The sequence below is a fragment of the Conger conger genome, chromosome 6 (genome assembly GCF_963514075.1).
Source record: "Conger conger chromosome 6, fConCon1.1, whole genome shotgun sequence".
Lineage (NCBI taxonomy): Eukaryota > Metazoa > Chordata > Actinopteri > Anguilliformes > Congridae > Conger > Conger conger.
In genome coordinates, this window is record NC_083765.1 from 37,082,595 (window position 1) to 37,226,773 (window position 144,179).

The 144,179-nt window shown below is 42.9% G+C and overlaps 3 protein-coding genes across 9 annotated transcripts; 2 read left to right on the forward strand and 1 right to left on the reverse strand.

Moving 5' to 3' along the window:
- Positions 1-707: 707 nt before the first annotated feature.
- On the reverse strand, positions 708-5,303 carry hsbp1b (heat shock factor binding protein 1b). The gene is made up of 4 exons (XM_061245753.1): positions 5,100-5,303; positions 3,342-3,408; positions 2,279-2,402; positions 708-1,036 (listed from the first exon to the last, which is right to left on the reverse strand). The coding sequence occupies exons 1-3, from the start codon at positions 5,142-5,144 to the stop codon at positions 2,281-2,283; spliced, it is 234 nt and encodes a 77-aa protein (XP_061101737.1). The 5' UTR covers positions 5,145-5,303; the 3' UTR covers positions 708-1,036; positions 2,279-2,280.
- A 3,229-nt stretch (positions 5,304-8,532) lies between these two features.
- On the forward strand, positions 8,533-74,285 carry si:dkey-246g23.2 (solute carrier family 66 member 2). 7 transcript variants are annotated; one of them, XM_061244671.1, is made up of 5 exons: positions 8,533-8,662; positions 13,460-13,707; positions 14,018-14,151; positions 51,430-51,646; positions 69,730-74,285. In XM_061244671.1, exons 2-5 carry the CDS (start codon positions 13,502-13,504, stop codon positions 69,902-69,904), a joined length of 732 nt encoding a protein of 243 aa, XP_061100655.1. In that variant the 5' UTR covers positions 8,533-8,662; positions 13,460-13,501; the 3' UTR covers positions 69,905-74,285. The 7 variants fall into 7 exon arrangements, with proteins under 7 accessions (XP_061100655.1, XP_061100656.1, XP_061100662.1 ...); XM_061244672.1 differs by having other exon boundaries at positions 8,573-8,662; positions 13,463-13,707; XM_061244678.1 differs by lacking the exon at positions 8,533-8,662 and adding an exon at positions 8,725-8,844.
- Positions 74,286-93,288: 19,003 nt separating this feature from the next.
- Positions 93,289-105,346, forward strand: kcng4a (potassium voltage-gated channel, subfamily G, member 4a). The gene is made up of 3 exons (XM_061246744.1): positions 93,289-93,524; positions 95,398-96,286; positions 104,106-105,346. The coding sequence occupies exons 2-3, from the start codon at positions 95,537-95,539 to the stop codon at positions 104,964-104,966; spliced, it is 1,611 nt and encodes a 536-aa protein (XP_061102728.1). The 5' UTR covers positions 93,289-93,524; positions 95,398-95,536; the 3' UTR covers positions 104,967-105,346.
- Positions 105,347-144,179: the final 38,833 nt, after the last annotated feature.

The window sequence follows — 144,179 nt, forward strand, 5'->3', positions numbered from 1 at the left end:
TACTTTCCTACTCTGGTAGACATAGGGAGTGTTTGTGCTACATTTTTAAATGGCAAGTAAAATATGAAAATACAAGTTAATCATCTTGATAAATCATTTTAGCTGACGCTTTTATCCAAAGCGACTGTTGACAAGACTAAGTAGGGGACAATCCCCCCGGAGCAATGCAGGGTTGAGGGCCTTGCTCAACAGCTTTGCAGATCTTGGAGGTTTAAGCTAATTTTGTTGAAAAATGTAATGTTGCCAAACAAATATGTAAATGGCCAATTCTATGATCATTTGAGTCTCGTTTCCATTCTTAAAATGTGTTTTGGGGCTCAAACAGAACTGTACAAACCAGTGTCAACCAGCAGCCGATGGGTTCCCTCTCAAAGTCAGGTTCTGCTCAAGGTTTCTTAACCAGGGAGTTTTTCCCTGCCGCTGTTGCCCTAGGCGTACTCTGTTCTTTGAAAAGCTGCTGTGACAAAGCCCCTTTGTTAAACACACTATACAAAGAAAAATTGATTGAGAACTAGAGGGCAATGGATGGGTTAGTATATAATTATCCACAAACAATAGGTACTCGCACTCCAAAATTCATTTTAGTGCATGTTTTTGTTTCCACCCACACTATTAGAATGTGTTGAATTAAATTGTCCTTACAAAGCCTCAGCCATGGGTTCACAGATGTGTATAAACTACATGCAGGCAACAGGAATAAAGACAGGTTTTGTAGGAAATGTCTTTATTAGAACAAAATGGAACAGGTTGGAATGGTGTCCACTTGGCGTAGTTAGTGCTGTTTGTCTCACTGGCTTCCAACTCCAGCGGTGGTAATTAGTTCCCGAGATTGTAAACTTCTGTAGAATATCTACCCACTTGAACAAAAACTCAATTTACAGTGAACACATCAGTTTGCTGGCCATTATTACAAGAGTAAATATATAAAAATACATTACGCACACGTTAAACCCAAAAAAAACACTACTTGTATAGCACTCTGGAAAAAATCGGTAGCTCTTGTTGAATGTCTTCACCATTGGTGTTTAAAGGCTGCCTGGAATGAGAAAAGTTTGTAATTCATTTTACATGAAAGTAGAAATGCTGACAGCATGCGCTTATAAATGCTTGCGCTGACAAAATTGCCCTTTTTTTGTCAGTATGTGAGTATTAATAAACATACTTTATCAGTGCACAGATCATTTTTGCAGTGTGAAACTAGTCCAACTAGTGCATTTTCTGTGCAATGGATCTGCAGCAGAGGTTATCAGAGTAAACTATGTGGTTGGTAAGAAGTTTTCAAGATCAAAAAGATTATTTACCAAATAAACCCTTACCACTTAGTTTTGGAGATGAGAAATTGCTTTCACTGTTAGGAACAGTGTAGATTATTGTTATCCTTAAAATGTCATTATGAAGGCCTACAGATTTATCAATTTGTTCAAGGGACGGTTCAATTTAAAAAAATTTTTTTAGTTACATTTCTGATGACCTGCCAGCTGTTCAAAAGCAGTGCGAGCACGTCACTCCCGAGGTCAAAGACCAGAGTTTGGATTTGCTGGCCTGACCAAGATGTAGCTACTGCATGTAGCATCCTACTTACCAACTGAAATTAAAGCTACAATTATGTCCAACTATGAATAGACGCTTCTGCTGATCAGCCAAATGTTCGTGAGGCCTGAATTTGCAAAAGCTTCAAAAATATAAAGGCTGAAAGGTAAAATGGGGATAGTGAACAATCCCATTTAAGGACAACTGTAAGCGTGCACTGTCTAAATTGCAGTCTGTAAGTATTTGGACAGTGGTACAATTCCTGTTGTTTTGGCTCTGCACTCCAGCATATTGGTTTTGAAATTAAATGATGAGTATGGGGTTAGTGTAGACTAGGACGACTAATCTGTGTTGGAATACAGCCCTTTTTATACATATATAATGCTGTCCCTGTTTCTGGGCACCATAACATTTGGGACAAGTGGCTTCACCGGTGTTTCTGATTAGTCATTAGGTGTGTTCAATCGCATCGTTGGTGCAGGTATACGAGAGTTTTCAGTATCTAGTCTTTATTCAAGGCTTTTGATTGCCTTTGGCGTTTGTCAACATGAGGCCCAGAGTTGCTATAGATCACCAAATATAGATGTAATTAACCTGATATTCATTATTTCATTTCAAATGTCCAAATACAAATTTTTCCACTATACATTTTGTTGTTGCTGTAGTACAGAGACCCAAAATAAGACTGCTCGGCCCTACAGTAAGTGGGATCAGTAGAGATCCAGGTGTTCTGTGACTGGCTGCTCACCTTCACGACGCCCCTTGACCCTCCTTGACCGTGCTCTCTCCCTCAGTCTCCTCCACGCCCGCCTGGGTCATGAGGTCAGCGATGTTCTTCTCCAGGTCGTCGATGCGAGTGCTCATCTCATCGAGTATCTCCGTTAAGGAAAGAGGTGGCTTACCCATGATGCCCTGCAGCGATGACACGTCCCTCACCCCGACCCACACAACCATAGCTCCTGACCAGGGTCTATATACATAAAGCATCTCAGTGTAGGAGTGCTTATCTAGCAGGTTTCTGCTGCGCTAACATTATCATTATAAGCTAAAAGGTAAAAACTGATCCTAGATCTCACTCGTATACCTGTTCACACACAAAAACTGGGGCTGATATGGAACACTGAACATGGTTGCAACCTGCATATGACCCATTCACACCACGCTATGATCACATTACATTGCATTATTGGCATTTGGCAGACGCTCTTATCCAGAGGGACAAACAGTTTATTAGACTAAGCAGGAGACAATCCTCCCCTGGAGCAATGCAGGGTTAAGGGCCTTGCCCCAATGGCTGTGCTGATCTTATTGAGACTATATTGGGATTAGAACCACCGACCTTGCATGTCCCAGTCATTTACCTTATCACTACGCTACAGGCCACCCCCAAAATATATGATCACGGGTCAGTACCGGGTCCTCACCGTTCACATTATTGTACTTCCATACACACTACTAAATGTGGACCTAATCAGTTTGTTTAAAATCATTTTTTCTTTTTTTATATCGAGCTGGCTAGTGATTACAATGCAGCTTGCCATTACACTGGCTTAACCCAGTATGTTAACTCCTGATATTTATATATCAATATAGCTAATACTGCAAATTATTTTTTTATTAATCAGAAAAAAACACATCCCTGATCAGTTATAAGCTTGTTCTTAGCGGATGGACTCGAGTTCTAAATGAGCTAAAAGTACATGTATGCACACATTTTAGTCTCACACATTTAATTCACATGCTGTGCTTGGGGTCTGAAGTCAAGCTTGTATATGCTCTGTAGTAGTGAGAGCGTGCTGGTGAAAGGATATTCCGCCCAATAATCTGGTCCGACATGGTCTGGAACTTGTCCTGCATCTGCTGCAGCAGTGTCTGAACCTAAAACAAAAAGGGGAAATGGTACGGACAAGTCATCTGACCACTCCACGACGGTTCTCTTTCAACCCCACAAACTCATTAAAGTTTCAGTTTGGGTGTGCGAGCAATAAATCTGGATTGGCTGGGCTGTTAAGTTAAAGATTGATCAGATGCCACTGGTTGGCCTTTGTGAAGGAAATGATGTGAGATGTTTGCACTAACAGGAACAGACTGTTTATTATTATTATTATTATTAATTTCTGGTCACCACGTCCCTTTAATATGAGCAAAACAGACTGTTTACAGACATAAATGTGTAAATAATCGAATTAATTTAACACAGTTAATACCTCTGAGCAATTCACCAAGTTTCATTGAGACCAATGCCACGAATGGGGCAATATTATTCAAAATCAGGGTGAAGCTTGAAGTAGATTACCTACATATTTTCTTTTTGATGCAAACAACAATAACGCAATTTATCAGATTAATATAATGAGATGTAAAATCCATAATCGTGAGACTAACAGCTCAATTAGTTAAAGAGATTAAAACTGAAACAACTGCTGCTGAAAATGACTTTGCTACTATGCCAGTGTCCCTGGGATTGCAGTTGATATACAGAGGGTGCCGATGTGGGCTGATAGGTTTGTCAACACTCAATACTCGCACGCAAACACCATGAATACCATGAATAATGGATTGTTGTGTAGGCGTGCAGTTAGACTCATCTCTTCGAGGCTAAAACCTCTGACAAATGCGAGGTTTCCACCAGCAACACGACGCTGAAACCATGGTTACCGCAGTACTGGAAGTACAACTGCAAAGTGCATTGATCCAAAATGCAGCTAGAACACCCACGCAATAGAAAAGCTTAATAAACACGAATGCCGAGCCATCTAGCTAGTTACACGATTTGCATGATTAAAAATTCAACTAAGGTAGCTATAACAGTTAGCCAACTTGACACATCCATGATCATATTTGAACTGTCTTAACCTAGCAAACCAAATGCAATTGTTTTCCGTGCAGTAAATATTTCATCTTTTCGAAGTAAGGAACTACTATTGGACGTTAACGTTATTGTAGATTTCAGGTTTGCATCCCATTATTATACGTCGTGTTTTGCCATCTATCATTGGAACACAATTGTATGAAGTTGTAACGTTATCTAACTTTAGCCTAATAATAGTATAATACTGTCATGCCCTAAAGTTATACAATGACTAACGTTATGTTGGTAAGTGAACTCACTGGACTACAGCTAGCTTAAGTCGAATCACTGTGCATTTGTTTTCCTACATTGACATCAGGCGTAAGTTACGTGCAACGTTATGCTGAAATGTTGTTTTACTAACGTTAGGGTCAATGACAGACTAGCTAGTTATCGATCCTAATCATTGGTTAGCTCATATGTGGCTGACTATGCAAGCTATAGCTAGCTGCTGAGTTAACATTACTGATCTGCAGATTATAATCCTCGCTGTTAACGTTAGTTCGCCTGGTTCAACCCTTACCCAATACAACAGACTAACGTTATTTAAATGAAGCATCTACCTAGCTAACGTTAGCTCGTTTGGTAGCTGTGTCACTTGTGTCACTGTCATGTTTATCAACCGAGGCGACAAACCATTGTAGCAAGCTAGCTAACGTAATGTTAATGCTAGCTAGCTAGTCCGGATCATAGACCGTAAAAAAATGCAAACACTCACCACGGCGGTCAAGTCTTGAACAGATTTGGGATCAGTCTCTGACATTGTTCTCCGTGTTTTGCGTTAATGTGTGTAAGTTTGGATATTATTATTGTTTATTTCCTGGGATAAATTGAAAACACCCAAATTCACTAGCGATCGTCACTATCGTCACTCTAGAGTCGAGAAACCACTGAACTATATCCTCGAAACGCTAGCGTTTTCTTCTTCACTTGGTTTTACACTAGGGTAACACAACTTGGAAGGTGCATAACGCCACCTACTGCAACGGAGTGCGGAGTGGTAACGTACAGTGAGTGTATATTTTAATCTCTTAACATTACAATGAGACAAATTCAATTCAATTCAATTCAATTCAATTCAATTCAATTTTATTTGTATAGCGCTTTTTACAAAGGGCCTTTGTCGCAAAGCAGCTTTACAGAGAAACCGGGCCCCAAGAGTACGCCTAGGGCAACAGCCGCAAGGAAAAACTGCCTGGAACAGGAAGAAACCTTGAGCAGAACCTGACTCAGTAGGGGAACCCATCTGCCGCTGGTTGACATCGGTTTGTAGAAACAATGGTTTTAAACAGAAAACCAGATTAAATAAAAGTACATAAATGTCCAATAACAGATGAGGTTGAGGGATGGCAGGAGCACCAATGGGTGGCACTGTCAGGCAAGGGGACAGGCTTGGTGCTACATCTGAATCAGCAGTGGCAGGAGGGAGTTGTACGGCTGGTCTTGGGCTGGAGCTCCGGGCCTGGAGGGGGTGCGCAGGAAGAGTTGGGCTAGCGCTCCGGGCAGGTGCCCAGAGCAGGGAGAAGAGGAAAGTAACATTGTTAGGGGGTCCAGATAGTAATTGTTCAATCACAGCAGGAGGGAGTGGTACCTTTGTGTGATAAGGAGAACCCCGGCAGAATAAGGCTCAACAAATAAACATCAACTAATTTAAACATCTACATAAGTAAATATACAATGACGGGATAAACATATAATAAAATTAATATATTATAAAGTATACATAAAACATGCCAGGGGTCAATATAAATAAATAGAAGGTAATTCCCAGAACAGATGGACAACATTTTCTGTTTGGGATCACAAAAGGCACAAATGGTAATATCAAGAAGTATTTGGGCCAATTCCATGACACAGATTAAGTTTAGTCCTGAATTTTTTATGTGGAGAATCTCCATTGAAAATTGAGTTTAATCTAGGCTTAATCTGCATATGTAAAACTGTTCCTTGAAGTCATATGTTCCCCACAAAACCAGTCTGGTATACAAATGTTTGCATTTCCCTACCCCTGGCTTTGTCACCAAACCGCAAGCACTGTAAAAGTCATCCTGCCTTCAGCTTTCATGTTTGTCCTCCATTTTCCTCATATACTGTTTTGAGTAAATCAGCACATGTCCAACTGTTTCTACGAACACAGTGTGGTCTTATGGTTCCCTATTCTGAATAGTTTAGCCCCATGTGACTTCATCTTAGCCTTGATATGATTATTTAACCCCTTCTGCATTTCCCTTTGCTTGTCCTCCCCCTCCATACTCACACGCATAAAAAAAATGCCCTTCACCCCTATGCGTACCTATATACCTAACAAAAGCAAATTATGTCCATGATGTGAAGTCTATAAAGTGCAGCATGAACCTCAATGACTAGGGCTTTGACAAATTGTCAGAGAGCCTCCTAAATAGTCCTAAAATGTGCTTTAAAAACAGACACATACAATCAGCTACAGAATTATTGGCACCTTTGATTAAAAAAAAGGCGGCATATAATAATCAACACAGATAATAATCAATGTGTATGTTCAAACATATGGGAAAATTATATGGATCTGGATTTGGAAAGGTGGCATGAAGAAAGCCCTTCCTGAGAACAATAAACAAAATTAAGCATCTGGAGCTTGCCAAATGTCATTGGAATTATGACTGGAAGAGAATACTAAATAGGAATGCATACATTTCATACATACTGTCAAATATGGAGGTGGGTCATTGATGTTTTTGGGATGTTGCAGAAAATTTAGCAGAAAATCTGCTAAGCAGAAAATCTGGTTGTCTCTGCTTGGAAGCTGCGATTTGGTCATAGGACATTGATTCCAAACATACATCAAAATCCACAAAAAAAAGTGATCTGAACAGAAGAAAGCATTCCATAAGCCCAAACCAAAGGATAACAAAATACCTTTATACATACACTAATACATACCCTGATGCATACACTAATACACAATTTACTGCATCAAGCACATGCTTTGGATTGGGTCTGTGATAGTGGCAGTCATAGTAAAATACTGACCTAATCAGTGCACAGTAGGCTACATACTACACAGTCATTACAGCATAGAATACCCTGCTGAAAAAAAACAGCTCAACAGCTGGTTCAGACCAGCTCCTGACTTGACATGATTTGACCTGCTCAAGCTATGTTTTGTGACAGCTGTTAGCTGGTGGGCCAACAACCAGCTCAGCTACCAGTTGGTTGATTAGCTCATATGCAGCAAGACCAGCTTATGACCAGCTTGGCCATGTTGGTTGACCAGCTCATTTTCAGATACCTTACCCTCAGAATCAAAACCCAAGTCACATTAACGTTTTGCCATCTTCTGCAGATTCCTCAATCATCTGCATAAAGAGTGACTTTCTCCTCCTCCACAGATGCAAAAACACTATTAATCATAATATTTAAAAGGAGAGGACTAATAAGTACCCTGAGGAGTGCAATTCTTCCGAATTGTACGACCCAACGAAGAACAGAACCCAGTTATACAACATCCCACAATGCCAAATTTCCTGGCAGACCCTCCAGACACAGTGTATTATTTCTATATATGAAAAATATGGCTAGAGAAATAGTGACACATTTGAAACAAGAAATGGCTTTGTGGATATTACAGTTTCGCTAGTTGCCAAAACGTTGTTTGTTTGTGTGTGCGTACATGCGTGCGCCTGTGTGTGAACATGTATTTCTAAGTAGAACATTGTTTACACTGGATTTAGATGGAAAATATGAACTACAGCCTAACGTTTTCGAAAAAAACTCAAACGCGTACTCAAGCGATAAACACACCAATTTTGTTCAGAAAGTTACTGTTACTAGCTACTGTTGTTTTTTTAACTGCTGTGATAACGACCTGCACTACTGCGATTAGTTGGCTGTGCAAGTAGACGTCAACAACGCTTCGCGGTGGAAATGATAGCATTATAATATCGCTGTGTCATCAGGTCTTGTTTATAAATATATACCAGTGATACCACAGAACATTGAGATTACTTATATTCGTATTATTTGTTTGCGCAACCATGTAATCTTTCAGTTGAATTTCTGGGACCACTGCTCCCAATCAGCGCCCAACGCACAAACTCTTCGTGAAGAAACAGCACGAGCAGTTGAAAAGTCATAATGTCTCATCCTACAAAATACTGTCCCATTCATTATTATTATCTTCGAATGTTATGATTAGTTACGCGCACAAGAACCGCCTCTCACAAGTGTGCCTATCACGTAGCCTACGGTAGCCTTCGGTACCGTGGTAACTCAGTTGGCATAGGAATGTGCGTCTGAAACGAGGTAAGATTTTCTTATTAAAAAAAACCTTACTTTTGCCATGTCTGTGAACTGCAGAAGATTAACTTTTCCATCAAGGCTATTTTCTCATGCTTTAAGAAGGCGGTAAAATACTTACTTTTCGAGAACAGGGGAAGTTGTTCAGGATATTTGAAGTTCAAATTCAACTTAACTTGCGTGGTTCGGTGAGTGATTGTAAATAACACCTTTCTAAGAAACTGCTTTTGGTTAAAGCCAGCAAGAATCTATTTCATTAACCCAAGTATTTTAAAGATGAATGTTAAAGATAACAGGGAGAATGCTTGTTTTTCGTGTGTGGTTTCACATCCATACTGTGCAGCAATACCTACGCTAACCTATTGTAATTAAACTTTACCGTGGGCTACCCCAAAGTGAGAATAATGACAATAGTTTACACTCCATTCGGAAGAAGCTGTAACAACAGTGCCGCAACTTGAAAGCACTACTGGTAGCACGATATTGGTGGCGGTTCTGGTTGGTTTTAGGTTCAATTGAAAGTAGGCATCTACAAGATACTGTACACGATAAACCGTGCTCTATCACGTAGCATACGTCATGTTGCATGTTGTACTTGATAATGCAACTGCAATGGTATTTCCAGTGGGACGCCATGATATGTAGGCTACCGCTTGTCACACCATGTGCAGAAGTGATTTCAATGGATGATGCTATTCTTAGATTAGGATCCATGACTACTAGTGGGATTAGACTACCGGACGTTTCAAGAGCGTTATATCTGATTTCTTATAATCGCAAGGACACTGCAAGAGAAGCCAGCCCAGAACATAGGGTTACATAGCGGGTGCAAACATAATATAGTCCCTTCTTGAATCGAACGGATATTAATTTAGAAGTTTTTACTTTAGAAATTGATCAGAAATTGAATCCAGGAAGAAGTAATTTACACTAGAAACAACTCCCCAGCCTTGGTATTACGTAACACTAGGGGTGTGGACAAAGATTTAGGAATAGGGGTTTCCTGTAGGTTTGCTTTAGCCCAGCCCCTTTCACGTGTTTTACACTATATTGTGTAACAGCACTTGAAGCCGGCATTTACTTTTTATTTGCATTTTCTGCTTCTTTGGCTTGGACATTCTACATTAAATTAACAAAGGTATGTATTCACAGGAAGGTTTGCATTTACAGTAAATGTATGATTCTTTCTGTATACCTGACACAGGCTGTGAAGTCGTAAGGGAAAGACATCTCTCAATGGTGTCTATGACAGCAGAAAGCACTGCATTTACTTGGACTGACTGTATGCATAGTTGTTAAACTTCCTGAATGGCATACAGAGCTTACAGTGTGTTGGCTTATCAGAAGATCAACAGCAAAACAGGAAGCAATGTAAAATCTAAGTATATGACAAAGGTGTATTGCTCATAAGAGGCATTCAAGGGAACATGTTTTTATTCATAAGAAAATATTGCCACCCCCCACTCTGCTACTGCATGGTGCCTTTCCCTTTCTTAGCCCTGTTGTGAAAAAAATAATTAAGGGAAACCAATATCCTTGACAATCTGTCCTTTGCAGTGAAACAAAGCTGAGTTACAGAGGGTAGCTGATGTGTTTTTAGTCTTGTGTAGGGAATGCTGGAGACCTGTCGAGACATGACTCACTTTGCAAACTGGAGAAGTTTGCTGAACTAACACAAAACTTTGCAGCAAGATAGCCATAACCATGTCTTTGGGTTGCTGGAATAACATCACAGCAGCATTCTAAAGTCACAGCGGGTTTCTGGACAAAAATATAGTCATCTAAAGGAAACCTATTACAGTGACAACAACCTCCCCCATTCATAACAAGACAATTAGGCTATCTTGGCACTGGACAAACAAATCTTTGGAATGTGCTTGAAGTGAGAGAGCATTTTTCCCTGTTCAAGATCGGTAGTATTAATATATCCTGACTGGAGCCTATTAACATCTACTCTTTTGAGATGAATTACATCTACTGAGATCATAACTATTTAATGGACATTTATTACTAATGGAAATCAGCCAGATTCTGCCCTGCATGCATTTGTGAGTGCCTTTCTTTGTGTTTTTAAATATATTCTGACAGAATTAGAATTCTACTTGCAGGGTTTATATTAGATACTTGTCACATCTAGTGTAGTCTTGCTGGCTGAGTGGTCCCTTAACTTATTTTCTGTATAGTAAATAAGCAATGTGATTCTGTCAAATGTTTTGGAGCAGACTTTAAGCGCTACAAAGCCTGTCTTTTAATGCACTTTTTTTTTTTTAATGGGCCTAAGTTGCCCAAGACACTCATTTCCAGTCACTCACTTCTCATACTTATTCATAAACACTGCCCCCCCTCACTTTCACTCTCATACCTACACACATTCTTGTTCTGCGTCCTAAACATACCCATACAATTCATATAAAATTTCCCTCTCATTGGTCTTTGTCTCACACTTCATCCCTGTCTATTTCCTTCTGTCTCTCAAATATGCTTCATAGGCATGACCAAATATAAGTACAGCATTGCCAAAGCATTCATTTCCATTGGACTATAATCAACAATAACATAGATTTTCAGTACACAAAATATTATTATTATTGTCTTGTAGTAATTTAGTAGTAATATTTAGAAATCAGTTTACTCACTGTCCCTCAGGGTTTTTATTCGATGGCTAGACTGCGGTCTCTGAGTCTGTGCTTTGTAATAAATGATCTGCCAATTCGCTGTATCTCAGTGAATTTGTACTCACCCAAGCCATAATGTCTTTATAGGGTCCAATACCCTTCTAATTTGTGTGGTGTTTTGGTTTCGACGTTCCAATGTTCCAGATCTATTTGTTCCAGATGCTTTATTTTATGATTTGGGTTACATAGTGGTTGATTAGTTGGTCTGAAGCTGATTCATAGTAATTGCGACAGGGTTAGTTAGTTTCCTAACTAGCTGTTGGGAAGTTGTCCATCACTCATTTGTCTTGCAATATCTGAATATCACACTTTTTATTAATCAAAAGTTGGCAGTCCTGTACCTGCCAGCAAGTCAATACTTTAAACATTATTTGCTAGCTAACATCACGTCATAAGTTGGGCAGGTCCTAATAGAGTGGCTTTGGTATTATCACAGAACTGTGGGTCTTCTCTTTTTTTTTGTGGATATTGAATTGCATCACCACACAGGTGACACTGTTGTTATTTGAAAAGGTAGATTAGATTCGCAATTCTGCTGTAATTACCACTTACTAATACAGATGTCATCAAAACCAAAAACTAGGCTCTACTAAAAAAAACGAACTTACATATTGACAATTTAAATGCAGTTTATGGATCGAAATGTGTTAAGAAATGTTTTATTACCATTTGATTCGGAGGGGTGCTTTTCTGCCTGACCCGATAGGTCGGTTAAAATCAGCCTAATTCTGCCCTGTGTGCATTTGTTGGTGACTTTATTTGTGTTTTAAATACATTTAGCTAGAATTCTACTTGCAAGGGTTTCTGTTAGATGCTTGTACCATCTAATGTAGCCGGCTGAGTGGACCCCATACTTCAGTTCCGTATAATGAAAGACAATACAGTATGACACCCCGAGGCAATGATTTTAAATCCTTTCCATACAATACTTCCATACTCTAATAAACACCATCTCTCTCTCTCTCTCTCTCTCTCCACACACACACACACACACACACACACACACAAACGGTTCTATCAGTGAAAATGTGAGCTTATTCTGTGAGGGAGAGCAAATGCTATAAAACGGGACAGGAGACAGACTCACACATCTGTTTGATCAGGGACTGCAGCAGTCTGCCTCCTGCATTGATCCAGGTTGCTGTGCTGGAGCTTAGTGGGTCAGTCTCTCCCCGACACCAGGGCTGCAGGTGGGAGCCTCCCTCTCTTTACAGTGGCTTTGACTTTTTACGTAACACGTAACATATTTCAAGAGATTCAGGAATGGGCGGTATCATTAGCATATTTGCGTGTCTTTAGAAAATGTGTTTCTTAGTAGGTTTTTTTTTTACCCTTGACAAATAGCTGTCCTGAACTAAACTGTCAGAAATGCTAAGATTGTATAATCCGTGCTGTTAAGCTTCTTATGTAACACGGGTGAGTGTGCTCGCTGAACAATGTGAACGAGTGGTTTAAAAACACTTTATCCAGTGTCACACAGAGGGGCAGGCACCCACGCATACACACACGCACACACACACATACAAAAACACACACCCATATGCACACAGTCACAGCCACACCAGAAACACTGGCACACTGTATTTGTGTACGTGTTGTGTGTGGGATGCACAATTGCACTGTGTAGGTGGCATCCTGTGCAACCTCCTCAGACCCTGCTGCGCCACCAACCACAACACTTTTTCTCTCCTCTGTTAGAAGGTGGAGAGGAAGTGAGAAGGAGGGAGGGCGAGGATATGAACTGAATGAAAAATGAGGCAGTAAAGGAGGGAGACATGGTGGGAGCGGGAAGGAAACAATTGAAAAACAGAAAGTGAGAGTCAGAGAGGTACGGAGACCAATATCACTTTATTAAGACCCCCTCCAGAGGTGGTGCTTTTAGGGTGAATAAGAGGAAAATGGGTAGAGGCCCCTGTCCACAGAGCGAGGGAGGGAAACGGCATGCTCTGATGTAGGACTGTGGATTTATGGGTAATCCACACCTAAGGACAGTTGCTCTGTATTTGGTGTGTGTGTGTGAGAGAGAGAGAGAGAGAGCAAGCGAAAGAGAAAGAGGGAGGCAGTGTTTGTGAAAGAGTATGGAGAGGAAGTGCGTCTTGGCTGTAAAACCGCAGGTGTGCTTTCTCAGCAGTGAGGAGCATGAAGACAGACCTTGCTTGAGGACGTAGAGATGGATATGGGAGTGGGTCTGGAGGAGGAGGTGGAGCAGTCCTGGTCTCTGCTCTCCTGGGGGGCCTCCTGTGTGATGGTGTTTGGGGGGGTCGTGCCCTACGTACCCCAGTACCAGGAAATCCTGAGGACCAGTAACACTGAGGGCTTCTCCACAAGGGTCTGCCTGGTCCTTCTCCTTGCCAACATTCTCCGCATCTTCTTCTGGTGAGCATGGGGGGTGGAGATTACATACATGTGTGTGTATGTGAGTGTGGCTTATGGTTAAGATGTTTTTAATGTGTAATACAGGGGCAGTAGTTGTCTTGTGTACTGCATTGTATGTGTGATGGAATGAGACTGTATATATTGTGTGGTATTTGTAATGCAATGGCATAATGTGTTTGTGTGTGTGCATGCATGTGTGTGTACTGTGTGCATATTGTATGTTTTATAATTCAGTATGTCTGTGATGCTGGGCCAGTAAGAGAGTGGATGTACAGTGTTGACACTGTACTGTATATCTGTGTATCTGCAGGATTGGCAGGCAGTTTGAGCTAACCTTGCTCATTCAGAGTGTGGTGATGATTCTGACCATGCTGGCAATGCTTCATCTCTGCTGCTCTATCCAGAGCACCAACCGGGTTTCCACCAGACAGCACCACATCACAGGTAACAGCACATAACCACCAACCGTGTCTCTACCAAACAGCACCACATCACAGGTAACAGCACATAACCGCTAACCATGTCTCTACTAAACAGCACCACATCACAGGTAACAGAACATAACCACCAATCGTGTCTCTACCAAACAATACTAAATAACAGGTATTCAACTTCATCAAATATCAAGATAGGAAAATCAGCCTACATGGCTGAATTTTTGGTAGTGGTGGAGGTCTTACATAACAATAGAGTCAGAGGGTCACCTCTTCCCTTTGAAAGGCCCTATCAGTGAAAGGGTGGGCCAGACTGCCCATTATTCCCGTACAAAACATCGCCTGGGGCACTGAGCGTACAATCTCATTACTCTCCATCCTCTTTCTTCAGTAACAGGAGGAGGGCCGCTTAAAGAGACTGGCTCAGTAAATGGGGGATAAACATCCCCAGGTTACTACAAGGTGACTTGAGTGTGTTTCACACACACACGTTTATTTAGCTCCACATTTATAAGATACATTATAAGGGCCCAAATATATTTCAGTTGCATTCTGATGTCCTTTGCAGGATAAAATGCAGGGTAAACATTTACATCTCAATTGCACACAAGAAACATTACATTTATAGGAAACATCTTCTCCATATACAGCGACTGCCTATAATGGAGGAAACTGAGCAATATTTTGCCAGTTGCGTTGCTCTCCATTTAGACAGCCCAAGTAATATTAGACCTCTGACCACTATCCTCTGGACATGGCCCAAACTTACAAATATAAAAACTAGGAGCTGACATATCAGGTACCAGGACCGAAGAACCAATCGCAACCCAGAAATAGCCAGAATAACTTTTTATGAAATGACAGACAGGGATATAATGTATTAATTGAATTAAATAAATATTTCAGTTACAAACATCAAAGAACAGTATAGGCATTTTTCAATGAATTACATTTCTGAATTGACAGAAATGACAGTTGATCCTACCCCCAATGTGCACCCACACACAAGCACACACTCACACACACACACACACACACACACCGTATGGCTTTTCCTCAAACTGATGCTGTCACACACAACTGGTGATCAACTGTTAGGATGAAGTCAAGGAGGTTGTGTAAAATGTATCAGGACTGCACCAAATGCACTGAACCGTTCTGCTGTGCTGGCCCCTCACAAAAAAATGAATGGCGTCATCTACAGCGCCCCCCTGTGGCCGCAGCAGTCCTCTCTCTGCTACCTCATCTCTACCAGTCTGGTTTGGTTTCGACCACTGGCTGCCCAAAATATGTACTGTGTATCATAGCCACCTCAGCTCTTCTTGAGCCTTGCAATTCTGTATCGCACAATCTCATAGCTTTTTTAGGGCATTGGTAAAAGAGGATCTTTGTAGAGAAGGTTGTATTACTGTGCTGTAAACTCTTGAAGAGTAGAGTTACAGACACACCAAAAGAGGGTGCCATAGGAGAGAGAACAATCGAACTGAAAGCTGCTGCTCTCCCTCTCTCTCTGTCTCCCACCCTCTCTCTCTCGCTCTCTCCCTCTCAGCATCACTTTCTCACCCCTGTCTCAGTCTCAATCAAATAGTTGTGTTGCAGAAGCATTAACATAAAGAGATTACTCCCTCCCTTTCTTCCTTTCTTTCTCACTTCTTCACCCTCACCTATCTATATCCCTCTAGCCCTCTTATTCCTCTTTATTCTCTCTTGCTACCTCTCCATCTCTGTCCATCCTTTCCTTACTTTCTCTTAATCTTCTGTCCATCTCACTCACTCTATCCCTATCAATGCCTTTCTCTTGAGCCCCCCCCCCCCCCCCCCCCCTCTGTGTCTCCTGTTTGATTATGCACTGGGTGTGCACTCTGTGAGGAATTCTTTTTTCCTGTGTGTTTACGCCCGAGGCCTTCAGACTGAGTGGTGATCTTTTAATGTACTAATGAGGAACATGCGGTAAAAAGTAAATGAGAATATTCTAATGAACAAGGGGGAGTACTCATCACATGAGAGTTCACTCTGCAAATTAGTTCAGGCTCTGTGTTTACCATGGCGATTCATTAATAATGAATTCATTAGAAGCTGGTTAAGTAGCTTGTATTTTAAATATGCTGAAAGAGGTTGTAAATCATTGTTAATCCGAGTCTGTTTGGATTTGTAATGTTCACTTATCTCGCCGCATATGATGTTTGGATAGTAATCTGATTTAGAAATCTTTAATATTTAAATCATTTTCAGACCGTGAGCACTGTAAGCAGTTAATCCATCTGCCACGTTGATTGATTAGTACAGAGGAGAGAAGTGTAATACTCTGTCGGTGAGTGTGTGTATGTGTGTTTGAGAATATGTGTGTGCTTATACATATACACACACGTATGTGTGTGTGTGTGTTTAATTTCCTGCTTCATCCTGGGAGCAGTACATCAGACTAATTAGGAGTATCAAAACTTCATACAAATCCTCCAGTATCTTGGTAAAAACTTGAGCCGCAACAGAGGGCAAAAGAAGTTCACACGGAAACGTACATCATGAACCTGTGTGCTCCAGACTCAAAGCTAACATCAGAGTAAAACAAACAGATTTTCAATTCGGCAGGGATTGAGTGCGGACCTCCATCACCCCGTGGGCTCTCATCTTGTTTCCCAGCATCCTCTCCATCCAAGTATTACCCTCAAAGGCCTCTTTTTCTCTTAAAGTGTAATTGCTACACAGTTTGAAGCAACCTGTTATCATTGTTTAATTGAGTTCTCATTTGGGCCTGCTGTGAGTCTGTTTGCTGTGGGCCTAATTGCTTTTCAGGGGTGACTGATGCACGGTGCATTGTTGTCATTCTCGACTAGGACCAGGTCAGAATGTCTGTTGTAAATCTTTCAGGTTGGGGTTACAGCTTCATCAGAGTAAAGAGGTTTTATATAATAATGATAATTTGTCATTTAGGTGACACTTTTATCGAAAGCGACTTAGCTTAAACAGGGGACAATCCTCCCTGGTGCAATGTGGGGTTAAGTGGCTCAAGGGTCCAACGGCTGTGCGGATCCTAGAACCACCAAACAATAACTATGAGGTTAAAGTGCAGACTGTCTCCTTTAATCTGAGGTTACTTACATCCATATCAGGTTATGCATCCCTTTTTATACATTGTCCTCCCATTTTACAAAACCAGAAATGATTGGATGTTTGGCTTCTCAGCTGCTTCTGGTGTAAAAGAAAGCTTTCAGTATCTAGTCTTTATTCTAGACTTTTCATTGCCTTTGGAGTCTGTTATTGCCATTTGTTAACATGAGGCTCAGAGTTGTGCCAATGAAATTCAAGAAAGCCAATGGACTGCACCGTACATCATGCGTTCTGATAAAATACTTCCACAAAGGGTGTGCTCCTTTTCCCTTACTCAAGCATCCCTTGGGAGCCTCCTAGCTCCTCCCTCCTAGCTCCTTCAAGGAGCATTTAACGGGGCAGAATGTCCTTAAAGATAGCAGACCTCCATCGATTTCCAAGATAGGCGAGGACTGAGGAGACAAGAATGGATAAAACAAGCGATTGGAATGATTGATCCCAGGTAGTGAGAGAGATAAAGGGAGAAAGAGTAAGAGATGGATAAAGATATTAAGAGAGGAGATGATCTTCTTCTACAGTATAACTGACCCCCTCCCCCTCCCTGTTTTTCCCTGGTTATGAACACTGTCACAGTTATCCAGGCAGCCTGTAGCGGTGGCTAAGGTACTTGACTGGGCCCGGGAAGATTGGTGGTTTAAGCCCTGGTATAGCCCTAATAAGACCTGCAGAGCTGATGGGCCCCAGAGCAGGGCCCTTAATCCCACATTGCTCTCCGGGTGCTGCATAGTGGCTGACCACTGCTGCTATGTAACTTGGATGGAGCAAATGCAGAGGACAAATGACCCCACGGGCTCAATAAAGTGTATCTTCTCTTACCGTAGTCACACCTGTAATCAGCACCTGTGGCTTTCAGCTTCGCCCCGCTCTGACCCAGTTCCTGCGGCCTCTCTGCAGGCCAAGAGAGCTCCGCCTTGGGAAGGCAGAGCTGGAGGTCAGGTTACGGAGGGAGGGGTTGGGATTGGACAGGCCCAGAATAGTCCTGAACATGAGCTACCCTGCATGCCCCAGCGCCCAGGCTGCCTGAGACCCTTTAATCTGCCCCCGGGTCCCCGGGGTATCTCCTGTACATCCCCCTGCAGCTGTCCTCTAATACCCCTGCACACACAGGCACGTTCGCTCATTTATATTTACACACACACTCACATACACACACACACACACATGGACACGTTCACCCATCCATATTTACACACACGCATGCGTGCGCAATCACACACATGCCCACGCACACATAAGCACACGCAGACATTCACACAAGCACATCATTTGACATTTGCTACTTCAGTTGTCCTCATTGGATATGCCATACCCCCCTGCAACCTCACCAGCCTGATGGTCCGTACGTGGATGAGAGACTTGGGGAAAAAGTTGCAGCTGGAAGTGTGATTAGACTGGTGGGCCAGTAGGGGGCAGCCATCCCCCTGGCCCGAGTGAAAACCAAGACATAGGGCAGCAATAGGAACATAGGGATTTACAAGGCTCCTTGTTTTGATGGGGCATGAGACTGATGCCCTAACTCATTGTTGATGTGAAATACGCTGTGTTACTTGCTGCAAAGTGTAGAACAGGGGTCTCAAACTTCGCTCTTGAGGTGCTGTTGTATCTACAGGCATTTCTGGTCTCAATTCAGTCAGCGCTGCATTCAGTTCAGTGTCAAATTCAGCAGCAACAAAACATAGCAAAAGGTGTATTTAAACGGAAATGGTGGCGCGTTGAACATCCTGTTGCAAACCGTGGGCGGACTGACTGACTACTATGGCGTCTCAGATGGCCATTCTGTATGTTCTCTGAGCTTTAAGGCATTGGCCTACATCATTATTGATTCGGGCTTAACCCCTGACACACCCAAGCGGGAGCAAGGCATACCTCAAAGCCTGTTGAAAAACGTTGCACACCATTGGGAGGAAGCGTATCGTCCAACCCGGAAACCATAGTCTCGGAACACAGGTGTGTGGAGTCTTTAACTAATCAAAGACTTAAATTGAGAACTTCAAGTGCTGGAAAACATTGGAAGCCAGCAGTCACTGAGGGACTCTCCAGGACTGGAGTTTCAGATGCCTGGTGTTGGGGATTAGCTGTTATGGTGATAGAATCTCCCACTGTCTTTTTTAATCTGGCTAATTTATCGGCCAATATAATATAATAAAATGGTAAAACAACTGCCACTCATTGCGCATGGCAGGTTTTTCAGTGTTTTGGGATGCCTGATGAGTTTTTGATTGACATTGATGTTGGGAACTACAGAGAGAAGTATGGATCCAAGATGGTGGTTCTAATCTGGTTAGATTGGCAGCAGATGATGCCCTGTTTGATGGTCACAAGAAGATGGGCTAAGAAAGAACAAGAATCCAGAGTGCTGCATCATTCCACTATCTGTGGGAGATTTACGGTTCTTCTGCCAATGCTCTGGGGCAAAGTCAGGGTATGTTTGTGGGAAGGTCAGCTGCATCGTGGGATACGTAGTTTAACCTTACCATTATCTCTGGGCCACAGCAGCTCTGGGGAACTGATCAAGCATAACACTCACAAGAGAATGTCCTCATTTTGCACTCACCTGCTTTCAAAGGTGAGGCTAAAATACCATTAAAAAGTAGATAAAATAACTTTAATTAGAATGGAACGCCAGCGGGGTTAATTGCTTCCATTCCTATTCCTAATCAGTTAGTATGCAGGAGGGATACACAGTAAAAGAGTAATTTATTTTTGCCTTGTGCGCCTGTTTTTGGTTGTGTGCTGTGGTAGGAAGAGTTTGTTGCATGTGCATATATGTGTGTGTGTGTATATGTGCATGTGGTTGTGTCTGCATGTGTGTGAGTGTGTGTGTGCATATGTGCATATGGTTGTGTCTGCAAGTGTGTGTGCATGTCTGTGTGTGTGTGTATGTGCGTGTCCATATGTGCATATGGAAGTGTCTGCATGCGTGTGTGCATGTGTGTGTGTGTCTGCATGTGTGTATGTGTGTGTGTGTGTCTGCCTGCATGCGTATGTGTGTGTGTTGCCCCTGCAGCATTTCATACGCACTCAAGTTTAAGGAATCTCTGATGTAGGCCTACTCTAAATAAAAGTTTGTCCTCTTCATGAAAAGGTCAGCGCAAACTACCTCTACCCCAGGCAGAGATAAATGAATAATTCAGTTTGGAGGCAGAATTGTGATGCACGGTAGTGGCGTTAAGAATACTACTACAGCATCTTCTCTGAAATTGCTGCTTATGCAAATAGCCCTTTTAATATTAGGGTCTTATTTCTATCATTTATTTTAATGGGGGATCGATTGCCCTTGGTTTTTATTACTGGAAAATGTCCAGAGCAGAACACACATCCAGGTTTAATAAGGCTTTCTGCAGTTCAGGGTTGCTCTCCTTAGCATTTTCAGTCCTGATTATACCAGGGCCACTGGATTTCTTGGGTTTTAAGGATAGGCATTTTGATGGATTTTATATTTAAACTGCAGTTAACATTTTATTATTTAAAGTCAAAATAGCGTCTTTCTTTATGCTTCTGTACTACCCATCAGTGACTATATATTTCAGAGTTATATTTTGTCTTCTATCTGTGTGTCTGTCTGTAATATAACTGTCTGTCAGCTAGTCTCAACAGTCTCATCTGTCTGTTAGGCATTTTAGGCCTAACATTTTTGTGGCCCTTTGTTTACATACAAAAAACGTCTATGCCCCTATTCTCAACCCCGCCTGCCGACACCACCAGGATGATTCTGGCTATTGCAGACCATGGCGTGATAGCAGTGACCTAAGAAAACTGTGCTCTAATATGATTCGTAAAACATCTGCTTTAGCAGTCACTTTCAAAACAAGCCATTTAGCAAACTTTTTAACTGACGTTACTCGTGTTTGTATTTAGAAATTTATTTCAGTCTGCTCTAGCTAGCCTGCCTGTAACATGAGCATGCATACTGACAAACACATCAGTTCATTGACGCTTTTAACGGACATCTCAAGTCTTCTGAAAGTCCGAGAGTCACGGCATGAGCTCCCTGCCTAGGAGAGGAAATTAGCCGATAGAATCTCCCGAAAATATAAGTAGTAGTAACGTTACTGTGCAGTGGGACCCAGCTACCATGGTCCACCAGCTGACATACAAAACTGAATTTAGTTAGCTAATAACAGCAGCTGCCTACTGTAATTACCCACCAAGGCTAATCTCTCTCAAAAAATCTTTCTTAATTGGTAGCAGTTGGTCTGATTCGGCTCTTCTGCATTGCGAGGTGTGTTCCTCTGTGGATGTGGATGGGGTCCCATTTGGCTGTGCCCGCACTTCACTGCCACAAAGTACAATTGGTTCAATGACCGATTTGAATCTTAATTTGTATCCGTCAGGTCTGTTGTCTTGTGATTGAAAATAATGACCTGCGTGCATTCTCTGCAAAATATTCTCTGTATAGAAGTGTTTTATTTCAGTTAACCCGAAGCTCCCTTTTGAATTAACCTTTGACTACGGTTATATGTTTGTCTTGTTCTCCTAAGGTACAGTTGTATCTAATTATCTGAGAAATTGATATTTTCTGAACCATTATTTTTGTCTGTGAGTTTATTCCCAGGGCCCAATTCAGACAAAACTGGTCCAGAAAATCTAGAGTATACTGTAGCCATTTTTCTGCCTTATAGAAAACATTTCTCATGATGTAAGGTGATTGAATAGACTCATTTTTAAAACATTAAAAGTGGGTAAATATTTTCATTTAGTTTTGGTTGACATTTTTATAGGTTAGGGGATGCATGCAAATATATATCATCTCTTGGGTTTACAGTAATGCATGCCTTTCTTTCTCTTGGCAGATGGGCACTTTTTATGTCCATCAACGTGAGTAATTTGGATAATGTTGTTTTATTTGAGGCAAGCTGGTGCCACCGCAAAGTGCCGGCATCAGCAGACGGCAATCTGAGCACAGTCTGTCCTCTCTTGGCCAAGTCCAACTGTGTCAGCTGGACGCAATGGCCTCACCGTGCTCCCTGGGACTACAGTTTGGGCAAGGGCGTTTCTGTTATGTGCCAGCTTTCACCTAGACTAATTCTGCTCTCAGGTTCACTCTAGTTTTACTAATTCTTCCATACTTGAGAAATACAGTGCTAATTGTATTAAATTGCCCTTGAAATGCAACCAATGATTATTTGAAACCATAACAACCCTTCCCAATTCATTAAAAACTAATTGAATAATGAATGGAAGGACACCTGCATCCAGAACTGAACCTGTCTGGTTTCTTGGGTATTATAAACACAAGCAACTCATATAAATGCATGCATGGGTCTGCCGCCTATTTATTTTCCGTATATTATTGTTGAAGGTGCAGTGTGAGGGGAATAATAAACCGGTAATTTAAATATTGAAATAGGGCCAACAATCTTACATATTCAGCACATTTAAAGCTGTTGGTGAAGCAGTATTTTATGTTTTGAATTTGAAGTTCTGCTGTGGCGTTGTCTAGGAGCCTCCTGGGTGGCACGTCCTGTTAAACCACAAATCCTTGTTGCAGTCAGGGCTGAGAGACAAAACCCAAAGTTATCGCTGCAAAACATAAAATATCCCCCGAATAAAAGTGTCTCTAAACTACCATCACAGTGGTGGAGGAAAACAAACGGGAGCTACTGTAGTGTTTCTGAGGATCCCTGCGCTAAATATGCACTTTCCTGGATCGATGAAACATGATGCCATGATGGGATGGCTGCAGGCGGAAGTTTCATTTTGGCAAAAAGTCAAAGAATTGGGGTTAAACATTTTTTGCCTCATATTTACTGCCAGCAGGTCTGACAGTATTTCTCTGGTTCTGCTTCTATTCTAATTCTGAATGAGTGAGAAGGAATTTTATTTATTTATTGTGAAAGTTGAAGCCATGGACAGCAGAGTGGTCCAATGTAACAGCAGTTGGCTGATACGTGCTGATTTATGGTGATACAAACTCTGTGTCTGTACTCACTCCTCACAGTTCTTTCACAGGCAATTTCAACTCGCTTCTGTCTTCCATTCACTACTCTTCTCTCGCTCTCTCTCTGTCATCCCCCAGCTCTCTCCCTCTCACTCTCTCTCTCCCTCTCTCTCTCTCTCTGTCATCCCCCCGCTCTCTCTCTCCCTCTCACTCTCTCTCCCCCTCTCTCTCTGTCATCCCCCGCTCTCTCTCTCTCCCTCTCTCTCTCTGTCATCCCCCCTCTCTCTCTCACTCTCTCCCCCTCTCTCTCTATCTCTCTGTCATCCCCCGCTCTCTCTCTCTCTATCACTCTCACTCTCTCTCTCCCTCTCTCTCTCTCTGTCATCCCCCCGCTCTCTCTCTCCCTCTCACTCTCTGTCATCCCCCGCTCTCTCTCCCTCTCTCTCTCTGTCATCCCCCCTCTCTCTCTCTCTCCCCTCTCTCTCTCTATCTCTCTGTCATCCCCCCACTCTCTCTCTCCCTCTCTATCACTCAAATTCAAATTCAAATTCAAATTGCTTTATTGGCATGACAAAATTTGCATTTGTATTGCCAAAGCATGGCAAGGAACATGTTAAAACAGATGAAAATAACACAGTAATATGATTATTATATAAAAAAATAATAAATTTTAAAAAAATTAAGGATAATAATTAACAATAATAAATCTATATATACATATATATACACACATATACATGCACATGCATATTCATACACACGTATATACACATATATATATACATACATACATATAATTAGACACATCTTTCTAACATACTAATAACAAGCTAATCTAATAATAACAGTTTATATAACAGGTAAATTTAATATGTGTGTGTGTGTGTGTGTGTGTGTGTGTGTTTGTTTTGTCACTCACTGTCTCTGAGTATGTGACATTCAGACACATATTTCACTGCAATATGTGCAGTTGTTCCCTCTCCCAAGACTATTGGTAGTTGGTTGCTCTCTTCTAGGTGGAGAAAGTTGGGGATATGTTTTTTAAATTTATTAAAATATTTTTTTCTGATATTTTTGTATTTTTCACATTTTAGAAGGAAGTGCACCTCCGTTTCAACCTCACCTGTCATACAGTGACCACATATCCTCTGTTCTTTTGGTAGCCAGGACTTTTTATGTCTACCTTTTTCAATGGCTAGGTTGTGGTCACTGAGTCTGTACGCTCTCTCTCCTGCTCTCTCTCTCTCCTGCTCTCTCTCTCTGCTCTCTCTCTCCACGCTCTCTCTCTGTGCTCTCTCTCCTGCTCTCTCTCCTGCGCTCTCTCTCTCTGCTCTCTCTCTCCACGCTCTCTCTCTGTGCTCTCTCTCCTGCTCTCTCTCCTGCGCTCTCTCTCTCTGCTCTCTCTCTCCACGCTCTCTCTCTGCTCTCTCTCCTGCTCTCTCTCTGCTCTCTCTCTCTGCTCTCTCTCCTGCTCTCTCTCTCCTGCGCTCTCTCTCCTGCTCTCTCTCTGCTCTCTCTCTCTGCTCTCTCTCGTGCTCTCTCTCTGCTCTCTCTCTCTGCTCTCTCTCCTGCTCTCTCTCTCCTGCGCTCTCTCTCTGCTCTCTCTCCTGCTCTCTCTCTCTGCTCTCTCTCCTGCTCTCTCAAATTCAAATTCAAATTGCTTTATTGGCATGACAAAATTTGCATTTGTATTGCCAAAGCATGGCAAGGAACATGTTAAAACAGATGAGAATAACACAGTAATATGATTATTATATAAAAAAAAAAAAATAATAATAATAATAAATTAAAAAAAAAAAATTAAGGATAATAATTAACAATAATAAATCTATATATACATATATATACACACATATACATGCACATGCATATTCATACACACGTATATACACATATATATATACATACATACATATAATTAGACACATCTTTCTAACATACTAATAACAAGCTAATCTAATAATAACAGTTTATATAACAGGTAAATTTAATATGTGTGTGTGTGTGTGTGTGTGTGTGTGTGTGTGTGTGTGTGTGTGTGTGTTTGTTTTGTCACTCACTGTCTCTGAGTATGTGACATTCAGACACATATTTCACTGCAATATGTGCAGTTGTTCCCTCTCCCAAGACTATCGGTAGTTGGTTGCTCTCTTCTAGGTGGAGAAAGTTGGGGATATGTTTTTTTAATTTATTAAAATATTTTTTTCTGATATTTTTGTATTTTTCACATTTTAGAAGGAAGTGCACCTCCGTTTCAACCTCACCTGTCATACAGTGACCACATATCCTCTGTTCTTTTGGTAGCCAGGACTTTTTATGTCTACCTTTTTCAATGGCTAGGTTGTGGTCACTGAGTCTGTACTTGGTAAGGAGTCGTCTCTGCTTCATATCTCGGACAGTTACAAGATATTCAGCCAATTTGTATTCTCGTTTTAGGGCCAGGTAGCAAGTAAGCTTGTTTTGTGTTTTGGTTTGGTTGTTCCAATGTTCCAGATAAATGGTTTTATTTTGTTTAGCAATTTGGTTTATTCTGATTTGTGTTTGTGAAGCAGTGCTGGCCTGAGAGATGTTCTTGTTAGATGTGAGATGATTAGTTAGTCTCAGTACCAGCTGACTTAGTGGACTCTTTTCGGGGTTCAGCTCTTGGGTTTGAAATGCGTGGAACTGCAGTGTTGTTTTGGGACTTGATTTCAGATGCATCCAGAATTTGAGTGACCTTTTTTGTATGTTTATAATCAATGGGAATCGTCCTAATTCAGCCCTGCATGCATTGTTTGGTGTTTTTTGTTGGATGTTTAAAATTGTTCTGCAGAATTCTGCATGTAGGGCTTCAATTGGATGCTTCTCCCATCTAATGTAGTCCTGTTGACTGAGTGGACCCCATACTTCACTTCCATACAGAGCAATTGGCAGGATTACACTGTCAAATATTTTTGACCAGATTCTGATTGGAATGTCAATCTGGAAGAATTTTTTTCTGATTGCATAGAAGGCTCTGCAAGCCTTTTCTTTCAGTGAATTCACTGCCAGACCAAAGTTTCCTGAGGCGCTAATTTTCAGACCCAGGTAATTATAGGACAGGGTGTGTTCTAGGGCGGCGTTTCCTAGACTGAACGTGTGTCTGCTTTCCTGAGATCTTGCCTTTTTTTGGAAGATCATTATTTTAGATTTTTTATGGTTTACTGTCAGGGCCCAGTTCTGGCAGTACTGCTCTAGCAGGTCCAGATGCTGTTGTAGCCCCTGTTCAGTGGGCGACAGCAGCACCAGGTCATCTGCATAGAGGAGGAATTTAACTTCCTTCTTGTTTAGTGTTAGGCCAGGGGCTGTAGATTGTTCCAATAACACCGCTAACTCATTTATATAGATATTAAATAGAGTAGGGGACAAGTTACATCCCTGCCTAACCCCTCGCCCTTGAGTGAAGAGATCAGTCCTTTTATTGCCAATTTTTATTCCGCATTTATTATTTGTATAAATTGATTTAATTATGTCATATACTTTACCCCCTACACCGCTTTGGAGAATTTTATAATATAAACCTTCCTGCCAAATTGAATCAAATGCTTTTTTAAAGTCAATAAAGCATGTAAACATTTTTTTTTTCTTTTGTTGGTGTACATGTTGATTAATTAGGGTGTGTAGGGTGTAAATATGATCAGTAGTTCGGTGGTTTGGTAGAAAGCCAATTTGTCCTTTACTCAAGACATTGTGTTCGGTAAGGAAGGTCAGTATTCGGGCGTTAATAATACTGCAGAAAACCTTCCCCAGATTACTGCTTACACAAATGCCTCGGTAGTTATTTGGGTCTAGTTTGTCTCCACTCTTGTGTATTGGGGAAATAAGCCCCCAGCTCCAGTTCTCAGGGAAGCAGCCAGCTTGGAGAACGAGATTGAACAATTTGAGCAGGGCCAGCTGCAGCTCAGCGGTGCTGTGTTTAAGCATCTCTGTCCTGATGCTGTCATGGCCACAAGCTTTTCTTGGTTTCAGTTTTTTAATTTGGTCTTCTAATTCTTTAATTGAGATTTGGTAGTCAAGTGGGTTCTGATTGTTTTTGATAGTTGATTCTAGGATTTTTAGTTTTTCTTTGATTTTGTTCTGTTCCAAATTGAGATTGTTTGGTGATATTTGTTTATATAAGTTTTCAAAATGTGTTTTCCAGGTATTACAGTCTTGTATAGCCAGATTTTGTGTGCTCCTGTTGCTCAATTTGTGCCATTGTTCCCAGAACTGATTTTTTTCAATAGAGTCCTCAATTTCTCTGAGGGTTTGATTATAATGATAAAATTTTTTGTGTCTTAAAATCTTTTTATATTCTCTCAGTGTTTCAGTGTAGTTTTGACGATTTTCCAAATTTTGTGGTTCATGGTGTTTTTGGTTGGACAAGTGTCTTAATTTTTTTCTGACACTTCTGCAGTCCTCATCAAACCATGTTTCTTTTTGGGGTCTCAGGCCAGATTTCTGACTTTTGTTTTTGAGACCTGCTTTGTTGGCTGATTTATAATATATTTTGTTAATTTGGGTTACAGCTATATTTATGCCAGATTGGTTTGGTTGGAATGTTTTTGAGAGAAAGTTTTTAATCAGGTTAGTAGTCTCCGGTGAACTGATTGCCGTTTTAAATTTTACATCACTGTCATGAGCCCATTTGAACGTTTTGTTCAGCTGAAATGTTTTGCAGGGCTCGGGTTCTTTGGCTATCTTTTGTCCATTTCTTTTTAAGTATACATTTATCTGACAGTGATCAGAAAGTGGTGACTGTGGTCTGACAGTGAATGCACTAATGAAGGAGGGGTCCATGTCAGTGATTGCATAATCGACTACACTAGTCCCAAGAGCTGAACAACAAGTGAACCTCCCTAAAGAGTCCCCTCTAATCCTTCCATTAAGCATGTACAGACCTAAGGATCGACAGAGGTGCACTAACTCTTTGCCATTTTTGTTTGCAGTATAATCAAGACTGTTTCTTTGGGTAGTGGTGGGGTTAAGGTAGACAGAGGATGTTCTGAAAATGTGGCTGTTGCCAGCAGAATCCACGATATCATTCTCTGATCCTGTTCTGGCATTTAAATCTCCGATCAGTAGGACATTACCCTGGGCCTGGTAATGCCTGATCTCCGAATGGAGAATTTCAAATAAATTGTCATCGAAGTATGGTGACTCTAAAGGGGGAATGTAGGCCGCACAAATGTATATGTCATTATTACATTCAATGGTGTTTTTGTTTAATTTCAGCCACATATATGTTGTTTTTCTTTCAATTTCAAATAGATTTGATGATAGTTCCTCTTTGTACCATATCACCACCCCTCCTGAGTCTCTGCCATGTTTAATAGTGTTATGTTTTAGGGATGGAAGTAAAATTTCTCGATAGTTTGGGGGACAGTGAGTGTTTGTGTTGTCACGGCACCATGTCTCTAAGAGAACAATGATGTCATGACCAGATATGTGTGTGTGGAATTCCGAATTTGTGGTTTTAATTCCAAATGTCGATGAATACAAACCCTGAATATTCCAAGAGCTAATTAGTAATGATCTCATTTTCATTAAAATTTCATTTGTTATAGATCTGTATAATAAAAAGCAATACAGACAAATCAAGAGGTAACAACAGAGGATCAAGTGGTAGAAAAAATAAAAAATAAAAAATGAAAAAAATTGGCTATACATGCATATACATACGCATACATCCATACATACAAACATATACATACACATACGTTTACATATATGCATATATACACATACATACACATATATACACCCCCTTTCCTTTTCTTTTTATATAAATGTATGGACATACTTATCCTATAATTCTACAGATGAGCTGTAATAATTGCCTCACCTCTCCATAGTCTGGAGAATCTGGGTGGTTCCTCCCAGACAGTACCTGAGCGTAGGTGGGCTGTGTGTTAGGGGGTGCTGTGACCTGCACTCTGTTGTGCTGTGCTCCTCTGTAGTAGGCCGTGCCAGATGTGTTGTCTCCAGGCCAGGCTGTGTGGGGTGGGGGCCTCCTCTGAGATGGGTATGCTGTGCTGGGTGGGGCTCTGTTGGGTAGCGGCCTCCTCTGAGATGGGTATGCTGTGCTGGGCGGGGCTCTGTTGGGTGGAGGGCTCCTCTGCATTGGGTTGGCTGTGCTGGGCGGGGCTCTGTTGGGTAGGGGCTCCTCTGTGTTGGGTTGGCTGGGCGGGGCTCTGCTGGGTGGATCCGTCCTCTGTGATGGGTGGGCTGTGCGTCCTGTTCCCTGGTGGTGGCGTGGTGGTCCTCTGATGGCGTGAGGGCTGGGTGCTGCTCCTCTCAGGTCCTCTGCAAACATCCAGACGCTGCTCCGGTCCAGGTGCACATGGTCATATAGGTGCTCCGGGGTCAGAGTGGGGTGATGTGTGACCTTAACTCCCGTCAGTGTAGCACAGTCTGTGGTGATGGCTCGGTTTATTTTGTTGATTATTTCAGAAGGGACGTCCTTTCGAGGCAGTAAGGTGGAGATGGTGATGTTGGCTGTGGGGAACTCCCTGCGTGCTTTTTGGACCACCTTTGTCACTGCCTGTGAAACCCTCTCTCCCTGAGAACACAGGTCATTTGTACCCGTGTGTATGATGATGTTATTTGGCTCGCCTAGTCGGGAATGACAAAGGAGTTTGTGTGCTGTGTCAGTATTGGGACACCAGAATTTTCCTACCCTGTGTGTGGGGAACATCTGTCTGTGCTGCAGGAACTTGCCATTAGAGTCGATAAGTATGGCGGTTTTCGGGGGCTGTGGTGGGGGCTGGTTCCCTGCAGTAGGCTGTGAGCAGGGTGGGGTAGGTGCTGGGTGTAGCTCTGTCCGGCTGTTCTCAGGCTGTGATGCTGATGGAGGGCTGGGGTCCTGAGGGGGGGCGGTGCTGGGCTTGGGGCTGGCCTGTGGCTCTGCCTGGCTGCTCTCAGTCTGTGAAGTGCCGTCTGTGGTCTGCATGGGTTCTGAGGGCTGAGCTGCTCTCACACTGAGCAGCTCATCTCTGAGACTGAGGATCTGCGTGTCTCTCTGCTCCAGGTCCTCCTTTAAATCCCTCAGTTCTGCTCTTAGGGTCTGATTTTCATTACGGAGATCAGTTGTGCGCTCTTCTAGTTGTCCCATTTTTGTCTGGGTTTCCTCTTTGAATTGGGTAAATTCAGTTGTGAGTCTCTGCATACTGTTTATCTCCGACAGTTTATTTTCTCTCATTTCAATTAATTCTACCTCTAGGAGGGATAGGCAGTCCTGGATGCGCTGTACAGACAGCGGTGTTCTGGGTGTGGCAGGGCTGTGAGTGGCTGTGAGTGTGCTGGAGGAGGCTGGCTGGGCAGGGCTGGGCACTGTGTGTGTCAGGGAGGCTGATACGGTCACACTGGGAGCAGATGGGGCTTTATAGGGCACAGAGGATTTCTTCTGTTCAATTTCATGTTTTAGTCTCTGAAAGTTAGTCTCAAACTGCTGTAATTTTAATTCAGATCCTTGAATCATGACAGTACCGTTGTTATATATATTGATGTTAAATTTAGGGGTGGTGTCTAGGTACAATTGCCTCATTGTTTTATTGCCGCCCATTTTCAGGTTTTTATCATCTGCACGGAGAGCAGAATGCCAGGCTTCTGGGTGCTCTGTGTAGAACAACAGGTCGGATTTCACCTCTCTCTCATTCAGCACAGTAAAATCAGCTCTGAGCGTCTCTGGAGTCTCTTTCAGTAGCCTAGCTTTGTGCCTCTTTCTCCCTGTTTCACTGCTGACTTCTTCAGGGTAGCTGATTGCTAGGTTACGCAAGCTCCGCCCACTATTCTGCTGTAGAAATGTATCCATTTCCAACTGTCAAAATGTCTGCTGCTCACTCACTCTAGCTGCAGGCTAACTGGATTAGCTATTTGACTAGCTAGAAACTTATTAATTAGATAAAGAAACCTACCTATTTACTTTATCCAGGTTATTTTGTTCCTGTCTTTCCTCCTGTCTCCTTTTTGTTCATGGGATGTCCTTTTATTGTGGTTTTCTCTGATTTGTTCCACTTATCCTGTTGTTGCAGGTGACAGTTCTGTGGCCGTTGGGCTAGCTAGCTATGTTTTATTTCTGTAATATTTTGCCCCCTTTTTTCAGTTTCATGCCAAGTTCCTTTTACTGTTAAATTTACTCAAGTTGTTCCTGAGCTTTTTATATTTGATTTGAGGTATTTCTCTTCATTATACGTAACTAAAAAATAATAAAACTTTATGAAAGTTTAGCAGATCATAATCATGAGCTCTCTCTCTCTTCTCTTCTCTTCTCCCATGAGCTCTCTCTGTCATCCCCCGCTCTCTCTCTCCCTCTCTCTCTCTGTCATCCCCCCTCTCTCTCTCCCTCTCTCTCTATCACTCTCTCTCTCACTCTTTCCCCTCTCTCTCTCTCTGTCATCCCCGCTCTCTCTCTCCCTCTCTCTCTCTGTCATCCCCCGCTCTCTCTCTCCCTCTCTCTCTCTGTCATCCCCCCTCTCTCTCTCCCTCTCTCTCTATCACTCTCTCTCTCACTCTCTCCTCTCTCTCTCTGTGTCATCCCCTCTCTCTCCCCCTCTCTCACTCTCTCTCAGTCTCTCTCTCTCTCTCTCTCTCTCCCCCTCTCTCTCTCCCCCTCTCCCCCTCTCTCTCTCTCTCTCTCCCTCTCTCTCACTCTTTCTCTCTGATTCCCAGAGACAGGATAAGAGGATATATAATAGATGACCCCGCTGGTTTGTGAACAGTGGGTCTCCTGAGTCCCCCTCTCTCCGCTCTCTCGTCTGTCTCCCTCCTGACAGAGCAGGTTGAGGGGCGGTTGCGGTTGACGCCGAGTCGGAGCGCTAGTTCCTCCCCGGGGTTAATGGGCAGATTCGCCCCATTTAGCCGGGCGGACTTCAATCACTCAGGCCATTTCCCCCCTGTCCGCAATCCCCAGAGGAGACGCTGGCTGGCTCCGGATGACACGCGCGTGACCCGTCCGGATGGCCTCCTTGGGACACCGTGCCATTTAAAACAGTCTCCGCTTCTCTGCTTTTCTGTCAGCCGCTCTCTGACCCCAGACTCATGACATCACCACTGCACACGCACAGCAAAATGTCCAGTGTTAGCTTCACTCTGACAGTGTTTCTATGAGTCCAGTAGAAACCAAATGTACTCTGTAAGAGTTTAATTAACGCTGGAAATTTTACTGAATGTAAACAAACACATTGTGCTGGCTGGGATTGTCAAAATAAACTTTGCAACCAGTACTTATGAATAAATATGCAGAGTACATGTGTTTTAAATATTGCTAGGGTATAATATTCCGTGCCCAGTTTGGCAAGGAAAAGTGATTTTAAAAGAAAATATGCCTAACAGGAGTTAACTCAACTTTTGTGAAAAAAATAGTAAACACTTACAGTGGTGTTTGAATTTAAAAGGCTTTTTTAAAGTGCTGTTTTCCAAGGGTTTTTTGATAATCACAGATGGTGAATTGAATCACTGCCCACGCATCAGGGCTTCAGCCCAGCTTTTGTCAATGCGAGATAACCCTGATGACACATAACCACAGATATCCACATGCGCACAAACACACACACACACACACACACACATACTCTCACACGCACACACAGACACACAAGGTCATTGGACAAATTAACATACAGAATATCTATCCGTAACACAAATCCTTTGCATTCGATGCCTATGTGAAGTCTATCGTCGACTTCACATAGACTTCACGTAGTCATGCTTTGCGTTCAATCACGATGTGACATCACCAAACACAGGGTGTCTTCCTGGTGATGTTCTGTACTGCAACCACCTTCAGTTCCTGTTTGTTTTGTGGGATTTTTGCCTTCAGACTTGTCTTCAGCAAGTGAAACACGTGTTCAATTGGATTCAAGTTGGGCGAATGACTTAGCCAGTCAAGAACATTCCACTTTATTTGCCCTGAAAAACTCCTTGTTGCTTAAACAGTGTGTTTGGGCTCAGTGTCCTGCAGCAGGTGTAGGTGCCACCCCTGGCCACCCTGTAGATCCGCTCCTGCTCATGAGGGCCTGCTTTGCTGGTATTTTCAACTTAGGTTCTCAAGTTGACAGATAAGAGCAACAGTAATGCAAATACCACACCAAAAATCCATTCTAGACCTTTTATTAGCTTTCTTGTGCATGAACTAATGACGAACAGAGAGTTAGCCGAGAAACAGCTGAGCAGCCTTCTGTCCAATCACATTTGTTCCCCAAAACTGGGGGGGACTGCATATGAAAAGGGTTGTAACTCCTACATGGATCACCTGACATGGATGTAAATTCAATCTGACAGTTCGTTTTTTAACCACATATTCGTTGTGCTGGAGTGAGCCGAAATAACAAGAAATGTATAATTTTCCCAATACTCAGGGAACACACTGTACAGTACATACACGCAAAATGCTGGATTCGCGCTATGATGGACGGCCTCAAGGCAGGGGCTGTCCACAGGGTTTAGACCACTCAATCTTTTACACGTCTAACAAGCCCTGGGTATGGCGTCTGCGAACCCCCATCAGGGTGCAATTATACACCTGCATTAGCATCCCAGTATTTATTAATCTCTCGCTACCTCCAGCCTGTGTGGCTGGCCAGAACAAGATTACGCCTCTTTTCTGCGTTAGCGCTGACAGCCCTTCAGTGGCTGGGTCGATCGGTGCTAATGATCGCGCAGCCGATCAATGTGCTGAACTCTGACCGGCTGTGGGTTTGACGTTGGACGGGGGCCTCCAGTCCAAACGGAATCGCTGATCAAGGAGATGCAGTACTGACATCTCCTCGCCAGGAAGAGACGGAATATTAAAGAAAAAGAGAAGAAACACAGGACTTGCTGGCATCTCTGAGCTGCCGGAGAGGACAGAAAAAGGGAGAGAGAAAGTGGGTGATAGAGAGAGACTGAGGAAAGCGATAAAAATGGGAATATGAGTATTAGTGTAAGTTCACTGCTGCCCTTTAGGGGGCACTGCAGTGGGGAAGGGAGAGAGGAGTGTCCCCACAGTGGATGGGGTGGGGGGGGGGGGGGGGTGGGGGGGGGGTGGTTGTCTGAGATTGTCACCGAGTCCTGTGGTGACTCAGCAATGAAAGATTCATCAGAGGCCTCAGGTATACAGGAGAACTCTAACCTGATCGCTGAGGACAGCTTATAGTAGTTTCTGATGTTGGGCATCTCTTTCAGGCTAGGACAGTCTGTACCAGGAGTGTCAAACTCCAGTCCTGGTGGGCCACAGTGTCTGCAGGTATTTGTAGTTTTCTTTCAATCAGCAGCTAATTAAGGCCTTGTGTGAACTCTGTCCAATGAAAGACAAAGAGTTCATTTAATCAATTAATCACTTGCTGAAACATCAAAAACTAGTAGATACTGCGGTCCTCCAGGACTGGAGTTTGACACCCCTGGTGATGTGTAGCGAGCGTTCTGGGACAAAATGGCTGCTGTTGCATCACCCAGGTGGGTGCTGCACATTGGTGGTGATTGAGGCAAGTTTCCCCCTCATCACTGTAAAGCGCCATATAAATACTACTAACTATCTATCTATCTATCAATCTATCTGGTCTACGCTAGTGATTTTTTTGGGTTGTGGGGGCAGATCCAAATGAGCTACATCTAATTTTTGGGGCCAGTTGTTCCTGATGGGGGCAATTCTACTCCCTTTGATCTAGTGTTCTAATGTGATGGGGAATCCATCTGTCTTTGGTTGGAGTAGATCTACTCTCTCTTGGGCAATTTTCTTCTTTTGGGGGAGGGAGGGGGGGTGGGCCAGAGTGCACCATTTCTGCTTCCCCTTATCTGTCCTGTTCCGCTGCGCCACCCCCAGTGCACCCCCCAGACATAGCAATAGAGTGTAACCCCCTCCCCTGCTGTGGTTACTGACAGAAAGATTGATTCACCTGATCCTTACTTATTTCCTATTTTTTCTCATTTTACCCCCACTTTAGCTTAAGGGATCAAACGTAACATTTAATTCACTTGGTTTCTCTCTTGTATTGCACCTACAAATGTGTTGTTGTGCAACGCAGTTTCAAAACAGTGACATCCTATTTCTCTTTTTTGCTCTCATTTTCTATAGGTTCTTTATTTCCCTCTCCCCCTCATTCTTTCATGCCTCTTTCATTTTACTGCTCTGTCTCACGTTACTTGGACATTTTGTTTTCATCAAGTGTGTGTCATAAAATTTTAAACACAATTTCTTTTCAGAAGTAGAACTAAGACAGAGAAATGTGCCTTAAAGAAACTGAGACTTAGACAAATTGAAAGTATGAGACTGGTGCCTTAGATCTGGCTTAGACCACTCGGCCATCCTGACAACTGATTGATATTTCATTTATTGTGAATTAACGTTGAAATACGCAATACAGCCATATTTTACAACCGGCATTACTATTGAGATGCACGTATTTGAAATACCTCCCACCCCCTTGCTTTGTAGGGCCATCCCCTTAGACAGAGGCATAAGCAGATCAAACGTTTCTGCCCTTTTTGAAGCAGTGGTTTTATTGCAGCCTCTCAGGTGTTAGCGGTCCGCAGACTGGCCCTGTGATCTTCTTACCGGTTGGGCAGGAATCCAAGATTCCGGCTCATTCCCAGGGCGGGGGATTTAGGTGAGCCGGCGTACAGACGGGCTGGTACCAGCAGCGGTTTCTTCCCTTCCTTTCCGTGAGAGTGAGAGCTGGGCTCATGCCTTTCACTGTGTGCTCGGACCAATTAAAAACGGCGGTCAGGGGTGGCAGGAATATCAGAGGGAAATCCACCCGGCTTTTATCTTCTATCTCTGTAATTACCGGATGTGCAGGGATCTCGCCTGTCTGGATGACTTGCTGGTGATTTTTCTTTGCTGTTCCCAGGTTGCTCGGAAGGTTCTAGAGTATGAGTCTTTAAGTAGGCCTGGGCCCTGATTCATAAATTGTATTCCGAGTAGAAGTACTGATTTAGGATCAGGTTTCTCCTGTCAATATCGTAACCTTATCCATTATGAGCTAAAAGGCAAAATGGATCCAAGATCATGGATCCTCTTCATAAAGTGTCTCAGATCAGGTGTGATGATCTAGGATCAGGTTTCTGCCAGTCTGATCTTACTGTCCATTATGAGCAGGAAACTCAAACTGATCGTAGATCAGTCCTCCTACTCTGAGATGCTTTATAGATAGGGGCTCTAATCTCCGCAAGTAATCCCAAATAAGCACATGTAGCGCTGACTCATCATCGCATCATTTTCAGGAAAAGAGGATTGCTTGGATGTGCATTGAGGAGTACACACACACACATCATATTGGCATGCCATTCATGAACACACACACACACACACACACAGATGTAAAGTGTGCACACACATACACACGGTGCACACACACACACACACACACACACACACACACACACACTCAGTGTGCAAATATGACTACAGCCATGATGAAAAGATGACAACTTAGCGTAGCAGCCATAGTTTGTGTCAGTATCTTCATCTGCATACTGTGAGTGCAGAAGACAATGGAGTGTATGGTCAGAACTGAATGCATCTTTAAATAACAGGCACTTTTTCATGTTTTCACATGAAAATATACCTGTCTCTGGCTCAGTCAGGTGTGCTACATGTTTACACACATCTTTTCACACCTTGTCTCTGCGCAGTATGAGCACATACTCATCATGGTCCATACTGAGCACAGCATGGACCAGGATGAGTGTTCAGTACTCACATACTGAGTACTACTCTCACATACTGAGCACAGTATGGACCATGATGAGTGCTCAGTACTCACATACTGAGTACTGCTCTCACATACTGAGCACAGTATGGACCATGACGAGTGTTCAGTACTCACATACTGAGTACTACTCTCACATACTGAGCACAGTATGGACCATGATGAGTGCTCAGTACTCACATACTGAGTACTGCTCTCACATACTGAGCACAGTATGGACCATGACGAGTGTTCAGTACTCACATACTGAGTACTACTCTCACATACTGAGCACAGTATGGACCATGATGAGTGTTCAGTACTCACATACTGAGTACTGCTCTCACATACTGAGCACAGCATGGACCATGATGAGTGCTCAGTACCCATCAGACTGCTATATTGACAACTCTCATTACCTCTCTCACATGTAAACCCATATCCACTTATGCTTTATTGGCCTGATCGCTCATAGCACATTTGCCAAAACGGTAAACAAAATAATAAATACATAAAAAGTATAGCACGTATAGCATATCTATAGCAATAAAGACATACATTTTAACAGAAATCAGTAAAGAGTACATATAATGTTATATTGGTTGTTTAGTAGCATATGAAATCCAGTTGCTACTGAATTCTGAATTTTACAGAAACCACAAACTGCTAGTGTTCCCCATTTCTGTACCACCACCTTGAGGTGGTCTCCCTGGACCCGCCTCCCTGTCTCTCTTTCATTCTGATCTATCTCACCATTTTCATCTCACTCTCCCTCTTGGCACCATCTGTTTCTCAACTGTTATCAACTATGCTAATAATGCTCAGCAGTCCCGGGTCAGATACGTATCTGAAGTAGCAGGCCCCTGAGAATTATTTCAGCGGAGCATGTTATATTGCCCAAAAATGCACAGTCATGCAAAAGATGAAGTTTGGTGAGAAGTTTACTGTAGTCTAAAGAATATTTCAAATAAAGTACTGGACCAAGGTACTCACACATTTCACATGCTTTCTCTTTCTTTCGTATATCGTCAGATGGCCAACTCAGTGTCATGCAGCCACGCCCTCGTCTCCGGTCCTAAGTCGAAAAGGCCAGCTTCTGAGGGTGGGCTGTATAGGGGGCAGCCGGTGATTATGTGCTCGGCAGTCTGTTCAGGCTCGCCACACTCACATGCCGCACTGTCCGATAGGCCCCACTTCTTCAGAGATGACTTGAAGCGTCCTACGCCAGAGCGCAGACGGTTCAGTGAGGTCCATAGATGGCGTGGCATGTCTTCTCCTTTTACACCACCTCCTGTGTCCCGGATGTATCGTTGAATGCGGGAGGGCCCAGCCGTCTCCCACGTCTGTTTCCAGGATGCTGCCAGCCAGGCGTCTCTGGACAAGTCCTCAGGGATAGACTGTAGCATCTCTTGTGCTGCCTTGTTGTAGGGATGGCGAGACTTAAGCCTGCATGGTGGTGCCGGTGTTGTTGTGGCTTTGTGTAGGATGTTCCAGTCGTGCTTCTGGGCTTTTCTTGCCAGGGCGAGGGTAGCCGCATCCCGTCGGAGACTGGCTGGGGCGATTCCAGCTAGGACTGGCAGGTGGGACACAGGGGTGGGTTTCAGACAACCAGTAACTATACGGAGGGCGCTGTTGATGACAGTATCTACCTTGTTCACATGTGGACTTCTGCTCCAGGCTGGGGCGCAGTATTCTGCTACGGGTAAGACCAGGGCTTGCGTGGATATGCGTAGGGTCTGGGGGGAAGCTCCCCAAGTCGAACCTGCCAGGCGGCGGATGAGCGAGACCCTTGCTGTTGTCTTGGCCTTCACTTCATCCAGGTGTTGCTTGTAGGACAGTGTCCGGTCCAAGCATACGCCGAGGTACTTGGGGGCTTGCTGGAACTCCAGGCGGTTGTTGCCAACATGCACGTCCAGTTCCCTTCTTGCTTCCCGATTGTTAAGGTGGTAAGCTGCAGACACTGTCTTGCCCATACTGAGCTGAAGGTGCCACTTCTGGAGGTAGTCTGCCAGGATGCCCATGTCTCGGTTGAGGCCATCTTCCATCGCCTTCCATGTTGGACGTCGAAGCATGATGGCCAAGTCGTCCACATAGCCATACTTGGTAGATGTTGTATCTGGCAGGTTGTGAATGTATATGTTGAACAACATTGGTGAGAGGACGGAGCCTTGCGAGACACCGTTCTTCAACTTTCTGAGCCTGCTGGTCTGGCCATCGCTGGTCTGTAGGATGAAGCTACGGTTCGATAGCATCTCCATAATGAACCTCACCATGTGCCGGTCCGGGATTGTCCTCAACAGTTTCAGATGTAGTCCACGGTGCCACACGGTGTCATAGGCGGCTGTCAGGTCCAGGAATACTACTCCAGCTTTTTCGTTATCCTGAAAGCTGTCCTCGATGTCCTGAGTGAGTAGCATTACCTGATCCACTGTTGACCTGCCTCGGCGGAAGCCGGCTTGTTCCGGTGGGAGTTGTGGGTTCACCACTGGCTCGATGCGGCTGTGAATCAGCCTCTCCAGGATCTTATATGGGACACAGAGCAGAGAGATGGGCCTGTAGGACTTCGGGTCTTCGGCGGGTTTGTTCGGCTTTGGCAAGACGGAAGCACGGCGCAAGGTCTTTGGGAGCTTGGACCTCCGGAAGCATGATGAGAAGAACGAGCATAGCCAGTAAGATGTTCTTTCACTTTGGGGTATGACAAACTCTGGGTGGATATTGTCTCGACCTGATGACTTGCCCGGCTTCAGTTTGTTGATTGCTGCACTTAGTTCGGCTACTGTGAAGTCTCCTGAGAGGTTAGCATTGACGCTGGCTGCCCTGGAGAGAGACAATACCTCACACGAGGTCAATCGTGTGACGTTTCTGTCAGCATCAGGGAAGCAACCATTTTTCAGGAGCTGGGAAGCAATAGCATCTGCTGTCACTGGACACCTGCGGGGGGTTGTTTTTCTCCCTGAGAGCAGGTTGATGGTCTGCCACGCCTTCCGGCTAGAGTGGGTGAAGTCGATAGCTTCCACTACTTCAGTCCACCTGGCCCTTCGGGTGTCGTCCAACTTCTGCAGTAGGGTTGTTGCTGTTGCGTCCATTTCTTCCCTGGAGCTTGCCTGCTGGTGTTGGCGCAGCAGGCAGCTGCACTCCTCATCCCAGCCCGGGATGTAGTTCTTATTGTAGCCACGTGGGATGTTGTGCTTTGCTGCCCTGAGGAGGACTTCACAGTAGGCGGCGTATGCAGCATCCACATCAGCTGCTTCTGGGTCCAGGAGACCAGCAGTTCTTCTTTCCGTTTCCGCCATAAACTGCCGCCAGTTCGCCTTCCTGAAGTTCCATCTCCTGACCGGTTTGCCAGCTACCGGCTGTACCAGTGATGGTACTTTGATGATGGATGGCCGGTGGTGTGAACGAGGGAATCTGTCCAAGACACGTCTCTCCGGTTTCAGGTCGTTACTGCGGCATACGGCAAAGGCCAGGTCTGGGTTGGTGTGAGAGTTCCAGCGTGCAGAAAAGAAGCTTGGGGGCTCCTTTGGGTCGAAGAGCAGCAGTGCCTCAGCGTTAGAAGCCCACTCACTCAGCGCTTCACCATCCTGTGATGTGTGGTTGTAACCCCAATCTGTATGTTGGCAATTGAAGTCACCTGCATAGATGGCGGGAGGAGTCACAGATGGTAGTGATGATACAGTCAGCACAGTTGGTGGGGGCTTGTATACATTCACAACAGATGTTTCTTGGATTTTGGTGACCAGCCACTCAATGTTGCAGCCGGGTGGAGATTGACTGGTGGCTGACCAGCTCAATCCTTCCCAGACAAAGGTTGCCATTCCATGCTTCTTGCTGTGGATGGATCCGGTGAGGAAGAACCCAGGCAGTTTGAGGTTGTCGTCAGAAACCCAGTGTGTCTCTTGCAGGAGAACAGCTGCCACTTTGTTGGAATCGGCGAGATGCCTGATGACTTCGAGTTTGGCGATGGTAAGGCCCTCGAAGTTGAGTTGGAGCACCGACAGACCTTGGTTTTCGACGGTGGGGGTGTCCGCCTGTCCTGGCGAGGACGTTCTCTGCCTTGGTCTTGACCTCGGCTTGTACCTTGGTCTGCCAGCTCGACGATTCTTTGGCGACATTAGTTTCATGAGTTGGTCTCGCACCATTTCTCACTACTCACAGGAGAGGCCGCGTGAAGGCTGTCCTCTTCTTCTCTCTTCACATGCTTTAACCCCATATCTCATTCACCTGCTTTAAGCTCCTATGTATATCTATCCACCTGTCTATCTGTATCTATCTATCTCTCTCTCACTCTTTTGCAAATCTGGATAGGTTTAAGATAATGTGTGGAGTCAGAGCGCAGGGTAAAGTAAGCCTGGATTTAAAATGCACAGAACCAACTTTGACTCCTGGACTACAGGATGGCATTGCAGTCTCAGTTTCTTTGGAGGGTTTAATGACTTCATTACGCAGTCTGAGCTGGTCTTAATTACCTGTGTAGGTTTAATTATGAGCCATCATCTGGATTAGATGTCCAATGACACGATCTTCCCACTGAACTGAACCTAACAGCACACCCAGGATGGAAACTGATTTTTTGACACAGCTAGCAGATTCTAACTCTCAGGATTGTGCTTTTACCAGAATGTTAAACGTATACTGTGAGAATTTCAACTATCAGCTATGCTGTTTTAGGGGGAAAAAGGTTTAATTAGGCTTTAGTCAAAGGATTTTGTAAATGCTGTTTCAAAAGATTTTTTTTCACATGTATTTATTGATTTTTCCGACAGACTTTATACTCCCTGCCAAAAGGGCACAGAGGGAGCCATTCTTTAAATAGATCTTTAAAGAAATCTCTTTGTTTGCATGTGTTAAGCATTTAACTGTCAGAAATCGTTTGGTATGTCAAATAGGACACCTTTCTTGGGTTTGTTCAAACACTGCAAATAGCAGAACAAAACAATTCCAAAAATGAAGGGTTTGCATGACAGGATAGTAAAGGATAATTAAATGTAATATCATAAAAGTAAATCAAGCATAACAACAATTTCATTATATATACAGAGCAGAGAAAAAGTATCTGCCCCCCTTCTGATTTCCTCTATTATTGCATATATGTCACAGTGAGTGGTTCAAGTTTGGTTGCAATTATTGGTGGTGCAACCAGTTTTGGGGGGCAATTACATTTTTGCAATTACATTTTCATACAGGTTATTTGAGTGTTTAATAACATTTTGCATTAAATGAATGAAATAGTAATTAAAAAATTGTGTTTTCTGTCTACTCAGGTTTCCTTTGTTAATTATGACATTCACTGTAACAAATATGAAATGACAGTGTAACACTATGTGGAAGTGCACAGTGTGTTGCGGTGCTGTACTTTATGTTATTGTGTGCTAAGTATAGTGCAGTGGTAGGGTGCACAAAGTGTGGTACAATGTACTGATGTGATGTGTAAGTCTGACGCAGTGTGGTACACTGTGCTGAATCTCGTACAGTGTAAGTATGCTGCAGTGTGATAGGTGTGGAACAACTTTCTGTGTAGTACAACATAATGCAGTGATTATCATTTTTTAACAGTGCCCCCGTAAGGGGAGAGAACAGAACCTCCCCGATTTGCTTTCCGACAGAACTGTCTCTATTTCTGGCCCTCGTACATTATTCAGCCTCTGGGCGCTGAGCGGGGACATGAATCTGCTGGCCAAATGAGCCCTGGACCAAATGCTGACCACGGTTCCACCAACCTGCTGCTGCTCTTGGATTGAGGGAGCCATTTTGCCTCCATGAAATTGAATGTAGATGTCTTTGCAACAAGCACACTTCATTATGAACAAAATATTTGTGTGTGAGACATCTGGTCTGATGTGTTGTACCGGCCCCGATGCCAGTTTGTCTCCCATTGGCCTCCCAGCTCGTGGAGCCTTTATATCCCGGTTTTAAAATAATACATTAACAGCTTGTTCATTATTTATTCAAATATAGTGTCTTTGCCCTGATTGTGCGATCTTTGTTTGTTGCTAATTTCAATGCAGTAATACTGAATCTCCCTAAGCCACATACATACACATTGATCAAACACACAGAAATAGAGACACAAGCACACACACACACACACACACACATGCATACACATGCAAATACACTGTGTATTTATGTTGAAGGGCCCTACAGCATTATATTGTTTGCTTGTGGTTTTGTGTTGGTTAACAGCAAAGTTTTGGATTAGTGTTAGTTTGTTGACAGCTTGTTGGAGTGTAGTTGTAGTTTGGAGATGTGCCAAAAGTCTGTTTTGGTGATATTTACTAGGTACTGTTGAAAGGAAAATGTAGAATCTAAAACGAGTCTTGTTACTGTTAAAGCCGCAGGGTGTGCTGGCTTTGCTTGTTACCCAGCACTTAATTGATCAATTAAAGCAGTTACACAGTTAACTCACTTCACCTGGTTTCATTGGTCTGAATTGGTTGCTGCTGATAAGGCAAAAACAAAAACCAGCACACCCTGCTGTCACTGTTCAAACCTGAACATTCTGATGGTGGCATAACAATCTGGTAACTGAAAGCAATGGAGTTTCCAAAAGGGTTAAACCAGCAGTGGTCCTTAGGCATCTTTTTGATTGGTTTTCTCTATTAGCTGGAAGTCCAATTTAAGTCCTGCAAGTATCATCCACCAGCAGCTATTTTCCCTCTTTTATTCTTCTTTCACTCAATCGTGCCTCATTTTGTAGCTTTGCCTTTGCTCTCTTCTAATTAAGTGGTTTTAATCGTTCGGAGATCAGGTCATGATAAATCATTCTGATTAGAAGGAGGATGGTGGAGATGAGTGTTTGGCTTCAGATCAGCTATTCTAATGCGATGCATGCAGATGTAATGTGACGTTGTGAGATTTTTGTGACATATTTGAACTATGAGAGTGCATGGGGAAAAAAACATGATTTCAGGCCCATCCACACCAAGAACAATAACTACAATTATAACTATAAATATGTTGTTTTAAGAAACGGAAGTGTCCACACCACAAATATAATGACAACAACAGTGATGAAAGATATCGTTGGGATCAATTTCAGAGCAATTTTTTTCCAGCTGTATGAATGTCAAAACACTGAGCGGCAAGCAGAATCCATCGGAATTTACAGGGCATCATGCACAAAATGGAGAAAGACATAGTCGAGAGGCTATTTACAGAATCGTTCAGCTGTGTGGATGCCCACATCATTATGGTTATAGTTGTCGTTATGCCCTGTTGTCGGCTGCAGTTCTTGGTGTGGATGGGCCTTTCATTATTTCTCAGGCTGTGTGGCATACCTCAGTGTAGCCACAAACAGACGCAGTGTTGCATTTACTTTTCTTCTCCTATCCTCTTCAAACAATCTGTACCTTCTGCCAGATTCTTCCAAATGAATTGTTAAACTCATGTGTTGCAGTGCTGAGTGTGCTGCTTTCTTATTTTGTTCAGTCATTCACCTTTGAGCTCCTTATTATTTTAATAACTAAATAATTTACCACACAGGGTAAAATATATCCTAAAGAGGTGAAAAGGGATTCTCTCTTGTTAATGTTGTGCGTATCAGAGAGTTGACCACAATTCAGTGAAAAGGAATTGCTTTGGCTTGTGTTTAGTAAAACTGGCACGCTTGTTAATCATGAAAAGCAATAAAAATCCGATTCGAGGCCACTATCAGTTTAAAGATCAGTTCTCTGTCTCCCGTTTGCCTTGCGTATGAGCCTCTTTTACTTTAATGTGTGTGCGTGTGAGTGTGTGTGTTTACTTGTGTGCGTGTGCCCATGTCTGAGCCCACTTCTTTTGAGGAAAATTGAATCATTGTTGCCTTGAATCCAGGGAAGAAAAGAACAATTAAACATTTCAATTAGCTCCTTTTGAGCTTGCATTGTGCTTGGGATGAACACGTTTCATGTTCGCCTGCAGGTCTCAGAGACAGGGAGCTCTGAAAGGAAAAGAATAACTACTTGTCCTTTCTCTTTATTGCCTTTCGTCTGCATGTTTGAACTGAGCTCAGAGTCAACAGCTCTGTTCTCCAAACAGGGTAATTACCACCACTGGGGAAGAACTGAACATTATTATGAACAGAGAAAGGGGTGGACAGAGAGAGAGAGAGGGAGATGGGGGATAGGGGGGACGTGAGAGAAAGAAGGGCAGAGAGAGATGGATAGGGGGGATGGGAGAGGAAGGACAGAGAGTGGGAGATAGAGAGAATGGAAGGGGGAGAGATGGAGAGGGTGAGATGATAGTGAAAGAATGGAAGAGACACAGGGGGAGATGTGATGGTGATTTAAATGGTGAAGTTTACAATTTTCTTATCCCATGCAAATCTAAATGCTTCATTGTCAATTACTGTCTATTTTGTTTCTTTTTATATTTCTTTCTCCTGTTATCATTTATTACATTTATTCTTTTTGTTACATATGCGCTTTGGCACTTCAATATTTTATTCATGCTATTAAAGCCATTTTTTATTTGAGAGAGGCAGAATAACAGAGAGAGAGATTGTGCCATGAAAGGAAGAAACATTGAGAGGGTAAAATGTAGAGACAGGGAGAATGAAATGGAAAAAAAAGAGTAAAAGTAAAACATCAGACTGGAGTAAGGGCTCAAAAAACTAAAATATTACAACATCAACATGCACTGTGAGCACTTTATTTGGTATTTATTAGACTTATTTATTGGTCTTCTGCTGCTGTAGCCTACCCAATTAAGAGGTTAGATGCGTTGTTTGTTCAGAGATGCTCTTCTACATACCACTGTTGTAATGTGTGGTTATTTGTGTTACTGTTACCTTCCTGTCAGCTTTGACCAGTCTGGCCATTCTCCTCTGACCTCTCTCATTACCAAGGTGTTTTTGCCTGCAGAACTTCTGCTCACTGGAGGTTTTTTTGTTTTTTGCACCTTTCTCTGCAAACTCTAGAGACTGTTGTGTGTGAAAATCCCAGGAGATTAGCAGTTTCTGAGATATTGAAACTACCCTGTCTGGCTCTAACAATAATTCCATGGTCAAAGTCACGTTGATCATATTTCTTCCCCATTCTGACATTTGGTCTGGAAAACGGCTGAACCTCTTGACCATGTCTGCATGCTTTTATGCATTTAGTTGCTGCCACATGATTGGCTGATTAAATATTTGTATTAGCATGCTGCTGTGCAGGTCAACCTAATAAAGTGCTCAGTGAGTGTATAATGAAACCAACTGCATGATTTTTGCATGGAATATGACTGCATTGAAGATAAGAAATGATGTGAAAAAGTAATTCTTTCAGAAAGGGAGTGAATAAAGACAGTGATGCAAAGTGAATCCATCTCTCCTGAATATTTATACCGTTGAATTAACGACTTTATGGAATAATCTTAAACCACCTCCCCCATTTTATATCATACTGTAACTAGATTTATGACTATGCCCTTCATCTCCCTTCCTAGCTACTGATAGCCACACACATCCTATTCTAGACTCTGGTCATGTAGTTCCTCCCTTCCTGTAGTATGCTGCCCTCATCTAGTAATTCCTACTCAGTCACTCCTTGAGACCCCCGCATGAAAATATGACTCTTCTCCTTGCAGGGCCCTCAGTGTTGAAATGAGCTCTTGTATCTTTGCCAGTGGAAGTTCCCTTTAATGGTTGCTGTCACACATTTAACTAGGCATTTTGATGCACTGTGTAATTAAGAAAGGTTTAAACTGTGATAAAAATGTAAGTACATTTAGCAAATGTGGGATGCCGTAGTTTAATTTCACGTCAGTGGAGTTACTCGATTTGTGTTATGCTGGACCAGTGGCCTGTACTTACTGCTTACCTTTTTTTCTTCACATGCATGGCCGTGATAGTCCTGTACTGTATGTCAGTCTGCATAATGTTCCAAGCATGAGGAGGCTCCCACAGGGTAGGTGTTATGTCGGGGGGAACAGAGGAACCAAAGGCGGACGGGTGCAGAAAAATTGCAGGTTTAATCACAAAAGGATGATCAGGAAAAGGAGGTCAGTCCAAATACGCAAAAGTACAAAGGCTGATCCGAAAGAAGAGTCCAAAAAGCAGGCAAGGGTCATAAACAGGAAATCCAGAAACAAAACAAAACCAACAGGAAAAAACCAGGACAGAATGCCACAAGGGCAAGGGCTCAGGAAACAAGGACTCGGGAATAAGGGGGACTAGAACAGGGGGAACAAATACCCAAAACTAGTGAATGTTAGTTTGTTAGTTTGACAAACATATTAGTGTGTTAGTATAATTAGTACTGTACAAATTCTATGTTAGTTGGGATTAGTATTTTAGTGCTATCTACAAACATGAAATGGAGAGAAAGCAGGAAGTAAGGAATGCAAGATTGGAAGGAAGGTTGATCCCCGGAACTACTGTAAACACTCGGGCTTGTAAGCATTCAGACTATGACATCAAGACGAGTGCAAAGACTAATGAATATAAACAGAACACCAGACATGAATAAGAAAAATAATAAATTACATGAGTAACGATAATAAACAATGATAAACTAACAGACAGAACTTAGGAACATAACAGTAGGGGTTACAGCAGATGAAGTCAAGCTTAGAGCAGTACTGTCAGAGGTGGGTGCTGGCAGTCACCTGGACTGGAACAGAGTTATGGAAAATTTACAACGGTGTGACAAAAATTCTGTATTTTTATATGTAAATGAAATACGCCCCATTTACAAATGGGAGGAAACCCTAAAATAAATATTTAAGGGAAATAAAAAAAACATTTTTGTATTATCTGTTATACACAAAGTTCTGATGCCACTTAAACCGACACACACTAAAGTATGTATATCACGCACTAAAGTATGTATATAACACACTAAAGTATGTATATCACACACTAAAGTATGTATATCACGCACTAAAGTAAAGATCTGCTGAACAGTTCTCAGGGAATCACTAGTGAAGCATTTCTAACACTCACTGACCGGAGCCAGACTGAAATTGTTGATTGTTTATTTCAAAGGAATCAAACCACAGATACAACGATCCCAACGCAACAGAACAGGATAGATATTGATTTGAGGAAGATTCAATGAAAATTGATTTTGACATTTGTAAGATTGCAAAACAAATTACTGGAAACATCAAAAAACAGTGTATATTATGAAAAAATTAAAGAGAAGCAGCTCAGTTTGATTTATAGTGGGGGAAAGTCATCAAAGTCTCTGAGACAACCTGCCCAAAACTGACATGTGTGCTAATTAGGGCTATATCTCAAGGTCAGCTTGATGTAGGGCTACAGCTACGTTAAAATCAAAAGACGCTTTATTCTCTCCACAACTCAGTACAAAAATATGATTTTTAACATTCTTACTGGCAAAAAGTGGTATTTTTCTTTTTTCTTGGTTGAACGATAATTCTGCGGTCTGAAACACATTTCTTCAGTCAAATCTTCATGAGATGCCAACTGTCTGCCATCAACACGGTATGTGCATATTAAGTCTCCTAGTGAGATTGTATGTTCTCTCATGTTTAAAGTTAATGAGAAATATCCCACATCAGCTAGTTTGCTAATTTGTACAGAATGTCATGGCATAGGGTGTCAGCCTATAAACCGACAGTCTGTATAGCTAATGTTAGAGCTAGGTTAAACACTATACATTTAGCTAATAGGTAGAATGGCTGTTGTTAGATCTAACAGTTACTAGCTTGCTAGCTACGCTGTACATTACTTGTAAAAATGTATGAAACACATTGAGATTAGCTCGACTAGTTTGGCTAGTTGAATAAGACAGACCAATGTATCATAGTTCCAGCTACCTGGGTAACACAATTTGGATAATACAAACTAATTATGAGATGGGACATTTATTATACTATGTTAACCTTTGCCATTGGTGCTGGCCATGTCAAGCTATTGCTACTTATAGCTAATCTAGCTACATCCCGTACCTAAAAGAGTTATAGTACATAAAAAAGGTCAAAATAAGAAAACTATCCTCACCTCAGATTAGTGTAATTCTGACCACATTTTACACAGGAGGTTGACCTCAGAACACAAAGTCACACAAAATGGCAATTACATTTTCTAGGTTGTGCCTTTTGTCTTGGATAAATGAACAGTGTGACAAGTTACCCATATGAGAATTTACCCTGCTCTCCTCTATGTATAAAATGGGTGTAGTGAAAAAACAAATATGAAAAGTGTTCTCTTCTCAAACTCCAATCACCATCCTCTTTTGCGAGCGGATGAAAACCTAATTTGGCAGCAATACACAGTATATGATTGTTTCTTTCTATTGCCGTTTTTGTGTCTACTTTATGAGATAGATGCTCTGGCTGCATGCTTTGTTTATTTTCATTATCAATATGTTTCCATTTGAATTGGAATGAATTGAATCAAAGCAGAGAGAGGAGGAGTGAGTGAGGCAGAGAGTTGAAGAGGCCAAGATGGAGGGAGATGGAGGAGTAGAGATTGCACCATGCGGAAGGGATGGAAAGGACTCGAGAGGCGCCTTTTAATAAGTAATTTAATGTGCATCGAAAGGCATCTATCATTCTATCATGTGCTTTAAAAAATGAAGAAGTAGATAGATTGAGTAGAATTGAGAATATGGATTCTGAAAATTTGTTTCCTGTTCTCGTTAATGATTCGATTCATTAATCATTCAGAATCGTGCTGATGGCTCGTTGGTGGCTAGATGGAGTCAGCACACTGTTGCTTACCTTCTGCGGCTTTCACAGACTGGTGTCCAGGGAAACATTCCGCCAAGGTCAAAAATACCGCCGCGCATCACCTTCATGAGTGAGGCAGAGAGGGACGGATGGAGGGAAAGGGTGGGAGAGAGCGAGCGGAGAGTGGGGAATAAAACAAAAAGGAGAGACAAAAGGGAGGAACGGGAGAGCGATGGGAAACGGAAGCTGGGTTTGTGCAGCCGGAGCGGTCCGTCTCTGACACTGCGGGTGCTGCTGTCAGCAGTGTTGCTGTTTTATTTACAGGGGAGAGGAGCTTTCATGTGGCTGACAGAGGGTTCGGCTCGGTGTAGCAGTAGCTGCCAGAATACTATAATAAAGAGGAAAATCAATTCGATTGTATTCACAGGTAGGAAATTGAGTCCCTGGAGAGTTCTTTAAAGGAGAGAGTCGGCTGCAAAGCCTGTCGGCTGCCGCTCGGAGCCTGACGCCTTACGCCGTGAGATTTTCCCCTCCCAGTCAGGAACCACCTGCTCCTCTATTCTGCACCCTCCTGTATTTGGGAGGCATTACTCTGGCCTCCATCTTGTTGTTTCAATCTGTACCGGGACAGGCCGGTGATCGGGGACCGGGGGCTTTGTAATGGTGTCTCTGACCGGCTTTGACTAGCTTCGCCCGACAGTGCTAGAGCTCACAGCACAGGCCACATCTACACAGATTTACATCCCTACTTTCATACACCTGCTGTTATATTCTCTCTTTCTCTCACAGTGTATAGTGGGGGTTGCCATCAAATTGTTTTTATTCGAAATCTGCGCATAAGAAAACCACAGCCACAGACAGCTGAAATGTGACAAAAAAACACAGAGATATCCCAAAAAACGTTTTTGTCTGAGGAGGAAAAGATGGCTTATCGAGTGACAGAGTCACTTTTGATATGGTTGAGTGTTGCAATAAATTAATTGCCAGCTATTGACTAAATTATGAATATGCCCCTCTTACACTATCACTAATAGACTTGGACAGCACCACACTGACTGGCTTGACACTATCACGCTGACAAGACTAGACTCAGATATTCGATAAAGTGCACATCGGTACAGTACTGCCAAAGCAGTCGTCTTGGTACGATCAAAATCTTGGTACGTGACTTTCTCCCCAATGCACACCTAGTTAATGTCACACATGGTTCTATGACAGATGTCTTTTCCCATGAATACCTGAATGTCACACGTGACTGCTTCTGTACACACATGGTTTATGTCACACCATGGGAATTATCGTCTTCACACATGGATGACTTCACATGTGACAGCTCCAGTATTCATATGTGATGTCATACACATCAATCCTGACAAGTACTGTAAAGGTACTGTGTGTCTTTTTAGCTCTATTTTTGTAGTACTTACAGTGCACAGACCAGGTTTTGGAGGTGTGCTTATGTGTGCATGCATTTATATTTCAACTTCACACCTGCTTCACTCTTCCACCTGTACACCTAGCTAACACCGAATGTACCCCAGCACTGAAAAATAACCTACCACCTAGCGCAGAAAAAGTCATTGGCCGAGACATGTCACATGGGTGTGCATTATTTTCGTATAACCTTGCTTGGCATCGCGTAGTTCTTCCCCTCGCGTCATGCGTTACAGCCATGTTGTGGATTATTCCTTATGTATATCAGTTACTCATAGACTGATATAGGTATGATAGTTACTGATGTTTCTGACAAATACAGTAATAGCTTTCTAATTCGTAAAATAATATTGGACCTACTTATGTACTTACTGGTAGTACTGATTATAAACCGGTTATTTTGAGTTCCAACACTCATGACCTAACCAAGAGGACCAGAAAGCAGGGTTTGCGCCTTTTGAGTATATTTCATAGTTTTCAATACTCCAGACAAGTTCAGTAAAAAGTAGAAAAGTGTTTGAATCCAATACAATTACATATTCGATCCAGGTCTGGTCTCTGCATGTAAGTAATTACGTTCCTTCTCTTTATTTTCTCCGTACAGACCTAGACGTGCGCTACTTCTGGCGCTGGAGCAGATTTGAGGATTATCTGATCTTCTGCTTCGCCTTCACGGTGATGTCCGCCTTCGTCACCTTCCTCTTCCTCAACTCGGAGCTGTTTGTGGAGGCGCTGGGCTCGCTGGCGGTTATGTTCGAGGCCATGTTGGGCCTGCCGCAGCTGTTGCAGAACTTCCAGAACCGCTCTACCAGGGGCATGAGGTACAGCAATGAGTCATTGATGCATCCTAGCACTGAATCACCAATACTGACTCAGTGACTCAGTGTCTACAGAACGGCAAAATAATGCAATACAATGTAATCTCCGAACACAGAATGAAGCATAATAACTGCATAAATAAAGAAGAAGACTGACTTATTATAAAGCTTTATCATTTTGCATAATTTTATCAAGTGCGCTGAAACCGCACTGTGTGTTTGATGGCTGTCATTGCCTCGAGCATGTCCACATCTGGGGAATGGAGCTGAGGCACAGGAATCACCAGTGTCAGGATTTTTTAACTGTTCAGTTCCTGCTGTATTGTGCCTGCTGTGTGTTTCTGCGTGTGTCTTTAGTACATAGGCACTTATGTCCATTCATCATTGCTTGCACTGAAAAATCGAACACAGGTAGAAAGGTGATAATAGGAAGAGTTCACAACAGTTTAAAAGCATTAGCTCTGCCTCAGTGAAAGCATCAGAGATGGAGACAGAGACAGGTTTCCGGGGAGTCGCCTGTCTGGCTAGAAGAAAGGGAGAGATAGTTTTGGCAGCAGCAAGGGCGGAATTGGTAATGCTTAGGAACAGTACGATTGCTCGGAAAGAAAGAGGGTGTGACTCTGAGAAAAGCAACCCCGCTTCGTACACTTAGTCAATACCTATTTCATTTCTTGATGGAATGTATCATTGACAAATACATTTTCACCAAATCAAAATCAAAGCATCAGTCAAGTAATTATTGCCAATATTGATTATATGGCAGATAGTTTCACTTCAACACGAATGGTGATGCTAACTTGAATGTACGGTAAGAATGTTTGGTAGCACTTTATATATAACAGTCCTTCATAAGCAGTTAACATTACTGTCAGCAGTACACAAACCTTCAGAAATGATTTTGTAACATACTGCAAATAGTTATAAGGCTTGCTGACCAAGTGAAACAAACATGCCTATTTGTAGTTCGTAAGCATTTATGGATGCTTTGTAGTGCTTTGTAGGTGCTATTTAGTGCTTATGAATGAGTTCCAATGAAGGACTATTCATAGAAAGTGTTACAATGAAAGGAGGTACCAAAAGTGGTTCATGACCTTATAGGGCAGTATTCAGCTAGTGACGCAACAAGATTCCCTTCTTTAAAACGGATGTGCTGTCAGTCCTGGCCCTCAGTCCTGGCCCTCCTCGGTTTGCAGTTGTCTGCTTGTTCCCTCATATATATGAAATTCATATATAGACGAAAATGTTTGTAAACAAAGGTTGCTAAGATACTTCTGGGTGGCCACTCAGCCACGGAACAAGTAACGTTATTTCAAACTCGAATGAACCGGAGCTGTGTAGAAACAGCTAGTTAATGACGCAGTAATCTTGTTGTGTTTTGGACTGTGATGGCAAATGTAATCAGGCACAGTGAATTTGGCTTTTTTCGATTCTTAAAAGGGAGGATAACCCAGATCCTACAGTCCGTTTACAGAGTCCGTCTCTGTTTTGACAGTCAGTGACAGCTGACATAGAGACCCCCAACATAAGTTTCAAAGTGTCAAACATGGGGGGAAAACTAAAAAAACAAAACCAGAACCAGAACCAGAATTTTATTGCTCATGTCCTCTACTAATGTTGTTGGCAGCTAATGTTAGCTAATAAACACCCGACGCTCATAGGCGGCCGTGTAGAGAAACACTGGGATGATAACTTTACAAACATGAAATCCAACCTTGTCTGTTGTAAAATTAGTTTCACCGGTTTTGGTGCTAACATTAGAGTAATAGGGTTTCCAATAGCTAGCTAGTTATTTGCACTGGTTATTCAGGTTAATGTTATTCGCAAGCTCACGATAACTAGCTACATGGTTGGGGGGGGGGGGGGTGCTGACAGCTAAAGTTAACGTTACATTAGCTAGCTAGACCACATCGTATAAATCATATAAATAAAACAATTTTGTTACCTTGGTTAAATGACATGGAAAACACTGCCTGCTGTTCACATTCCTTAACGTTATCCACCCGGAAGTAAGTTCTTTGCTGTTGTGACATCATGCTGATTTAATCTATACTGTAATCCAATGCTTGAGATTTCCCAATAGTTATCCAGTATTTGTTGTTCTTTACTCTGGGAACACACACACTCACACACACACGGACACACACACACACACATAGAACGACCATTCGTAAAAGAATGTTAAAGAATCAGTTTGAGAATCACAAGGAGAGAATCCATCATTTAGATATATGGTACAAGTATGTCTGTATTATATGGTCCATGCAGTATTAAATCTGATCTTCAGGACTCAATTGTTCCTGCTTCCACTACATGCAGAATTAGATTTCACTACCAGCTTCAACTAATTTTCACCTGTCTGTGCTTTCTCTCTGACAGAACTCAGCTGAAAGTGCTTTCTCTAATTCATTTTAACTCCTGTAAATATATAAAAACCCTTTCCGCATTCAGCTCCTTGACTCCCATTTCACTGACACCGAAGAGATAAAGTCTCTTCAGTTTCTTTTCATCACTCTTAAAGTTGGCCCCAGAAATATTTCTTCTTATCCTCAATTCTTTTTAAAGAGACATGTCCTTATAGTGTTGTGCCCAAAACAGGACAAAATACTTTCCATATCAAAGCAACTCCTACCTGGTTATGAAGATACGATTATTTTCTAACTAACGTTGACGTTTATTTCATAATCTGTTAAGCCATTTTCGAGAACTATACTTTTGTCGGGAGTATACCTAAGCGAACTGCTTCTTGGTGTTGCGTAAATGCATTGCTAGGTCCTTTCAGTAGCAGACTAATGTAAAACATGGTAAGCTTCTTGTACGGGTTTTTGTACCCTTTCCAACAAGGTATTCTGTGTCATATTCAGGCGACAGACACTTTTGGAATATAGCTGCATTTGCATAGCAGAATCAATAAGGAGACATGCATAAACATGCACCTTGCTATAGGTAAACCTGTAATGTTAATTCTACTGGCTAATGGGGCTACCAGGGCTCTGGTTAACCTAGTTCTGAAATACTTCCATTGTAAATGTGATGCTGCTTGGTTAGAAAGCATTTAGGGTGAGTAATCCTTTTTGGAGAGCTTTTGGATACTTTGGGCTTGCTTTATAAATGCATACTCTCATATATATGAATAAAACCATGAAGATTAATTTGTAGTAAAGAAATCTGTTGTAATAGAAAAATGAGCTTTTATGATCATTCATGTGTCTGGAAAAAAAGATATGCAGATGTTTTGTATTTGGAGAGATTTGAGGACACTTGAGGACATCTGCGTGCAGTGTTGGGTAAACTCGTGAAATTTTTTCAAATTTTGTACACAAGTTGACATCAAATTTGAGCACAAATATAAAGTAGTTCTGGGTTGGTCCTTGACCTAGAAAATGAGATATTCAGTGCTGAACTATAAAAACATAAGGGATTTTAATTTTATTGTGTACACTGTATGTGCATGCTCTGACATAAATTTGTTTTATTCCCGTATGGTACAACCCTTGTCTTCCACCATGTATGTGCAGTAAATCGTTTTTGAGATATTAACACTTTTATAGGACTAGTACATTGGAAATTGTCCTCAAGGGGGGCAAGGTAGAAAGGGTTAACAACATAGTTGTATGGATTAGAGTGAATGACACAGCTGACGGTCTTTAGATGTCTTTTCTCTTTTATGTTTTTGAAGGCTGATAGTGATAGACAGCTCTGTAGAATCTGAACTGTAGAGCCATCTACATCTACATCTACCATATATTGACCAAAGTGGCAGATCACTTACAATATGCACTAAAACCTTTCATTTTAAAACGGTTTAATAAGCAAAACCTTTACCCCAGCTGCCTCAAAACTATAAGAGATTTGTTTGTAGAGTACGGTTTTGCTCAAATGATTAATCAAAACTGCAACATGTGTGAAAACAGGAGAATAGTGTTTATAGTGCTGAGAAATTAGTATTCCCTTTGGTAGCTGATAATGGTTTGGAATGTTTTGCTCATATAACCTGTTTTAGTGTGTAAGTAGATGCCAGCTTTTTGAAAGAAATCTAAATCATTTGTCCTTTTATGATTTCCTGTTTCCCTAGGATAAAAGAAATGAGAGAGAAAGGCGAAAAACTGTTAGAAGATATGAAGCAAAGGATTGTTGACCTTTGCAAGTCAGGAGATGGTTGCAAACAAATAAATAAAAGCTAGAAATACAACAGTCTACCATTTGGTCAATAATTTTGAAGTTTAAAACCACTGTAACAGTCGTAAACCTGCCTGGTGGCTGATGGAAGTGCAATTTAGTCCCATGCACAGGGAGGCCGATGGATTAGGAGGCAAAGCAAAATCCAAGGGCTACATCTATAAATCTTGTTAGCATCCTGGGGTAAACAAAATCTCAAATATGCCATCTGACACCACCTCAAAGCTAAGTCATCAAAAATAACCAGTCAAAAAACATAAGCATCTGTTTGCTAAATGGCGTTGTAACTTTGACTGAATCCAGGTATTTTTGTTCAATAAGACAAAAAGCTTAGCTTTTTGACCATGCACACCAGCTTTGGCAGTGAAAGTCGGACAATTGTGCTGAAACAAATTTCATACCTGTATGGACAAAGGATCGAAGCCTAAAGGCCCGGACACACCAAACCGACGGTCGGCGTCGGAGCCCCCGGAGCCGTCGATGAGAGCTCTCACCGACGTCCGACGGCTCCGACGCCGATTCAACATGTTGAATCGGCGTCGGAGCCCTCCAAAACACACCGACGGAGTGTCGGCGTGCGGGACACACCGGAAAGACTCGGCCGACAGGGCGCCACCGACGTCCGACGGCCGACCGTCGGTTTGGTGTGTCCGGGCCTTAATGTTCACTCATTGCATAAAACACTAGAGGTTATTTTGATTTTAGAGTTTATTTTTTAGTTCATAATCAATGTATGAAAATAAAAACAATACGGTTTATGGCAGTGTAAAAATACTGATAGTATAGATGCAAAGACCTTTTGATGGTTCATGCATAGATAATTTAGTACCTACCGTAAAAAAATATCCCCATGAGTTTTTCTTATGCCAATTTTATTATCTATAAAAAAATGCAAAAGTGCATTGAACTTCTGAAAAAATTTTATGGAATGCCTAAATACCTGCAAGCACTGCTGCATTCATGCGTGAACCCCATTGCTGATTAGGGAGAGTGTTCATATCTGAGGTTCTCCTCCAAAACACACGGTGTGAACAGTTGCTTCCTTTCACACTGCAGACTACAGCTAAGCTTGCATTGAGTAGAATCAGAGGAAACCCTTTAATATCCAGCTTTCATATGCAGTTTGTGGGTGCCTGTTCAGCCTGAAGTGGACACTAGAGAGATGAAACACAGGCCCCTAACCACAGTGTGCAGGAGCCCTTGACTCGATCATTTTCTAAAGCAAATCACATGGTAAAGAGTCTATAGTCCACATAAAAACCAGTTAAATTAAACGGCTGTTTCCATCGTGACAAGTTTGGTCAAGCAGATCTGTCTTATCTTTAATTAACTCTGGACTTAAGATCTGACATTGGAGACTACAGCCGCTGTCAGCAAAAACTCTGCAGTCCGTGCACTGCAGGACAACATTTTGTTCTGATAATGGTTCATGAACGCCATTGTCAGCCTAAAGCTCATTTTCAGCTCAGCCTCACATTTCACCTTGGCTGCAGGAGTGCGTCTGTAGCTCCACCCCTCTTGTGGCAGTCCTGTCCTCATTTTGGGAAGCAGTGAAGGAAGGCAGGAACACCCCCCCCCTTATCCTCCTTCCCCCCACTTCATCCTCATGGTCCCAAGAGTCGTCTGTATAGTCAGTGCAGAGTCAGCAAGGGTTGGTGTGCCAGAGCGGGTTCCACAGTCCACATGATAATGAGGTGCAGTGAGGCAGTTAAGTCAGGTTGGGGGGGGGGGGGGCAGGTTGGGTAGGGTGTATTTCGTTTCAGAGGATTTTATAATGGTCTCCTCCCTGATGTGAGGTGTATTATGGAGGGGGAGTCTTAATGAGTGAACTCATTACTGGGTTATGAGAGAAGTGTCCTCTGTTGTCCTTCAAATGAACGCTGAATATCCTGGTCTTTATCATTTGAATTTTCTCTCCCCTCGTCCCATCTACTATACCATCCATTTGCTTTTATCCATTTATATTTCTCTCCCTCTCTGCCTTCTCTTTCTCTCTGTCTCCCTCACTCCCTCTTTTTGCTCTTTCCCATTACATGTAAAGAAGCTTTTTTATTTATTTTCTTCACAAACATTTTGGCAAGTTCAGAAATCACTGAAACAAATTTTAAGTCAAATGTAAGGACATAATTGATAGATGTAGTATCTCGATCAGTGTGTTGCGATTAACAACGGTCAAGGATTAACAGCATATACTGGTGTCCTGGCAGCAATATGTGTGTGCATACATGTATGTGCAGTCAGCTCCGGAATTATTGACACTTACTCATATTGTATGATTACCTTATTATTCTATGTCAATTACAGAACCATTCAGTGCAACCTGCAGGCCTGTAAGGTTATGAACCACATATGGTTACTCCAGGACACAAAGTCACTTTCTGTGAATTGTCCTTCATAGTAGCTGTAGTATATTTCACATTTTGTGAAAATAGTCATTCATAAGAGCTATATATTATGCACTACAATGCCATTAACCCTTTAAGTTCTAAGAGTACCATATACCTTGTCAACCAATCAAAATGACTCCTGTACTATTGTTTTTCGCCCATACGAAATTTTCTCAACTGAAGCCAAAGCCCCTTCTGATTTGAATGCAGCCACATTTGGCTTGGGACAGAAAGGGTTAATAGATACTCATGGCAGTAACCACAGATAGGCTTGGTATGATATATTAATGCGAAGGTGGAAAGTCCAGGGGTCAGAAAGTAAAAGTCCCGCCATATGTTTCTTCCACCCATGAACCCAGCCAGCTGATTTCACTAATTAGTTCTACCTCCTGGCTGAATAATTACTAATTACAAGTAGAAAAGCTCTATGACTGGAAAAAAAATACTGGGGAGGTCATTTACATTCTGAACCTGGATTTTGTCATTGACTACATCGAGGAGGAAATAAACACTTGCCTATTTTCTGCTACTTGCATAAGCATTTGAATGTTAATGTAATATACATGGGGGTACTATTTACTGTTCATATAGCTGTCCTGGAGGACCATTCATAGAATTTGTTTTCCAAAGTCACACATTTTTTCTATAGCTGCCCAGCTTCTTTTTTCTTATCTCGGTCGCTGTTCACAGATAGATTAAGAAAACCCTCATGTTCTTTCCACAGCTGAATGAATTCCTCATTTTCTGCTTAAGTCCAGTGTTTTTTTTTCCAGCTTCACTCTTACTTCTCTTGCATTGAATTTTTATTATTCCATGAATAATATGGCCGTCTCCTTTCCTGTGGTTCCACATTAAGAATGCAAATTGCTTACATAAAACAGCTGCTTATTTGTTGGCACATAAGCACATTGGAAGATTTCTTTAGCCATTGGCTGCTGGAAGCTCCCTACTGCTTGTGGTACCCCCAATACTGAACTGTCGGACTATACTTTTATTTTTTGGAGGTGGTAGTGATATAAGAACTACCCACTTACAAAATCTCACCATCATCGTGACCGGCAACCTCCTATGGGCAGTTCTAACATAACTTAAATAAATTACATTCTATTTTCAGCCCAAAATTATAGGATTAACCATACTTACATGTGGCACCTTTCATATGCATTTTTTCAATGATGTGTGCGGAAAAGGGGCTGTTAGGTGGCCCATTTAAGCAGTTGATCTTGGTGCTGTAAGCCTTTTGCTGAGCCTCTGACTGTTTTTTCTTATTTCTCAGCCTTTCAATGGCTTCCTTGACTTTCATTGGTGCAACTCTGGTCCTCATGTTGACCAGTGCCAATAACAGACTCCAAAGGCAATCACAAGCCTAGAATGAAGACTAGAAACGGATATTGAAAGCTTTCTTATAATCCGCACGAAGGAAGTGATTGAATACAGCTGACGAACCAGAAATGGCTAAGAAGCCAACTGTCCAATTACAATGACTATGTATAAAAAGGGATGTAGTTCCAAAATGGAACGCCCAATATGGGTGTTAATATCCTGAAGTTAACTATGCAGGCTTTTCACCTTGAAATTATTATAAAACGAACATGCTCAGTCAATACTATGATACAGTGGCAACCTTTGTCTGTGTTCACTTCTGCTCTATGATCCAATGCAGAAGGATCGGGGCCACTAGGAGACATGTATGGATTGGTTACTACAGTGGTAAACTGGGTTTGCGAGAGATTAGCCTTGGTGGCAACTATTAATGAAGTGGCTGGCCCGCGTTTGCTAACATTAATTAGCTGCCATGTTTTAAGCTAGCTAAATTCAGTTTTGTACGTCAGCTGGCTGGCCATGTTACCTGGGTCCCACTGCACAGTACTACTGCTTATGCCTAAATCCAAAAGACTCCCAGACTTTTGGATGTCTTGACAAAAATAAAAGCGATAATGAATTGATGTGAGTTTGTGAGTATGCAGAAATCCACTGGTGTTAGCAGCAGGGACTAGCACTAGCTACTAACTATAATTCAATACAAACACAAGAAACGTCAGTTAAATAGCGTCTTACGAATCATAGGCCATGGTTTTTTTTTAGCTCATCACGGCACACAGTCATCAGCAGAGCTTGCTACAAAGCTGCCATGAGATGACCAAGAATGATAGTGTGGGCGAAGATGTGTGTAAACACAGGAGCAAAGCAAGGAAATAAATATCCTGCTTAGTATGTCTGTAAAGGTGACAGCCTGCAGTTTAACCTCATATTTTTACATCCAATGTGCTGGGTTACAGAGCCAAAAGAACAGAAATTGTACCTCAGTCCAAATACTTACGGAGTAAATTAGGCCAGTTGTCACTGTGTGTAATAATCCTCTTAAGCAAGTGAGCACGTGCAGGCCGCTGTTGCTGGGGGAACTGCTGGCTTACAGCTGCTGCATCTCTCCTACCCACCCTGACCCGTGGGAATGGAGGACTCACAGGAAGGGACACCATTACACATGGGAATGCCCCACAGCAGCTAAACTTTCCTGTATTTATTCAAATCCAGACACTTGGGAGTGCAGAGAGGATTTTCCCGTCTGTGCAGCACCAGAGCAAATGTTGTGGAGAAAATCACTGGTGCAAAATGGAGCTGTTGTTTTTGTGCTTTACCACCCCCCCCCCCTCCGCACCTGTACAGTCAGTATTTGTAATTTACAGTATCTTAGTCAGTGTGCTATTCTTTCCACTGCTCTGACCACTGTTCCACACTGCTGCTCTGCTACTCTGACCACTGCTCCGCACTGCTGCTCCTCCCACTGCTCCACACTGCTGCTCTGACCACTGCTCCACACTGCTGCTCTGACCACTGCTTCGCACTGCTGCTCTGACCACTGCTCCGCACTGCTGCTCCTCCCACTGCTCCACACTGCTGCTCTGACCACTGCTCCGCACTGCTGCTCCTCCCACTGCTCCACACTGCTGCTCTGACCACTGCTCCACACTGCTGCTCTGACCACTGCTTCGCACTGCTGCTCTGACCACTGCTCCACGCTGCTGATCTGACCACTGCTCCACACTGCTGCTCTGACCACTGCTCCACACTGCTGCTCTGACCACTGCTTCGCACTGCTGCTCTGACCACTGCTCCGCACTGCTGCTCCTCCCACTGCTCCACACTGCTGCTCTGACCACTGCTCCACACTGCTGCTCTGACCACTGCTTCGCACTGCTGCTCTGACCACTGCTCCACGCTGCTGATCTGACCACTGCTCCACACTGCTGCTCTGACCACTGCTCCACACTGCTGCTCTGACCGCTGCTCCGCACTGCTGCTCTGACCACTGCTCCGCACTGCTGCTCTGACCACTGCTCCACACTGCTGCTCTGACCACTGTTCCACACTGCTGCTCTGACCACCGCTCCACACTGCTGCTCTGACCACTGCTCCACACTGCCACTGCTCCACACTGCTGCTCTGACCACTGTTCCACACTGCTGCTCTGACCACCGCTCCACACTGCTGCTCTGACCACTGCTCCACACTGCTGCTCTGACCACTGCTCCACACTGCCACTGCTCCACACTGCTGCTCTGACCACTGTTCCACACTGCTGCTCTGACCGCTGCTCCACTCTGCTGCTCTGACCACTGCTCCACACTGCTGCTCTGACCACTGCTCTGAAACTGCTGCTCTAATCACGGCTGCTTTGTCCACTGCTATTTGAGATTTTATATCAGGTTTACCATTCAGGGAGTGTGTGTGCTGTGAAGAAAGCAGTGAGAGGTAAAGAGAGGGTCATGAGACTGTGTGTAAAGACAGGAATGTGTGTGTGTGTGTGTGTGTGTGTGAGGTAAAGAAGGAGGGTGTGAGTGTGTGAGGAAAAGACAGGAATGAGTGTGAGGTGAAAACAGGATTATTTGAGTGTGTGTGGGGTAACTACAGGAGTGTGTGGTGTGTGAGTGTGTGTGAGTTGAACACAGGAGTGTGAGTGTGTGTGTGAGTTGAACACAGGAGCGTGTGGTGTGTGAGTGTGTGTGTGAGTTGAACACAGGAGTGTGAGTGTGTGAGGAAAGAGGGGGATGTAAGGCTGTACATGAGGTAAACTCCAGCAGCCTGCAGGAAACCTCATTGATCATTAATGATTGAGCATGACTGAGCAGGGTCTCTTTCCTCCAAAACACCCCCACCCCCAGCAACACACACACACACACACACACACCCTCGCCAGTGCCAAGGAAATCTGCAGAATTATTCATACCTCCTCCAGGCCAGCAGAGGAAGAGGAATGTGTGTGGAACGAGGGAACGCCAGAGAGAGAGAGAGGAGGGAGTAAGAGACTGCAGCAGATAAAAAGACGGAGGGGAGGGGAGACCCCCGCCGCCCCCCCCACTCCTCCGTTTCTGTGACGGATCGCTGGCCGTGTGACACCGCCACTCTCTCTAATGTGTTACTTGGGTGCCGCGGTGGAAAGGGGCAGCGTGTCACCCTAATTACCACTGTTTACGTCGGACATTCTGCACCCAGGTCCCTTTATGTTTCTTCCGGAAAGTTCTAAATGGCGTTTCCCCGAGCCCTCCTTCTGAAACGAGCCAGGTCGTTTGTTTCCCTACAGCCTTCCTCTGCGCTTCCTGACCCTGCCAGTCTGTTTGAGGAAGAATAACCCCCCACACTTCTCTGGTCTCTCTCTCATACCCGTCTGTTTAAAAGCAATTGGCATTGTCTCCATTTGATTTGTTTTATCTTACCTGTACTCTGCTAGACTGAATAATAGAGCATTTATGGAGAAGGGTTTCTTTTCTCGATATCAGTTGGAAATCTCTCTCGATTGAACCTCGGATTGTTCCCCCGGCAGCTCGTTAACCTCTGCGTGATCACTTCTGGTGTTGCTTTAGCGGTTTGCTATCGTTACTGTGTTTTATGGGGCCATTTTGTCAAGGAGTGGGGCAGTGGTGGGGGTGGTCATTCCGCTAAACATCGCAGACGCATTGGGGGTGGGGTTGGGGGTCGGGGCGGTTTGAGGAAGGGGCTTAACAGAGAACCGCGGCGTGACCTGCTTTTGTGACGACCGCTTTATTGGGGTTGCACTTTATTAGGGTTTCCAGGTTCAACGGGAGAGTGATGTGATTGTGGAAAGTGTTTCTCACTCCGGTGGTCAGACACACACACACACACATATGCGTGCGAACACACGGCTGTTAAACTGTAAATGGAAATGGAAAGGGTCCCAAATGTTTTTTTTACAGCATGCATGTCTTTCACAGTGTCAGTGTCCTTCACACACTCTCCTGCACAAAAGCCTAGACACACAGATGCATGCACAAGCACACACACACACACACACACACACAAAAACACACACACACGCATGCACACTCACCACGCACACAAAGGGCCCCTCTCCTTTGCCTTTTTGTGGCTACGATTGCGATCACGCTGGGGGTCGGTAGGAGATAGGTTCCGATTTTCTCTTGGGCCCTATCGAGTGACAGGGCCCATGAATGCCTTCCTGTCTTCTCCTCTTTACTTGTCGACCTGCGCAGACACACACACACACACAAATACATACACACACGCGCATGCACACACACACACACACACACACAAACACACGCATGCACGCACACACACCCACACACACACATACACACGCACGCTCACACACACACACACACATACACACCAAAAACACACATATACACACACACAGGTGGTGATTTGCTGGTTGCTTCTGGAGGGGACCAATTGCCTCTGTGACAATTGACCTCACTGCGGGAGGTCTGAAAATGCTGCAGAAGTCATTCATCCTTGCGTGCATGTGTGGAGGTCTTGGAGGGGGTAGGTCGAAGAAACACTACCACTGGCCTACCACTATCACTGCACACTGTGGGTGCATCAAATGAGCCTTCCCCCTCATATCCTCTTTCCTCCATGAAAAAACTCCCCTCCCACTTATAGTTCCCTTGCACAGTTTTGCACATGAGCGCATAATGCCCGCCCATTTATACACTATCTGACCACTTTATTATACACTTATACACTTATTTTTTATTTATTAGTCTTCTGCTGCTGTAGCCCATTCGGTTCAAGGTTTGATATGTGTTTGGAGAGATGTTCAGAGATGCTCTTCCACATGCCACTGTTATTGCTTATTTGAGTTACTGTCATCGTCCTGTCATCTTGGAGCAGTCTGACCATTCTCCTCCTCTCATTAACCAGGCATTTTCACTGACAGAACTGCAGCTCTGTAGCTTTTTTAAATTTTTTATTTCCGCATCAGGGGTACTCAACTTCAGAAGCCAAAGAACTGCGAAGGGCCACAGCTTCATTTATTGGCAGCATAATTTGTACAGATGTATTTACTGTTGCTCTTCCCTATGTAGGCGGCACGGATGGTGCAGTGGGTAGCACTGCCGCCTCACAGCAAGGAGGTCCTGGGTTCGAATCCCCGTTGGCCGGGGCCTCTCTGTGCGGAGTTTGCATGTGCTCCCCGTGTTTGCGTGGGTTTCCTCCGGGTACTCCGGTTTCCTCCCACAGTCCAAAGACATGCAGGTTAGGCTGATTGGAGAGTCTAAATTGCCCATAGGCATGAGTGTGTGAGTGAATGGTGTGTGTGCGCCCTACGATGGACTGGCGACCTGTCCAGGGTGTATTCCTGTCTTTCGCCCAATGTATGCTGGGATAGACTCCAGCCCCCCTGAGACCCTGTTCAGGATAAGCGGGTTAAGATAATGGATGAATGAATGAAATCCTTTGGAAAATGAATATTTGGAAATCTCAAATGTGTTATTTTATACTAACACACAAAGAAAAACATATATATATATATCTATATATATATATATATATATATATATATATATAATAAAGTCTAGGGTGCCTAAGACTTCTGCACAGTACTGTATATTCCCACAATCACAGTGTTTATTATATTATTCCTGTGATCATGTGTTGTCTTTGTAATTGGCTTAATGTAAAGCACTTTTACCTACATTTTATGGATGAAATACAGTGTATTATTATTATTATTATTATTATTATTATTATTATTCAAACATAGATATCAACTGAATAAAGTACTGGTCTACCTAATAAAGTGGTCACTGAGTGTAGTTCCCTTGCCTAGTTTTGTGCTTACGTCAGTCAGTCCGCCCCCGATTTGCAACTGGATGTTCAACGTACCAATGTTTCCATTTAAATAAATGCTTTGTACCGCTTTGTCAGGGCTGAAAGCAACCCAGGTCTTTGTCTGTGGAATATCATAGTTGAGGAACAGGGAGGAAGAAGAACGATGTTTCGGCGGAAATTTATCTCCATTCCTGCACACTGCTTCTGCTCTTGTCCTGATGACCCGCCCCTCTTAATTGCCTCGTTAATGTTTCATCTTCCTTAATGAAGTGTGCAGTCTCTGAGGCTCAGGGAGTATCCAGAGGGGCCTTCTGAAGCTCTGAGAGAAAGGAGCTGTTTAACTGGAGATTTAAAGTGACGGGGGGGATCAGAGAATGGGGACCACTTTCTCTCTCTCTCTTTCTCTTTATCTGCCTATCTTTCTGTCTTTCTCTTTGCAGTCATAGAGGACAAATCGCTTGCCGTGAATGGGATTTGCACAATGGCTTTTGAATGAATAAAACGGGAATCAACCTCCCCCCTCCGTTTGGAAAACAGGGTCAGTGTGTGCATGAATGCGCACACACAGGGGACCGGCCCCAGAGCGGTGAACCTGTAAATAAAACAGAACAGGCTGAGGTTTGCTTGTCGTTGCTTGTTTAGTTCCCTCCCTATTTGGGGCGCTCCAAATGTTTGCCCAAATGTGTTTGGCGTTCCATTTATTCAGCTGGATTCTGACCGGAGACATTGAGGTTAATCCGCTAGTTTGTTCCACACCGGGGAACCGGCTGGCAGTCCAACCGACGACCCTGCGGTTCAGATAGCCGTGACCTAATTCGTGCAAGCCACTTGTGTGTCTAATTACGAATCCTGTGATTGCCGGTGACTGGCCTCTTTCTCTCGGTCGACTGGGATCTCTCCTGAAAGGGGATCTCAGACTGGAGTTCCAGCAGCACAGCATCTGCAGCTATTGCGGTCTTCTTTTGATCGGCAGCCATTTTAGGCCTTTGAAATTCTAGGCCAGCAGACACTGCAGCCCTTCAGGATCTGAGTCTGCTCGTACTGCTCTCACAGACTGCTCTTATAGCATCATCAAACAACGCTGACTGCTCTTACAGCATAAACACACTGTACAGACCGTTCTTACAGCATAAACACACTACAGACTTCTCTTACAGCATAAACACACTGTACAGACCGTTCTTACAGCATAAACACACTACAGACTTCTCTTACAGGATAAACACACTGTACAGACCGTTCTTACAGCATAAACACACTACAGACTTATCTTACAGCATGAACACACTGTACAGACTGCTCTTACAGTATCAACACACTGTACAGACTTCTCTTGCAGCATGAACACACTGTACAGACTGCTCTTACAGCATCAACACACTGTACAGACTTCTCTTACAGCATAAACACACTGTACAGACTGCTCTTACAGCATCAACACACTGTACAGACTTCTCTTACAGCATAAACACACTGTACAGACTGCTCTTACAGCATCAACACACTGTACAGACTTCTCTTACAGCATAAACACACTGTACAGACTTCTCTTACAGCATAAACACACTGTACAGACTGTTCTTACTGCATAATGGTGCTGTTCTTCTGGCACCACCCTTCATGGGCTGTTTTTGAGCAGGGTTGTGATCAAATCGATTTCGGATGTAAGGAAATCTGTCATTCCACTCACGGCTGGAGCTGAGCCAGCTAACAGTACTCATGTGCAAATTAATCAGACATTACAGCAACCCCCACTCCCCTGCTGCTCACTGGACACACATTTCATTACTAAACCAGCGTATAATAACGGCCTTGAAACCTCTATGCAACATTCTCACAACATTACTATGACAACAATAATAATAATAAGAAGAAGAAGAAGAAGAAGAAGAATTAGAGTAAAGATATTTTTGTTCAGTTTATTTTGGCGCACATTTACACAACCAAAATGTACACATTGAGAAACAAAAATGTGAAAAATTACACATCATAAAAGGCTGAGCACCAACAGGAAAAAAAAAACAATCAATAAGCCACAGTTATAGCAAGTTTATAAAGGGGTCTTTGAAAAGGTCTTAAAAGAGAGCCAGATTATGTGGCTGTATGCAGCTGGGGATATTCTGGAGAGACTCAGTCTCTGGGGAGAGGAGACAGCTCTGTTCTGAAGGAGTCCCCAGCGTCTAATAATTTCTCTGGGCTTTTTTTCGGGTTTGATGGTTTTACAGCCATGGGCTCATCTCGCTGAGTGACCGCTGCAGCAGTCTGGAGTTAATGGTGTGACTGTATATAAGCTCCAAACTGAAGGCTGACTGATCGTCCTGCTGCCCCGGCTGGGGTTGAAGTGAAATGAACAAAACGGATTTGCATAAATGCCACGGGGAACGCGGTGTCCTGACAAGCCGAACACCGTGTCGCCCGCGTCCCACCTGCCCCGGGTTCAGGGCTTCCGCAGCTGTTACTCTCCCGCGGAACGTCCTTTCCATCAGTGATGGATGAGGGTCGATGTACTGTACCCTCTAAAATGGAGGACTTCAAACTCTGTCTTTGTGCCCCGCTGTGCCTCATGGGGGGTTTCAACACCCCCTGTGCACGCCCACCACACCCCTGTGTACGATGGTTTTTGCATAATAATGGAATTGTGAGGGGCCTCTTGTAATTAATTATGCACTTTTAAAAGCTCATGAGGGAAGAATTATGTTTCAAACATAATATTATTGTGAACAAAAGTTTGGACATCCCCAGTGAAAGTATGAAAGTGATCTTGAAGTTGGCTACATGGTACAAAGTTCAACATGGCAGGTTTCTGCAGGTTTTTTGTTAATGTTTTCTTTGCAGAAGTACTCAGAAGGTCTCCTTGCATGCAATCACTGTTTGAGGCCTGTTTTGAATGTCCCCAGAGATTTTCAGTAATATTAAAATCGAAAGCCTTCACATTACCTTTCCATACTTCATGGTTGATTCTTAGGTATGCTTGGGATCATTGGCTTATTGAGAGATCAGCTAAGTTGCAGCTAAGTTGCAGCTAAGTTTGTGCTTCCTGGTTGAAGCCTTGCTATTCATCACAACATGCATGACCAGGTGTCAAAACTACTATTACTACCACAGCTGTAATTATGCTTGTAATGTAGAATATATTCCTTGTTCACTGTACTTGACCTTAGGGGAGACATAGCAATATTGTGTAAATCTGGCACATGAATCATTTGGAAAGTAGTTGTTTTATTATATTAGATTATAGACTGGCCAGTGAAATCAGTGGGCTCCTGATGCTGAACGTGTGGACATTACTTAAATGGTTTAGTCTAAGTGGTGCGTAGGTGTCACTTATATTAAATAATTTATGGGAAAAGCAATGAGGCAAATGGCATTGTGTTAAACGTTTGTTTAAGGAAAACATACGGAACTAGATAAAACATCTATTTTCTACTAACTTAATTTATCAAGTCACAAGTGATTGTCGGTAACAGAAACCATATACAGGGCAGTCTGTAGGTAATTGTATGACATATTTTTTGTATTAAAAGGTTTGTAATTCCTACTTGGTTTACCCAATACGGATGTAAAAACTTGAAGTTAAAACTGAAAATCAGCACTTTAACCGCATTGTGATTGTTTTATTTAAACGGTTTGTATGCTGGAATACTGAGCGAAAACAACAAAATGTGTCACTTTCCATAAGTGGGACTGAGTATAAGAAATTCTTCTCCATCTGCCATAATGATGATTTTTTTTAAGCCAATGTCCCTCCGGATTAGTTGAGTATGAGACTGGAGCCAGAAACATTATTCATAACCCTGCAGGAAAATTAAACAGGTAGTAGCAGCCGACCCTTCAATCCATCTCTGAAATCCACCGGCAGCCATTAAGTTAGAAGCTGCCCACATCCTTAACCATCATTCTGCCCTGCCAAGCTGAAGCAGAATTCTGGACACTCTGTGGTCTGCCAGAAAGTTTAGGTGGGGCAGCTCGTTTGCGGAACAGCTGTTAAAAGAATGCAAATAATTTGGTGATTGGTCCGCTTTAGTGCTGATTTGCAAAACACGCTGGCAGACAGCGGCCTGATTGGTGCCTGACAGCTACTTAGAAAATAGCAGAATAAATAAATTCAGACTTAACTGGATAAATATTGATAAAGCAGAGTGCTGCTGCTCTTCAGGTTGTGAGCTGAGAATTACAGGGTTGTAACTGCGTTAGTCTTGGGCATAGTTTTGAGATGCTGAACATCAAAGGTTTCACAGCCCACGTCTGAGACATGTTTAATTCTGTTTTAATACATTTTCTTGGTCCCTCATCTTAGGCATCCTTTAAATACAAAACAGTATAGAATTCTGTAACATTTGTAATCATGGGAGGTCATGGGTTTTAGAAGCTATGTTGACAGGTGTAAGTTAATGGTCGTTCTCTCCCTCCTTTGTTGTTTTCTCTCAGTGTGAAGATGGTGCTGCTCTGGATGGCCGGTGACGTCTTCAAGACCACGTACTTCGTGGTGAACGAGAGCCCCACCCAGTTCTGCGTGTGTGGGACAGTCCAGATCCTGGTGGATGTGGCGATCCTGCTTCAGGTGTTCTTCTACAGCCAAGAGACGAGATACAAGCTGGGCTGACCACGCCCGACTCGCCCACACCCCACCTCTGCAGCGCTGGCGTAGCCCCTAATCAGCACGCCGTCGGCAACTTGCCTGATATTCGATGTATTTATTTTTCATTTGTTATTATTTGTTTAAAGGTCCCAGATTGTACACATTTCCAGTGTTTTATTTTAGGTCCTGATGTCCATAAGAAGATGGTTTTAAGTACCAAATCTCACTATCCAGTTTTACATGTCTATTACATACGTCCATTCCCTAGCACTTCTCCTGAGCTTTGCCAAGAACAGGCTGTTTTAGTCAGTGTCTGTAAGGTGCATTGATATCAATGACCCTCCGTTCTGATTGGCTGGCTTGCTCCAACAAACTGAATGCAGTCTGTGCCGAGCGCTTGGATTTGTTCTGGCTACAAGGAGGGCCATGCTGAAGCAAACAAGCGTATAGTTATGATGTCGTAACTTCACAGAATCCAAAAGGCTCGACTAAATGCACATTTTGTTCATACAGATTGTGTGGATGTGTTTGGCAGCTGTGCATGATAACACCTTCAACTCCTTTATAATCCGCATGGCAAGGGAAATGTCATTTTCCACAATATGGGACCTTTAAGACACAATGGCCTGTATCCTGGAAGCATCTTGGAGCAGCAGTGCTGATCTATGATCTGTTTCGCCTTTTTACTCACGGATGGGAATATGGGAGTCTTGTCTGGATCTGCACACCTACTCCGGCGATGCTTTATGAATTCATCCCCTCTGTGTCCATTATTCACGTGTTCTTTTATCATGCGGGGAATTATTTTTGCTTTAGGTCGAGAGCTTCTCAATACGGTATGTGTCAAATGCAGGCAAACTGCAGCTAGTCTCAAACAAACAGTTGTGCCACTGGCCAAGAGGAAGTGTCAGTGTAGTTGTTTGAGTCACAGGCCATTCACAGTCAAAAGGGTCAAATAGCAGCTCAAATCATGTTGTACACAATCATGTCATGAATGCCCCTTCATACTCTCGTCTCAGTAGTGCCATTCCAGGCGGGATTCCACCCCCAAGACTGCACGAATGTCTGTTAAAAAGTCAACAACCGGTGAGCGTATCAGGAGGAATTTTGTTCATTCCCTGCTGAAAAAAAACCGGATCAAGTTAGGTTTTGAAACAACTGGTAGCTCGTTAACCAGTTCAGACCAGCTCCCAGCTCGACATGGATTGGCTGGTTGACCATTTCAGCAGGTCCCAGCTTGTCATAATTTGATCAGTTCAAGCTATGTTTTCAAACAGGTGCGAGCTGGTTGACCAGCTCTTACCCAGCTAGACCAGCTCACGACCAGTTTGACCAGCTCAATTTTCAAGCTTTTCATGATTTCCCGTATTTTAGTCATAGCATATTTTAATGGGTTTTTCTGATTCTACTTGCCATTATCATCAGATCTGCTTTACCTACTCCTACAACACCTACTCCTACTCATACCATTTACTTTGTTGATAAAGAAATAGTCAATTAATTCCATTGTCTGTTTTGATGTGAACCATTTTGCCTTTACTCAGTCACATTCTAGGTTTAAAAGAAAAATCAGAACTATTTTTGTCTCGTCAACTGTTGCAATTTTCCTGAATTGGTCTTAAGGAAATATACCAAGCTTGACCCACCAGACAACTGTGGGAATTTCTTTACATAGGGAAGCACCCTGTGTAAAACAATTCCCAAGGAAACGTGCAGTATCTATATAAATTATAAATGATTTGTGAACACAAAACAGGCCACATAATATTTTATGCTAATATGATGTGACTTGAGTTTGGTTATTGTTGCAATTGCATTATTTGGCTGTTGATTTTTTATGAGCCGGGTTTTAATGTTTAATAGGTAGTTTACGATTATGAACGTTGATTCTGCCAAACTACTAGCTTCATAAAAAATAGTTATTATCAAAATTGCATTTAACAGGGCTTGGCCTTTTTTTTAACAACAGAATTGAAAAAGCTTCTTTTTTTTTTATCAGAAACCAGTTGACCCGTGTAGTGCCATTTTCCGACACTGATTTTGGCATTCACGCTTTTGACATTATTCCGGTCCATTATCTGATGACATTGGTGCCGAATGAACTTTTGTCTATGGACGAGTGGTGCCCTGCAAAAGAAAACATTTTCAAAAATGAATGTTTATTTTTGAACATTTTTGCAAAAAGGCTGAGGAGGTAGAGTCTAGAAAATTCATCTGAAGTACACTTGAAAAAAACAAGCTCTGAACACCCACCTCATATCATTCACCCTCTGAAATGTTTTGCGACTCTCTTGCCTTTTGAATACACCATCGTTGTCACAGCAGGCGAACCTATTGTTCATGAAATGGCATTTTTTTCATGAAATGGCCCTTTTACTAGTGCTAGTGTGGTCATAAAAACAGATTTTATCACCGGGAGGGCGAGGGGAGTTCACACCTCAATTGGGCGAATGGCATGTCACAGGGAGAGAGAACTACGCTCAGCATTAATGGTGTATGACTGAATGTCTTTAACTGCATATGGAGTATCTTTCAGATATTCATCTCACATTGCTATACAGTACCCCAAGTCTCTCAATGATCAGTTCCACTGGAGAAATGTTGACGTATCGCGGAAAAGTTACTGATTCTGTAACAGTGGTGCTTTGTTGACTGACCCTTTCACTCTACTCCTAAAGCAGCCCTGTCAGCATAAAACAGGTCAGCACTGGATTACTCCATCAGTGCGTTCACCCAATCTAGTGCTTGGTGTTCACTGAGAAGCCAGTGCCTGGCGCTTCTCAGCTGTGCGTTTCAGCGTTGTTGCCATATGTTCTCCCATAGGCTCCGTGTGCTAATCCTTACGCAGTTAATGCAGTTACATAAAGACACTCGGTTCATTTGTTTTACCCGTAGTTAATTTGTTTTAGCGCAATCTGGCAGCCCCAAAGCCTCGGCCTCAGAGGTGAAAATCAGGGCAAGATGAACTGCTGGCAATGGAGAGTTGGGGGAGGTCTGCATTTATCCAAGCTATTTCAGTATGTGTTGAGATAGCAGGTGTTGTTGCTGAGAGCCTCACACCCCCTTTTCTTCTGTGCTGTCGGTTTGGTATTCTACACTGACCCCACTCAAAATTACACCACTAACAGTGCAAGTGAAGTTCTCACCAAGAAGACGGTTTGAACATAGAACAAACGCAAGTTATCTGCCAAGGTCTTACCCACAGTTTTGTCATGCACAGTAACAACACTGTCTGAGCCTTTCATCTGCCTAGAACAGAGGTGTCACAATCCAATCCTGGAGGGCCCCATTGTCTGCTGGTTTTTGGGCTGTTTCACCACCAGTGATTCATTAAAGTTGTTGATTGGCTGAAGAATCCACACACTCTGTTCTCAAGGCCATATCTGGCTTTTGATTCAAAGGAAACCACAAATGCCAGCAAAAACTGTGGCCATCCAGGACTTGAGTTTGACACCTCCGCTCCAGTGCTGTTACCGTGCAAAACAAAACTGGAGAATATTTACTGTTGCAGTAAGCTTACTACTGAGGACAGCTATTTTGCTGTTCTGACAAGTTATGAGGATGTTTGAGTCAGATAATCTCAGGATTGAATGCTGTATAATGTAATCTAGTAGGCATTAGTCGAACCTTTCAGGTTTTTTTGCACAGGTCGACTGGAAGGCATTGATCTTGTTACAGTAATTTGACATATCACCTTTGGGTAATGATTACATCTTCATTTCATCACCATCATCTCACTGGTGCAGAAATTAAAGTTAAAATCCATTTGAACTTTAGTACACAGGTCAACACAGGTCACCGCGTATGCTTGGGCACCTTTCTCTGCATTCAAACTTACAGGATACTTGTGTGAATGCAGCTCCTGTTAGTTTTACCCCCCTTGAAGAACTAATGTTTCTTAAAGCAGTTTGAAGCTCAGGCTGGACTATTACACCATGTTTTCTGTATTGATAGACACATTTGTGAGTCTGTAGCATACAGCATTTGAATATTGTTACCCTGTCTGATCTCCTGAAACAAAGTTTCTGGTTACAATCGATAGAATTCTTGTTTACTGCAAGCAGCCACAACACCTGTAATTTCTAATTCAGAATACTACTTTGCTGATGAATTCTGGTTAAAGTGGTTGAAATAATGAATGTATGATCATTTTGCTTTTTTTTGTATGCCTATCTTTGTGTTATTCATCTGGAAAAAAATGTTTGTTTGCAATGTATTTAAATCCTTCAAAGAGAAATGCCCTTTTCCCTTTTCAATATTGTCTGTCCAACATAATCACCATGAAGAGTCAAGAGTATTTTCATTGTTATTACTATAAATGAATGCAATATGACAATTACTGCAGCAACAAATAAAACATCCATCATGTGGAAAATGCAATAAACATTTGTTCATATAAAACAAACCTCAACTGGGTGGATTGTCTTACGAATCATGGAATATATGCTTATAGCTTCCCCCAATGGGCATTGTTGCACTACCCTCTGGACAAAATGATTTTCCAGAAAAGCCAGTATGTGGTTGTGACCACTGAGGTCCTCACTATGACAGTAATTTATTCACAATATTCTCCCGAGTGGAAACCCAGGTGCGTTGTGGGTCATATGAAATATTTAGGCTTGTTAGCCTCGATTATGAATGAGGAGTTCGAGCCTTTGATATTCCAGAATATTTTCCATATCGAAACGCCATACATTAGTAATAGTGTAACGCCTATGGAATTCTGGGTAATAACAGCACAGGATTGTCCGCTGCAGTAGAGCCCAGTCAAATCAAAGATCTCTTCAACCTTGTGTAAAAACAGTGATAAAAGAGACTATTTTTATTCAGCAAAGACAATACAAAATGCACTGACTGTCATTTCAGTTTGGCATAGCAGCTTAGTTTACCATTCTGAAATAGAAAAAGCACATACTTGTCTTTGACCTTTCTTTAGACAAAGCAAATGTACATTCTTTTTGTTTGGTGACTTTTTTTCTGAGGTGGTAGATGGGAATGTACTAATGCTATAAAAGCTTTTGTTTTGTGAAGCAGCCAGTGGGTCAAATTCTTGGACTCCAGATGGTAACATAAGGCATCCCTAAGCCATTCTGTCATTTGTCATTTAATCATGAACATGTTCATTGTAAATTAATGTATTAGTGATAATTTATCAATGATATTACGCTTTTATGTTATTATATATTCCATTTCAGCACTTTATCCTGGGGTATGGAATGTGTCCAAACCTCCTTGCATAGTGGATGGCTCTAGCCTCAGCACAGCCTTTTCATTTCCATTTTGGAAAAACATGGAAGCCATCACTTTGATTGATTAAGTGCAGTCGGCAAGCACAAGTTATTCATGAACTGTATGTTGGGATATTATGCCCACGGCACACAGCATCTGGGAATGTCACTATTTTTAAGCATCACATGAAAATCCACATTGACACAGGGAGTTCAAAGACAGCTGTGTTCTGCAGCTCACCTTTAAGATTTAAGATTTAAAGAGGTAGTTCACCCAAAAATAAAATGAAATAAAGCTATATTTTCACTTACCCAGAGTGTTTTCTGTCAATCCAGATAGTTTTTTTCTGAGATTTGCAGGCATCCCACCTCTCCTGGAAGGTCCAAGAGTCTCCAGGAATTTATGACCCCTGATTCCTGCGAGTGGGCAGAATTCTTCCACAAATCAGCATGCAGCACCACTGGCAGAAGGGAACCTGGGTAAACTCAAAACACATTTTTTTTATTTTTTATTATTGTTTCACTGATTCAATGAAAAGGTTATCAAACATCCATGTCACCCTTGTGAAAAAGTAATTTCCCCCTTAGATTTAAGGGAGACAATTTAAGGGGGGTAATTTAAACTGGTTTTACCAACTTCAGCGGCAATAATTGCAACCAAACACTGCCTATAATTTCATATCAGTCTTTCATATCACTGTGGAGGAATTCTGGGTCTTTGAGCATGAATTGCCCTTTTCAGGTTCTGCCACAGCATCTCTATTTCAGTCAAGTAAATCCAGAACTTTCATTTTGACTCTTTTCAGTCAATTAGACGTGGAATTGCTTTTGTGTTTTGGATTAACATATTTTTACCGACCGTTACTTTTCAGTATCCTGGGGTAGTTTACAATAATGTTCCATGAATTGGCATTAACTAATGTAGTAGTTAACTAAGTAACTACTGATAAGTTAACAACTACATTAGCTAATGCCAATTCATGTATCTTATTGTAGAGTGGGACAAAAATGGCCTGTGTAAGGTGATGAGCAAACGGTATGTGGCTGAGTGGGGGCAGCCCACATCACACAAATTAAAATTTTATTTGTATATGTAGGTTTGAAAATACACTCAGTGAGCACTTGTTTTTTTAGAGCCTAGGGAAACAACTTCACCTCTTTGTCATGTTCCTTAAACCATTCCTGAACAATTTCTGCTGTGTGGCAGGGCGCATTATCCTGCTGAAAGAGGCCACTGCCATCAGGGAATACCGTTGCCACAAAGGGGTGTATCTGGTGTGCAATGATGTTTAGGTAGGTGGCACGTCAAATTTACGTCCACATGAATATCCAGACCCAGGGTTTCCCTGCAGAACACTGCCCAGAGCATCACACTCCCTCCACCAGCTTGTTTTCTTCCCACAGTGCATCCTGGTGCCTTCACCTCCTCAGGTAAATGGATAGCCTTTGTTGCGCTTACGCATCGATCAGCGTTGGTTGTCCCTCCTCGGACCACTGTTGGTAGATCCTCACCGCTGCTGACCCCAAAAGCCTTGCCATTTTGGAGATGCACCAACCCAGTTGTCTGCCCATAACAATCTGGCCCTTGTCAAAGTTGTTCAGGTCTGTACGCCTGCCCATTTCTCCCACATCCAACATATCGATTACAAGAATCAATGGGTCCCTTACTGTCTAATATATCCCAGACCTTGACATGTACCTTTTTTAATAGTTTGAACAAATGATAGTCAGCAACACTATGTATTGATGCCCAGTTCTTGTGCACTGTGAATTGTTTCATAACAGAAATGTCATCTTTACTGCTGCTCTTAGATCTTGTTTGCCAAACTGTTAGAGCTTTAAAAAGTGATGTACATTCAACCATCTTAGCAAACCATCTTGGCAAACTGTTACCTGATGAACTGTTACTTCAAATGAAATAGAGAACAGGAGAGTCATTTTCCCCACAGACTGATTCGATACAGATTGTTTTAAAAGTTTCGAAAAAAAAAAGTAATTTCTCAAAATGACTTATCACAGTCAAATGCTTGTCAATTCACTTGTTCTCTCAGCATCTTCCCTTTTAGCTGCCATTTTTAAAGCAGAACACTATATAATGCATAATGACTTTAAGAACCCATGCAGTGACAACTACAGGATTGACATCACAGTTAGTGCAGTTACTGATTCTGTGGAATGGCACATAAACCCACACTGTATTGTATAATCACAGGACTGATTGGGACAGGGACTGGGATTAGACACATGTTTCTTCTGCATACTTTCATAAGGTTTAAGGAGAGGCAGAGACCACTGTATTTTGGGGCTGTTTTTCTCTTTCCTTGGGCTTTAAGGACAAATAGAAAGAGAGAGGGAGAGAGAAAGAGAGATAGTGCGGGCCAGCTGCTCTCTGCACCAGACAAAGTGCAGCACTGATGGCACCTGACAGTGATGTTCCCCTTGTCGATATCATCAGGCAGAACGGATTCCCTCCCATCTGCACGCAAATTTGTCCTCCCAAAAGCACTTTTACACTCCTGATTTTAGCCACCAAGAACCTCACCTCTCCACTGCACCCACCACTCACACCACCTTCCCCAAAACTAATTTCTCTGTCCGGTGTTATGGTCAATTCCAGGGGTTCAATTTTACACCCCCACCCCATTTGAGTGCAATCCTTGTTTTTCCCATTTTGTGTACCGTTTAATCAATTCCCTGTTTTTCATCAATTCCTATTCTTTTGCACCGATTTTCTTTCCGTCATCAAGCTGTACGCCCGGTTCCTTTTAGAGAAATACTAATCATCGGGCAGTTACCGAAACATAACGACCTGACCACCCTGGCATGTCAGTTTCAATCGGCTTTATTCGAAGCACTTCTGCGCGTACAAGTTAATTATTGGGCTGCATTCATAAGGCCGGCGTGAATTTATGGAGCACGTAGCTCCGTCGCAAAAGAGCAATTTTGGCATTTGGCGGCGGGATGAAGGGAACAGGAGGATGCACACATTCCGCATGACTGATGCGCTTCATAACTGTCACGATCCTCAATTACCGCAAATTATTTTTATACTTTTTTTTTTTCGCTCGAAACGAGTAAATGCGGAGCTCAGATACGGCGCGGAATGTCACGGCTGAGGGGACACGACTGTCACTGTCACGGCTGTGATTCGGGAGGGGAGGGGGCCGGGGGTGCGGTGTGTGGTCTCTCTGGACCTCCACACGTACACGCACACACTCACACACACAGGGCGAGGTGCACACAGGCCAATTTGCATGCAAGTATTAGGGTGGAGGTGTGCCCTCCCACCCAAGGGTATTCTGTCCTACAAAAATGTAAAATGGTCGCCTTTTACATTCAAATAACTATATTTCTATATTACACAAATGCCAGAACACTTGATTTCTCATACACCTGTCACATGCAGTAGCTATACACTGTATAGCCTATACGTATAATATGATACAGATATGTAAAATGTAGAAAGGATAGAAATAGGATAAGGATAGATATTTAGATATACAGAAATATACACTTAGTGAGCACTTTATTAGGCATTTATTATAATTATTTTTTAGACTTACTCCTGCTGCTGGAGCCTATCCACCTTGAGGTTTCACGCGTTGTGTGTTCAGAGATGCTCTTCTGCATACCACTAATGAGTGGTTATTTTTCATTACGGTCACCTTCCTGTCAGCTTCAACCAGTCTGGCCATTTTCCTCTGACGTGTTTTTGCCCGCAGAACTGCCGCTCACTGGATCTTTTTTTGTTTTTCACACAATTCTCTGCAAACTCTAGAGACCGTTGTAAACCATATTGAAAACCATAGGAGATCAGCAGTTTCTGAGATATTCAAACCACCCTGTCTGGCACCAACAATTCCATGGTCAAAGTCACTTAGATCGCATTTCTTCCCCATTCTGTTATTTGGTCTGAATAACAGCTGGGCCTCTTGACAACATCTGCATGCCCACAGGGGTCAAAGAGCATAGAGGAGGTTCTCAGAGCAATCAGGGAACACATTATACATAAATACATTTTCATTATGATGCAGTCAGCTCCTGACAATTGCTTTTAACCCTTGTGTAGTCTTAACATTAGGTATACTGCCCTTGTCCGAAGGGTAAAAAATGACCCACCTTCACTAAACCCCTCAAATAAAGCATCTTAATTTAATTTTAAACCCCTAATCTATCATTTAGGGGGTTTTCTCTGCTTTTAAACATAGTGGCAGTTCTTGTGTGACCCTTAAGACAACACAAGGGTTAAGCACATTATGCATATGACAGGGAAAATATAGTCGATGGGGAACCTAAGGGCACCCCCGCATACTATGCAATAAACATCTTTATGCAGATATCAATTTCTCCTTTTTCATATACCAGGTGTACCTTTCACCCTGTGTACACCTGAGACCACTCCATCACACCTGAAAAAGTGTCAGTAATGAACTCGATTTATAATGTACAGTAGGCAAGCCGTGCTTACTCCTGAGCATATGGAGGTGGTCAAAGCAGAAGGGTAGAGATGATTTATGGAAGTTTCTCTGCACACAGAACAGAATGGGTTATTTCAGGAGGGGCAGCATGCTTTACTGGCCACAGAAGGGAGTGTGTTGTGTTTCAGGCCTTTTGTTTTTCTGTTTCCACTTCTCCTCCAAAACCAGTTATACCCCCTGTGGGTGTCTGCGGCGATGACTACACAACAAGATGGGAAGGTGCTTTCATTTCAAGGGCTTGTGTTCTGTTAGAAATCGGTTTAGTTTTAGTTGTTGTATTCATTTATTTGATGTGGTTCAGTGCAATCAAAAACAATCAACATCGTAAACTTCTCAGATACATGGTTTGACACCACCCAGTAACTTTCTTAAGAAAGGGTTAAAGCATCAAAGCCAACTGAGGCAGCTTATTAACTATTAATGAAGTATGACTTATTTATTGAAACAGTTAATAAGCAGATAGTAGTATGCAAGTAAATATGTTATTCACTTTGATATTGACTGGTTGTTCTGTATATCTTTTTGCAGGGCACCACTGAATTGCTTATATGTTTGGAATGGGAATCCATAATCAGAAAATTTGAAATGTGCTTTTTTTAAATGCATTTGTGATTTCCCAACACATTTTTCCAAACCACTTACTAATTTTTTCTGATGCATAAGTTCCAAAATTGGGATTGGGGCATATTAGCTGTCACTAAAAATAACATTTGTGATTTCCATGTTCACTTAAAAGGTCAGGCGATGCATCTGTGTGTGTGTGTGTGTGTGTGTGTGTGTGTGTGTGGAGGGGGGATCTCCCCAAAAACTACTGTAGTACCCATACAATAACTTCATTGCATTACCATTACTTCCTTCATATTTTTATTTTCTATTTTGTATTTCTAAAGCTCAGTCGAGAGTAGAGCCAAAACTGTATGTGTCAAATCACAGCTAAGAAATGAATTAGACATTTCCATAATAGCCAGATATATTATACATCTCATTGGTAATTCTGGACTGACGTGACAGATCTTGGAGGCCACAGCAGGCATCAGCAGGCATTCACACTGTATGAAATTCCTCCTGAAAATGGGTCTAAAGCGTCTCATCGGCTGATGACTCGCTGTAATGGCACACGCAGGAGGGTGGAGATAAAGAGTGTGTGGGGGCGTATGGGTTTGGGCTGTGAGTGTGGCCGAGCCCCCGTTCACCTCCCTGATGGATGACTGTCCTCGTGGGAGCAGTCTGCTCTCCCGACTCTGTGTCCTTCACAGAGGGCCCAGTGATCCTGCAACATTCGGCATTCTCCTGTGCCCCCGCTCCCCCTATACACACACACACACAGGCACATACACGCACACACACACTTGCTCACTCACACACACACTCATACACACAAGCCCAGATTCACACCCACATACACACACACACACACACATACAGACACATATACATGCACACACACGCACACACTCTCTCACTCACACACACACTCATACACACACAAGCCCAGATTCACACGCCCATACACACAAACTCACACACACACACACACACAGACACATACTCACATACACATGCAGAAGCGTAGATTCACACACACTCACACCCACACACACTCACTCTCTCACACACTCACACATGCACAAAATCACACCCACCCCCCATCCACACTCACGCTCACTGTCTCACACGCACACACATACACACACACACGCATTCACACCCACCCACCCTCACACACACACAAACACACACACGCACACTTACACCTACACATGACCCTCCTCCCCCTGCACACACATAAACATACATGCATGCATAAACACGCATGCACACACCTGCACACATAACACACACCAACTCAACCACACACCCACTACATAAGTCTCCTCCCCGTCTAATATGCCCTCCTCCTCAAAGGGGAGGAAGGAAAGGGAGGAAGAGCAGAAGAAATGGACCGGTTAGACATGGGAGGGCAGCAAAGGGCATTGGGTGAGAAAAGAAAGAGAAAGAAAGAAGAGAGAGAGCAGAGATGGGGTGATTTCAGGGAGGGAGAAAAGACAGGTGCCAGGAAAGAGGTAGAGGGCGATTGATGGAGAGGAACAGATTAATTTAAGAGACACACATTCACATAGGTAGATGGAGACAGTCCTAGCACTGCTCATTACAGATCCTATTACCCGAATCTTTGATTTATGCATTTCTTCCATCTATCTCTCCCTCTCTCCACTGCTGTCACTCTCTCGTGGCCTGACCCTTCCCTTGGTAATCTCGCCCTGGAAAGTAGGAAGGGAAAACGTAATGGACACATTCCGGAACTTTCTAAATGGAGCCAGCCCATAGACTGTATGGGATGGGGGACTTTGGTCGATCTGCGTTCTGTCCATCCTTCTGTCATGGTGAAACGTTAGACTTTAAACCTCTAACTGCCCCAGCCAATAAAAACCAATATATTATTTAGGCTGTTTTGGCTTTGATTCTTTTCATTACTTGCTTCAGTAATAACAAGTTATGCATTCTTGCTTCATAGTCAGTTAATGGCAAAATTAATTAGCATCAGTTTAAAAAAAAAAAGTATCAGTCAACATGTCCTGGACAGTTTGCCTGATTTGAGAATTAGAGTTAAACAGGATTGGTGATGTCACCCCTTTATCTACCTCTGGCAGCTATTGGAGCTCAGGTGTACTGATATTGTAGAATGTATTGCCTGTCCTGTCTGTCCAACACAGACTCATGTAATGCATAAAGCTTCTATTCACACAGGATTCTCCACCTTTTAAATGATTCATTAGTTTGGCAGGTGCCCTAATCCAAGACTGGCTGTACAAAATTAGTGGGGAATGTGGATCCATGTTCAGGAGCAGTTCAGATTTAGAACTGTCATACCTCAGAGATATGAACACCTCATTTGGACATGATCATTTTTAATAAAAGCGTGACTCATTCCATATTAATACTCTTTTTTCAAAAATCAATAAATAAATTGAGATATAAAAGTTATGAGGTTCTAACTGGCATTTTTGACAGAAACGAGATAGTGTAATAAAAATGCTGTTTATCGGGCACAAAATATTTATGTGACGTTTTACACAGAAATACCGTTTAAAAGTATGATAAAATGCTAATGTTGAAAAGGTTATATCTGCTTGGAGCCCATTCACTTTGGTATCTTTGAAGCTCAACATCTCAGAACGCTGATAAAACATTATAATTCCAAGGTCACAAAAATAAGTTCATAAATAAATAAAGAGCCTAATATCAATAAAGCATAAGTGCTTATCTTAAGTCAGTTTCCAGTAGAGAGGCAGGTCTGTAACTCTCCGGTTCTGCGGGAACATGTGCTGTTTCATCCGTTCCCAGCAACCAGGCCCTTCTTCCAATCAGCAGCCAGGTTTGCACAGACTCCGCCCACTTCTAAACCACCCCTCTGCAGCCTTCAAAAGGAAAAAAGTCTGGAGCGCTCGAATGCAAAATGAGCCCTTTAATGGTGCAGAACTGACGCACTCCCATGTTACTGTTAGGCCTGAAAATAAATTGGTTCGGAACCTGAAAAGTTTTTTCTCAGCTGGAACCAAAAAAATAGTTGGTTTTTCCTTCCATCAGTGGGTGTGTCATATTCCGCCTGCCTTGTGCATTGAGCGACTTTGGTGGAACTTTGGTTCTGCTGAAACTGGTATGGACGCGGGCTTCAACAGAGTTAAGAGACAAAGTATACAAAACGACGATAGTTTCCAATTGGTGTAGCCAAGGTCACATGCTTCAGAGTAATTATAGGAAAACTGCCAAAAAGACAATTGTAACAATCACCACTCACAAAATCAATCAACAAATAATAATAGTTTAGTTATTATTAGCAATTGCAGGAAACGAGAAAAATGAAGTTCCTCATTGAGACCTTAAGGTCAAACCGTGTTCACCACGTTATGTCTCTCAGACCTGCTCTGTGTGGGTCTCCTGGTCTGGTTTGAAAGCACAGGGCTGTGAGCAGGGCAGGGAGGAGTGGGGTGGCAATTCTCTTCAGTGTAAGCAGAGACCTCCGTGACTTTTAGCCAGCTCCCGACAGCGCTTTTCTTTATCATTATTCCGATCCCGCTGGGCATTGGCTTTCCCTGTTTTAGAACTTTTTCCCCCGGCAAAGATTTACAGCCCCATCGCCGCTACGTGACAAACATGACCGATATAGCCCGATGGAGGCACGTTCCTGCTAAGGGTGTTGATTAAGTGCTAGGCCTCTTTTCGTGACATTGCTGCGTTTTTTTTCACAGTAATGAATGCGCGGCGGGACCAGTGCCGGGCGAGGCGGAGGTCAGTGAAAGTGATCGTGGAGCGAGCGCGGGTTCGGTTTCAGGAAGCTGTTTCCAGCATGGCGGGGGAAAGGGGTGGGAGGAGCAGGAATCGACGTGGCGGCGGTTCGGAGGGGTCTCTGTGTCCGGGATGGAGTTACAAGGGTCCCGGCGCGCTTCCCATCGAGTGTGCGGAAATGGTTCGATCGGCTGAGGCACTACGGATATTTAGGTCCCCTGTGTGCATTATACGAGGAGGCACAATAAGCATTTTTACACACGGAACATCGACCAGTTCTTGTAAGGTGCAGCACAGCTGACCATAACCCTTATTTTTAATAAATAACTGACTCATCCTTAATAACAAGAAGCAATAGTAATGGGAATAATAATTCAGATTTTGATTATTCTTCTTAATAATAATGCTAATACTAATAATAATGATAATAATCATACTAATTAAAAATATAATAATAATAATAATAATAAGTATTATTATCATGATTAATAAAGATTCCACTTTATTAATCATGAAGCTTCGTGTCAGTTTGCCTTTTTTCCCTCACCACGGTAATCTTTAAACCTTCACTCAGCTCCTTTATGTACAATTGAATTTCTCTTTGTATTCACATTTAATTGCTAGAGATTCTTTAGATCTTGAATGCAATCCATGCTCTAGAAATCCTCATTCAGCATCCGAGGTTTGAATGAAAACAACGCTCTCAGAATTTGGCTGCTGGCTAAGTCTGCTTAAGAGCGTGCGAGTACATGTGTCTTAATGCAGACATTGAATAACAGCATTCTGTGAAGTGCTAGCTGCAGTTGTTTAGTGCTTTGTGTGGCGGGGTCTGGGGGATTAACTCTCATGTTGTTTGATGAGATGGGCCGTATGGTTCGCCCACATAATGCCGCCCTGCCCCTTCTCTACCAAGATTATATTCGTTTTTTGTTTTTCCTCTCAAAGATGTAAGAAACATTAATTTATGGAAAGCAAATGCGGGGATTAAAACTGTGTCACAAATGAGAGATGACAAAATGAGCTGGTGAAGTGAGGAGTGTTTTTAATGCTCCAGTACTTACTTCACACTATAATTCTCCACTCTGACTCTTCCGCAATTATGCCAGCAGCCTAGTTTTTTCTTTCTCTTACTCTTGAGAGAGAGAAAGAGTGTGTGTGGGTCTTTGTGTGTGTGCGTGTGTGTGTGTGTTTATGTGGGTCTCAAGGGACTTCCTGATTTCTGAGATTAATGCACTGGGGACATGCAGGCCTCTCCATTGTGCTAATTTGCGCAGTGATTCTTATTCTTTTTTCCTGTAACAGCATCAGATGCATGACAGCTTTGAGCCAACATGGCTCCAGCACAGCTCCACTGATACCCTTGGGACAACATTTCTGCTTCTGCTTATTACATTCACTTACTTTTAGACAGTGCTAAAGTAAGAAAAAGAAGAGGCCGTCACCGTGTTATATGTTCTGGTTCAAATGAAGGATGTTGAAAGCCATTCAATTGGCTCCCCATTACAGACAGGAATATTATTAGTGACCTAAATGGTTCTGTCCAAGTTCATTTTGGCTATGGATGGCAATTTGGCTCTCAGCAGAGAATAAAAAGCTTTGAGAACAGAATGGAAAACCCTTGTAAAAATGTTGGTTCCACTTCACTGGAAATGGGGAGTCAAGCCTAGGTGTGAACAGTGTTATACACTATGTGGTATTAGGCTGGATGCTCAAGTGGCTGATATCCAGGGCGAAAGGACGTGGAGACGCGTGGTTGCGTGTAGATGTCTGTGGGGTCGCAGAAGCCAGGCGACACAATCACCTACACTCTTCTCCACCCTGTCACATTTCACGGGAGAGTGGGGTGGAAATAATGCCACTGGCTATGAAGCGACACGCTGACATGGCTTGAGAGTAAATGTAATACATTTATTTATTTGACACTTTTAGCCAAAGTGACACAAAATAATGCATACCAAAGGTCATAGTGACAACTACAGAACACAGGTGGGATAAGGTACTATGTTTTCTGCCAGTGGTTCAGGGGCAGTATTTAAGATCAATGGCAAAATGAATTCAACAAAGTACTTGGAAATCTAGGCAGAAAATCGGATTTGCCTCTGCTAGGGAGCTGAGTCTTGTGTCTTAGATAGATTGTCCAGCCAGACAATGACTCCAAAACCCCTCCAAATGTGTTCTCTAACGTTATCACAAATTATAGGAAAGGACTCATGGCTGTCATCGTTGCCAGGGGTGTTTTTCGAAGTATTAAACCAATTTATTTCCTCAAGAAGTGAACCTGTTTTTGGGGAAAATAAATGTTTATTTGAAAATTGTAATTTATTTTGTTGACTCCACTGAAACATTAATAATGCACACTTCATTACACATGTTGGAAAATAAAGCTTATGTCAATAACTGTATTATTTTTCTGTTTACAGCGCTTTTTGTGCATATTTATCATATTTAGCCCACTGTATATGCTCAGACACATTGCCCTTACCGTACATACATGTAAATATATACTTGCGCACACACACACACACACACACACACACACACACACACACACACACACACACACAGTGTAACACAGGCCCTACATGTACAGTAAGGAGTGTTTTGTTACACTAGGAGAGGAGGTTGGGTAGGTATAGTACCATGTGTAAGCATAGCGCTTATTGATCAGCCTTACGGGAGGAACAAGGAGGGGAAACTCTAGACGTCCGGGTGTAAGTGGACTCTTGGGCCGCAAGGTTAAAGAACGTTCTCAGGTTTTTTCCCAGGTGCACCTGTCCCGGAAAAGGTAGCATTAGATGACAGCGCAAGAGTGTAGATTTAAAAAAAACCACACTGCCAATTTAATTGGATTATTCTCATGAGGTAGTGAGCCATCCCAATCTCTCTCCCTCACTGACTCTCTGAAGTACCATGTATGCTTGGATTGGCAGATCTGGGTTTGTGGTTGCCCTGGGAAGATCTGGGAAGGTGGTGTGACATCTGATAGGCTAGGAGGAGTTAGGGGTGTGGTTCAGGTCAGATCTGCTAAAAGCAGCACCAGACATGCTTCGTCACAGTTATTATTAAGGGATATTCAGGAGCCAAGACAATTATACATTAAAGAATCCTTACCCAGATAACTGAGGTTACAAGACTCTGAGGAGTCATACAGATTTAAAACTCAGTCTTGTCATGTCCCGCTTATTAAGTGCATTAATTAGCTCTTTCTCTTTCTCTTTACGTGTGGGCTTGCTTCAGCTCTCTTCATTCTTCCAGTTTGTCTTTTTGAAATGACACTAGTAAGGAGTCTCACTGTTTGGCTCAGAAGGCCTGAGGAACTCTAAGCAAGTACTTTCTATCACCAAGCAGGATAAGGCATCAGCAAAAATCAGGGGATGTACCTCAACGGCCACGCTCCAATACACACCTCATACCACGGGGGAAGGTTATTGCCCCCACGCTGGCACTGACGTTCAGCCTTACAGGCCGTGGCGCCCTCTGGAGGGGAGAAGGTAAAGGGGGAAAACATCATTTTTCAGGTTTCCGCTGAACATACACTAGATCAAAACAATGCCATACTTCACCTGAACAATTTACACAGAATGCTGGTGTTTCCGTTTTTGGGTGAACTGCCCCTTTAAGATGATTGAAAGGGCCCTGACTGACCACACAACATTATGGTGTAATTGTACCGGGAGGGGATAACCCAAAATCACCTCCCCCTGACCTGTCCTTTCCAGGGAAGCCCCCACCCTCTGGATCGCCAGGACTGGATCCACCCATGTCGAAGATGAGCAGACGTGTTGCTGATTTGGCTCTCTTTCTGTGGGATTAAGATTTCATTCACTGTAGTTATGGATTATGATGTGCTGTAATCTATGATTTACAAGTATATTCTCATCAGCCATGTACAAATCGTCCGTATGGTGGGGGTTTGATCTCCTACCCTGGTTCTTTTTGTGCAATGGTCCCTTTTCTACATGTATGTTATTCTCTCTGCAATCTCACAAAAAAAGTTGTGTAAACATGCTGAAAAGGGTACAAATATGCATCACCTATAGTTACAATAAGTATTTTGAACTGCCCATAAGTATTTATGGACTGACACATTTCTGATGTTTTTGCTCTGTACTGCAGCAAACAAACACTTGAAATAAAGAAATCAATATCTGGTTAAAGTACTTTTAACTTGAATTTGAGGGTTTTCACATCCATATTTGGAGAACCATGTATGAATTACAGCCCTTTTTATACATAGCACCCCTAATTTTAGGGGACCAAAAGTAATTAGACACACTGAAACAAAATCAACATATTCAATATTTTGTTGCAAATCCTTTGAAACCAATGACTGCATGACGTATATGACCCATAGACCTACCTTCCCTGGTGATGCTCTGCCAGGCCTGTACTATAGCCCTCTTCAGCTCCTACTTTGTGGGTTTTTTGCATTCGTCTTCAGCAAGTGACATGCGTGCATCCAAAAGTGTGGTCTTTTCTGAGGTTAGAGGAAAATAATCTACTGTGAAATGTCAACAATGTTAATGTCGATGGACCTCCGTAGAATGAGCTTCTGACGGTAGTCAGAACAGCAGAATCACAGTCTGTTTTCTGAACCACACTGAAGACCCATCTCTTCACGCTGCACCATGGCACTGCTCCCTTCCTCAATAGCACTTGCTGTTTCATGAATCTTGTGATTGTTATGGCACTCGAAGAACCACTTATGTTATTGTATGTACTTACAATTCTGTCATGGTCGCACAGTTAACCTACATCAGTACTTGCAGGCGAGCACATTCTCTCATATAATGTCATTAGCCCAGCTTGGTCACTGTGGCTCATATGTCTCGTGTGGATGCCCTAATGCCCTCCCGCATTGTAAGTCCCTCTAGATAAGAGCCTCCATTAAATCAATGTGCTGTAAAGTAATAAACCGCTGGTTGGATCATAGCGACTGTGAAGGTAACTTTATTTTACTTCACATTCAGCGGCTTGTGATGTCCATTCTTTCCCGATGATTATTTCATTTCAAGGCTTCTGACCAGTACTTGAAGTAGAAAAGGTGCGGGAACTAGGGTCATCAGATGAGAGGGGAATAAAGCATCCAGACAGCCATGTGGGTGGCAGGGAAAGAGAAGTAGCAGAATGCTAGAAAGAAGTAGCGTAGCACTAGAAAAGATGCCAGTACTCCTACTAGTGAAATGTGAAATGTAGAGGCCCCAGTATAGCCTTCCCATCCGTTTCAGCCCACTTCAAGCACTGCTTCTTACTAATCGGAGCAGAAAGAAGATACGCGTAGTGGTTAAGGTAAATGACTGGGACCCGCAAGTCGGTGGTTCTAATCCCCGGTGTATCCACAATAAGATCCGCACAGCCATTGGGCCCTTGAGCAAGGCCCTTAACCCTGCATTGCTCCAGGGGGGGATTATCTCCTTAGTCTAATCAACTGTAAGTCGCTTTGGATAAAAGTGTCAGCCAAATGACATGACATGACATGACATGACATGTAATGTAATGTAATGTAATCTAATGTAATGTAATGTTATGCCCAGCCACGATCAACAGAAACTTGCACGTATTATCCAATCGGGGCTATGCATTACAAGCCACAGCCTATTACAGTGTAACCACTTTCAACAAAGACATGGTCTGTGTTGAGGAAAATAAATCTGTAACATATGGAGAGAGTATTTAAAATAACTCATACCTATATCTGCTGGGGTTAATCACCAATACACAAAGGAAAGGCAAATAATGAATCATAGATACACAACAAATGGTATCAAGCACTGCAATTTCTTATAAATAACTTATATCTGCTTATGGCAGACAAGCGAGAACCATTCACATGGATGGCAGGAAGTGAAAGTCGCCCTGCTGTAGCAGAGAGGAGCATTTGAGCTGGCATATAGGGTTGGATTATGTCCTGTAGGTAGGAAGAGTCTGTCCTGTTAGCTGCAGTGTAGGTCGGAGCCAGGACTTTGAACCTGACCCTGGCAGAACCTGGCAGCCAGTGGAGTGACCTCAGCAGGGGTGTGACATGCAATAACTTTGGAAAATTGAAAACAAGCCGGGCAGCGAAATTCTGGATGAGTTGTCGTGGCTGTATTGCACAGGCCGGTAGGCTTGCCTGGAGGAAGTTGCAGTAGACTAGAGAGGAGATTACCATGGCCTGGATGAGTAGCTAGGTGGAGTACGTGGTTAGGTTTGGTCAAATCCTTCTGACGTTGTTCAGGAGGATTCTGCTGTGATGTTAAGATAAGATATACTATATTGAACTCTGTGGGGTAATTTGTCCTCTGCATTTGACTCATCCTAGTTACTTAGGAGCAGGGGGCAGCCGCAGTGCAGTGCAGCGTAGGGGACCAACTCCAGTTTTGATGTCAGTGCCTTGGTAAAGGGCAATAGCATGACATGGAGAGAACATGAAAACTCCACACAGAGAATCGAACGGCCAGCCGGGAATCGAAACCCAGGACGTCCTAATGACCAGACAACGGTGCCGCCTTGATGCCATGATGTGCTTCTTGAAGTCTGCCTGGTCATCCAGGACCACCCCCAGGGTTCTCTGCAGAGCGGGAGGCAGCCACTGGAGTGCCATCCACAGCGATGGTGAGCTCTCGCAGTAGGAAGGTCAGATAGTATTAATTGCTGACACGCACTGGCGCACAGAGAATAACTGATGTTAGACAGAGTTAATTGCTGACACACAGTGAATAACCAATATCAGATAGTATTAATCATTGACACAGCAGAACAATAATTGATATAAGAGATGTTAACAGCTGTTATACAGAGATAATTATAAGCAATATCAGACCCTGTTAATCACTGACACAGAGATTTAACCATCACGAAGCGTTGCTAATCTGCATACCGCGTTCTCACACATATGCCGCGAGAGCGATTAGCCCAGTGGAGCTTGCGGCCACTTCCAAGGGCCTGGCAGAGCCCAGGCTTCAGGCTGAGGGACTTCAGGGATGAGTGCATCCATATGTGGCTCCTCGTCTTTCAGTGTTCCCAGTGATCTCCCAGCATGCACGCTGTTCACATCTCATCCTGCGCTGCTGGGGATTATCTCTAATCCTTGTGCTGATTTTTATTTTTATTTTGTCCAGCCAGAGAACACAGCCTGCCAGAATTGCAGGGCACCCTGGTACTAATGAGGCCACCCGCAATGCAGAAAGTGTAATGGGTGCCTGCAAACTGGGAGAGATTTTGTGTCTGCGTGTATGTGTCAGTGAGAGAGTGTATGAGCTATGTGCTTGCGTGAACATGTGAATGTCTGTGTAGAAGACAGTGTGTGCATGCCTGCTTGTGTGAGTGTGTATGAGAAAGTGTGGGTGTAATAGAGTGAGGTATGATTGTGGATGTGTGAAAGCATGCAATGCTGAATGACATTGGATGTGTGTGTGTGTGTGTGTGTGTGTGTGTGTGTGTGTGTGTGTGTGTGTGTGTGTGATGTCTCTAAACCTGTTTGGTTACCGGACATGAACATATACAACGCCCCGGTCCTTGAGTGATTGAAAGGCTAAATAATCTTTCAGAGTGTCTGTGTCACAGACGTCTTTTCCTGGCTCAATATCCATTATCTCCATGCTAATGTCTCCACTCGTCCACGATAAGGACTTTACAAACTATCTGCTTGTTTTAGCTCCCCAGACATGTAAAACCTAATGAGCTCTCAATGATAAAGTACCAAGCCTCACACACCCCCCCCCCCCAATCTACAATGCACAGACTATCCCCATCCCCAATGCAAGAATGTTAAGTTTCATAATTGTTTAAGTGTATGTCTTTTTCATTCAGTAGCAGACAGTTATTTTGGTATTTTGGTGTATGGCGAAAGATATGGGTTTTCAATTGGTGTCAATTGGGCCCCAGGTATTAGTGCATTGGTCAGTCTTTTATTAAGTTTCTCACAGGGTGATTGGTTGGCTTCGTCCACCCATTCTTTGGAAGTAATGCATCAGTGTTTTTTGCAGGGGGGATTGCTTAGTCTAATCAACTGTAAGTTACTTTCCACTTTTCCTCTAGGGTCCTCAACGCACTTGTTCCTGGGTTTGGTTTGCACTTTACTGTATGTCCCTCTGGATAAGAGCGTCTGCTAAATGCCTGCAATGTAATTTATTTATTTATTTTTGAGTTGGTAAGGATGTCTTCCTGGGTAGCTCCAGGCAATGAATGAAAGTGCATATGCGTGTTTCACTGTGAATTACAAGGTTTGCAAAGCAACTCTTTCCACATAGTTTTGTAGTATGTCTGTGATGTATATTCTTGTTGCTGAGAATATATATGTATGTGAATCCATCCTTTTCTATGTATGACATATAGAACATTTGGGTCTGCATCTGTGTGAATATGTGTGTATGTGCATGTGTATGAGAGAGACAGGTCATATGGCAGAGTATGTGTTAACATGCAGAGGTAGCCTACATGTCAGGACACATACACATGCAGTATGTCCTGCGGGGTGGAAATACATACGCATATGCACATCTGCATATTACCACTCCACTTGCCCGACTCGGTCAGGAATCATCGGGTCACACTGACAGACCGCTCCAGTCTCCGTGCCTTGGATGTTGCAACAGCGGTGTGACGTCTCTTCATAACGGCATGACTTCAAGGAAGTACTGCTATCCTCTCATACTACATAGTATAGCCCAAATAAATGAAACATCACAGCAATTCATTTGGTTACAGGGTTGTCTACTCAAAATGGAATAAGAATGAAAATCAACAAATAGAGATACGCATTGTTAACTTTGAGAAAAGTTACACAAAGTAGGGAACAATTCAAAACTTAAAAAAGTTAATCTGGCTCAGATCAGTCAGATGATGAGAAATTAAAGACATCGCCAAAACATATGTCGTGGGTGTAATTACACTACGATTTACGACAGATTGCCGACAAGACATTATGATTAGTCAAAATTAAACATTACGTTCAATGATCCCGAAATCTCGAATTGTGGAACACTGTGAAGCCTACACTACATGGACTAGTAATTCGTGAATAGCCAACGTAAAAATGAGTTCGTCGGGTCCAGTCTAACGCCCCCATACCAATATCCCACCTCAGGTAGGTTAATAATAAAATACCCCAGCCGTATCTGAGCAGCTAACGGCACCATGTCTGCATGAGTAACAGACTCCCTAACTAATCTCCATTACTAGCAACATCCCTCCTGCGGTGAACTCGTAATTTTAATAACACCGGCAAAGGCTTATGTTCCAATATACTGAAATGTGGGTAGAACTCGCAGTGCTATCAATGGATTACGAGGACGCCCTCTCATATAGGCTAAACGCGCACACCTGACTCTGCAAACTCCTCTGGCGCTGGTGCGGACGGTGTTGCGCGCACGCGCATACGCGCATCAAAAACAGCGACTTCTGCCTGGGAGCCTTGTCAGACCGGACGGGACAGTTTTGCGTCCGACTCTTGTCTTCTCCTCTCAGTGTGTCTGAAAGCAGATATTTCATGAATGGCACAGGTGCGTTTCTCCTTTGGCACCCGGACACCTTAGCGCTGAAGTGTACTCTTCTCGCGGACATTCCAGAATTAGACTGGAGAGCCAACATGAACAGGAATGTTTTTCAACATTTTTAGAAAAGTGAAAATCGCTTTACATAAGTGAGGTAGGGACTCTCGGCACAAATATGGTGAGTGTAAACTTAATTTTTGCAGCGATTTTATCAGAAAATAATGCTACGATATTTGTTTAGTTATTTTATATAGGCTAATATTTTCCTTACTTTACCTTAATCTTTTTCATACCAATAATAAAAAACTGTTAATGACGATTATCCCTTGCTTTCATCCAGTTAATTCCTATAACCTGCTTTGATATCTAACAAGTTTAAAATATGTCCTGTTAATTTGATCAAGATAAAATCCTAATCGCATAGGCTACTGGGGGTGATGTACAATTGATACGATGCATATAGACATCGTTATGAGTGGCTCTTGCGCTGAGCACTGCCAATTAACGGGGTAATTCCTCGAAAGCCCGTCTTCGGGGATGTGACCGTATCACAAGTTATGGGGGCAGAGATGGGGAAATATAGGAGTTGCTATGTCCTGTGTTCATTTGTCCTAATCTTTTCTGAAGTAATGTCAGATCGCTTAATCAAAGCAACAAACCGTACACGATGCAAAATCGGACGAATAGCTCTACAATTCATTGCAGGACAACTGACCCTCGCACAGCATTAAAAACAATGGGAAGTGCAAAGAAATAGGATCAGCAACTCTGTTTTGTCCGCTATTTAAAATAGTCATAATTTCCAGAGGAAAATTAGATTCAGTGTATTGCACAGGGTATTACTTTTATTTAAGGCACTAACGGTTTCATTACCCTATTTATGTTTCCTATAATCTATAATGTGGGATTGCACGCCTCCTATTATAACATAAGCAATTGACCTAACTGTATGGCGAAGTGCCACGGAGATCCCTCCGAGGTTCCGGAAAGGACTCTAAACGAGTCTCCCGGGTTAGTGAAGAGAATGCTCCTGACGTCGTCACTGCGGCGCTTTAAAACACTTCCCTCAATTAACTTTCCACTCGGCAAAGCAACGCGCCCTCCGCTGGGAACGCTGTTACCAGTGGTACCGTTAATAAATAGTTTATCACTCTTCCCTCCCCCGAACTAGATGGAACACCTTGCCAACCACAATATGTATTGAATGTCTGATGGGGTTCCTGAATTTAGTTTTATTTTTTACGTGAACATTTGTTGTCCCCGTGGATGTTTACAATTGACATAGAAGTGTATAGCAGCTTGCCAATTCGCAGTAGCCTAATGATAAACAGGGTCTGAACATGACGTACTACGCATGTAATTTCTGCTTTTCTCGTCACTAATTGTAAGCCATAATCTGTCTAATTTTATCTGCAAGGCAGTAATAAGGTTATAAAATGCAATTTAGTACAGGTAACGGCTTATGTAAAATAAGCGTCTGTCGGCGTCTGAAATTACAGGATAGTAAAATTTTACCACACAAAATGTCTGATGGTTTTATGTTTAACTGTCTACTTAAAATGCGCAGCTGGGTTTATGCAGGCTTATCTTCTTCTGTAAACTGAATACTGATAAGTAGAAAAAGATGGAAACAACAGAGAAGAGAGAGGGAAAGGGAGAGAGAAAACGGTTGAAGAGTGTACAGACATTCTATATTTTACCTTTCTTTTTTTTTGCTTCAGCCAGTAAGAGAGTGTAAATTTTATACATCATTTTTTGTAAGGATTTTTACTTCTATTATTTTATTTGTCATCTTTGCTTTGGCAACGTTGTGTTATGCTATGCCAATAAAACACCTTGAATTTTTCGGGGAAAATAAATTTACTGAGAGAACGCGAGAGAGAGTGGTTCTGGCTCTGTTAGACCACTGAGCTGGGCCAAGTTGCTGTGCTGAAGGACAGCTCAGAGGCTCTGTGTGTGTGTGTGTGTTTGTGTGTGTATGTGAGAGATAGAGTGAGAGAGTGTGAAGAGTCCTTCAGAAGTGATTTATCTGCTTCTCTCCTTTTACACAGCCTCTGCTTGTAGCTGCCCCCCTCGGCCCTCCGTGAAAGCTTCAGCCATCGATCGGGAAGGGCACACCCTCTCACCCCACCCCTCCCGCTCCGCTGCCGCTACCAACTCCGCCCCCCGGGCCCCCGCCCCCATGCTGCCATGCCCATCATCAGCAACGCCAACCATGACCTCAGCCACCTGTCGCTTAGCGACGACAGCAGCCTGGACCGGATCTTCACCGAGATCCCGGAGACCGAGACCATCAAGGGCGTCTACTACCAGCGCGCCCGGCTCATCCGCCGACCGCAGGACCTGCTGGCGGTCGACCACGCGGCTCAGGCGGTCATCAACGTGGGCGGCAACCGCTACGCCTTCCCCTGGACCACGCTGGAGCAGTTCCCCCTGACACGGCTGGGCCGGCTGCGCTTCTGCAGCAGCTACGAGGAGATCGTGCAGGTGTGCGACGACTACGACGAGGCGGCCGGGGAGTTCTTCTTCGACCGCAGCCCGTCCGCCTTCCGCGTCATCCTCAACTTCCTGGCGGCGGGCAAGCTGCGGCTCCTGCGCGAGATGTGCGCCCTGTCGCTGAGCGACGAGCTGGCCTACTGGGGCGTGGAGATGGCCTACATGGAGCGCTGCTGCAAGCGCAAGATGTACACGCGCATGGACGAGGCGGCCGAGCGTGAGCGCAGGGAGGAGGAGCGCAGGAGGCGCAACGCGCAGGCCGGGCCCCCCGTGGAGGAGACGCGCTACCGCAGGGTGATGGGCTGGCTGAGGGACACCGTGGAGAACCCGCACTCGGGCGTGCCGGGCAAGGTGTTCGCCTGCCTCTCCGTCATCATGGTGGTCATCACCGTGGTCAGCCTCTGCATCAGCACCATGCCTGACCTGAGGGAGGAGGAGGACAGGGTGAGTGAGCCCCCCCGCCCCTGTAAAGAAGTAACAGCGGCAGATTAGCAAACTAGCTAGCTCAGTAACGTAGCTACTGAGAGATTTGATATAATACATTACACTCCTGAGACCCTGCGCCCTCAAACGAGGACATTCATTCAATTTTGGCTTCTTGGAGCTCTTGTACAGTATTCCTCTTCACATAATGGACAATCAATTGAAATTAAATGAAATATATATTTTCACTGCCGTGTTTTTGTCACACAATAAAATCTAAAATACTTGCTCATGGGTCTCATGAGGTTAAAGAAAAACTGCCTGCAAAAAAAATGATGTTCTCATAATGTGTGGTTGGCTGAGCTGAACCTGCTGGCGTACCTGCTGTTTGCAGTCTTGGAGGCAGCAGCTGCCTCCCAGGCCTCACTGAGGGAAGGAGAGCGCCGAGGGCGCCCCGCTCCCCACCCGCTGCCTCCTGCTGGGGAGGGGGAGAAATTGCAATCACACTTTCGCACAGTAAATTGAGCTATCTGCCAGCTCAGTTTACTGTAATTGGTGTGTATTTACACACACCGATGCCTGTTCTAGACTGAAATTCGAACCCGGCGCAGCGGGAGGGTAATGCTATGCCCTGGGGAATGACACACCCCCCCTGTTTTACTCATTCTTAATTCAGGGCAGAACACGCAGGTCAGGAGACCAGTGTCTGTATGACGTTTTATAATGGTGTATGGATTCTAGTCACACACATATACACACAAACACACAGGTACAAGGATTCCTTTGTGAGGGTTTTAAAATGGCACATCCCTAAGGCATATCGTGGAGTACAATATGTTTCTCTTTGCTTAGTATTCTGTTCCCAACATCAGGCTTGACACAGATGGAGAAAGGAAGAAAGGCTGCCTGTCATGGCTCGCATCAAATTCAAAACATTGGTGCTAGCCTTCCAAGCAGTTAAAGGGTCTTCCCCAGCTTATCTGCAAAAAATCATCAGACCCTACACCCCTGCCAGACCTCTTCGTTCAGCCTCCACAGGCCGCTTGGCACCTCCCCCTCTCAGAACCTCCACCTCACGCTCACGACTACTGTCTGTTCTGGCTCCACAGTGGTGGAACGAACTCCCCGTTGAGGTCAGAACTATAGAATCTCTCCCCACCTTCAAGCGCAAGCTGAAGACACACCTCTTCAAGCAGCACCTCTCCCCATCCCTCCCTACCTCCCTGTGAACCTTAATTGTTGTCTCTGTGACTTGCTTTGTGTATCGGTATTTTTAGTTGGCTAGGTAAGCAGTGTTTGGATAGTTAACTTTGGTAACTCTTGCTCTGTTTGTTTGTTTGTTTGTTCAAAAAAAAAAAAAAAAAAAAAAAAAAAATGGCCCTTGTCCTTATCTTTGTTGTACAGGTAGCAGTTGAAATTGTACATACCTCTAGGGTCTTTCAGCGAACTTATCCCTGGTTATGGGTATGCACTTTGTTGTACGTCGCTCTGGATAAGAGCGTCTGCCAAATGCCAATAATGTAATGTAATGTACTGTATGAGTGAGCTTGGCAAGAATGTTCTCTGTTAGTGAACATACCTCTCTCTCCTGTTCATTTGTTCTGAAATCACACTGTTTTCGGACTATACATCTCAGATTTTGGCCGTATTCATGACCTAAATGATCATACTGGTCTGTCAACAAATTTCTTGGACTGATGCTGGTGTGTCCTTGGACCATTAATACTGTGGACCATACTTCCCTGTCCTCTTACGGGCTTTAGACATAACCAAAATTAATGACCAAAATGTCTCTGACCGATATTTTAACAACCATTAGTTTGTGATTTAGACCATTAAAGGAGTGCACTCCTCCATTAAAGGAGTGTTTTTGTGAAACAGATAAAAGATTGCTGTTTTGATACATCTATACTGGCAGACAGGTATTTGTACTCTCTCTGCAGTACAGCTAAGCACAGGGTATAGTCTGTAAACAAGCCAGCGGGGTATATTGGCATCGTCCGCATGGCAGTATCTGTTGAAGCTTGTTGACGGTGATGGCTGGTGTTTTTTTATTTTGTCTACGATTGCTACAGTTCACGACAAAGCAATTTTTTGGCATTATCATGATGTCTGTGAGGGAAAAATGTAATTAAATGTACTGTATATTCAATCATGAAATTGGATGGGCTTAATGAGGTGGCTATAAAAAAGGAATTTATGTAGTTAGACACAGATATAAATTCTAATGTAATGAACCTAAACAAAACACAGATTTGAGAGATGAAAAGAAGGAAAAGTATTGTAAGGATAATGTATTGAGTGTAGGTCAATGGGGGACAGTGTATCCCCAGTGTATCTCCATTAGTTGAAAAATGAATCAGGGGATTTCCATGTAAATGTTTTTATGTTAACTGTTTTCCTTAATTAGGAAACACCTGAAGTTTGTAAAAGCAGACAGAAATGTTGAAAAAAAGTTTCTACGCTTGGCCGAGGTGGAAAGGTTGGCATATCGTTAAAGGTAATAAAGGGTGATGGAAATCAATTTGTGAAATAAATGACCGAAGTCGAATGCTTCCTCTTCAGAAAGCCCAAAAGGCAGCTGGCATGCTCTTGATTGCGTAATCTTCAGAATCACGTCCTCTTCAGAATATTCGCCAAACGGTAGTTGACGGAAACTCACACTGATTTGCATTTTCTTTCGTCAACTTCACTTAACATTTGCCAAAGATTTGAATTGAAATTTAACAGTTGATGATGAGCCAAAGACAAGGCTAGCCCCTGCATGGAGAGGTGTCTTAGCAACAGCTTGCCTGGTGTTCATGCAGAATTTAATCTCAAGGTAATTACCTGATCAGGATTATAATGGTAGATAATGTGTATGTGTGTATCTTCTCATGCACACGTGTGCGTGCACAACACATATGTTCAGTTGTGTGGCCATCTTTCATTTCATTTTGTTTCCTGAGAAGTTATCACTTGAACACTTGCAAAGTGACGTAAATGCACTTATTCACAAATGCAACCAGGCTTCCTAATTTTTTCATGAGTTCAGGTGTTTAATAGGCCAGCAGGGCTGAGCAAAGCGAAAAACATTTCTCCGCGGAGCTAGTTTGATTATTTTCTGGGAAACAGAAGAGTTTAGGCGCATATGGTCTGTACTTACGAGACGCCGCACACAAGGTGGCCCAATAAAGCAAAATGTTCAGTCTGAATTCAAATCTAATTCTTTCAGCTCTAAAGTACATATTGTCCCTATTGGACGCATTTAAGCACCATTAGAGTTGAGTTCCCGCTAGAGCTCTCACACAACAGCCCTCCACTCAAGGTGGAGTTTCCATTTAAAAGCTAAAAGGCACGTTGTCAGCAGGGTTTAGTAGGCACCAGTTACCGCATTTTCTGTGGGGAGGTTCAGGAAATTTGGGTTTGTGTAAGTGGATAGCAATAGATTACACTCTCAGTGAAGCAGTTTAACGGTAGGCAGATGGGGAGGGGGAGGCACTTTACATGGATTTACAGTGCAGTCCATAAGTATTTGGACGGTGATACACTATGTATAACAACCGCTACAATTCCCACACTGTTCACCCAGTAGGGATGTAAAAACCCTCAGATTAAAGCTGAAAGCACTTTAACCACTGTAGTGGTTGCTTTATATCTGTTGTTTGTGTGCTGGAGTATAGAGCAAAAACCACAAAATAACTGTGTCACTGTCCAAATACTTACGGACTGCACTGTATCAAATGTCAAATGTCAAACTGTCAAATGTGTCATAGACCGACCTCAGTGCGACCAAGGCCTCAAAGAGCACCGTCACATCTTCTGCGATGCTAATAAAATAACGTTGGCTATCAGAGGATAGTCGTACCCCCTCTGCCCCGTGATGCGCTGGCACCGCTCCTGTTCTGGGAAGTGCTGCAGAGGCAGTATTTTCAGACCTTGAAAGACAGCTTCGTGGGCCGGCCGTGCGTTCGTTTCTCTGACTGCAGACTCATTTCGCATTCTGGCCATGCGGGGCACCCCACGGCGGGGAACGCTTTCATCAGTCAAGTGTTTCGCTGGCCCATTAACGGAATCCAGAGCTGAAAAAAACCCTTAATGTACTACCGCGTGCATTTTTATCTTGTAACATAATGCTGACAGCGGTTTATTGCACTTAAAGTGTAAACAAGTACTTCATGGGCCATTTTCACAGGCCCAGATTTAGCCTCGTCTTAGAATTCATTAAATTTAGCTTCAGATTAGTCCAGGCCAGTGGTCTTCGTTCCTGGTCCTGGAGAGCCACAGGGTCTGCTGGTTTTTGTTTTTGCCTTAATAGCAGCCACTCATTGAAACCCAAGAAACAAGGTGAGGTGATCAATTAAGTACTGAGTAACATTGAAAGCCAGCACACCCTGCAGCTCTCCAGAACCAGGAATGAAAATCACTGGTCTAGGACTAAACTTAATCCGTACCTGTGCAACTGGCCCTAAAAGTCTGGCTTTGGATGGGAATGGAGAAGCAGGCAGGATCATGGCTGCTGAGTAAACCATCCATAACTTTTAGTCTCCTGATACACGCCCTTTACACACCACTTACATACAGTACATAGGAAGGGGAAATATTTATTTGTAGTTTAAGCATGCGTTTGCATGTAATGTATGTATTTACAGGTTGCTCTCATGTTTAGTTTTTTCTCTGGTTCATACATCTGTGCAAACTACAACATACACTACATTTTTATGGTAGTTTACATACATGTGAAGGTATTTTGTAAGTGTAATTGTAATGTGTAATATTTTGGCCTTTTTAATGAATTCCATATGGGTACCTAGAGATTCATTTTCGGGACATTCAAGGTCAGTAGGAAAGAAGCGTGTCAGCGATATTTGTTCCAGTACTCACTGAGATTGAGTTTAAATCCTATAGGACTCTGTAAGATAGTGGAGTAATACAGCGTAGCGTACTGGGGATTACTGTCATGTAGAAGGATTCCCGAAGTTAGACACACACATATAAGCACAAAGGCACGCAAACACATACGCACACACACACAAATACCAATCAATCCCTCCAACAAACACACACAGGCAGACAGTCATGCTTGGATGCAGGCATACATGCACACACACACACACACACACACACACACACACACACACATACTTAACCACATATTAACCTGTATGTAATCTCTCTCTTTCAAACACAATAATGGACATGTTAACACAGACAAACACATACATGTTAACATGCGACACTCTGCATGTCACAGGGTGAGAAGACTGAAGGTGACCCTGCTGGCAGAGGCAGAGGCCCTTGGCAGTTTTGTGTTCTGTGAAGTGAAGAGAGGAGAGGGTGAGCCAAAGAGAATGCGGCGATAATAACGTTGAGGGAATATTACATAATGTTACATTATTTTCAAGAACAGCCAGCTTTCTGCAGCGCTGTCTCCTACAACCCTGACACAGCCATCAAAACCCCATTATGCCCAGAGCCGCACCACACTGGTGCTGAGCCTGTAACTGGTGCCAGTAACCATAATGAAGTGACAGGCCTGGTGCTGCTAATTCAGTGTGTGTGTGCTCCTTGATGGATATATGAGTTTATGGGTTGTGAAAGGTACAGTCTGCCATTCTGTACAGCTGCCTGTATCCCCACACCCCCACATACTCTCTCCCTGTCTGTACCTCACACACCCTCTCCGAGTCTGTATCCCACACACCTCTCTCCCTGTCTGTACCTCACACACCCCTCTCCCTGTCTGTACCTCACACACCCCTCTCCCTGTCTGTACCTCACACCCCTCTCCCTGTCTGTACCCCACAAACCTCTCTCCAGTCTGTTCCCCACACACCCCTCCCCCTGCCTGCACTCTACACATCCCCCTGTTTACAGGGCTGAGGCTCAGTGGTGGAGATTCCTATTCATTAGCACTCAGAGGGAGGCAGTCGAGGAAAGCAGCACCCTCTCATGCAAATCAGCCAATCACAAGAACTGCTGAGTGGGCGGAAATTTTGATGAACCAGTTTATGTGTCGTGCAGACACACACACACACACACACACACACACAGACACATACACACACACACACACACACACACACATACATGGATGCACACACACAGACCAATGCTCATATGGTTTTTCTTGCCCCGTGTACAATCATGCAACAATAGTGGAATCCATTGAGTACATTGATAAAACATAGGCCATGCCATGTCCAGGCCAATGCTGTAATCAGTTAGCACTGAGAATAACAATTTTCTACAAGAGATCAGGCCACACAAGTTGCATAATGGTCATGAAGACCAGGGAGCAGGTTCACTGTGCCAAGATAACCAGAGTATCGGGTCTCCAGTCCCTTATGCATTTTAAAAACACTGGAGCAGATGGTGCAGGGACATTAGAGCACGTGGCACCTCCTTACTCTGGAAGTTGACAGCTGTGTCACTGTGAAATATGTCCTCATCACGATACCATATGTTGAGGGTTCCTTCTGAAGGTAATCAGGGTGATTAATTGGCTGAGATATGCTTAATTTTTGTCCCACTTGTATAAAAATTGCCCTTTGGCTATGCCTCTGAGCCAGCTGGAGAAGATGGGGAATTAGCTGATCTATGCAGTTTAACTGCCAACGGTTCCAAAACTGAAGAGAGGAGAATATTTTTTTCAAATTTTCTCCCCAATTTGGAATGTCTAGTTGTATTCAGCCAGCACCGGTCGAGATTTGAATATTCAAATCAGGCAGTTCAAATCAGGCAGCTTTCATGACAGTAGAGCAGAGAGAAAATGGCAGTATTCATGTCTAGACAGTGTAGCTTCTATGGTATAGTGCCACAGGTGGTGGGTGCCAGGTATGAATTATGCATGCTAAATACACAGAATGTCAAATGTGTGAGTGTGTGTGTGTGTGTCTGTCAGCAGGTTGTTAATGAAGATGTGTCTCGCACACTGACTGGCACTGATCCAGAACTGCAGTGGCCAAGAAAACAAGCTTAATCTCCCATTCGGCCTGTATGATGCTTTGACTCTATGCTTAATATATGGCTGGGATTCGATCAATATTTCTCCTTCGCAAAAAATTTAAAAGACAAAGATTTTTGTGTAAGTACAGGGAAGTGTCTGAAAGAACACAGACTCTCTCAGACACACACAGACTGTGGAATATGTTCTATTTAAGTTTTACTGGCTTTAAAACAGGCGGCACGGATGGCGCAGTGGGTAGCACTGCCGCCTCACAGCAAGGAGGTCCTGGGTTCGACTCCCCGTCGGCCGGGGCCTCTCTGTGTGGAGTTTGCATGTTCTCCCTGTGTCTGCGTGGGTTTCCTCCGGGTACTCCGGTTTCCTCCCACAGTCCAAAGACATGCAGGTTAGGCTGATTGGAGAGTCTAAATTGCCCATAGGTATGAGTGTGTGAGTGAATGGTGTGTGTGCCCTGCGATGGACTGGCGACCTGTCCAGGGTTTATTCCTGCCTTTCGCCCAATGTATGCTGGGATAGGCTCCAGCCCCCCTGCGACCCTGTTCAGGATAAGCGGGTTAAGATGATGGATGGATGGATGGATGGCTTTAAAACAGAAGCCAGACCTTAAACAGACACACACACATGCATACACACTCACTAACATATGTGAGATGAAAACTGAAACCAGCAAGTATGTAGAACCTTAACTGAAGACGAGTCAAATCTATAGCAAGAAAAACAGAATGCATAGTGAAAGAATGCTAACTTGCTTTCTCTCTGTCTTGCTCTTACTTGCTCCCTTACTTTCTCCCTCCTTCTGACTTATGCCTCCCTGTTCTCCCTTCTTATCACCCTCATTCTTTTTCTACATCTTTCTCTCTCACTTTCTCTCTCTGTATGCCTCCCTCTCCGCAGGGCGAGTGCTCTCAGAAGTGCTACCACATGTTCATCGTGGAGACGGTGTGCGTGGCCTGGTTCTCCCTGGAGTTCTTCCTGCGCTTCCTGCAGGCCCGCAGCAAGCTGGCCTTTGCCCGCGGGCCCCTCAACATCATCGACGCCTTGGCCATCCTGCCCTACTACGTCTCCCTGCTGGTGGAGGACGAGGACGAGGGCTCCCCGCAGCACGAGAGGCCCGGAGGGGGCAAGGGCTACCTGGACAAGCTGGGCCTGGTGCTGCGCATCATGCGGGCTCTGCGCATCCTGTACGTGATGCGGCTGGCCCGGCACTCGCTGGGCCTGCAGACGCTGGGGCTGACGGTGCGGCGGAGCACGCGCGAGTTCGGCCTGCTCCTGCTCTTCCTCTGCGTGGCCGTGACTCTCTTCTCACCGCTCGTCCACCTGGCGGAGAGCGAGCTGACGCCCGGGGCGCACGACTTCAGCAGCATCCCCGCCTGCTACTGGTGGGCCATCATCTCCATGACCACGGTGGGCTATGGGGACATGGTGCCGCGCAGTCTTCCGGGCCAGGTGGTGGCGCTGAGCAGCATCCTGAGCGGGATACTCATCATGGCCTTCCCGGCCACCTCCATCTTCCACATGTTCTCCCGTTCCTATCAGGAGCTCAAGCAGGAGCACGACAGGGAGTTCAAGGAGGAGGAGAGGGCAGCGGCGGAGGCAGCCGCCTCGGCCGCCGGAGAAGACCTGCAGGAGGGGGAAGACCGCTTCCCGCCTTCCAACAACTTCTACTTGAGCCTGAACCTCACCCAAGAGTCCCTCAATCTGCTGGAGCCTTCCACCGAGGAGAGTCAGCAGACCCTGCCTGCTGGGGCGTTCTGAACCTGCAGCGCAACCCTTGACATCTTGGGAACACTGGTTCTGTCTTGGGTTCTCTGGCAGGGTTTCTTCAGTCAGATGGACCAAACTGTTGTCAACTCCGTTTTTGGCCCTCGTTATCGATGGAAAAGCTGGGATTGCTGGGTACCTTTGATGAAACCTGGATTCTCTCGAATCAGACTACAGACTACTCTGTGCTTCCGTCCTGTAGCTCCTTGTCAAGGCACAACAGAACAATCTATGCTTCTCCTGCTGCTTATCCCTTTCTTTCACTGTCTTCCAGACCCATCTGCCTCTCCAGACACCAAAGGGCACTCAACAAACTATGGCTGTAGAGCTTTTTATTTAGAAAAAATAAGTAATATCTATGAGGTTGGAGTAAACTAGCGAGGGAGGCAAACTTCATCAGGGACTGAAATAAAAAGCAAATAAGTCCACTGACCCTCTGTGTTGCGTCATCTTTTTCTTCTGAGAAGCGTAATGTCGTTTTTGGAGCAATGCTCATCCATCATCTGCTTCCTGGCTGGCGTTCAGGTGCACCAGGCAAGGGCGTCGGGGTGTTTGTGGGTGGGAAAAATGACCTGGGTTTAGGTGAGGTCTCTCAGATGCTTTCCTTGGCCGAAGGACAAACGGTGGTGGTTTTGAGGTCACGCGATGGGAGCAAGACCATCGGGCGTAATGCCAGATGTGGGGATTATTCTTGATGAAGAAGGGGATTAGTGCAGGCAGGACATCTTGTTTCCCCCCCTTTCCATATGGGTACCTAGAGATCATGGAAGCTCCGAGTTGAAGGTCAGGGGTGGGGGGGGGATGCGCTAACACACTGCGGCTATTCAAGGCACGTTCCAAGGAAAATGTCTTTTTTCACTCTTTGGAAAGTCTCTCTCTCTCTGATAGCAGGAATGCTGATCTGGAGTTTGACCACGTTGTCGGGTCTCTGCGGGAGTCTGTAAACAGCTGACATGAGCAAAAGCCACTCCGTAATGCGGTCTGATAGCCTATTTATCTCGTACTGTTGGGCCCAATATTATGGGATAGCATAATATTCACTCCCTCACCTCATGAAAGACGGTATGCAGCATTCAATCACAATCACAAACAATGATTCTTTAATTCAATAATTAATGATCACTACTAGACATTCTGTTTGCATCACAATGTCAGTGTACTGAGTGTTGTCTGCAGTAAAACGTCAGTTCTGTGAGTGGTGTGTGCAGCAGAATACCAGCATAGAGTGGTTTGTGCAGTAGAATGTCTGTTATCTGTGGTTTGTGCAGTAGAATGTCTGTTCTGAGTGGTTTGTGCAGTAGAATGTCTGTTCTGAGTGGTGTGCACAGTAAAACGTCAGTTCTGTGAGTGGTTTGCGCAGTAAAACGTCAGTTCTGTGAGTGGTGTGCGCAGCAGAATACCAGCATAGAGTGGTTTGTGCAGTAGAATGTCTGTTATCTGTGGTTTGTGCAGTAGAATGTCTGTTCTGAGTGGTTTGTGCAGTAGAATGTCTGTTCTGAGTGGTTTGTGCAGTAGAATGTCTGTTCTGAGTGGTTTGTGCAGTAAAACGTCAGTTCTGTGAGTGGTATGTGCAGCAGAATACCAGCATAGAGTGGTTTGTGCAGTAGAATGTCTGTTATCTGTGGTTTGTGCAGTAGAATGTCTGTTATCTGTGGTTTGTGCAGTAGAATGCCTGTTCTGAGTGGTTTGTGCAGTAGAATGTCTGTTCTGAGTGGTTTGTGCAGTAAAACGTCAGTTCTGTGAGTGGTATGTGCAGCAGAATACCAGCATAGAGTGGTTTGTGCAGTAGAATGTCTGTTATCTGTGATTTGTGCAGTAGAATGTCTGTTCTGAGTGGTTTGTGCAGTAGAATGTCTGTTATCTGTGGTTTGTGCAGTAGAATGTCTGTTCTGAGTGGTTTGTGCAGTAGAATGTCTGTTATCTGGTTTGTGCAGTGGAATGTTTGTTCTGAGTGGTGTGTGCAGTAGAATGTCTGTTCTGAGTGGTTTGTGCAGTAGAATGTCTGTTCTGAGTGGTGTGCACAGTAAAACGTCAGTTCTGTGAGTGGTTTGCGCAGTAAAACGTCAGTTCTGTGAGTGGTGTGCGCAGCAGAATACCAGCATAGAGTGGTTTGTGCAGTAGAATGTCTGTTCTGAGTGGTTTGTGCAGTAGAATGTCTGTTATCTGTGGTTTGTGCAGTAGAATGTCTGTTATCTGTGGTTTGTGCAGTGGAATGTTTGTTCTGAGTGGTGTGTGCAGTAGAATGTCTGTTATCTGTGGTTTGTGCAGTAGAATGTCTGTTATCTGTGGTTTGTGCAGTCGAATGTCTGTTCTGAGTGGTTTGTGCAGTAGAATGTCTGTTATCGGTGGTTTGTGCAGTAGAATGTCTGTTCTAAGTGGTTTGTGCAGTAGAATGTCTGTTCTGAGTGGTGTGTGCAGTAGAACATCAGATCTCTGAGTGGTTTGTGCTGTCGAGTGTCAGTGTTCTGAATGGTTGTAATGTCTGCTCTGCAGTATGTGTTTTGTGTTTGTCTGACAATGTGTAATGTTTATTTTTTTAAACACTTTTCTCTTACTTTTTTCCTCTGAGTTTTTTTACTTCGCTCTTCACAGTTTCCCCTTAATCTCAATGTAATTCTTCCTCGCATTATATCCCTCTAATTTTTGACACTGCATTAGCTTTTGTTTGTGTGGCTTTACAATGTGTAACCAAAGCAAAGGTGACATACAGTATATCAGCAACAGATTCAACAAAACCATTGGATAACTACAATCAATGAGGGAAGGGCAATGTATAATGTATAGGGGAGAGAAAAAGAAAGGAGAGAAGATTTATGTATGTTCTCCTCTCTGACATCTTTTCTGCAGTTTAAGCACATTTTAATGGGTTGAGCTGTCAGCCTAATGGAGAGATCTGCATTCCTGTCTGAACACCACCACAAGCCTCCTGCCCCCCTTCCCATCACCCCTTCCTCCTCGGGGGCGTTTGCAACACCAGTCCCCGTGACGTCCAAGCTGACACTGAGATAAACACTGAAACGGGGCCACTTCAGAGTGAGGCTTACCGTTGGGCTAGTGCTGCGATTCACTGATGACCTTGAGTTAGCTAAAGTGATGTATTTTTTCCATTATAATATTTTAGTGCTTTCTTGCTTGCTAAGCAACATTTAATCATAGGGTACAGTAGGGGTAACCTTTCTCTTTTTGTACATTAATTTAAAATCTGTTTGTACCAGAAGATGAGAATTGTGTGTGGTGTGTGGTGGGGTTGGGGGGGTGTTATAGGAGGGGGGTGTCTTGTTAGAAAGGTCCTTCAAACTCTCTGACAGCTTAACCGGGAGTGCAGGTCAGCTCTCTGTACACAGAGAGTTTGTCCTCATTTTGTCATTTTGTCTGTGATCGGTGTTGCAGTTAGTCTCACAGTGCAATAGTCGATGAATGAGAGGAAAAGTCTTATTTGAAATTCAGAACATGACACTTTGAGTTAAAGGGTACAAAGTTATAAAGTGTCTGTGTGTGTGTGTGTGTGTGTGTGTGTGTGTGTGTGTGTGTGTGTGTGTGTGTGTGTGTGTGTGTGTATGTGTTCGCGCATGTACGCGTGCGTGTTTCACAGAGGTGAGAATATGCTATGTAGAATAAATAAAGGAAAAAGGTAAAACCTTGAGTCATGTCCCAGCATAACCCTGACCAGCTGCCATACTGCAGGGTTTCTCAGCCCCGGTCCTGCACAGCTGTAAGGTCTGAAGGCATACTTTAACTAACAAAGCAACTTCAGACCCAAGAACCCAGGTAAGGCCAGTTTATTGCTGCTTTCATTATTCAATGAAGTGCCAACGAGACAGCAGCACACCCTGCGGTTCTCCAAAGCCAGGGGAGCCCTGCTGTATAGCTTATTTCAGACATGGAGCAGTTACAGGCAGTCTCAGAGTCTCAGCGATGATTCATGTAGCGCGCCGTGATTACAGAGTGGGAAATGCACTGTAAAAATAGACTGTCTTAAGTGTTTTAGACTGGTAATGAGTAATTATTTCTCTGAGGTACAAAATATTAGCTTGCTTACCCATATTTCACTAAAGGCTAAAAATAGTACAGTATGTTAAGGAAAATGACTAACAATGACCACAGAGGTCATTCTGTTTGGTGTAGAAAGAAGAAATTTTGGCATGCAACTATACACTATAACAAGTACAGTTTTAAAAACTGTTCTGCTTATCGTTCCTTAAATGGTAGTTAAAGTTGGATTTAGGGAAAATGTCAAATTTGCTACAGATATTAATGGCTTAATGGCAAGTAAAATTTTCTTACCACATTTTTATTACCCCAGGAAAATCTTGAAATGAGGCAAACTCATCAACAGAAATAGGATTTGTTTATGTATAAGACAAACCTGTTGATTTACTTATTTTTCAATTTTTCCTTTTCACTTATTTTTTGGTTTTTGCAATGCGGGTGTGACAGACCGTTCCCTGTGCACCGCTGAACAGGCCAGTACAGGCAGAAGCTGCTTTGTCTCGTACCATCTGACTGCTCTCTCACAGCATTACAGTGGTGTGCACGTAACAGGAGCAAGTAAAGCCACTGAGACTATAAAAGGGGTCCTGCTGTATATCAGGCAGCAAAATTGAATCTGAGATTATAGGGTGCGCGTAGCAAAGATGAAGGCCTGCATTCAACATATCAGAAGAGAAAACTGGCACAAAGTATTTGAGTATTCAGAAAGTGATACTAACACAGTCCTACTTTTACACCTAAGAATAAAGCTATTCATAAAATACTTTTTTGCCTTTAAAGTGGCATTAACTCAACAGGTATATAAGATTCCTCACTGCTTTCAGTTGCTAAATACATGCTTTATGAATACAGTCCCAGACCTAGATGATTAAACAGGACTTTTGTCTGTGACCCACACGTTAGGCCAGGTCTGGTCCTGGAGAGTTGCAGAGTTTTCTGGTTTTTGTCAGTACTCAATGGTTTCAGATCTTCAGACAAGCTTTAATATTAGACAAGATTAAACACAGGAGATACTTAAGGAATGTGTTCATTTAATGAAAAAAGGAATTGCCCCATTAAACTTAATATGTGGTTGCACAACCTTTTTCAGCAATAATTACAACCAAATGATTTCTATAATTTGATGTCAGTCTTTCACTTCACTGTGGAGGAATTTTAGCCCACTCTTATCTGCAGAGCTACTTTAATTCGGACAGGTTTTCAGGTACGAAATGCTTATTTCAGGTTCTTCCACAGCATCTCTATTGGGTTTAAGACAGGACTTAGGCAAATACGTTTTCATGGCACTACAGATACGTTCACTTGGTTGCGATGTTTTAGTCCATCCCCAACTGGAGTCTTAAAAAAGGAGAGAGGCAGAGAGACACAATGGAAGTGAGCCCTGTTGTCAAACCAGCTAGGATCCAGCTAGGTTTTGAAACAAATAGACCAGCTAATAACCAGCTTAACCAGCTCAATTCTCAAGCTGGTCAAGCAGGCACAGCTGGATTTCACAGCATGGAATCAAGGACGAGGGACAGAAAATAACCAGAGCTGTTAAACCAGGCTGTTAAAACCTATTGATTTACATTAATGATCACATTTTAACAGATGGGTAATTACATTTATCACAGAAATCCAGGCTGAGATTTGATCGATCAGTTCTGATGGCAGGGCTCCCTAATTGAAGTGAAAGCAGACAAGGGCATTTGAGCCACCTGCAAAAGCAACTTCTACCTCACCGTACAAGTTCAAGGCCAGGCAGGTGCATTTTTACTGTTTTACTGAACAACAGACATGAATCACTGCAACCTCAGTACTGAACACTAACAGCAACATAAATACACAGTTTGTCTGAGTACTGTTCCAAGCAAATGTCTGAGGCAACAAAAACTTCCTTTCCTCATTATAGGCACAAGTACACAAATCACAAAGTCTTCAAAAAACATTGCTAAAAGGAAAAACAAAAAGTTATTGCGGTGAACCCTCTGATGTTATGCTGGTGCAGTCTTCTTTCTGCAAGTCTTTCATTTTGACACCTACAGCCTGGAGAGTGTTCTTGGTCTGTTCAACAGCTGAACAGGGGGTTTTCTTTACAATTGAAGGTACTCCTAGGTCCACTACAATGGTCCTCCAAGGTCTACATGTTTGACATCCCTGGTCTCACATACATTCATTTCCCTCCTCATTACACACACATTGCCTGCTCACACAATGTGTGTCCTTCAGATATATTAGTATATCTATATACTGTATATACCAGACTGTGTATATATCAGATATATTAGTACACAGTTTAAAAGCCATAAAGGTATACAATATGCATAACGTTTGCAAAGGCTTTCAATAATCAAGAAACCTAGGTGCTATTTTGATACCAAGTGCTGTAGTGGAAGCCTGCAAAAAAAATTATATTAATGAGGTTTGTAGGGCAAGAAAGGATTAAAAGAAAAATGACATCACTGAATGCTGTTACCAGCCTTGTTTTTGTGGAGTTTCACAGAACTTCAAAACTCCACAGACTGATCCAAAAAAGAAAAAAAGAAAAATAACAGAACGTGCGCTATCTATGAGTTCATTTGACAGCAGGAAAAATAATATGTCATTGAGTGCGCCCTCCTCGAAACCCAGGCCTGCTTTGAGATTTACAACGATGGTGTTTAACAACTGACAAAGGCCATAAATACGGCTGGAGGAACTAAAGGTGATAAAAATGCTTTAATCAATGATGGCAACAGAGTAATGAGACAGAGGCCATAAATATACGGGAAGTTACTGCGATAGCTGCGATGAAATTCCTTCCCATGGAAACGGATTGCTAGTATTTCAGAGCAGAGAGGTGTTCTGGTCATTGTGACACACCTGGGTGACCCCGCTTGGAAAGAGAGCAGTCATTTTGCTAAACAGCTGCAGCTCAGTGTCACGAGTCATTAAATTCACAACTGTTACAGAAGGTGGTTGAAAGAATGTCCAATGAACTCTGGCCTTGGAGGTTGTAGGTTCAAACCCAGTCCCATACCTTCGAGATAAAAGTATCGCTATTCCACAGATGATCACACTGAGCAGAGCTCCGAATCTTTAACTCTCTCTGTCACTGCCACCATTGTTGGTGACAAAATTGATTGCTCTGATTTGTTGGCTCACAGACCCACCTAGAAAGGAAGCACAGATGAATGGAAGTCAAATCTAAATGTCTGGGGCCTCATTTATAAAATGATCTTACAATCAAATTGATTCTTAAATAGTGGCTTGCACAAAGTACCATGGCTAAGTGGTCATTTATAACATTGCTCTTTGACATTTATATGATCATCCCTCCATGTAAAGTTTGTAAATGGCACGAGGTAATTAATTACCTGCTGGTTATGTTGAATGCAAACTAGTGTTTGCATGAAAATTCCCAGAGTGGGGTTTGTTCAAGCTTTCAGAACATCATTTAATTGATAATCAATTGGTAATATATGGTACTGTAGGGTTGCGTCAGATAGATGGTCAATGGGATTAACAAGAACAAGGGACATCTACCCCATAGTCCTGAGTAGGTAGACTGCAGTTCAATGGTTTTTGGCAAAACATGATAATGATATGACAGACAGATAAACTTTCTCTTACATCTCACAAACAGTCCAGAAAAACATGTTTCTGAAAACATTTGAGGTGATAAAAAAGTAATGCAGTTGCTGAATCTTGATTCATATTTTCCAGACAAGCTGCGCTGACATGCACCGCAAGGCTCTCCATAGAAGATGAATGGAATGCGGTGTTAATATGATTCATATGACGACTTGTAAATTTCTCAACTCGTTCCTGCCGAAGAAAAAATTCTAAATATGAGAGAATTGGTGAATGAAGTTCTCTTAAATCACTTTAAGAACAGGTCTGTTTTTAGGAGTGCTTTTTGCTTGAGGCCCAATGCTAGGCATGAAGAGCACAATAAATGTTGAAATAACGGTAAAGCATGTGCATTATTAAATAAAATAAATTATTAAATAAAATTGATCCCAAACTAATTTGAGGAGCTGAATGGGACACACAGCTATATGACCCTACATCACCTGAGATTTACACATATATCACATGTGTGTTGTGTGTAAAACACAGATTTACCACTTTTAACCACTTTTTTTCTCAATTGTTTTTATAAATCATGCATAAACATAACTTGTAATTATGATCTTAAGATTATGTTTCTCTGTAAATCGTCTTTGTGAGAGTCATATGTGAAAAGCGCAATCCAAATAAAATTTAATTGAAATTTAGTTTAAGGAAGTCAAGAACATTACATTTTCATAAATGAGTCCCCTGGTCATAATCTCATTTACACAAATTAATGTAAATGGCAGAATCTTCAATCATCTTAATCAATTTCTCTGCTCCTTTCCAACAATTGCATTGGTTCACATATCAGATCAAGGATCCTGCCTGTCCCAATAGAGGCTTTCGTGCATTAAAGAGAAGAGTTACGTATTGTGCCTTTCAAGGGATCACTGTTCTCAACTGTAAAAATTTATTTTGCTTGAATAAAATATCATAAATTATGAAGTAAAATTGCCAAGTAATCTCAAAGCATTTGCCTAATTATCTTATTCTGTAGCAAAATGTACATGATACATTAATAAGAGTTACCTTCAAAGAATATTTTCAATTTATTTTAAATCTGTATATTTCATCACCGTTGGGTGCTATAAAAGTTAGCACACATATTTCTGAACATCAGAGTCTGCAGAGCATGAAGGTTCTTTCATCTCTCGGCTATGTCATGACTTTTCCTTGAATCTAAACATGGCGAAAAAAGAGTGTGTTTATCTACAATTGTGTGTAAAATAAAATTCTGCAGAAAAGGAGGCCTCTTCCTCCTGTTTTCAGTTCACCAGATGAAAACCAGTCTGTACAATAAGCACCATGAGGTGATGTCCTAAGTAAGATGTGGACAGGGTCGACAACATTGTCATAATGGTCAGATTAACCTGTACACAGAGACTAACCCACACAATATTTCAAAGTGAACTGCCACTCTTTTACCTCTCTGTAAATTAAATGACATGACATTACATTACATTAATTATCCTGAGTGTGCAAAGTGCAAAGTGCACACCCATAACCAGGGACAAAAATCCCACCCACATCAACAAGCGGTTACTCTACCCTCTTGTAGTCTTCTCCTGAAGATGGACTTGGTCAATTTTTAGAAACGTAGCCTGGGAAAACCAGGTTTCTGTTGGATTTGGCATTGGTGGTTCAGTAGGGGTCAGAACCTCTCCCCCAGAACCTCATCCACCACCCCTCATCCACCACCCCACACCATCGAGTCCCCGAGTCCAGTACTAGGGACGCTTTGCTTTAGGGATACCATCTTCCAGATGCCACAGCCCAGGTCCCGCCTCCTGAATACAGCCATAAAACACCCTCTACCTTCTTGCCCCAGACAGCCACTTTAGATCAGAAATATATCCTCTGTTGACCCACCCAACTAAAAAAAGGATAATAAATAAATAAAACATATGTTAGGAATGTCATGACCATAAATTGTCCGAGAATTCATAAGACAGAAAGCTTTTTTATTAGATGCCCAAGATTTACTTTTATGGTCCAGCATGTTTAATTTAATGTACCACCCATTACAATTACAACAGGCCTCAGTGTGGCTAAGTGACTAAGAAATTAGGCTTTGTGGTTTGCTAGTTGTATGACCCACTCCTCTTCCACCCTCTGTAACCTTGGAGTTACAGTACTTATGTACTTAAGGAGATACTCTGGATGATGCTGCAAATAAATGGTGAAACAAAAATACACCAAGCATTCTCCTTGTCCATCATTTTTCATTTCTTTTCAGCTCATTATCCGTTTGCTGAGGTTAAACCCAGAGTAACAGTGAAGAACATCCAAAGAAAAAGGACCAGAAGGTCCTTATATTTGTATTTTCTTTCAGAGGGATTTTGCTTTCATAGCATGAACCTAATACCCGTATCAGCACAATACGAGTGCATGTTTGGGTTTAAATGAAATCTGAAAAATACCTCAGGTGAATGGGATTGCTTTGGATTAGACTTTGGAATTAGGTGGCCCAGGCTGGGTGGCCCGGCCAGGGATAAGGGGAGCTATTGCGCTAATCGCTTTACAGAGAAATAGCCGTTTCCACCCCGGGAATGTGTTCCATTGTAATGTGTCTGGTAATGCAATTCCCTCCTCGGAACGTGTCCCGTCTGCCGGATGAGAGGAGGCACAGCCCGGCCCCGCCGGAGGGAGCCCAAAGTGTGGAGAGCGCTGATGTTTAAATGATTTTTCAGCGAGGGTTTGTTTTCCCCCGCTAAGATATGACAACCCTGACTGGAGAGCCGAATGCTTTCCCGGCTCCGACGGGGGATGGGCGTCAAGGAAACATTCAATTAGTGTGACACCTCACACAGTGGAACTGTCAGGCACGAAGCACAGAAGCCATTGCAAGAGGCGGAATACAATAATAACTGAATTACTGATATAAGAAAGCTGACTGAGAGACTCTTGCTTCAGCCCAGCTCCGACTCCCTCCACCTAACTGCCAGCCTGGCTTCTCGCTAGAAGTTAGAGACTTCCTGGTCGAAAAGGCCCCCTGACTCTCCCCCAAACCTCATCTGATCAGGTGATTTGCAAATTAACTACAGTGTTTCTTTGTAATATATGAAATCCCCATCCAGTATTTCAAGTGTTCAAAACCGTAAGTATAATTTTGAATATATTATGCACTTTATCTTTGTGATTGATGACGTACAGGGTGCCATTTATAGGCAAAACCTCACAAAACAGTAACGTTATGAACTGGCCAACATTCAGTGATTGGAATCAGCAGATTGTTGCTAACGTTAAATGGAGCTAGTTTGGTGCATCTGTCTTGTGCGTGTACGCTTACACTTGTGTACCAAGATTGGAAGATTTGCCCACCAATACAACCATGCCACAAGCAGTGAGTGAGAGTAGCCAGTCATCAAAGTGATGGAATCATAAACCACATTCCTCATTGGAAAAACTATCACTGAACGGACATTAACTTTCAGTGGAAGGGGCCGCTTCTGTTCGTAATACAGTGAGTCTACATTAGGTCTCTGTACTATACAGAGCTAGCCAGAATTAACTTAGTGGACCCAACTTTAAGTTGCTAGCTAACGATGCTTTCGAGCCGCTTCATGCCAATCTAACTTGAATACTCCAAATCAAGAAAGATGCAAGCTTTTGTCTTCCCTGTTATGTTTTAGTAGCCCCACATAATGGATTATTACATTACACAATATTATACATATTTTCTGCATCGGCATCACCATAGCAGTTTAAAAGGAGGAATGTTTGCAATTTCTGCGGGGTTTGCTTTGCTTCCCAGTGTGTACTTCTATTGCTGGAGGTAAATAATTATCCCTCTACTACTACGCTCATAAAGATAGCGGGTGGTTTCACCAGCATCCAAAAACACGTTCCCTTCTCAATGCTCTTGTTCATTGAAAATAACCTCATTTAAAAAAGTTGCGCTTATTTCTGCTGTCTGAGTGTGATTTCACCAGGGTTTATATTGGTCAGTGGTCTTCAACCCAGAGCTACAGGGTCTGCTGGTTTTTGTTGTTAGGCCTCTCTGCTTTTAAGAAGAAAGATAGGGTTCACTACTGTTTGTTGGGATCATTGTCTTCCTGTGGGATGAAGCACCGTCCAATGAGTTTAGAGGCATTTGGTTGAATTTGCTTCTGTACAAATTTTTATTTTTTAATGAATTCAGCAGTTATAATATCAATCAAGACAAGTGAACCAGCACCTATGGCAGACACACATTCCCAAACTATAACACCCCCAGTACCTTGCTTCATAGAAAATAGGGAGCGTTTTGGATCTTGGGAACCTGCTTTTGGCCTCCACAATGCTCTTATCATTACACAGATACAAGTCAATCTTGGTCTCATCTGACCCTGACATTGGCACAACTCTGGTCTTCATTTTGACAAACAGCAATACCAGACTCCAAAGGAAATTACAGTAAAAGCCTAGAGTAAAGACTAGATTATGAAAGCTTATACCTCCACTAAAAAGTGATTGAACACACCTGACTAATCAGAAACATCTGTGAATCCATTTGTCCCAATATGTCACGGTATGGTGCCCTGAAATTGGGTGGATAAAGTGCTATAGTTTCTACATGTATTTCTAAAATACCCTTCAATAAAGGCTGGGAATCTGCACTTTAACCACATGTTCATTCCAATTCAATTCAATTTTATTTGTATAGCGCTTTTCACAGCAGACTGTCCCTAAGGCGCTTTACAGAGCAGAAGGGAAGAAAAAATGGGAAATACCAGCCCTAAGCCCCAAAATAGGATATGAGGTAAACAACTCCCTAGTGGGAGAAAAACTGTGCCAAGAAAAAACTCCCTGATGGGAAGAAATCTCGAGAGGAACCCAGCAATAGGCGGATGCCCATCCTCCCCTGGCCTACAGGTTGAGATTATAACCAGGTATTAAACTAGCAGGTAATCTAGATGGATGGATGTAAAGTGTGTGGCTCAGAGGGTAGGGGGATGCATCTGTAGCTCCAGGATATATCAAAGTGTGGGCATGAACCAGGGGAGGAGTAGGGTTGCATCAGCCCACAACCTCAGAGCGGGAGTCCAGTTTGAGTGGTCCATGAGCTCGGGGGCAAAGGGGCAGGAGCCCCAGGAAAAAGAAACAAAGAAGGATGTGAGGCACAAAAAATTATTTTCTCAGCACATAAGAGTAAAATGTTCACATACACAGAATGCCTGTACCACACGTACCTCCCCGGTGACTAAGGTTAGAAAATAAGACTAACTAACCCCACTGGCACCTTTGATGCATGCTCAGTGCCACTGGTTACATGTGGATTTCTTTCAATCATGCGAATGGGAATTGTTTGATTTAAAATCTGAAATTGTGATGTATAGAGCCAAATCAAGAATTATGCCAAGACTCACTGTATAACAGCAAAAAAGACACATTGTTTGCAATAGCAACTTAGAGGTGGCATAACTGCCAGTGTTGATTGGTTCCCACGGGTCCTGCGGGATCCCAGTCCTGTTGCATGGTTCTAGCTTAGACCGCTTTCTGTGGTATTTTTACAAATATATCTAACCTCAGATGGAATTTTTCAGAAAATAAAACATGATATTTTAACTTCTGAAAATGCTTTGACTTCTCTTTGATGTAATTACAATAATTCAGCGTGTCACTCTGCCAGAACAGGCAATGTAATTTACATTGTAACAGAAGGGCAGAGTGAACCAGCGGTTCCCAGGTGTGTTTGTTAAGCCGTAGACCTCACCTCCCTGTTGTTTACCTGCAGAAGGTCTGCAGTCACAAGGGCCCGGCTTCAAGTGCAATCTGAGCACACAGCAGCCGGAATATTCCATGCCTGGTGCACAGAGGAAGAAACTGCCTGGAACGTACGGCTGGAAAACACATGGAAAAGACCTTCTAAAAACACCAGAGATACACAGATACACCTGAAGCACACCTGGCGGTCTCCTGTAGGTAAGGGATTTCACAAATGTATTCATGTAAGATAGAACAACAAAGTGCAGTCACTAGGCAACTAGGTAGTAAGGAGAGGACAAATCAGACTGAAATTGTTTTTGTTTTTTGCATTATTTTATGGGTAACAGTGAGGCCATACAAACTTGATGAATAGTTAATCAACAACAATCCATCTGTTTCCGAGTTATAAAGTGTTTTTCGTGCAGGTTTTCAGAATCAGAGCAGACAACTCTAAAGCCAAAGTGAATTGAATGTTACAATAGAGACATCAGCATTTTCAGAATGCTCCACACGTTTTGTTCTCTGGAGCAGCAGGCCATGTTTTGTTATTATTTTTGTTGCAGCGAACGTGCCTTTCATCAGCAGCACATCAGCAGTCCTTCTGTAAAACGATTTTATCACAACTCTTAGCCGCTTGGCTTCATGGGTGGTCACTTTTCTATGCCATAGGTTTTGCTGAAATGACACCACTGGGATTCAACATTGAATGAACTTGCTTTCCTCTTTCTAAATGGCACTACAGAAGTAAAACTGAAATCACTGATACTTTGAATGGTGCATTATGATTACTATGGATTATGTATGGATAGGGCACTGTATGCCAGCATTCCACTTTTATCAGAGCTGGCTGAATTCAATATTACATTATTGGCATTTGGCTGATGCTCTTATCCAGAGCGACGTACAGTTGATTAGACTTAGCAGGATACAATCCTCCCCTGGAGCAATGCAGGGTTAAGGGCCTTGCTCAAGGGCCCAACGGCTGTGCTGATGTTATTGTGGATTAGAACCACCGACCTTGCGTGTCCCAGTCATTTACCTTAACCACTACGCTAGACCAAGAATATTTGACTGAATATTTTCTTGAGCTATTTATTTAAGTTATACATGGGTTTACTCGACCACTGACATTATTGATAATTGTCCTAATTTCAAATCTTTTTTAATTAAAAAACATTGAGCATGCAATGTTGATTCAAAAATAATTCATTCATGTAAGGACAACTACAAGGAGAGAAGCTTTGCTCTTCCAAAATCCTGGGGTGACCAACAATCTAAATACAGGACTAATCGAGAACTTTACTGGGTATCTATTAGACTTATTTTTTAGACTTATTGGTCTTCTGTTGCAATAGCCTATCGACTTAAGGGGTTTGACACATTCTGTGTTCAGAGATGCTCTTCTGCATACCACTCTTCTAATGCGTGGTTATTAGCTTTACTGTCTCCTTCCTGTCAGCTTTCACTAGTCTGGCCCTTCTCCACTGACCTCTCTCATTAACAACACATTTTTCGCTTGCAGAATTGTTTCTCACTGGATGTTTTTAGTTTTTCGCGCAATTTTCTGCGAACTCTAGAGACCGTTTTTTCTACTCAACTCACTTTACTGAAAATAAATCCAATAAACAATCTAAAATTTGTATGGCTTGATTCATTGTGATATTTGTAGCATGCAGAAACAGTATTTCAATAGATGAATGAGCAGCAAGTGGGTCTCACAATTTGGACAATTTAGTAGTTTGCATAATAAATAACATTTCTTCATAAAATGCATTAATAATTTGAATTGTATTACACATTTTACTGCATTTCATTTAAACTGATCCGCTTTTAATTTTTTAATTACCCCCAAACATTTGCATGATCTTCTATGTGACATTTTTGCTTCATTCCTCAATAGACTCACAAATGAAGGCTAAAGACTGTTCTTGCGTCCCGATATGACATACTGCATAATAATTATTGTGGTGCAAACTATGAGTAAATGGCATTGCTGCAATCAGCTAATTAGCTAATTGAGCCAGGTTAATAGTTGGAAACAATAATACGCATATACCATGTTGTGCAGGAGCAGGTATATTTTTGTATATGTGTATACAAAAATGCCAGGTGACTCATCAACTCGATAAGAGTAAAACTTTTTTATAGAAAATTCTTCAACATCAGTCATTATTTTGCTAAATTCTGCTAAATTGCCTGATTTTGTCAACAATGAATAATCGTGCTAGAAAAATGATAAGGAGAATTTTACATGAATTTTACCCTTCTTGCATGCTCTATAGCAGTCATATCTGCAGAAGCCTAATGTATACAGGCCTCTGTGCATGTGCAGGCACAAGACGTGCATGTCCAAATGTGTGTGAGTGTGTGTGCATGTGTGTCTGCATCTGATGCATGTACACTCACTGAGCACTTTATTAGGAACACCTGTACACCTACTTATTCATGCAATTATCTAATCAGCCAATCACGTGGCAGCAATGCAATTTATAAAATCATGCAGATACGGGTCAGGAGCTTCAGTTAATGTTCACATCCACCATCATGATGGAGAAAAAATGCCTTTTTAATGAGAGAGGTCAGTAGAGAAGGGCCAGACTGGTCAAAGCTGACAGGAAGGTGACAGTAACACAAATAACCACACAGTGTTATGCAGAAGAGCATTTCTGAACACACAATGTGTCAAACCTCTAAGTGAAAAGGCTTCAGCTGCAGAATACTAAATAAGACAAAAAAATAAGTCTAATAAATACCTAATAAAGTGCTTACTGAGTGAATGTGTATGAAAGTGCACCTGTCCTTATGTGTGTGTGAGTGTGTGTGTGTGTATGTGCATATGCATGTGCATTAATTTGTAATTCCGTATTCACGTGTGTGTGCTTATGATTGAACTCTCAGAGGGTGCTGAGCGGTGAGAGTTTCCTACAGCAACGGGTCTTCAAACGTACAGAGTACATCCTCAAAACTCCTACTGTAGCCCTGGGGTCCTGCAAAAGAGGATTTAATTAGGCTGAGCACACATCCTCTCTTTTAAAGACATCCCTTCCTTTTGCAACCCCTTTTATGAATTCAGATTTAATCCCAGGTGGGATTAGCCTCGTATTACGGTCATAGCACCTGGCAGCCCCTGTCTTCTTTTCTGAAAGCAGGTTTCCATCAGGAAAAACAGATTCCTCTCATACGGCCCATTTCAAAACAACAAGGTGTCCTTCAAAACAAACATGCATCTGTATTTGGGGAGAGAGAGAGAGAAAAACATTCCCTAAAATGAAAAACAACAATAGCGCCAAATTGATTTTAAATTAAATGCGGCCTCTCGGTCGCTTATAATCTCCTGAATCACCAGCGATTCCCGTTAAGCAGAGTGATGACATGCTTTCAGCGCAGCTGGACCCGATCGAGCTCTCTGCCGATTAGATTTTAATGGAGGTGGCCCGTGGCTGCCCGGCGCTCCTGGTGTTTACCTACGGCTTACTACTGTACACCGTGTCCCACAGTGCAGCCAGCTGCTGCCGGGAGGAGAGCACAGAGGAGCGGGGGGGAGGTGAGCTGAGGACAGCCTGCAGTCCTGTCCTATAGTCCCAGCCAACACCAGGGGCTCATTCCATCGCAAATTTTTCTGCTCCTTTTTCTACTCCTCCAGGCTGGGAAAGGAGACTAGAAAAAGATCAAACGTCAGTTACAGCCGTGGCGGATGGGGAGAGGTCGATTCACAGGTCGATGTCACGCTTTCTGAAAAAAATAAAAATAAGGCAAAGGATGCGCCCATGTTCCCTTGCTTAAAGGCAAGATTGGAAGTTCCTGACTTCTTAACTTCCTAATTTCTCGCTCTTAGAAGGAACATTTAACAGGTTGGAATGTCCTTACAGATGGCGGACCTCGGCACGGAAAAGAAAAAAGAGGAGAAACATAAGCGATTGGAATAAGCAGCCAGTGCTCACATTAGCATTATATCGGCATAATTCGACACATGTGATTCGAGCCTGCCACGCTGTAAAAAAATTATTTTAGTCATATTTAGACTTAAAATCTTATTTATATGACATATTTCTATTTTGCTAAAGCAGAAAAACATATTGCCATATTGTCAAGATTTGCCAATGGGGTAAGAAAATGTAACTTGTCAAGCAAACAGTAAACAAGCTAATATTTTCTACATGAGAGAAAATACATAAGATCTTAAGTCTAATTACGAGACTAAAACACTTGTTAATACAGACAGTTTTCGCGGCACACAAGAAGCTTGGTGTGCGTCCTGCTAGTAGCAGAGGGCACGTTTACTGTTCAACCGTGGTCAAAAGTGGTCAAAGGTCAGGTTTGTTGCTTAGCGCAGGGTCTCTGAGATCATTCTTTGTGGAGCAGTAAGAGGAGGATCAGCAGTTTTCTGGCAGGTCGTCACACCATCAGCAGGCCAGGTCCCTGGAGGACTGACAGGGCAATAATGACTTACTTACTGCTGAGAGTCTGTACTCACTCACAGGGAGAAAACAGGAATGTGTACTCACTCACAGGGAGAAGACAGGACTGTGTACTCACAGAGAGAAAACAGGAGTGTATACTCACTCACAGAGAGAAAACAGGAGTGTATACTCACTCACAGGGAGAAAATAGGAGTGTGTACTCACAGAGAGAAGGCAGGAGTGTGTACTCACAGAGAGAAGGCAGGAGTGTATACTCACAGAGAGAAGGCAAGACTGTGTTTACTTAAGGCAGCAGTATGCATTCACACTTATAGAGGACACACAGGAGTTTACACTGAAGATGACAGATTGCTTCACACACACTCAGAGGAAGCAGAGAAATCACTCTGTCTGGGAAGGTGGAAAGAACTTAGGAAAAGGCCATAGACTTGCATCGATTCTCTTTTGAGACTGTTAATCAGCTCAGAGTCCCTGAAGCTATGATGTATGCGAATGCAGCCACAAAAAGGTCTGTTTGCATTGAATTTACCATCATCACACAAGTCAGAGATTGAATGCCAGCAACTCAATGCCAAAACTCAAAACTTATTGCAAAATGAAGACACACCTGACTGGATATTAGCGTAGTGGGTACATCTGACAAACCCCGATATTGGATATAAGGCAAAATAGCATATTTGGTCTTTTGTCTTGCCCAGATAGGTCATGGAGCCCACCCCTGAGAATATATGTGTGAGTGCATGGGCCTCGAAGCAGCCCAGATGGAGAAGCAGGATGCCAGGCTATTGTAGGGCGCTAACCCAAATTCCATCTGTGGACAGCCAAAGCCTGCACAGAGAAGCAGTGGGGTGCTATGCTAATGGCTGACTTTGGAATGACCCTTCACAAGAGCAGGGCCAACACCGGAACCTCTTTTTGTACAGAGCGTCAGGATTACAGGCTCCAGACCAGCTCAAGGGGTTTTCACAGAGCTGAGAGCATTTGTGTTTGTGCTTCTTTTCCATATCTCTGCAAAAAAGTGCAATAACACAACACAATAACATTCAGTCCTCAGTTACAGTTGCCAATGTTCCCATTATAGCAAGGGTGTCCAGTATTTCATGCCAAAAATGATTTGTCCAATTCAGGATGCCCTCTGTCCCTTTACAGCACTTCGGTGAGCAACACGCACCAGTAAATCCGGATGGTTGCCATGAGCCATAAATGTAATTCATTTGTGAAATAAATCTGGTTTTAATTTCAAAGTTGCTTGGCTAATGTTAAGCATGCAATAACACAGAGAGTGTGGCTAAGTCAGCTGCATCAAAACTAGGTTTCTCTGGCCCTTAAACTTGGGAATGAAGACTTTTATGTGAATAAGTGTGATAAAATGAATGTGTACAGCCTCTGCAAATATGTTGTTGCTGTACAAGCTGCTTTGGAATTACCTGAAGCGTATTGATTGCCTTTAAACCACAATTCAGTGCACCTATACAGTACTACTACTAAACTGTACTAGCAAAGCATCTTAGTGACAGTCTACTGTGAAAAGCCATGAAAAGTGCTATACAAATAAAATTGAAGTGAATTGTTTTAAAGCCAGCACGTCATTGGAAAGTATATAAAATACCCAATGCCATATATAAAAACAGGGCCAATCTAAAACATACCATAAACCTCAAATAACATGTTAGATCAAACCACCAGAAAGTGAACAATCTATTTAACACTGTTTAATATACTGCATACTGTAAGTATTTATACAACAGTTGACATGTATGATTGAGAGTGTGTAAATCTAAATGATACACTACAAAATGGCCGTCAATTTAAGATGACAGACCGAGGAGGGCCGTGTAAATCTAAATGACACACTGAGATGAAGGCATGTCTAGTTACACGCTTTCCTAACAGGAGCATGATTAGAATGTATACCAATATTTTCAGGGTGTAAGGATTAACTTGTATATATTACAAAATATGAATATATTATATTATAATCAATGGGGGAAAAAACACCAATATAAATGCATTACTATGGGAAGGATTAACCATTATAAATATTTTATGTGAACATAAATACCACATAAATCTATTATGTGGATATAAATACACTATGAATCCAAGATCTACTCCACAGCCAGTTTGGATGTATTATTCCAAAGAGGTGTCACTTTCATAAATTATTCAGCGATATTCAGGAGTGTCTAGCCAATATTAATCCTCTGTCCTGGGCAGCTGGTAGCTGATCATGTGAAATGCATTACTTAACATTCTGCCACCATAACAAATCTACGTTCAAACAGAATCACTGAACAGACTCTCCATTAAAAAAAAATCTTCACAAGGTTACACTAGAATTATATGGAAACAAGTTTGCCAAAATATGCACCACAGAATCTCTTTATTCTTAAATTACTCAAAGGATATGGTTTGGGGCTTTAGATTAAAGAGATTTTTTTTTTCATGCTAAGCCTCAGGGCTTTAAAACCCCAAATTCAGGAAGTCCCAGAATGACCTTTATGTGTCTGAGAGGATATTTGTGAAATCCCCTTGCCAAGAAAAGCAAAAATGGAGAAACAGTTCATAGCACTGATTCATTTTTAATGAATATTCATGTGACATTTAATGTATTGTAAAATTCATAATCGCAAATGTTGACCTTAGTTTTTTTTGTTTTTTTTTAACAAATAACTCAAATTACCTTATGTAAGCAGTCTTTCTTAAAAGAAATTTGCATTTCAAGACAAGCCTCTTCTCTTTTGAAGGAAAAAAACTAGCAGCAGGCTGAAGGCTGTGATTCACCACATACAGGAGCAGTCTCATATTAAAGCTAATTCTGCAGAATACCACAGAAGCCTGTTGTAACTGTAGAATCGTTATTACAGGCTGATAATATAACATACATAATGGTGTCTGAGCAGAAGCCAGCTGCATGGTTATAACAGCATTATATTTTTGGGACTGATCCAGCTCAACCTCATCAGTAACTGCAAATAACATGACAACAGAGGCTGAAGCCTAATTACAAATGACTTTTCATGAAGCAACATGATCTTGCACCGATTTTTCATGCCCTGGAAATCAGTTCACATATACCGAAACCTGGATAAGCACCACCCCATGATAATGAGAAATATAATAGAGATAAAATATGAACAGATATATTAAATAATAGATGTATTTACACATAAGCCATGGCCAAACAGCTAAAATTAAATTGCAACAGTAGTTATGTTTATGGTTAGGGTTATGATTGTCAGGTTCTGTGTTTTTCTGTATCTGGTTTTAGCATTTTGTTAGCATTTCTATTCCTTGTTACCCTCTGTGACCACTGTAGTCCATTTCCTGTTTCATTCACCCTCTTTCATTTGTTTCACCTATCTCCGTTTAGTGTCTCCGCCTCCGAATCCATAGATGTACTTCCTTCCTGTCTTTTGTCTGTTAATCTCTGTTCTTTTTAAGCCTGTCTTTTCCAGTTCTTGTGGCTAGTTCATCTATCTCTGTTCCCGAGTTCTGCCCATGTGTTCCGTAGCCCGGGTCTAGCCTCCTCTTCCCTGGGCCTTGTCCTTGAGTATTCTGTCTGGTTTTTTGCTCGTTCTTTTATTTTTCTGTTTATCATATCTGCCTGGTTTCAACTCTTTGTGTTTTTGGATTTCAATTTTGTACTTTTGCTGGTTTGGTCTGTCTTTTTTGGTTTTGAACTCTGCCTGTCTTTCGGCTTATGATCTGCTTACCTCGCGTGTAGCTGTCTGCCTGGATAATGACCATTGTCTGTGTCTGGATATTAATTGAGCATAGAGACACAAAAACGTTTCGTAAGCATACATTCAAGTGCCTCAGTTTTGGTAAACGTACTGTTAACTTCAACCGCTAGGGGTGAATGCTCAGATTTCGGAACACAGAGGCCAATTTAAGTTGTCAGAACATTCGGTCACCTGTCGTTGAATTAGTGTGAGACCAGGCTCCATAAAATGTGTGCGTGTGTGTGTGCATATGTTCGTGCATGCGTGTGTGCACGTGTGCACCTGTGAGTGTGTGTGTTCGCATTGCAGGTGTGTGTGTGTGTGTGTGTGTGTGTCCGAAGGTTGCATCATACACAATCCCCTAGGCCTATACAGCTCAAAGGAAATGTGTCAATGCCATGTCAGACAGAGAATTGCAAATTGGTGTGAGGGTTTCCACCCATATCTTGAGCAATTTTTTGGGGGTATTTATCGAATGCTGTTCAGTCCATAATCTTTTAGTATCTATGCAATATTGTATTGAAAATGTCACTTGCCAGAAAAGTTGATGGTCCATGAATTATGTGGAAGTGTACAGTACACGTTGGCAAGATTGTGCTTATGCTACGGAGAGCAATGCGAATGGTGCAACAGTTCACAGAGTCCTGTCTTTCATGCACCTTGTCATGCAGGAATCTGATTCTCCAATCAGGCAGTTTGCTAGGGTGGATGCTACTATGCGGGATGTGTACTCTCTGTTGAAACATTATACAATCTATTAACTGTACATTTTACGAATAAATTCCTTGCTTGCAGAACCAAACTCAGAGGATTTTAGTCAGATGGTGGCAGTCTCTATCAGGATGGGGGATTGCAAGCGGGTTGGCAAGGCATGTAGAAAAGCAAATGTGCAGATGGAAGTGTAATTGGAAACAAGGTAGGGTCCTGCAGGAAATGATGAGTAGGAGGGGTTGGGGGGGTTTGGTGGTCTCTATACCAATCATTGACCATGACTGAGGTGCAAATGCATTGCAAACTACCGGCAAATTTATTCCATTAGTTACTCAGACCGGACATGCTATGGTCCAGTCGGGACCACAAACCGGACATATTATTTGAAAACCAGACATCTCAAGTAAAGTTAGAGTTTTTATTGGAGAAACTTTCTCTGGTGAGTTCCAAGTCAGACTGAATTGAAATAAATGGCTAACTGGTTCTTACTCCTCCTAACTGCTTTAATAGATCAATTAAGTGCTGAGTAACAACAAAAGATAGTGCACCCTACGGCTCTCCAAGACCAGGAGTGAGGTATCTGGCCTAAACTGACTTCCAGTCATTAACTGTGGGACAGCAACAACCAATAACTGCAGCAAAGGGAAATTCTAAAATACACATGGGGGTAAGGCACTGGATATAATATTTACAAGCAAGCCTGACAAGACTATTTATGGTTTACTTTTAAATAGCAGGCCTTTAAATTGTCACTTGCTTTATTGAGCAGTATACAGCCTTGTATATTGTTGTGTTGTGTAGGTTTTGGCAAATAAAATCAACTCATTATGTTTGTAGTTGCCTCTAAACTAAGTGCCAGACCAGAACTCTAAATCTGTCTATTTGTTCATTAGCAGACAAGATAAGCAGACCAAGGCAGCCTGTACATGCCCTGGCAAATAGAGCCTATAACAGCAGCTGGAATTCTGCAGGGGCAATATGATACCAATTTTCCACATTTTCATCAGAAATCTAATGCTAAGCTGACAGTTGAAAATACTTCCTTAGTTATTCAATAAATATTCATGCTATATTGATTACATAGTTACCGTCATGTTTCTTGAACCATTGGCCAACTACAGATGGGGGTATTGTCATCTTGAAAGACAATCCTTATCTGAAGTGAAGAAAATGATTTAAAGGTGTACATTAACCTTGCCTTCCAGAGGCATGAGACCTCTCAATCCATGCCAGGAAAGGGCTACCTTCAACATTTTGGAATGACACTGATTCCAGATTCCTGTTTAACACCAGTGGAATTACCGTACTGCTGTAGTAAAATGCAAGAATGAAAATGTGAAAACATAGTGGCTTACTGACTTCACAAATTAACAAATTAACATAAATGATGAAAAAAAAACATTACCTTTGACACTTACCTTATTATACAAGAAGGAAATAATTCCAGGAAGCAGAATGTTATTTTTAAATGAAACGAAGGTCAATGAGAAAAATGTTCACTTGTATCATCTCACAGGCTGATTCTGAAAACAAGAATTTCAAAGAGCTACACTGCACTAATCCAAAATGGTGCAGAGTAGGAAATATCTGCATGCAAATTCAATGAGTTTCAATGATTCAAAACTACAGATCATACTATATTTCTATGATTATAAGGTCCATATAATAATAGAAATAGTATATAACTCCATAAATTAAAAAAAAATGCACATATATCAATAAACTTACTATTTACTTAATAAACTTCAATGCACAATAAATGAAATGATCAACCACTCAAAAATTGTCATGGATGGGGTTAAGGGAGCTAGCTGGCTGAAAGAAACCATCCATGAAACCATTGTTAATACATTGTTAAACAAGCTTTGTTTAAGCTGCAAGTAATCATATGGTCATTCATCCAAAGAACAACTTAATGGAAGGCAAGGTATAAGCCTACAGCATGAATGTTTGATTCCTGGAAAAGCAACATACTATCTTCAACTGCAGTAGAATATGAATTCACTTGGAATATTTTTGTTCATGTGCTGGGCAGTAAATTATTCAAATTGGCATTGCTTGATGAATTTCCACAATATGAACATGATTAACTGGCCACACTTTCTTTAGAAATGTGTACAGTAGACTACCTTACTCGTTTCTGTCCAGATAGGGGTGCCACAAGGCTCAGTGTAGGGTTCTTCATTATTTGCTATGTATATAAATAATGTAGGACAAAAGGTTCCTAAACATTAATTTCTATGCCAGTGATACTGTAGTTGCACTCCCAATCTGTATAAAGCTTTGGAAAACTGAGAAGCAGCTTTTAAAATAATAGAATCCCAACTTCAACTGTTGAAATTATTTTTTAATTAATTCATTTGATTAATTTAAAAATAAAATGATGATTATTATCTGAGTCCAAATCAAATCTGTATGTTCTAGTTCCAATAAAGACTTCTCAAGGTACAATAATTGCAGCTCTGTCCACTTCTAAATACCCGGGCTTTGTACTTGATAGTTTGTTGTTTAAACCACACGTTGAAAATGTAGTGCGTCAGATTACGTTTTAAAAGTTTTTACATGCTACATTACCTGCCCCCTCTGCCTGGACCTAAGAAAAAAACTCAAATCATGGACATTTTGAATAATAAGATCAGTCAATGCAATATTTTACAGCTTGTGGTCAGCACGGCTATTCCCCAGCAGGAAGTTTTTTCTTTCTTTTCTTCATTTCTTACTGTATTATTACTCTATCAACTCTACTTCTGCTTTCTTCTTGTTCAGCCTGCTTCATTTCTTAAAATCTTTTAAACTTGTTCATCTTTGCTGTTTTGTTTTATGGGCTGCCATTTTGGCCAGGTCTCTGTCAAAAAGAGATATTTGACCTCTGAAAATAACCTGCTGAAATAAAAGTTCCAACTTCAATGTGTGTCCACAGACCCAGGAGTTGCGATCTTTCCTTGGTTTTGCCAGTTACTACCGGCATTTCGTAAAGGGATTCTCGGAACTGGCAGCACCCCTACACAAACTGGTGGCTCAACAGAATGGGGGAAAGGGTTATAGAGGACAGAGGTCAAGCCTGGAGGGTGTCTGGTCCGAAGAGTGTGAATAGAGCTTTCAAAGTATGAAGGTACGGGTCGTTAAGGCCCCAGCATTGGCTTTTGCTAACTTTTCCCTCCCCTTCATCTTAGAGATCGATGCTAGCCATCAGGGGTTGGGAGCTATTTTGTCGCGGGAGCAAGATGGGAAGGTGCGTCCTGTGGCATGTGTCAGTCGGAGCCTCAACCCGGCTGAGCGGAAGTACGGCTCTATGAAGCTGGAGTTCCTGGGTCTGAAGTGGGCGATGACAGACAAGTATCGCAAATATCTTTGGGGCCAACAGTGTGTGGTGTGGACTGATAACAACCCACTAAGTCATTTAAATACTGCTGAACTAGGGGCGACAGAGCAACGTTTAATTTTACGGTCCGTTACAGACCCGGCCGGACCAATCAGAATGCGGACTCCCTGTCTCGGCAACGCCTCGAGACCGCCTCTGATGCTACACTTGCTGCTTTCCATGGAATTGTGCTTCCAGCTCTCTTGCAGGAGGCTGTGGGAGAGAGGTTGCAGCCAGTGACGCAGTCAGCCATTATGGTCCTCCTAGGCCGTTCATCTGCAGATCTGAAGAGACTACAGGAGATGGACCCAACCATTGGTGCCTTTCTCCCGATCTGGCAGGCCGAACGAATGCCAAGTCGGGCCAAACGAGAGGGGCTACCAGCTACTGCTCAAGCGCTGTGGCGGTTGTGGGGTCGAATAACCCAGGTAAATGACCTTCTGTACCGTAAGATTTTTCAGACCTGATGGAGGGGAAGAGGTGTTGCAACTCTTGCTTCCTGAGTGCCTAAGGGAAGAAGTTTTGACCTAGCTCCATGATGCACAGGAACACCAGGGAAATGACCGGACAGCTGAACTGGTCCGACAACAGTGCTATTGGCCAAGGATGGCCAAGGATATTTAAGAGTGGTGCCAACATTGTACCCGATGCACTCTTTCTAAAGTCTCTCAGCCACAGAGTCGGGCCCCCATGGGTCACCTGCTTGCAACCCAGCCAAACAAGGTGGTTACTATAGACTTTTCGTATCAAGAGCCGTCCAGAGATGGACTGGAACAAGTGTTGGTACTAACGGATGTGTTCTCTAAATTCACCCAGGTCATACTCACCCGAGATAAACGGGCATCCTCAGTGGCTGGCGTCCTCCTTAAGGAATGGTTCTACCGGTTTGGGGTGCTGGCCCGGCTCCATTCAGATCAGGGTAGGTGCTTTGAGAGTGCTATTGTCCATCAGCTGTGTGACCTCTACAAGGTTCAGAAGACTCGCACCACACCATACCACCCTCAAGGGAATGGTCAGTGTGAGCGCTTCAACCGAACAATGCACAATCTCCTGCGCACCCTCTCAACTGAACAGAAGAGCCGCTGGCCACAGTATCTACCACAACTAGTCTTTAGCTAAAACACTACAGTCCATCAAACTACAAAGGAGTCTCCACATTTCTTGACGTTTGGCCAGGAACCTCAACTCCCTATTGATTTTCTTCTGGGTCGAATCCCTGGACCACGGAGTGGCACTGTTTCAGAGTGGGTCCAGGAACACCAGAGGCGCCTAGAGGTAGTCTTCTGCAGTGTGCGGGAGCGGTTGAAGCAAGCAGCTGAGCAACGGAAAGCAAGGCATGATCCGAAGGCACAGTGTGGACCGTTGGACGTGGGTCAGCTGGTGTACCATTCGGTACATGGCCGTAACAAGATCCAGGATGCCTGGTCCCCTGTAGTACATCACGTATTACAAGCTCCCAGCCCTGGTGGTGTGGTTTACATTGTGGGCCAACGCAAGATCTGGGCCGACCACAGCAGATACATCGGACCATGATTAAGTGTGTTCCTGGCCAATCACGCTAATAGCGACGAGGATAAAACCAGGAAGAGGCAGCTCATGGAATGCTTGCTCTTTGTTCATTCCGGAATCCATTTGCGGGGAATAGATGGGAATCCTGGTGAGTCGCCAGGTATCCTCCTTTTCTGTGTTTCGGCTGCAGTGCGGGCATGCGTCATAAACAGTGACTACGATTGCTGCTGTATCTGAAGGCAACGGGTTTGTGTGCGTATGTATGTGCTATGCTACAGGAATCTGCCATTGCTGTTTTACCTGAGTTGTTCTTATGTACTATTTGTTTTTGGCTTGCCTCTCCATGCAGGCTATTATCTTGTTTGGTATTTTTTTGTTTATTTGCTTTGTTACATTGAGGTGTTTGATTGGGCAATGTTTGATGGCCTTTGGCTGCTTGTATTTATATAAGATTTTCTTCCCACTAAGCTCAGCTTCCGGGTATTGGCTGGTCCACTAGCTTGAGCATTAAGCCTAGTGTATTGACTTTTCTGTGTTCTCCTTTCCATCAACAGAATCCAGTGAACGTGGTTCCAGTGTATTGGGGGCATTGGGTGGTTCCTTTCCTGCACTGTATGAGGTGAACTAAGCTTAAAGTTAATAAGCACTTTCACATTATTCTTGTGGTTTGCCGTGTATGCCTTGGTGTGTTTTGATACACTATCTTAGATATTGGAGCACTCGGAGTGGTTGCTGTGTTGAACCTCTCTCTCTCTCCCAGTATGCCAGGTAACTACTCTCATTGGCCCAATTAACTATTTGCTTACCTCTGCTCACTTTAGGACTGCCAGTACCCTGCGCTTGCTATTTTCCTGCCTTTCTCTCTATATGCTGATGACTTGTGTGCTTTTAACTATATGACCTATTTTTGTAATAAAGATATGCTATTTATTAATTCCTCTTTAATGAGTCAATCTATTTAATAAATATTGTCCAGTCAACTGGAATACCTGTCTCTGTCTTATCTGTACAACTTAATTCTATGTGGGGGGGGGGGGACCTGAAGAGTGTGAACTGCAAGTCTTAAGGTGCAAGGCCTTAGGTGGTGTAGTCTTCAGTGTAGCCTAGGGTTACAAATGTTAGCTTGCCAGCTACTAAAAAAACGTATTAATATCTCTTTGTTCTAACAAGCTTGTATATGTCTGCCTTTGAAATGAGGGTACTATTTGTTGCATTCCTTCTTTTATACTATCAAAGTCAACACTAAACCATTCTGAACATTTTTTATGAAACATTACATTTAGCTCAGATGTTTTTCGATACAGTCATAATTGAAAAAGGACAGTTACGGTTAGTAGCTTCTTTGGGATTATTGCTGTAGCTTCTTTGGGATTCTGATTGTAAATGGTGCCTAGAAAACTATCTAATAAAGGGTCAAGCACAGGATGCATAGATCAGGCTCACTGTTCTCTGAGTCATCTCGATGAGCCTTTTAAATGTAACCCCTTTGTGTATCTTTACTGTCCCTGATAAAACCCCTCTAGCAACTTTATAATGCTTGTAAAATACTTCCAGAGGTCAAAGCTGAAAACAGCATGAGATCACTGGTTGTGAACAGAGGAACAGGCGTCTGTTCCAAGGTTAATGGTTATAAAAGCAATGACCTGTGCGGTAGATGGAGTGAAACACAGAAAGGGGGAGAGAGGAGAGGCGGGGGCGGCAGACTGGTAGATTTAGTTCCAGCATTTCAACTCAAACAAGCGAATGCTCACACTCTTATCATTTGTGAATTGTACTTGTTCTGGGACAAAGCTAGATTGTTTAATGAAAAATGGACTATGCACGAAGAAACAGTAGTAATAAGATCAAATGGAACTTAAAATTAATCGCCTTGCACAGAACTAGGAACAGTCTGTTAATTTCACACCCGATATATTAGGCAAAGCACCATGATACACTCAGTGAATATTCAGTGCCATTAGATGGATAGCCTATCATAATGATCTGGGCCAATGTGAATGAAAATGCCCAACCATTATAAATGGGCAGACAGAGCCTCTAAATTCCTGAAACCGCAGAGACAGGGCTTTAATTTCGATCTAAATAATCCTGCGGCTCTTTTGGGGAGACAACCAGGAGGCAAACAACAGTCTGTTTGAAAAGCAGCTCATGATTCCGTGCCAGAGACAGGGGCGAGGGAAAGATCGATTTCAGTCTTAAATTCCTGAAGTTTTACCTGAATAATGAATGAAGCAAAAACAGCTATGGATAGACTGAAGGAGATGGAAAGAGATTAACGCAGGGGCCTGTTCCACGAAGCCGGATTACTGAGTTAGCTTGATAACTAAAAACCTGGACCCCAGCCAAATCTGGAACATGGACTGAAGAAGAGTTGTTTCGGGTTTACTTTGTGCAATTATTAAACTAATTCAGTAATCCTGCTTTGTGGACAGACCCCAGGTGATTTGTGGGAAATACGTACTATTCTTCTCTAACTCAGACACATGCGCACATGTACACACAGGTACTCACACACACATGCACACATGCACACACACGCACACACACACACACACACACACACACACACACACACACACACCATCTTCACATATACAAATACTCACTGTGCAAGCATACAGTACAAAAGGGTACACCTGCAGGTGTACACATTCATACTCTTCTTAGTACAGGCACACACACTGGTGCAGTGGTAGCTTTGTACAGTGTGAGATATATTTTTCTTTAGACCATTGTGCCATCATTTGGATAATACTATACCACAGGGTTCAGAGCAGGTCAGGGCAAAAAACATTCAGCATCAGTTTTTAATTTTCCCCTGGGTCTTGTTTTATAGTCAATAATTTTAATGAAAAGTTTTAGCGCTGTACTGAGAAAAAGATAGGGAAAATGCATTAAAATAAAAGCATTATTCACTGACCTTCTTACAGTTGGACTTCCTGGTGCTCAGCCTGAAGCCCTGATTGTAATTCAGCATTGTGTCCCCCGGGCCTTACGCTAACAGTGCTTTTCCCAGCACAGGCTGGGCCCGACAGGCTAGCCGTCGCTAAGTCAGCTTTGGGGTGTAGCAGTAATTGCATTTCCAGTCTAGGCAGCCACATGGAGTCGGCTGAAAGATCCAGACAGCTGGTCCATTTGCTTGTCCACCATTAGGACTCAGAGGTGCCAACCTCTCTCTAAATCCCAGCCATACAGCGGCTTCTCGGTGTTAAATTAACACTGAAAATGGATACAGCTCATACTCAACAAAGCAAAATTATAGATAGGCATTATTGAATCTTTTGTTTTATTTATTGATTTAGCAGAGTGAAGCAGGTACACTGATGTTAGTCATGCAAACCATTGTCAGACCATAAGAGTGAGGTTTTTTTTGTTGTTGTTGTTAAAAGCACCGCACTGGTTTAAAGTGCAGTGGCTGCGCATATTCGTACTTCCATTGAAAGATGGCAGCTAATTTGCTTGACAAGCAACCTGTGGTAGCCAGGACCCTTGACTGTGCTTTTTAACCCAAATTGGGCAAACAGGGAAAGTGTCAGCTTGAGTCACTGTAAAGGCTGGACGGATGTATCTCCAAAGCCCAGAAGTGGGATTGGTTTGGGCTGGTTAAATTTAGTTTATCTGCACATTGTATAGAACAGAGGATATAATGTTGAAAAAGCAAATATGTACGTAGACAGTGTAGGATGTGGTGAGAACCCAGAAGGGGTCCTCACCCTCATCAATAGTAATATAGTGTCCGATTTTAAAGTGAAAACAAAAATTAGTTGTATTCATAGTGATCCACTTTACTGGAGAAATTGTTTTTTCTCATTAGCTTAGTCCAGCTTAGAGTTTGACCTTGTGTCAAACAGAAAAGTATTACAATTGCTGTAAGACATTAATCACTCATTAGTGCTGATACGAGAGATTGTAAATCACTCCCTAAAATGGCTGATAATACAGTTCATGAAAACAGGAATGCTTATCTTCCTTACAATGACAGCAAATAAATGGTTGGACCCAGACCGTGGAATGGTTAAAATGACTAGAATGGACCAAACAGTTTCCACATGCATACACATGCTTTGCATCAATGTCTCAATGACTGAATTGTACAGTACTGTACATCTCTCTCTCTCTCTCTCTCTCTCTCTATTTCTCCTTCCCTCCTTTCTCTCTTTCCACTCTCTTTGGGCTCTGCCAGTGAAAAAATGGAGTGTGGTCAGCTGCCATACTAGGCCTAGAGCAGTAATAGGAGTAGCAGCAGAGAGGGAGTGGGTAGAGGAACAGGAGTAGCAGTAGAGAGGGAGTGGGTAGAGGAACAGGAGTAGCAGTAGAGAGGGAGTGGGTAGAGGAACAGGAGTAGCAGTAGAGAGGGAGTGGGTAGAGGAACAGGAGTAGCAGTAGAGAGGGAGTGGGTAGAGGAACAGGAGTAGCAGTAGAGAGGGAGTGGGTAGAGGAACAGGAGTCGCAGTAGAGAGGGAGCAGGTACAGGAACAGGAGTAGCAGTAGAGAGGGAGTGGGTAGAGGAAGAGGAACAGGAGTTGCAGTAGAGAGGCAGTGGGTAGAGGAACAGGAGTAGCAGTAGAGAGAGAGTGGGCAGGGGAACAGGGGTAGCAGTACAAAGAGAGTGGGCAGGGGAACAGGAGTAGAAGCAGAGAGAGCAGGTAGAGGAACAGAAGTAGAAGCAGAGAGAACAGGTAGAGGAACAGGAGTAGAAGCAGAGAGAGCAGGTACAGGAACAGGAGTAGCAGCAGAGAGAGCAGGTGCAGGAATAGGAGTCACAGCAGGGAGAGAATAGGTAGAGGAGCAGGAGTAGCGGCAGGCAGGGAGCAGGTAGGAGGATTTGGATTTGTATAAAAAGGAAGAGCAGGTAGAGAAGAAGCAGCTGAAGAAGAACAGAAGCAGGAAACGAGCAGGTCTGGGGAGCGAGAGCAGTGGGAGAAGAGTAGCAGAGCAACCAGGGGCGACAGGGGCAGGAGCAGAAAAAAACAAGGCCTCCTTTCAGGCTCACATGGAGGCTACCCCTCCAGAGCTTTGAGCCAGTGAAATGCTGTTCCCAAACTGTGTCCTGCTGTCACACAACATGAGGCACACTCTGATTTTCCGCTCCTCTACACATAAGTACATTCATCTAAGTCAGGGACGAGTGCCTGGTGTATGGGAGCTGTCTGTGTTTGCTGTATGTCACCCTCATTCCAGGCATAGCTTGTCCAAATCTGACCTTTGTAGAGGGTCTGGGTCGGTCTGCATAAAACGTGCTTGTTCAACTCAAACCTCTCCAGAGGGGAATTCAGACATGTCCACTCCATCTCAGCCATCTATGTTCTATCTTTATATGCGTTTTGTTCCCTTGTGAATGTCTTCGGAATGAAGAAAAGGGTGAAAGATTTAGAGACTGTTTTAATGTGCTGCTAGCTGTAGAGTATGAAAATCACACAGGCACTGTAGAGGTCGGCGCGTTTTTTGTGATGTCGACCTGTGGATCGATGTCTCCATAAAAATTGCTGCCATTGGCAGGTTTGTGTCGTCTGAAAGGTTCGAATGAAATTCCAACTGTAGGGATTGATCAGTTGTAAAATCACAGCAAATAAAAACAGCCACAGCTGAAGTAATGATTAAATATGAATGAAATTAGTAATCCAATCATTCAAACGCCGATATGAGCAGTGTCTGTTAGCTGATAATGTATTTTTGTTTTGGGGCAGGGGTAGCGGTGCCATAGATCTTGAGGATGGAATTTCTCTTTCTCTGTATATTACCGGTAGGCGGCACGGATGGTGCAGTGGGTAGCACTGCTGCCTCACAGCAAGGAAGTCCTGGGTTTGAATCCCCGTTGGCCGGGGCCTCTCTGTGTGGAGTTTGCATGTTCTCCCCGTGTCTGGGTGGGTTTACTCCGGGTACTCTGGTTTCCTCCCACTGTCCAAAGATATGCACGTTAGGCTGATTGGAGAGTCTAAATTGCCCGTAGGTATGAGTGTGTGAGTGAATGGTGTGTGTGCCCTGCGATAGACTGGCGACCTGTCTAGGGTGTATTCCTGCCTTTCGCCCAATGTATGCTGGGATAGGCTCCAGCCCCCCCGCGACCCTGATCAGGATAAGCGGGCTCAGATAATGGATGGATGGATGGATGTATATTACCGAATGCTATTTCTGTCAGGGCTCCATTTCTGATTTGGGTAGACTCATTGGTTTCGGGAGCAAATACTTGTTCTATTAACGTTTGAAAAGATAAATGCTTGCTCATGAAATTTGGTCCGCAGGCAAAGCCTATTAATGTTGAGTAAGAGCCTAATTGTGTCACGGGAGATGTATATGGTCCATCCAAATGAAGGCTTTTTGCCTGTTGGCTTTGCTCAAGCCAATATCAGTATTAAAAACATTCCATATCCATTGTTCAGTTACTAGCATTTTTTTAAAGTAAAAAGCACATTTCCAGAACGTTATCAAGGTAGTGCTACTTCCATCGATCATTTCTTGCAGGGTTTTTTATTTCATTGAAAATAGCTCTGGTGTGCCACATGAAAATTCTAGCTCCGCGTTACAGAAGTTTGTTTAGTTTGTTACTCTGCCTATTTTTCAAAAAAATTACAGATGGGACTTTATCTCTGGGCAAAACAGCCTTGAGGTAATGTGTACCACAGCTTTCCTTTAAGGCCATTCTTCCTGTTGATTGATTTATGTTTTACGTTCACATATTTGCTGGGTAACACTGACAACACTGTTCACTTCATCACGAGTGTCTGCATTTTGTTGCATGAACCGTGCTCACCACAAGATGGTGCTCATTGCATACAGCCCATGTGTTCTGAGTGAGAACTCACAATTCATGTCTAAAGCCTTAAAAGGTGCACTGTTATATTCCACGTACCAGAATATTTCATAGTACAGGACCTGCCAAGTTCACAATTCTGGTAGCTCTGCTAAAGAAAAATAAACCAAAGAAGCATTATTATTGTTGTTTATACTAATTGGGACTTATTGACATGTAGCCTGACGTATAATGATGTCTTTACAAATAAACTTGACAATGTGCATTGTGCAATTGCACAGCTACATTGAGAAACGATGAGATACATTTACAATACAGACATTAAATGCACACTTAATGTGCATGGACTCACAGAAAGGCTGTAAATTGCACTGCTGGGTGTTACTGCCTCAGAAATTGCAGGGCCAGGACTTAGCCTGGAGGTATGGGCTCCTGCACTGAGTGGAGAGCCCGGTCTCACACTAATTTTACAACAGGTGAGAGAATCTTCTGACCACTGAAATCGGCATCTGTGTTTCGAAAACTGAGGTACTCCAATGCGTGTGCACAAAATGTTTTTGTGTCTCTATGCTCAATTAATATTGTTAATGTTACATCGTAACCCTAACCACTGTTGCAACCATTTTCTGCTGTTTGCCCATGGATCATTTATAAGTACCTCTATTATTTAATACATTTGTTCATATTTTATGTTTATTATAGAGTGAATCTATCCCAAAGTAAGTTTTGTAAAAATTTTAGCACGGTTCTTACTCCCAGTATCCCTACTGTCATAAGCATAGCAGTATTACTTTGCATGTATGAGCAATTCAATACTCTGTGAACTCTACAATTCAGTAAAATGCCAACAGCGGTGTACATTTTTGCATTGACGTCAGGGGATGAAGAAGTCATCTGAACTGTATATGTGCTTCAGGAATTTGGGTTTTGCTGTCTGAGGGCCAAGTTCATTTTTGTGGTAAAAGTGGAGGCAACCGCAGGGATGTCTAAATGTTTATCCATTGTAAGTGCATCATATCTGCAGCCAAAAAACTCTTACTGAAATACAGAGCTGTTGAGCTATCCCAAAAATGCAAGTCACGAAAGGGCAGTTCATCACCACAATGACCGGGCTTGTAAAGGAGCAACGACAGCCTGCAAAATCTCAGCTCCGCTCAGTCGTAACAAGAGAAGAGATTCAACTGGGCTTGTAAAAGCTTATGACTCAGGAGAACGTGAGCCTGCGACCTGCCAGAAAGGGGCCCCAGAAGAACCCAAAGGTTTGGTTCAGTTTTTCCAAAAGGACATTAGTTGCAGACACTGTGATCTTGTGTGTTCTCGTTTTGCAATCAGAACGTGTCTGTACTGCATGCTTTTGAAGGGATTGAAGGGAGTCTTCAAACTGTGAATTTACTGTTATTTACTGTTATTCATTTTATTTGTATCTATGATTATCATTGCCTTGTCCTCTGCATTTAACCCATCCTATTACTTTGGAGCAGTGGACAGCCATAGTGCAGCACCCAGGGACCAGCTCCAGTTCTGAGGCCAGTGCCTTGGTCAAGGGCAACGGCATGAGCACACTGAGGGGCAATTCAGACTCTCTAATAAACCTAACCTGCATGTTTTTGGACTGTGGGAGGAAACTGGAAACCCACACGGACATGTGGGGCTCAAACCCAGGACCTTCTTGCTGTGAGGCAATGGCCCACTGCCCACTGCACCACCATGCCTTTTTCAACAACTTTGAGTCTTTTTCAATGACTCAAAAAGACCTGGCATGCACCTGTTGGACCGTCAAAGCTGGTGCACAGTCTGCTAGAGGCAGCACCGTTGACCAGCTATTTTGCATTCCTATACCAGCTGAGGCTCATCTTGGCTGCCTAAGCTCAACTCTCTGCTTGCAATCCGCTGTAGTCCGGGCAAGCAGGCCTGAGCTAAACACTCATTAATCAAACAAAATCATTGCTGTCACGCATACTCACATTCTAAGATGTCATGGTAATTGGAACAATCTGTTTTTCCGTTAATGATATTGCACTAGCTAAGCGATCAATTGCGAAAACCTTAACAATATATAGGTGCAACACATTGAAAAGTAATTTTAGGCTTATCCAATGAAAGATATTTTCAGTGTGGTTTTCGGCCAATTTGCCTGTGGGTCATGGGATGAGCCAAACGCTTCTCCGAACCCCCGAGGGCATTGAATTTTACCTGTGGTGACCACTGCCCCCTCGGTGACCGATCGACACAGATTCCTGCAGCAGCTTGCCTTCCTCCATATTCTCATCCAAAAACAAATCAACTCCAGCCACACTTGGATTTGGCACGACGAGAGCGCAGTGAAATATGTCCGCTGGCATCTGCAGCGCTGTTTCAGCCATTACACTTTAATGATACCGTAATTAGGTTCAGTCTGGTTGACGCGGTTCATTTGTAATCCATGGCAATAAACATCACACTACAGGTTAGAGGACTACAAGTCCAACTGTGTTTGCGCTATCTTAGAATCACATTCACATGCATTATGCAAGAAGGATGAACTTCATTATTTTGAGCTGGACCGCACAACATGTAAACAAAGTTCAGACAGTATCTCCGGCCTTCTCTCATTCTTCACTCTGTTTCACTTTTTCTACACAATTATTTATCTCTCTCGCTGTCTCTTTCTTTTTGCTCCTCTTTTGTCTCCCTCTCTCGGGCTAAAATTCAAATTCAAATCGCTGTTATTGGCTTGGCAAACATGTATTATATCGCCTGCCAAAGAGAACAAATGACAAAAAACCTCTGTCTCCTCTGGGGCCTTCAGAGACAAGATGGATGACTACGGTGCGGGTGGGTCTGCCACTCATTTTCTCCGCCCACTTCCTGCCGTCTCTGCACCAGACGAACAGGAAGGAAGACAGCGGGCCCCTGGGCTACATGGGGCTGGGAATCAGGGTGGAGAGAGCTGGTGGAGGTAAGGGAGGAACAGAGGAATGGAGGTGAGGACTGGGAGGAGGAGGGGGAGGAGGGCAGAGATAATGGAGGCAGGGCTTGGGAGGAGATGCTAGGAAGACCTGGAGAGAGTTTGTTGGCTGCAGTACACAGGAGCTGTTGCTCTAGCTGTTGCAAAATGGTTTTATTGCTGCTTCTGGGTGGGTTTGTTCTCATCAGATAAATCAGCAGGGTTCAAGTTTTTATCTACATTATGTGGTCACTTCTAAGAATTGGAACTGTACTTGTAACTGGTTTTCAGCACACTTGTTCCTGGTTGTGGTTGTCTGCCAAATGCCTGTACTGTAATGTAATGTATGGTGGGAGTGTCCAGTCTTATCTGAAATGGGCCGTGTGTGGTTTTTGTTTTAGCTCAGCACTATGACACCTGATTCTACTTATGACTGGATGGAGACTGGACACCCCTGTTCTTGGGGGTACCTGGATTCAGAAAAGCAGAAAACAGAGCCAATACGTGGAGCAATTCCAGGTCAATAACAGCACAGATGTCTCCAGATGTTGACCAACATCAAAGAAACTGTCAAAACCACACACTCTGCTGGGCCAAGGGATGAAGTAACAAATGCCTTCAAGCTCCAGGAAGAAACTTCAGAACAGGAAGTGCAACTGTGACAGTTTACCTTAGTGGTCCTCACTCCTGGTCCTGGAGAGCCGCAGGGTGTGCTGGCTTCCGCTGTTATTCAGAACTTCATTGATCAATTAAAGCAGTTAATTACACAGTTATCACATTTTTCTTGGGTCTGAATTGGTGACTGCTACAGTTGGCAAAAACAAAAACCAGGCACACCCCGCAGCTCTCCAGAACCATATTAGCCTCTTCCCACATCCCAATAAACCCCAACCTCTAAAATTCCTCTCACCCTGAAGAGCAAGCACTAAAACACTGAAATATACCTATTCACCTTAGACATTAAAATAGTTTTCTCCCATGCTGCACTGACATACTATGCGAGACAAAGCTGGGGGCTTGAATTTAAATCAAACTTTTTATATTTTATTCTGCATCTTAGTCAGCGGCAAGCGATGAACTGAAAAATTGAGAAGAGCTGTATTTCTGATGCAACAGAATATTCCGCCACCTACTGTCCTCTTGCTGGTCCATGGTATGAAGCAGATCTACACCACATACTTTATTTCAAATACATTAACCCGTAATACACCAGACACCTATTTCCACCAATATTCATAATAAAAATCCTTGTTTTTGTTTTGATTAGTAAGATGTTTGTCTGAATATTCTTTGCAGGGACACTAAAGAGTTAAACTGTTTCAAATACATATTGGACACAGGTCTTTTAGGGATGGTCAACATCCCCTAATACTGATTTATTATGGAATTCCACAGGCTGTGTTTGCTTTAGGCAGACCTTAGCACTCAGGGGAAGGTGTTGAAGCAGGAGAGGGGGAGAGAGACAGGAAGATAGGAGGAGGGGGAGAAACAGAGGGAGTTGGGAGTGGTGGTCGAGCCAGGCAATACATTTGTTGAAGAAAAAAAGCTGTCTATTTGCACAAACTATAGTCAATAAAACTTAAAATAGCAATGAATGAAAATTGTAAGTGAAAATGAGCCATCCTGTATTCTAAGACTGTAATATGAGGCTTTCTTCCAACTCGTGGGAAAGTCAGGGGAAGACCCCAACAGTAATCTTTCATTGGGAATTGTTCTGGCAAAGGAGATTGCTGCAGAAGTTTGTTAATTGTCGTATCTATACGACTCCCTGTGAATATGAATTGAGAGGCAGAGGGAGAATGATAAAAAGAGGACTGAGAGATCCTTCTAACCCCCTTGTTTTATTCATTAATCAAACCGGAGAAGATTGTTTTCAGCTGTGGAATCCATCGCACACAGCCGTTGGGTATTCCAGCCAAGTCATAAACAAAAACAAACATGAAAAACTTTACAAGCATAAGCAAAATGCATCAAAGCTCTGCTCTTGAATATTTATCACCTGTGATAAATGTCAGCTGAAGATAAATTGAGTTGGGCTTGGTTGCAACTGGGTTGGGAGAACTTGGGGAAATCTAGTTGGGCACTTGTGTAAATCAGGCTGCTGGAAGTATATCTCTGGGCCAGGAGGGGGCACTCTGTCCCTGGACCAAGTAATTAACTGAAACCCTCATTGTAGTGATGGGGACACTGTAGGTGCTAGGTCCTTCAAATAAGAGATTAAACCAAGGTCCCGAACTGTGCTAGTTTTTAAAGATCTGATCGGGCTTTGGTTGTACGCACGTCTGCTTTGGCCAGATCTAGTGCAAACCAACCATGATTCATGGGTGTATGTAAACATGACTTTTTCAAATATAACATAAAAGGGGCACTAGTACGCAAAAAAGAACTGAAAGAGATACTAGCTTGTTTCAGTCTATAAATGCGTGCTCCATAGGAAATATAACATAATACTCAGCAAAAAATAATGTTTAGTACATACATACAATATGGAGGGGAGCAATGGGGCTTTTGTAGATTAAATGTAATTTCCTGCATTCTGAGGAATTAAC

Coding starts and splice junctions, on each gene's coding strand:
- hsbp1b (XM_061245753.1), bottom strand. CDS start 5,144: ATGTCAGAGACTGATCCCAAATCTGTTCAAGACTTGACCGCCGTG. Junction 3,409..5,099: donor TTCAAGACTTGACCGCCGTG/GTGAGTGTTTGC, acceptor TTTTTGTTTTAG/GTTCAGACACTGCTGCAGCA. Junction 2,403..3,341: donor GGACCAGATTATTGGGCGGA/ATATCCTTTCAC, acceptor TAACGGAGATAC/TCGATGAGATGAGCACTCGC.
- si:dkey-246g23.2 (XM_061244671.1), top strand. CDS start 13,502: ATGGATATGGGAGTGGGTCTGGAGGAGGAGGTGGAGCAGTCCTGGTCT. Junction 13,708..14,017: donor ATTCTCCGCATCTTCTTCTG/GTGAGCATGGGG, acceptor GTGTATCTGCAG/GATTGGCAGGCAGTTTGAGC. Junction 14,152..51,429: donor CAGACAGCACCACATCACAG/GTAACAGCACAT, acceptor TTCTCCGTACAG/ACCTAGACGTGCGCTACTTC.
- kcng4a (XM_061246744.1), top strand. CDS start 95,537: ATGCCCATCATCAGCAACGCCAACCATGACCTCAGCCACCTGTCGCTT. Junction 96,287..104,105: donor TGAGGGAGGAGGAGGACAGG/GTGAGTGAGCCC, acceptor CCCTCTCCGCAG/GGCGAGTGCTCTCAGAAGTG.